The sequence below is a fragment of the Mus musculus genome, chromosome 3 (assembly GCF_000001635.26).
Source record: "Mus musculus strain C57BL/6J chromosome 3, GRCm38.p6 C57BL/6J".
Classification (NCBI taxonomy): Eukaryota; Metazoa; Chordata; class Mammalia; order Rodentia; family Muridae; genus Mus; species Mus musculus.
In genome coordinates, this window is record NC_000069.6 from 100,449,942 (window position 1) to 100,594,120 (window position 144,179).

The 144,179-nt window shown below is 45.2% G+C and overlaps 2 protein-coding genes and 3 long non-coding RNA genes across 13 annotated transcripts in view; 1 reads left to right on the forward strand and 4 right to left on the reverse strand.

The window, feature by feature from the left end:
• Positions 1-1,679: 1,679 nt before the first annotated feature.
• Gm38530 lies at positions 1,680-9,634 on the reverse strand. The gene is made up of 3 exons (XR_867496.3): positions 8,245-9,634; positions 2,002-2,135; positions 1,680-1,907 (listed from the first exon to the last, which is right to left on the reverse strand). It is a non-coding gene; the product is annotated as a predicted gene, 38530 (long non-coding RNA).
• An 8,481-nt stretch (positions 9,635-18,115) lies between these two features.
• Tent5c (terminal nucleotidyltransferase 5C) lies at positions 18,116-39,251 on the reverse strand. 2 transcript variants are annotated; one of them, XM_006502212.4, is made up of 2 exons: positions 37,833-38,004; positions 18,116-23,524 (listed from the first exon to the last, which is right to left on the reverse strand). In XM_006502212.4, the coding sequence occupies exon 2, from the start codon at positions 23,495-23,497 to the stop codon at positions 22,322-22,324; it is 1,176 nt and encodes a 391-aa protein (XP_006502275.1). In that variant the 5' UTR covers positions 23,498-23,524; positions 37,833-38,004; the 3' UTR covers positions 18,116-22,321. The 2 variants fall into 2 exon arrangements, with proteins under 2 accessions (XP_006502275.1, NP_001136424.1); NM_001142952.1 differs by lacking the exon at positions 37,833-38,004 and adding an exon at positions 39,153-39,251 and having other exon boundaries at positions 21,595-23,524.
• Positions 39,252-45,417: 6,166 nt separating this feature from the next.
• Gm40106 lies at positions 45,418-91,408 on the reverse strand. Its single transcript, XR_867503.2, has 3 exons — positions 89,136-91,408; positions 60,085-60,153; positions 45,418-45,502 (listed from the first exon to the last, which is right to left on the reverse strand). It is a non-coding gene; the product is annotated as a predicted gene, 40106 (long non-coding RNA).
• Positions 45,459-81,267, forward strand: Gm12474. Of its 8 annotated transcripts, XR_867500.3 has the most exons (7): positions 45,459-49,489; positions 63,571-63,778; positions 76,740-77,033; positions 78,708-78,876; positions 78,982-79,076; positions 79,332-80,858; positions 80,935-81,267. It is a non-coding gene; the product is annotated as a predicted gene 12474 (long non-coding RNA). The 8 variants fall into 8 exon arrangements; XR_867498.3 differs by having other exon boundaries at positions 79,332-81,267; XR_375899.4 differs by lacking the exon at positions 78,708-78,876 and having other exon boundaries at positions 78,929-79,076; positions 79,332-81,267.
• A 20,853-nt stretch (positions 91,409-112,261) lies between the features above and the next one.
• The window catches only part of Man1a2 (mannosidase, alpha, class 1A, member 2), a 123,271-nt gene continuing 91,353 nt past the window's right edge, over positions 112,262-144,179 (reverse strand). Inside the window, exons 9-13 of the mRNA NM_010763.2 lie at positions 141,892-142,007; positions 137,777-137,996; positions 132,044-132,216; positions 128,535-128,650; positions 112,262-117,801 (exon numbers count right to left, since the gene is read on the reverse strand). Of these exons, the coding sequence (NP_034893.1) occupies positions 117,669-117,801; positions 128,535-128,650; positions 132,044-132,216; positions 137,777-137,996; positions 141,892-142,007 (758 nt within the window). The 3' untranslated portion in view covers positions 112,262-117,668. The remainder of the gene's footprint in view (positions 117,802-128,534; positions 128,651-132,043; positions 132,217-137,776; positions 137,997-141,891; positions 142,008-144,179) is intronic.

Sequence of the window (144,179 nt, forward strand, 5' to 3'; positions counted from 1 at the left end):
GGGCCAACCTCAGTATCCCTGATTCACCCCATAGTCTTCTTGAAGGATGTCAATCCCTGCTGTTAGTGCTGACCAGGGTCCACAGCTGGGCCAGAGTAGATTCTACAGACCATCACCATGTGCTGCCAGGTCTAGTGTCCCTGAGCCACACTGGTCTGCCACTGTCTCTAGTAGGCTCTGGTTTAGGACCTCTAGCCTCCCTTCAGACCTACTAGCTTTCAGAGTGGCCAGCAAAGGCCATCAATGTTCAGGCTACCTGTTCCTTACCAGAGAGAGCTGGGCACAGTGAGGACCACCATGTGACTACCTAGAACCAAGCTCTGCAAATGAAGACCCAGGGAGCCAGAATGGACAGGGCTGTGCCCAGTGAAGCCACCCAAGGGTGTAGAAATGGGGGGATGGGGCTCATAGGAGAATGAGCACCAGAGGTTCTCCTCTTAGAAAACAAGGGTTCGCTGGATAGAGGAGATCAGAACTGTCAGTTGCATGGCTCTGAGATTTGATTGAAATTCCTGGACAGGACAGATTATGTAACCAGAGGCAAGTGTGCCTCTTGGCTTCACTTTAGCAAGTCACCATTAGAAGCAACCAAAACCATTTGCTGAATTTACAGTCCACCGCATTCTGGGCATTCTGCTAAGCACTTTGTGCACATATTTGAGCCAGTCACTTCTATATGTTGTGTATTGGTTTCTATTTTCCTCTGTTCTATTGATGTGTTAGTTAACACATGATGGGGTTGGGTAACTATAAGGATTACCTAGTCAGTACAGGTGAACTCAAGTCTGAAGAGATCCACTCAATCTCCAATGCTCCATATTGACAGAGTCACCATCCATGCACCCCAACACACTCTACCACCCACCGTCCCTTCCCCCCACTTGTCCCCATTTTCCCCAGGCCTGCTCCCCTGTCCTTTCTCTCCCAGTAGCACCTCCAGAATTTGCTTCCTCATGGGCTCTCATATGCATGCACAAATTGCTGCCAGCAGGAGCCCAACTATGAACACAAAGACCCTAACTCTGAAGGGAATCTAGGCTCAGCTATCAGACTGGTCTCATCCATGGCTTGGTGTGGTTTAACAGCTCAGAACCCTGGCTCTATCTCTGCATTGCCAATAAAAAGATAGAGTTGTGTTGGGCAATTCTTTGCCTTACACAAATTCTTAATCTCCTGTGTATGTTTCCTCATCCACTACATGTTGATAAAAGCCTTACACTAATTCTTAACTGCATGTTGATAACACATGCATATATTTCACTGGTTGTTTGTGAGAATTAGGTTAATCGATACATGAAAAGCACTTAGAATCATATTAATGCCTGTGTGTGTTATCAGTGGTGGCCGTGGCAGTATATTTTGTTTACTAAGCAAGGCATGGAATTGTGCAGTGGATTTTAAGAAGAACACTAACATGAAGATGAGTTCTTGAAGTGCTGGTGCTCAAAGGACATAGCTTTGGGTGTGAGAGAAGCAAACCTCCATCCCTGTGCGATCGGATAATCCAGCAGCAGAATGGACCAGAAGCTGTGGGAGAGCAGAGGTGCAGAGCCAGGGAGTCACTCCACTCCTGGCCTTTCTTAAATTCCAGGCAGATCCCTAAGTTTGCAGCTTTCATCCTCCCAAGGTTTTAAAGACATTGAAAATAACAACAACAACAACAACAACATTGAGTGGCAAACAGATGAAGATTTTTAATTTTATTTTTATTTTATGAATATAAGTGTGTGTCTGTGCATCACAGTTGTTCCTGGTACCTGGGAACATCAGAAGAGGGTGTTGAATCTTCTGGAACTGGAGTTACGCATGACTGTGAGCTGCCATGAGGGCGCTGGGAATAGAACCTAGGTCTTCTGGAAGAGCAGCCTATGCTGTTAACCACTGAGCCATCTCTCCAGCCTGAAGGGCTTTTTAAATAAGAAAAATAGCACAGACTTTAATAATCCAAATAGCACCAATGTTGTGGTTGCTTTCCCAATGGTTCCATACCTCTCTACCTACCAGTCCATTCCACTGTTCAGCTTCCCCAAGGCAGATCCAGCTTCTCGTTGGGTCACAGTCTTAGGGAGGGGTAGCCAGGCAACAAGGTGATTCCTGGGTAGGGAAGCACAGGAGGAGAGCCTGTGGTCTCTACCCTGGGTGGACAGAATGGAGGCAAGAGGCATTTCAGAGATGAGCTAGGCAGCTGGGGAGGTCAAGCCCGAGGTCTCTGCAGGGTGGTGTATTGGAGAACATTTCTGAGAGGGCACTGCAGAGAGCTGCAGGTGGTCTTCTAGATCCTTCAGCTGAGCAGTGGCATAAGCCAGTAACCAGGGAGGGCAAGAGTCTCACTAAAGGGTTAGAGGGAAGTGCCCCATGTTCCACAAAGACTGTTTCTATTCCCTCCAGAGAGAGCAGACAAAACTGTGTAAAGCCCCCAGAAGAGCCTGGCCCCAAGAGGAGACTGAATGTTGTTCCGTTCACATTATAGACGTCTCCTTCCAAGTCACCACATCCCGAGCAAAGCTTGGCATATTACAGACAGGCAAAGATATCCAGTGAGGAAACATTCACAATATCTGCAATGCAAGAATTTATCAGGACTATCCAATGGTGGAAAGATATAACTCAGACCAAGAAGCGTGGTCAGTGGTGGCAGATGCAGAACGGACACAAGTGGTGGAATTAGAGCACAGCTCGAATCCCAGTGCTTGGAAGGCCAAGGCAGGCACATCTCTGTGAGTTTGAGGCCAGCCTGATCTACAGAGTGAGTTCCAGGACAGCCAGAGCTACAGAGAGAGACCCTGTATGAAACTAACCAACAAACATAGAAGAGCATTTAAGAACTGTTATAGAACACCAGTGACATCAATTGCTGGTGAGGACATGAGCCACGGGGTCCCTCACTCATTGCTGCTGGAAATGCAAACTGGGTGGCCATTCTGGAACACATTTTCACACTCAAACAAGAAAGCATACTTTTACCATAAGACACAATAGTGTAACTCCTTCCTCCTTACTGCAGCGTGCAGAACACTTTTGCCCACACTTTAATGCTTCGGTCAGCTTTGTTTATCATAATTAAAACCCGGAGGAAATCAAGATGTGCTGCTCCAGGTAGACACATCAGTGGTAGCATATTTGGAGGTGGCAAAACACACAGAGGAATCCTAAGTACACACTGACGAGTGGGAGAAACCAGTTTGGAAAGGCTGCAACTGCCTCTAACTTCATCCCAGAAGAAATGGTAGAACATGAATTAAAAGGATAAATATCCATAAAAACAATGAGAACAGGACTAGCCACTTTTAAGAATGATGTATGTACCTTCATAAGCTGCAGCTGGATGAGTGGCAGTTGATTAACATACCAGGGACATTAAAATCAAAATCGGGAAAGGGGAGAAAATGTCATGAAGTCAGCAGGGTGAGTTTCACAGCCTCAGAAAAACTAAGGAACCAGAAGCGTACGGTACCATCCACGAGGAGTGATCACCCCACCAAAGCAGGGGGCGGGGGCACTTGGTGCAGAAAGAGAGATGGAACTGCTTTGGATTTGGAGTGACCAATATACCACCAGCACCACCAGCACCATCACCAACTGTGGGGAATTGCAGGCTGGTATCCAGGCGAGCTGAGGTCTGAACCCTGATGGTCATAATTCACCTACATGACACGGTAGGCGTTCCCTCATGTTCCTGGAACTCCGGCCCCTGCCTAAGGTACCACCTCCCACAGCCCCCACAAGAGAAGCATGGTCAGTAGTCATGTAAGCAATGGCCCAAGCTTCTGACCTTCAGGCTAAACTCCTTCCCAGTTACCTAGCAACAGTGAAGACCATAAAAAGGGCTGTTCAGCCCCCACCTCGCTCTCTTACTCCTTTGTCCTCTCATCTCTCACTTCTCTCTCCTCTTCCCTTTCTCTCTGTCTTTTCCTCTTCTCTCTCTCTCTCTCTCCCTGCATTTCTATAATAAAGCTCTTAAACCATAGAGAGTCTCTGCTCCTTCAAGGCCTGCTGCGCACTCTGGTCAGTGTTGGGAATTTCTTTCCCCTATTCCCTCTCTACTGCAACCATGGGGCTTTAGCAAGGTAGCTTGGGGGGGGGGGGCGGTCGGTTGGGGTCTGCCCCTTTCTCCACCCCCCCCCCACCCTCTGCTGCGTGGGTCAGGCATGCTCACCCAAGGCCAAGTGGAAAAGTGCCTGGCAGTCTCCCCGTGTCTGCCTGCCCAGAGTACAGGAACTCTGGCCAGACGTGGCATATTTTTCCTCCCCACTTTTCCCCAGGGCCCCCAGGCCCCCCCTTTATTTTGTTCCCAACAACCAACAACTAAGACTACTATAACAAACAACAACAATAATAATGATGATAATGATAAATGGATGGCCAAGACTTTTTTATTCTGGAAGTGAGATGCAAGCCGGCACACCTCTCTGTGAGTTGGGCTTGTGCATCCAGACAGACATCCAGCTAAGACTGCTGCTGGGAAAATGAACCAGCCAGGAGGGACCACCTACAGATAGCCCCACTTGGAAGAGCTGCACAAAGCATGGCTGAGAACAGAAAAGCCCACGTGCTGACAGGAGCTCCTAATTAATATTCAAGTAACTCATTCCAAAACAGCAAGGATTGCCCACCTTCAGAAAAAAGACTTAGGACGAAAAGGGGGATAAAACACATAAACAGAAGAGACACAAGGGGCAAGACTGTAAGAAGCATAAGAAAATCCCACGGAAACTTTAACTTTCAGAGTTTATTTTATATTTTTTACTTTATTATTCTGGATGTAGGGGTGTTTCGCCTGTCTGTGTGTATGCCTGATGTCTGTGAAGGCCAGATGAGGGCATTGGGTCTCCTGGAATTAGAGTGGTAGACAGTTGTAAGTTGCCATGTGGGTGCCTGGAATCAAACAAGGTCCTCTGGAAGTGCTGCTAAGCACTGCACTCTCTCTCCAGCCCCCTATAAAGCTTACAATGTTTGCAGACAGAAAGGAGAGATACTGAGTCTGTGAAACAGGAACATGAAGCAAAACAAAGAGTATTTGTTTTGGTTTGGTTTTTCGAGACAGGTTTTCTCTGTATAGCCCTGGCTGTCCTGGAACTCACTTTGTAGACCAGGCTGGCCTTGAACTCAGAAATCTGCCTGCCTTTGCCTCCCAAGTGCTGGGATTAAAGGCGAGTGCCGCCACGCCTGGCGAGTATTTGTTTTAAAAGAACTTTGAGGAGTTAAAAAGTCCTAATCAAGGTGGGACAGTAGTGACACATGCCTTTGATTCCAGCACTCAGGTGGCAGAGGCAGGTGGATCTCTGAGTTAGAGGCCAGACAAATCTACAGAATGAGTTTCAGAACAGCCCAGGGCTATACAGAGAAATAATGTCTTAAAAAAAACCAAACAACAAAAAAAACCAACCAAACAAAAGAAATCCAACAACAAACAACAACAAAGTCCTAAGCAAAAACTAAAATTCAGTAGAAAGTTTAGAAGGTTTGTTCAGAAAGTCATTCAGCAAACTAGAGAAAGTATGGGGTGAGGTAGAGACAGAGATAGCACTTCTGATTCAAAACCAGAGACATGAGAGGATTAGCCCAGAGCCTCACCATCTAAGTCATTGAGATCCACTAAGTGGAAGGGAGATGTGATTTTAAAGAAAATGGTAGCATCTCTCATAACCAAAGGCCCTGATTTTCAGCCTTAAACAGCCCGTGAAGGACCCATCACACAGTTAGTGTGAACACTCATAGACATAGTCAGATAGATGGACACAGCACACAGGTACAACAGACAAAAACTCAGAGCAGGACACTTGGTCATGGAAGGCTTTTAAAGGGCAGGTATGAGGGAGAAAAGTCAGTATGATGTCAAGCTTCCTAACAGCTAATGAGCTAAAGGAAAATGACCTGTAGCCTAGACGTTTAGTGCAAAGGTAGATGAGATAGTCCAGCCCTGTGTGCAGGATGACTGTGTGGAACTCAAGGCCTTGAATCTACACCGTCTGTGAGAAGGTAGATGACACGTCACTGGGAGTGGGGCTAAGGAGGAAGCTGCTACTTGTAAACCAGGGTGCACAAATGAGATACAGACAGCACCAGTCAACCCTGACTTCCACTGAGGGGGTTGATGACCTATAATTACTAGGGTCTGCTACAGCTCTGTAGTTTCTGAAGCGCCACAATGATAAATGTTCTACAAGTGTAGGAACCAGTCCGTCAGCAAGGAGGTGTCCATCCCAGAACGCCCAAAGGACTTCCTTCAAATAGGATTTCACCCTGAGGGTAGAGTGATCCAGAGTGCTTTGGGAGAAGGGGTGAGGTGAAGAAACTCAGTAAACTGAGGAGAACAGAGGGGATGGTATTTCCACAGATAAACTACATTGACTCATTAAAACACCCAAGTGTTGCCGGGTGGTGGTGGCACACGCCTTTAATCCCAGTATTTGGGATGCAGAAGCAGGCAGATCTCTTGGTTCATGAAAACCCTTGTCTATAGATTGAGCCCAGGCTACAAAGAGAAACCCTGTCTCAAAAAGCAAACAAAGTTCCATATACCTGAGTCTACAGAACAATTCCTTTTCGGTGATGCTCTCATTTCTCAAGGGCTCTGTAATTGTCATGCATAGACCCACACGACCTCAGAAGGAGTTGGCTGGACCATCACTGCCACCTCCTCTCTGGCCTCCCTGCTCCAGTCTCTCCTTCATTATATGGCTATCATGGGCAATTTTTCCAAAACTCAAATCTAATTGGTCATGTGGCTGCTCAACAGCTTCCTGTAGTCTCCCATTTCTAGAGTGCATGTAGCCAAGTCAGACTCGATCCTCCACACACAGCTCCAAGAACCCCACCTTCATGAAGTCCTTTCCAGTGAGATTCTAACTGTATCCCATGACTACACCTACTCATGCAACCACACTTGGGTATCTTTATATTTCCTAGTTGTCTTTGAGCTTTTCTGAGCAGGGACTGTTTCCTGTCCATCTTTGAGTCTCCAGCAGCTTCCATGATGGTCATCTCAAGCACAAAGTAAAACACTCTTTGTTGCTTCTTGAATAGTGATGTACGTTTCTTCCTTGTGAGACGCCTTTGCTCAAAGGAAGGTTCTAGGTTCTTGCCAATCTTTAACAAGAGCAAACATCCTACAATCCATTGTCCTCTGAGCAATTGAGTCCCCCCAGTTCTTCTGAATCACAAAGGCAGCTGTGTCAACAGGATAGGCTGGGAGCAGTGGGCAAGGCCTCTACAGATGGGCTGATCAATAGATGCATTCTGCACATGAGGACTTTGATACCTAGTGAAGACCAAGGACCTGCAAGGCCATGTGCAACAGAACAGGAGACTGGAGTCCATTGTCTGCTGTTGAAACAGACTATCTGGGACTAGATAATTTACAAACAATATAAATGTACTTGGCGTGTAGCTCTGGAGGACAGCTATATCAAGAGCATGACATGGACATTTGGCAAAGCCTTTTCTGTGGCATCATTGTGTGGTAGAGGGCAGGAGGAGGCCAATTTCATATTTATAATAAATCCACCCACTCCTGTGATTATGACATCGCTCCACTCATGGGGGCAAGTGCATCATGCCCCCACCTCCTCTGAGAAAACGTGCCTCCCACAATGTTGAACCTGGAATCAGGCTTCCATCACAGGAGTCTGGGGACACATTCAAGCCATAGCAAACATGATCTCCTAATATCTAGGCCAGTGCCTATCTGTGTCTTATGATGTGAAATATGGCTGAATATAAAGTGAGAGTTTGCATGCGACTGCCTGAGTTGGGGTTTTATTGCTGTGAAAAGACACTGTGACCAAGGCAACTCTTATAAAAGAAAACATATTTTGGGCCTGACTGACAGTTTCAGAGGTTTAGCCTATTATCATGGTGGAAAGCATGGCAGTGTGCAGGCAGACATGATGCTGGAGATGCTGAGAGTTCTACGTGTTGATCCACAGATAGCAAGGAGAAACTGAGTTCCACACTGGGCAGAGCTTGAGCATAAGAGACCTCAAAGCCTGCCCCCACGGTGACACACTTCCTCCATCAAAGCCACACCTTCTCTAACAAGGCCACACCTCCTAAGTGTGCCACTCTCCCTGAGCCAAGCTTTCAAACACATAAGTCTATGAGGTCCACACCTATTCAAACTACCACAGCGACCTTCAAAGATTCATATCCTGGAAACTTGGTTTCTGCTGCAGCAGTACAAGGTCACTTGATCTCTAAGAGGTAGGGTCTAGAAAGAGGGAGTTAGGTCATTGGAAAGCTTACCCTTAAGAAAGATTAGCAGAACTTTTCTGAGACCCTGCCGCCATGCCCCTACTTCCTGTCCTGTACTATGCCATTGTGATGTCAGTTGATGCTACACCCTTGACACTGTGGAACTATGAGCTAAGCAAACCCTTTTTCTTTATAAATTATCTAGCCCTAGGAATTTCATTAAAAGAACAGGAAACAGAGTAACACATAACCAACCTGCTCTCCTCAGCAGCCTGGAAGCTGTGGTGGGTTTGGGGCAGGGAAGAGTGCAAGAATGGGAGTTTAGTCCTAAAGGTAATTTGAGGCTGACAGTGAAGGATTTCACAGGCAGTAAGGAGCACCAGAAGGTTTCTGGCAGCAGGTGACTTGAGTGGACCTTTAATCTGAGGAGAGAAGGACACAGTGCAAGCTACTAGGAACCCAGGAGGGAACAAAACACCTCACAGATGGTCTCACTTGGTTTATGGATGTCCTGGCTTACTGGTCTACCAGGAAGAGTCAGTGTAAGCAAAGGCTGGGCCGGGAAGGCTCTCAGCAGATAGCTAAACAATAAGGAGGGTCATGGATGAAGATAACACGGAGTCTGCCCCCAGATTCCCAGATGCAAGGGTCAAGAGGTCAAGGGAGTGGGATTGGAGCAGCAGTGACTCGTTGTGGGTCCTTCCAGTGCCCCAGCCCTTTGAGCTGTGGTACAGAGCTTTCCTGCTACAGGCGCCATGGATGAGAGCGAGAAGGCTCTGGTCACATAGAGCCAACACTCTATTGTTATGTTTGTAGTTCTTGCTCTTTCTACATTTATCTCCCTTTTGTTGTTTCATGTAGCTGCCTATCTCATTAAAGCATCCAGCTAGGCTCAGCTGCTCTGCACACTCAAACCTACCCTGGGCAAACCTACCCAGACCTGGCTCTCAGGCAACCTGGCCATTCAAGCAGGGATCCAGGGGGTTCTAGAAGGAAGGTCTGCTTGGCCACATGCTCCTCCTGTTAGAGTCTCCTTCCAGAGTAAAACCTTCAAGATTTTGGATCTCGCCCCTCTCCCCCAGGAAAGTGAAAAACCTTTCCTTTTAACCCTCTGGGCAGTTGTCAGTTTTTGAATTCAGTTTTGTTCTACAAAATGTTCCACAAATTCCCTTGATTTTGTTTGTTTGTTTACTTGCTTGTTTGTTTTTTACCATTCAGAACACAATCCTCCCCCAACAAAGAAAGGGAAAAAAATATGAAATGAAAAGGTCACACACTAACAATAGACCTCAGTAGATGACAAAACAAAAATTGGGTCTTTCCACACTCAGAGCTCATAGCAGAAACAATGATATGGCCTGTTTGTTTCTCTTACTGAATCCATGTAGGCAACCTTTTAAAGGACACACTAATCTTAAGTATAGACGTCAGCTCGGAGTGATGCTTCTGGTCACCTTTTTCCTTTGATGCCATCAAGGGTTTGTTGTTGTTGCTGCTGCTGTTGTTTTGGTTCAAGTCCCTGGAATATCTTTTCCAAGACTGGGTCCCTGTCTCCTATCGGCTGGAGGCTCCAACTCTCTTTGCTGTAGAGAAATAGAAGTTTTCAGGCCTGATTCTCTGCCCACTCCCAGACCTACTGAATCACAAGCCAAGGCTAAGCTCTGAAGAATCTGAACTTTTAAAATTAGTATTTCAAGTGACTGTAATCAGGCATTCTATGGCCCAAATGACAGCCATGCCTGCAGTAAAGGGTTGCCTTGTTTAAATACACACACCTGCGTGGGCTTGGCAGGTACACACACAGTATTTACTACCCGTTTACTTAGCACTGAGGTCTTTAATTCTTATACAAACCGTTTCATGGAAGCATCTCCATTTGTATAGCAGAAGAAACGAAGACACTTGCCAAGGGTCATAGGGTCAGGAAATGACAGTGCGAAGTCCACCAGGACTTAACCTGTTCCCTGTGGAGCAGGAGAGAATCCCAGGGGAACTAAGCACCCACAGCTGTCATCTGTGGGGTTCTGAGCTTTCCTCTCCCTCCCTGGGTAGTGGGGACCCCTTTCCTATTCTTTTCATGGCTGAAACCCTCTTGAACTAAACATGTAGAAGGGATAGAGATGAGACTCTCTCCACGCAGTCTTCCATCTTACCCCTTGAAAACCATCCTGTAAAGCTACCCTGATTTTGTTCTAGACTGCCCTCTCGGTTTTGTTTTGTTTTGTTTTGTTTGTTTGTTTGTTTCAGATTCTTTCAGGGTGAGCTGAAACTGACAGGCCATCTGTGACCTTCCATGCACCTCAACCATGTATGGCCTTCACTTCTCCAACCCTTTGACAATAGTGCGGTGGATTCAGAAGCAGAGACTGAGCTCTTGGATCCAGAAAGTGTGAGTCAGGCCAGCAGAAGCTTCTAGAGGTACCAACTCTGAGGCCCAGGCAGCTATAACTCTTTGAGGCTCAGTTATAGTCCCAGGGTCCCCGAGAGAAGCAGGCTATGGTCCAGGAATCTGGAACCAAGAGTTTGCCTTAGCCATGGGAGTATCATGGAACCCTACAGCTAGAGGGCACACTAGACTCAACGGTGACAGGTGCATTTGGAAGCCCATAAGGACTGTGAGCAGAGATCTAAGGAACTGAGCCAGACTGCTAGAAACTGTAATCTTTTCTTTTTTCCTCATTCATTCATTCATTCATTCATTTGAGGAAAGCTCTCATGCATTCCAGGCTGGTCTCTGTATATAGCCAAGGATGGCCTTGAACTCCTGATCCTCCTGCCTCTACCTCCCAAGTGTTTGGAGTGCAGGCAGGTGCACCATTCTGCTTGCTTCTATGAAGAGTTGGGAGACTGAATCCAGGGCTCCGTGCATGCTAGGCAAATACTGTCCCAACTGAGTGAAGGATCTGGACAGAATCCACACTTCTTGGAGAACCCAGAGAGGTTGAAATCCTGATGGGAAAGGAGCTTTCTCAGCTAGGTGGGACTTTGTTACTTGTCTCCATGCTATGACCACACACACACACACAAAACCAAACCTCAATCTAAGGAAGACAAGGGTCTATTTTAGCTCACAGTTCCTGAGGAACCATTACGGTGGAGAAGGTATGCCATAGACTACTGGCTACCTCACATCTGAAATCAGGAGCAGAGAACAACTTTTATGTAGTCTGGACCTCAGCCATAGAATGGCACCACCCACATTCAGGGTGGATCCACCACGTCAATCGGCCTAGTCTAGAGAAGCCCTCACAATCGTGCCCAGAGGCTTGTCTACCTAGGTGTAGGTAGATCTTGTCAAATTGACAATGGCATCCATCACTTAGGAACAAAACAGAAGATGGGCCAAGAGGACAGAAGGCAGTGTGCCAATATAGCTGGGACCTCACCAATCAACCTCAGAGCTATAGGTACACGCTAGCAGGTACAACAGGCACTCATACGAGACCCTGAGAAGGCAGAGGCCAGGGGCAGATAGTGTGCAGGGAACAGGACTGGCAGCCTGTGTTCTACCTTGGTAAGAAGCAAGGTAAAGATGAGGCACTTAGTGGTGGTGAAGCCTACTGAAAATATTTCCAAAATGACTTTTTCTTTGTATGCCGGGGTGTGCACAAGTGAATATACACATGGACACTGGAGAACAGCTTAGGGAAGGAGGTCCTCTCCTATTGTCTGGGGGTTCTAGGGATCAAACTCCAGTGCAGCAAGCACCTCCATCCACTGAGCCCTCTTGCTGACCCCAATACTTGCCATCTAAACAGAGTTTGGCAAACTGCAGCTATGGGCCAGGTTGTCCCACAATCTGTTGGTGCTCCCTCTGTCACTGAGGGTGGGTTTTAAGTGGTGGTGGGGAAAACCAAAAGAATATTGCACAATACACGAAACTTAAAGTCTATTGTTGACAGATAATGTTTTATCAGGACACCGCTGAACCCGACTCATGTTATATCCCTGGCTGCTTCCGTGACATAACAGGCAGGTGGGGTGGCTGTGGTGGGGATCCCAGGGCTTACAAAGCCTGAAATCTTGGCTAGTCGGCCCTTTGCAGACAATGTTTGCTTGCGCCTTGATCTAGAGAAGTCCTCCTAAAGGCTATAATAGATTACTCATCAAATGAGTTTCCAGAGAGGTGGAGCCAGATGGTCCCTCATCCCACATGGCAGGGCAGCATCTCTCTACCTGCCCTTTGCCACAGAGCTAAGACTGTTGGCTTTACTCCAAGTCATTAATCCCTTTAGGGCAGGGGTGGGTCAGGAACAACACAGCCTTGTCAGGGAAGGGGAGCAGGCCCCCCACCCAATGGGGGGTGGGAACTAGCAGGTGCTCTGGGCCTGGCAGCAGAGGGGCATCTGAAACAGCAGTTTGGAGGGAGGCCACGCCCCTGCCATGCAAAGTCCTCTTTGTTTCCCATCACATCAGAAATGTGCACACCCCAGCAAAACCAGCAGGTCACACATTGACAAAAGGGCCTGCCACGCTCCAGCAGGAGGCTTCTAGGCTTTTGCAAAGTGTGGATTCTAATTCCCGGTACAGGGAAGTGGTTTGGTGAAAGCACAAAACAGTTCCATTGTGTAGTGAGTCCTCTGGAGGCCAAACTGGGTCTACCATAATCCACTGACCCCCAGCACAAGGGCTGAGGAAGTAGGACCGAAGTCCTTGGGAACAGTGAGTTGGCAAGAGAGAAGCTAAAAAGATGTCTAGGGAGAATATAATGAGATTACAACCCACGAGCCAACGGGCAACAGGGCAGCCTGCCAAGACAGAGCTGGTGCCCATGGCCTCCAGGCCAGCAGCTAGGCCTGGTCCACACCACCTTGGCTTTGGGTATAAAATATCAGCCAAGGTAAGCCGTGTGGTCTGTGGCATTTTGCTCAACATCTCTGATCCACGATTCTTCTTCTGTTAAGGGGGTAGGGGGTGGAGAAGAGAGAAAGTCCTCATGACCATCAGCCATAGTATCTGTAGGTCCTTAACAGTGAGTCTCAGGAAATCATAGCTAGTATTCACCAATACTGACTTCCTGGCATCCAACAGAGCCCAAGGATCCACTGCACTTCTGTGTCGGTGCTTTAGAATCCGCTCAGGAATTAAACTCTCTAAGAACACTGTGAACCACTGAAGGACTATCAAGTAACAGATATATCTGAGCTGTTTCATCCTTAGTAACTCTGAGATTGGCATCACCACTGTCTACAGCTGAGCCTGGGGCCACCATGAGAGCAGGAGAGCAGCCAAGGAGCATGCTGGGATTAAACACCGGGCTGCAAAGCCCCTCCGGTCTGGTCGTCACCCAACCTCCACCCTCACCTGCAACCTGCATTCTCTTTCACCCAGCTGGCTACTGCCAGGCACTCAGAGAATAGTGTCCCTTGGGCACACAGCAGAGAGCTGCAGCAGGGAGCCTCGGGTTTAACATTCCTGCCCTGGGGGGAGGGACCTTGCCAGATTCAGCAGCATCCAAAATTCAAAGACTCATTTTCCTTCCAGTAATAATGGAAAATAATCCTGTTGAAAAGCATGCCTTCAGAGCTGGGGGGCGGGGGGAGGGGCGGGGGCACTTCTGTCCACACTCAGATCCTATGCAGGCCATGAAAACTGATCTGAATGTTGGGGGGAGGGGACATTCGGCACAGGGACAATACGTACATGCAGCTGACCTGAGACCAGGGAAGAACCACAGAGGCCTCTTTTGCATGGGAACCTGGAGTAGCAGAAGTGACAGGGCCAGCTGTGTGTCAAGCTGCCACTGCGCCACTCACAGCCTGGCACTGTTTCCCATGGGGGCAGTGTTAAAGATTGCCTCCAGAGCCCCGCTGTAGTGTTTACTTACCGATAAGACCACCAGCTTCCACTATATTTAGAGCAAGAAAATCCACAGGTGTTTGACTCCAGGAACTGCTTTTGGGTTCTGAGCTTTCAGAATGCCCTCCCTTCTCAGTTCTCAGTTCTGGTGCAGGTGAGCTGGTTTCTAGCAGCTGCAGACACCCACCACACACACCTGTCCCCCTCTCCCCCAGCCTACAGGTAGTCTAAATACCTGTGTGTGATACATTCTTGGCTAAGCGAATGGAGTGGGGGACTGTTTCTATTTTCCATTTCAATTCTAATTTAAAACTTAATGCCACCAGTTATGGTGGCACATGCCTTTAATTCCAGCACTTGGGAGGCAGAGGCAGGCGGGTTTCTGAGTTTGAGGTCAGCCTGGTCTCCAGGACAGCCAAGGCTATACAGAGAAACCCTGTCTCAAAAAAACAAAAAACAAAAAACAAAAAAAAAAAACCAACAACAACAACAACAAAAAACCCTTAATGCCATACATAATAAGAACCCTGGTTTGGTTTGGTTTTAACTGAGTTCTCTTAATTTTTCTATTAAAAATGTTGGGCAGGGTACTGTAAGATGGGTCATTGGGTAAAGGTGCATGCCACCAAGACTGATGGTGTGAGCTTGACCCCTGGCACCCATATGATAGAATAACCAGCTCCCACAAGTTATCCTGTAATTTTCTACACTCATACATATGCACAACCAATCACAAGTATTAAATTTTAATTATGTTTTTGTGTTACTTGTGTGTCCACGGGTGTCACACAACGCCCAGTGGAGGTCAGAGGACAACTTGCAGGAAGGAGTTGATTCTCTCCTTTCACCACGTGGTTCTCAGGGATTGAACTCTGGTCCTCAGGCTTGGCAGCGGGCCCTTTCACCAGCTAAGGCAGTTCCCCATCCTTAACTTTTATTTCTAACAAATTAGTTCAATCGGTTGTTTTGGCCTCTTCCCTACTCCTCTCAAAAGCAGCCAGTAGGTAGGAGTGTCTTCTATCTGCCTCCCTGGGAAACACAGAGTGGATACACCATGCACTATGGAGAGACACACAGCCCTGGAGTAGCCCTGGAATCCATCTGACTTTTTGGTCTCCTCATCTGTCCACAGTTTCTCTGCCTCGTTGTTGGAAAACCAATACTAAGGCTCAACACAGGGCCTCAAACTTGGTGACTGTTCCCCAGACATTATCAGCCTTCAGTGGGTGCTCCCCATATGATTCATGAAGGGACAACTGGCTGGGAAAAGTTACCATTCTGCCAGAGGAACTCCTTCCTACCTAAGTGAAAATGGATCTATTACCAGGCAACTCAACATTTCTTCCGCCCTAGACAGGGGCTGGTATATGAGGAACATCTGTGTGCAATGTAGGGTTATGGTGAAAATTCAGGGCAGCAAGTGTTGAATACAGGGTCTTGCAGTCAGATCTTTATGACTGCCTCCATCTATCCAATGGAATTATGGCCCTCTATCTCAGGTTTTGAGATCTACTGGTTAATATATACAAATTCATGTACTCGGGAAGCCCTAAGACCCTACCTAGTCAAGCACAAGGAATTCCATTTCCTGAGTGGTTTTAGGCTTCAACAGACCTTTTAAGCAAAGCCTCATGTACTATCCATGTTAAAAGATGGATCATCTAGACCAATCTTGGGAGTGTCCTCTTCTCTCTCTCTCTCTCTCACACACACACACACACACACACACACACACACACACACACACACACACACCTTCCCATCTAAGTTCCTCAAGTGATGCAGGTGACGGTTGTTTCTTATGCTTTTCCCCAAGGTCCTTTTGGAGAAATTCCCTACATTAGAAAGCAGTCGAGTTGAGCCCCTCTGGGGGAAACGCCTCAGGAATTGAGAGACCCTTCATCTAGTTAAACCTCTTAGAACAGGTAGGCCCAGTAAACTAGGTCAGGAACATGATAAAAACCCAGCCCTGATAACACAACCCAGCTGCCCCAGATCTTTTGGCATCACTCACAGAAGTCTAAGAAAGAAACGTTCAGTCAAGAGGCTGATCTGTGTGTGGTACATCTGCCAGTGCAGCGCATTTCTAGAAAGAGCGTTTATCCCCGAGGCCCCACGCTAGAGAACATGTGAAGCAGGAGGTAGGAATCCATCACCATATCCATCACTCTCCTGCAAGTTAGGTGGTCACACGGGTCTCACAAACCTCTCCTCAGACTCTGAGTGGAGGGAGAGGGGACCGATTTCCATGGCACGAGGCTCTTCTTGACATCTCAGATGGACCCCATAGCACTTCTATCTCAGCTTTCCATAAGGTGTGATTGGAGCTAAGTCACTTACCAGGTGAGTTGCTGGATAGTGTCTCACAGTTGGGCACTGGCCTTTGCTGTGGGAAGTCCTCTCAGGTCTTATTAATGCCAGCATCTTCCACCAATGGTGATCCTAAACGACAATCAAGTATGTTGCTGTCCCACCTTTGTCACCCAAGTGGCTCCTCGGATGGAGAAGTTCAGAAGTGCATTTCTGAAATCCTGGATACTGGGTTGAGAGCAGGAGCCTTACTCTATGTACTGAGGAATATTTGGAAGGGAAATATTAGTTCTACTAAAAGGGTTGGGGTGACTAAAGAATGGCCTTTCTTGGGCCAAGTGCTTGTGGTCAGCATCACAGTGACAGGGCCTAGCAACTCATTCTGGGGAACTGCACTTCACACATGGGTTATTAGGCGTGTAAATATTGGTTCAGATGAAGCCTGGACTCAAATGTTACTGGCATCAGAATGAGGCATTACAACACATCCAGGTAAATATTCAGGCTTTGGCCTTTTGGCTGCCAGTGGCCCAAGTCCCAATCCTCCAGGGACAAAAACACCATGTCCAACATCCGAAGCACTAGACCTTTGCCAGTTGTGTGGGAGGAGGGCAAAGGAGAACAAAACACGTTGGAGTCTGCAATGGAGGTGAAGAACCGATGCAAGCCAGTCAAGGCCACTAATAGGAACACAGGAAGGGACAGGTGCCTGGTAAGACAGAGGAAGTAGGACACGGACTGACACTTAGCTGAATTTATAGACACTAAGTGTGTGTGATGTGCAAGGGAAAGAGCTATGATCTCTGAAAAGAGAAGTAGATTTGGTGAAACAGAAAAAATAAAGCTAGCTGCAAAGTACTCCTGAAAAAGAGCTGGACATGGCATCTGTTTGAGCACAGCTGGCTTCAGCAGTCTTAATGTGTAACAGGAACACGGTACCCTGTTTTACTGAGGGTCAGAGTTAAGGGATGTTTTAGAGTATGTGCCAAACAAATGGGGAGGGCCAGCAAGGCAAGATGGAAGACACTTGGTTTGGTGAAGATGTTAAGAGTCAAAAATGCCATCACAGAAAGGAGGCCTTCTAAAGCACAGGATAAGAGAAAGAGGTACAGATCTGGAGTACTGGAGATTGGACCAAAGACATTAGGAAGTATCCAACCTGCAGCCCAGAGACTACATATGCACATCCCAGAACAGCTGAGTGAGATCCAGTGTACTCTTTGATGACAATGTCATGTCACAAGTCAAAACTTGTACCCTTTAAATATCAGCCACATCACTTTGTTCAAAGAGATATCTCTTCAGGTGAAATCTCTTAAAAGAGCAACCACATAGGATATGTAGCTATTTGGAGTCTCTTATTAAAATGGTCATGGAGCCATGGCCAATAGATAACCCAGGTGCTGTTGAACCCATATTATTTTAAAACACTGTGAGACCGGCCATAAACTCATTGGTAGACCATGTGCCTGGCATGCTTTAGACTGCTGGTTCCATCATCCTCATTTGCATGAAACAGGTAAACGAAGATGCTACTTATGGGAGGAACTGGCACCTGGGCTTGAGGTCCACAGCAAAGATCAGCTTGTCAGTCAGACACCCTGGAGAGAAGATTTATGGCCTTCAGTGGAGCCAGTCCTCCCACCCCACCCCCCATCCCCCCAGCACCAAGAGTTGCCATCTGTCATGGTGCTGCTGAAGCTGACAGTGGTCGCAGTCTCTTCATGTCCATGTTTCCTAGAAACTAAAGTTTACTACTAAAGACCTCAATAAATAAAATAAATAAATAAAAGTAAGGAGCATAACTGACAAGTTTTTTACACTTTTAAATATTCCTTTATTTCTCACACTGAAAGCTCTGGTCCATCAGGTTCTAATACATTTGCACTGATAAGAAATCTCATCTGCGTCATGTAAGAAGGTGAGTGGCCAGTACCAAGGAGGAACCCCGCATCTCTAGGCACTGCTAAGGAATAGTTCAAGCCTATGCAAATACAGAAGTCAGAGCTTCTAATTGAATCCAATGGAAATTTTACTTTTTCATCCCTATCAATTTGGAAATGGATGCTTCAGGAAAATCAAGTTTTCATGCATAATGTGAGCGCTCGCGAGCGTGTGTGCACGCGCGCGCACACACACACACAGGCCAGGTCACTGGATTCTCTTTTGTAAAGAGCACAGATCATGTTAATTACCTCCATCCTCTGCAGTGGATGGTCAGCTCACCTTCCTATATAAACACACATGAGAATTTGCACCAAATCTCAACAGCCAGGCAAAACTCTAGAACTCAAAACTCTTGAAGCTTATACTTAAAGTACTTTTTAAAGTGATAGGTAAACAAGATGGAGGCACTTGAATTTAAAAAACAACAACAACAAAAAAACCCCAACAACAACAAAAAAATGCACATCATTTTTTCCCCCTCAGAGAGCTGCACCAATCACCCTTGAGAGGCTGCCAAGACTTTTAATCATTTTTCCTCTGCATTCCAAAATCAGCTGTGAAAGTCTGTCTCACACTAGTGATGTAACTCCAACTTTGAAAATTAGAAAAGTTTTCAATGTATAGAATCACCTCCAAGGGTTTTCCCTAGTGTAAAACCCTGTTCGATATTTAGGAAGTAATACTGGGGGCTGGGGGTGGAAGGCACCAGCCTGCCTCATGCTTAAATAACTATACTTTAATCCAGCCTCTATAGCAAGCCTTTGCACTAAGACTAGCAATGCCCTGAAACAGGGTCCCCGTCCAAGAAAGATCAATAGAAGAAAGTGCTCACAACGCTGGTTTTGAGTGGTGCCATTTCCCAAGACTGAAGCTATCTATACTGGGTAAAAAATTCTAGCCCTCCATGAAGGGCTAGTGTCAGAGGTCAGCTGGAAGGAGAGCAGACTGTGGGCTTTAGCAAGTCGACTATTAGTGCATTACCACAAAGCAAAGACAGACACACACACACACACACACACACACACAGAAAAAGAGAGAGAGAGAGAGAGAGAGAGAGAGAGAGAGAGAGAGAGAGAGAGAGAGAGAGAGATCACTATGACACAAATTCCAAATTAAGTCAGACAGGAGAGAAAAGGCACTGGAAAGCCAAAACAATCCATCAAGAACGGAGAATCTTCTCTACTCAACGCCGCTCACCTGCCAGGCCTAGGTGCAGGCCATGCCTCAAGCCACAGGCAGTCCCAGGAATCTGACTTAGAGGCATGAGGAGTCACATTGAAATGACTGACCGAGGAGCAGCACCTTTCTACCACGGTAAGGCTGAAGGGTGAGCCTGAAGCTCCAAGCCAAACCCCGAGAGTGTGCATCTGCGCGCTCAAGGGTAAAGATGCTGTTTTCAGCCCAGCTGCCCTTGACTGAGAAACAGAACAGAGAACCAACTCGGAAAGCAGGTCAGAGTTCTGAAAAAAAGAGCAAAAGAAAAAGACTGCTTCCATTTAGGTTACAGCCTGCGCTTGCCCTTCAGTGCCCTCTGCCAAGGCCGGGTTTCACGTTACCCAAGACACACACACACACACACTACTAGATTCAGTACAAGGATGTCTGGGGCATATGTGAGCAGCACAAAAGGCAGGCTTCAGATAAAGCTTCCTGACATCTGAAGTGCAAGGTTACCTGGCCTGTTCTGGTCTGGCAGTAGGCTCACACAGAGCAGGTAGGCACAACTCTAGTGCAGACATCCACAAACCAGGGCTTGAATCTTAAAAATGGAGCTTTGGTCAACGCCACTTTTCACTATAATGGTTCTAGAACACACATCAGCTCTCTAACCACAAAACAGCGGGGCAGACTAAAAGGGACCGATCAAGGTGGGGCCGTCATCCAGTGGTGGTTTACAACTCCTGTGTCTCCTCTCTCCATCCTCAGAAGACAATTATGGCCAGACTGGAAAAATGTATGTATATAAAGCAGTAAGAACTCCAAGATGATGCCAGAAATTTTCCAGTGTCTTACTTGTCCCCAAGCCTTGTCACAGCTGAAGCAGTCCTGCTTTCCGCTTCTATTAGCAAGTGCTTACATTCAGGGAGGCTCCAACACACTTCAAAAGCTTTGATTGGGCAAACCTAGTTCTGTGCAAACACATTCTCTTTTGATTACAACTGTAGCCTCTTAAGGTCATGGATGACCAGCAGTTTTCAAAGTTGGGTTCGTTTTTCATTACCTTCCTTTTAACCCTGAAACAGCTCAGGTCTCCTCACAAAACCCAAAGCCAATGAATTCAAACCTAACTAAGAAAGATTCGAAGGGCAGTAGAAAGTAGCTACACTAAGTCTCCTGGTGACCTAACTTAACATGGATACCGTGAAGATGCATTTGGATCAACTCCTGGGAGACCAAAGCAGCACATTCCAGAAGCAACTTGAAAACACAGCACTAGGAAAAAGCCAGCCATTTCATTTTTGTTACTACGCCTCTTTTGCATAAGGAAACCTAGATTGCTTAAAGCGGACACAAAGCGGTAGCTCGGATCTTTGGATTTTTACGGTCACTGAACAAAGTAGCAATTGAGATGGTGGATGTGATGGAGTCACTTCAGAAATCAAGCTTGCTGGCTACACTGAGCATCTCTTCCCCTGGATATCCTAAAGCGATGCATTCTAAAATATCCCACAGAAAATTTCAAAAAGGGGAACTCTCTCTTCTGAACCCACTAGGTAAAGCCACAGTCACCTACATCCCTCCCTGTGGACTGCTTGCTTTGGGCCAGCAATTAACACTGTTTTCCTTCCAAAGTGCAGAATAGAAATGTAATGCTTAAGTCTACAGAATAAGGAAGATCACTCTTGACTCTCTGGACTCAGCCCTCTGCACAGGGCCAGACCTGACACTAAACCCCTACTCCCCCTGCAACTTGGAGAGAGGAAGTGGAATTCGAGAATGGTTCCACTGGCTACTCTCTTCTCCTGAAATCCCTGAATTTCCCAGCTGTGGAAACAATCTGGGGAATGCAATGGCTACTTTTGAAGGGATTGGTGGAGAGCGGTCAGTGGACTCCAGCAAAAAATCTTTTTCATACTGGGAGTGACGTGCATAAAGGGCTTCCAATTAAAAGGTGGGAAGAACCTCCTGTCAGTCAAGTCAGTCACGACAGTGGCGCCCAGGCACAACGCACTCCTTACGCAGGAAGAGCAAACAAGAGTCAGTCATCAGAGAGCCAATGGGAGGCGTGGCAGGGGGAATGTGTCATTCAATAAGAATTCCTTAAAGAAAAAAACAAAACAAAACCAAAACATCCGTGTTTCCTATTGACAATCACCGCCCCTCCACCACAATTCTACTTTAACGTTATGTTCCACATTTTATTTTGTTTTCAAGTTACATTTCAAGAAAAAGGTCATTTTTTTTTCTCCACAATATCTCATAATTCCTTGATAAAGCACAGCATATACCATAAACCACTTCCAACCAGATCTCAAGTCTCCAGCTATTGGCTTTGGTTTATTGATGAATGAAATTCTCAGCTCTGCCGATGGGGACTAGACAGACACAACTTAGTCCCGTGAGTGAAAATTCAGTCACAAAGAGCACCCTCACGGTTTATCAGTTTGGGGAGCTGACTAGAAGTGACCCAGTGAGAGACTATCAGTGCATCTCTCACATGACTGCTGAGAATCCTGAATGAGAGAGCCTGTAGAATCTACCGAGAACTCAGCTGAGGAGAGCGCCTGGAACACTTTTCATACGCTGTCCGACTCCCCCAATCTCAGAGACTGTGCCGAGCTCAGATCCCATGTGCTAATGTCTGGGGAGTGACATGTTAGTGACTATCTTAGAAAGATGGTGAGAAGTCACGCCTCCTATTGCATCTCCCTGAGTGGCACTCAACTATGGGTCCTTTTAGGGTTGGCTCACGATAGTCTGTGGACCTATTCCAATGGGTACAAAAAGAAAAACAGAGTCGGAGCTGAGTTCCCCTTCGAAAGCCAAACACCTACATCTAGAAAGAGGCTCTCCTACCTGAGAGCCCCTGCCCTAACCGAGTTCCCACTGTGGAAACCCTCAGGTCTTCAGGTTAGTTACAGGGCAGCCATGTAGGATAAGGCTGGCTGTAGGTAATTGGAGGGTGCGCAATGTAATAGTTGTTGAAGTTGCCATCACTGACGTAAGGAGCTGGCTGGTAGTAACAGGTGACGTTGGTGGCACTGGGGATGATGTTTTGTTCTGCCAGCACACGCAAGGCCAGGAGAGAGATGAGGTTCAGGGTCTGCCTGCGTTCGTGCCCCATGAGGCACACGGTGCTCTCGTTCACAACCCTGCGGAGAATCATGAGGTAGTCGTACTTGCTTCTCTCCTCGTCCGAGAAGTGGTTCTGAAGGTAGGTCTCCAGCTTCCTCTGCTGTTCCAGGATGTCGGGGAAGTCGATGAAAAATCTGGAGCACATGTAACGCTCCAGGGTCTTGATCTCCTCCTGGTCGGCAGGCCTGAAGTCCCGCACAAGGAGGTTGCTGTACTTAAGGAGACCCCCACCTCGGATTTCTTCAGGGTTCTTGGTGGCGATCAGCCTGTTCTGAAGATGGTCAAAGGCTTCCTCAAAATCCCCGTACATACTCTCCCCGATCACTGTGGGGTGGAAATGCTCGGAGATGGGATTGCCGGAGCAGTCATAGAAAAAGAGCAAAGAATCTAGGATGATCTGGAAAGAGTCCACGCTGAACTCAAACTGCCGCCGGATGGAGTCGACAAACTTGAGCTCCACGTTCCTCCCGTTCTTGTTGGAGAGGGAAATCAGGCTCCAGCGGTCTGTGTCTGTGCAAACCTTCACCAGCTTCTGCACGTACGCCTCCTTCAGGGTGACGGGGCTGATTTTGAGCTTATTCACGCCCTCTGGCAGAAAGTTCAGAAGGGAGCACAGAACCACATCTCTCACCAGCTGAAATTCCGCCTCTGTGGGGAGAGCCACGTGAAAGATCAGATCCAGATCTTTGCAACCCAAGCCGTTGTCTTTGACCAAAACGTGGCCGGCTGCAGAGCCGTTCAGCCGGACGTCCTGCACGTTGATGCCTGCCTCCTCCAGCCGGCCTCGGACAGTCTGGACAATGTCCTTCAGGGTTATCTCCAAGGTTGGAAAGTTGCCTCGCCCGTGGATGGGCACGACCTCAGTCAGGACCTCGTGCAGCCGGCTAACCTGATCCCAGTTGAGCACGCTGAAGGACTCAGAGTCCTTGGTACTGCTGCCCTCCTCTGCCATCTTAGGGGATGTTCTGGCCAGGGGAAGCTGAAAAGTAAAAAGGAGGGAGCCAGTTAGGACGCGCATGGGCCGGGAGAGCCAACGGACGAGTCAGTTCAGAGGCACTGACCCATCTCTGAACAATTTCCTGCAAAACAGCAGTCAGCAGTGCCTGCTGCTCCACACGGCTGCGACCAAGAGTAATACCCAGCCAGGCACAAGCTCCGTTCTACAGCAGGGTGGTAATGCACTACTTTGCTTTGTGTGGGTGCTCTAGCTGGTGTGCTTGACCTATGTGGGGGAGAGGAAAGGGGGACTGCTTTAGATGAAGAATAGCAAACTAACCATGCCATCTAAACAATGAAGGACCTCTAACCGCAGAGAGAAATAGACCCTGTCGGTTCCACTAATTTTCTCCTGGTTCTATAGAAGCTACTTCTGCTTTTAGCTCCCTAACTATATCTTGAATGGATGGATACCTAAATCCCAATTACCAGTGCAATACACACACACACACACACACACACACACGCACACTCATACTTACACACACTCTGTCACACCAACACACACACACATTCACACATGCATGTACACACATACACACATACACACCACTGCCCCATTTGCTCCCCACATAGGCCACATCTCTGCTCTGGAAGACAGCCACTTCTTTTTCATATATGGCCATAGTCTGTCCTACAACAAATACCATGTCACGTGGGACAGAACAGAGTTGTTTGTAAGACCACGATGGTGGTCAGGCAGAAGTTAGATCACCTTTGCAGTGAGAACACCCTTCTGCAAGGATGCAAGCCTCGGGCAGGTAAACTTCCAAAAGCCTTCCTCAGAGTTCCCTGAAGCTCCTTAAGACAAACAGAATACCAGACGGAGAGGAAGCACTTTGCTTTCTTCACATGATGGAACCACAAAGTTTCCCAAATAATTGAGTGTGCACATGCATGTAGCACACTGGGGACTGAAGCCTGGGTATTGAGCATACTGGCAAAGTGTCTACACTGAGCTACACTTTCACCCAGTGCCAGGGAAGTACATCTCACTTTAAAAAAGATAAAAATGGTAAAGCTCTGGAAATCCCAATACATAAAAGCAGACATCGGTTTCTTAGAAACCCAAAGTGCTTGTGGCCTTGTGTGGATTCAATGTCATGTAGACAGACATAAAAGCTGAAACAAAGTCTCCATGCAGTCTTCCAATTTCACCGTGACCGGTTTCCACCCTGCAAAGCTATGTGCCGACAGCATTCAGCCAGCCATGGTCCCATTGTGTGGACGCTGCTGCTTTTTAATGCACATCAGTGCATTCTCCTTGGGCTCCACCATGGATTTCTAGCCCGCCTCAGTCCAGGGATTTGTGGCTGTAACAGTGCCAGGGTACCCAGTAATCACATGGAGATGAGCTTTTACGGTTCCCATCACAGAGATAGATGGCAACACCAGACATGATTTACACAGTTCTGGTGGAATGAGGTAAATACAACAGACAGACAAAAAAAAAAAAAAAAAAAAGAGGCTGTCCCCTTGTTGGGGCCAAAAGGAAAGCAAAGAAGTGTTCACTTATGGAGAGGCGGGCACAAAGTAACAAAGCCAAGGCAGCTGCTCCAGTAACAGCAGAGCGGAGGAAAGCAGGTGTGTGGCTGGAGGTAGCAACGATCTGGGGCTGGCAGGAGCCTCTTGAGCCAGCACAGGAACACACAAGTTCAAGAACTGCCGATCTGCTCAGCTGGAAATGACTCACCCTAACCCAGGATCAAAGCAGGCTCTCGTGGGCTCTGGGGCTGGCTGCCCCTCTGCTTGCTTATAGGAAAAGATGAAAGAGGCTTCAAACGTCTGCAGCTATTTAGATCATCCTAGCATGGCTAGCCTCAGTGATGGATGGGCAGCCTGGATGCACACCTAACATCTACTGGGGCTGGCATTTGCCTTCCAGCCAGATTTGGGACAGCTGGGTTCTCTTCTCTGTGCTCACTGTACACTTGGCGGTTCTTTGTCTCTTCCCTCCTGGAGACCCCCCCCCCCCCGCCACTGCCCTGTTTTATGAGTGATATACAGGAGACTTATGCTTGAGCAAATCCAAATGATTTCAGGAAGGTATTGTGGTCTGAGCCTTGTTTTGAGCCACAGCTAGAAGCTAGACCACCTGCAGTCTGGTGAGGTGGCTTTCAGGCTGGCACACTGGCTCAGTGGCTTTTATGCTGTCTGCTACCTGTTACACTTCCAAGGCTCACGCGTTTGACCCCATGTCTGAGAAGTCACAATGTGGTCACCTAGTGAGATGAAAGGAACAACTTTTAAGAAAATCTTGGAAGATTCTATGTCCCAGTGTAGGGGAATGCCAGGGCCAGGAAGTGGGTGGGCTGGGGAGCAGGGGGAGGGGAGAGGGGATAGGGGATTTTCGGAGAGGAAACTAGGAAAGGGAATAACATTTGAAATGTAAATAAAGTGTCTAATAAAAAAAAATTAAAAAGAAAAAGAAAAAAAACTCCAGACAGAACCATGTGGTGCTAAAGTCAGGACTGTTCCCAACAGAAGGGTTCTCTGGGACCACAGAGAATCTAGGAGCCATTAACTCTTCCCTTTAGGGTAAAAGTGCATGTGAGAAGACTTTCACACAGCTTCATATTGTCAGCAGATTCAAAGTTAAAACCTGTGTTAGTCTGGGTACCTATAAGGTTCACAATGGATGAAGGGGCAGAAATAGCCAGAAATGTTCTAAAAACAATGGAAATGAGCTAAACCAGCTTGTAAGAGAGGAGAGAGAGCCATAACGATAGAAACTCTATATCAGCACAAAAATAACAAATTGTTGGGACAGAATTTTTTAAATATGTAAATCAAATACATATGAGGATTTACTAAGAAGAAGAAAGCATTTCAAAACAGTAAAAGTCACGCACGGGGGCTCATACCTAGGATCGCAGCACTTAAGAGTCTGAGATAGGAGGATTGAAGTTTGAGACTAACCTGGGCTAAACAGAGACCCTGACTCAAACAAATGAAGATGCAAACAAAAAAAAAAAAAAAAAAAAAACAAAACCCCAATCCAAAAATAAAAAGAGATGGTGAGGATTTGGGCAATTTACATATATTTAAAAGATGGTTCCACATCTCCTGCTAAACTAAGATCTAGTTGGTTGGGTCACTGACTAAAGACTAAGATCTAGTTCAGTGGTTCTCAACCTTCCTAATGCTGCAACTCTTTAGTAAAGTTCTTATTGTGATGACCCCCCCCCACACCAACCATAAAACTATTTTCATTGCTACTTTATAACCCACCACCGTGGCAAAGCTGTCTCATGTGGGACAGCAGACACCTCTGCTGCACAGCCCTGGGCTCCTCAAAGCACTATGTGGGTCTCAACTGTTACGTTCCATTATCCACTCTGCTTCTATCCCCTCTCCTCTGATGTCCTGTAGAGTTGCAAGGATGCACAGAGCTCGTCACAAAGCTGGGAGTGCACGTCACATCAGCAGAAGAGGGAGAAACGATCTAACACGCGTATACAGCCGTGCCCAGAAGCATGCGGTGGTTCAAACTAACAGTGCCTGCTCGGTGTTTATGATATAGAAAATGCTTGCTTGTGTAAAACTGGGCATATGCAAAACTCTATGCCTAAACACAACTCAGTCTGAACCAAGCAACATCCTCATCCTGGGATGGATGTGGGAAAGAAAATGCATTTGGTGCCCTTTGGATTTGGATGTATTCATTGATAGAAATTTAAAATCTCGTGACCCACATTCTAAAATCTTTCCCTTAGAGAATCCTATTCATGTGTCCCTGTATTAAACTTCCTCAGTTCCTCCCTTCCTCATTCCCACATCCAATTATCAAATACATCAGATGGATCTGGAAGCTTTCCCTAGCCCTTTAAACATTGACCTCTGTAGGGGAAGCTGGGGGGAGAAGGATTTCCCCCTGGAAAGCCTTTCATTAAGTTTCTGTCTAACGTACTTTAAGAATAAAAAGATATCCACTGCTTATGTTAAAAGAAAAACTCAAAATATCAGGTCTGCTCATCTTACCACGACTACGCAATATCAAAACGCATCACCTACAGTTTCCCAAGGCAGCTGCTTCTCACCTCAGATCAAGCAAAGCTGCCTCTCGGTGCCCTCCCTCCTGTGGGGTGCCCTCTTGCTGATTATTGGCTACAATCTTAAGAATTCTTTTTTTTAAGGCAGTAAGTAGACATTTAGAAATTCAAGACTCAGATGCTGGCATCCTCTATACCAACCTCTCTGGACGTAAATCCCAAGAGCGGAGAGGGTTTTGAGGGGAAATGGAGTCCATAAGAAGCACACTATGGGACATGGGCTGGTGGCACAGTCATAGGATGACGGCTTTAATTCTCCCATTCTACCATAATTCAGGTAGAACAAAGCCGGGCTGGCCCAAATGCACCTATGAAATTCTGGGCTCAATAGAAAAATATAAATTAATAAATAATTGGCAGGGCAAGGACAGTATTGTTGGAAAGGTGGCTTAGTGGTTAAGAGTGTGGGGTGCTCTCGCAGAAGAGCTGAGTATAGATATGTGCACCCACGTTGAGTGACTCATAACCAACTGTACATCAAACTCCAGGGGATCTAATGTCTTCTTCTGGCTTCCTATACTCATGTATACAGACCCACACAGAGACACATACATACACACATAGTTAAAATAAATTTCTAAGTATATATAAAGATACTATCGTTGACATGCAAATAATTTTAAATATCAAAAGTATATCCCTAAAATTACTTCAACATTGGTTTTACAAGAATAAATGCTACTTACAGCCTTTGGTGCTTAGATAACACACCACACTTAGTTCAACAGCTTCCATTTTAATGAACTGCTTTAAATCAACACTATGTAGCCTCCACACAAAAGAATCACATGAAACATACATGCTCAGCCCAGGAAAGGCCCTGGCCCAAGGCAAATTCTCCTTAGCAGAATTGACACAACAGTGGCAAGGAAACCGATGAACATGACATCCAGTGAGGTCAAGGCAAGGTCTGAGGAACAGCTGCACTGTGGGTGACACAGACGTAGTCAGCAAAGGTGGGTCCGGAACTGGTCACTGGTTTGAGCCGAAGTTCACTTACTGGAGCCTACCATCCACACCAGAGGGAACGGCGCAATCCTCTCTTCTGCCTCTCTTGTAGGTTTAAGAATGAAGAGAAGGAGCCCGGCGTGGTGGAGCACGCCTTTAATCCCAGCACTCGGGAGGCAGAGGCAGGTGGATTTCTGAGTTCGAGGCCAGCCTGCTCTACAGAGTGAGTTCCAGGACAGCCAGGGCTACACAGAGAACCCCTGTCTCAAAAATCAAAAACAAACAAACAAGAATGAAGAGAAGGGCCGTCTCCTCTCCGCAGCCTTGCCCCGCCTCCCCTGGGGGGGGGGGGGGATGTGTGTGTGAAATTCCCTTTCACTGACCCTGAATCTTTTTAAAATGTGCATCTCTTTCATAAATGTGCATCTTCTTCTTAAAGCTTTTCAGGTTGGGCTAAGTGCCATCCGTGGGCAAGGACCAAGTCTGGGCACAGATGTGAGGCTTGGGTGACATATGAGCATAGAACAAAGACATCCCAGCATGGGGCGGGGTCCTTTCTCTCCTCTCTCCTCCCCTGTGTACGAGAGGACTCTAGGGGCAAAGAGACTTAAAACCCTGGACATTTAAGCAGAAGAAAAAGTGGTTGAGAATAATTCACTGTACACTATGCTGCCTCTCAACACGGTGACCCACGTGAGGGGAAACCACAGGTCAGGCTTATTCCTTATCCAGTATATAAAGTACAGGGCAGATGGTGTGTAAACCAAAGGAAATAACACACAGAAGCCGCGGCTGCAATCAATTCCCAGGTAACCTTCACAAGCCAAGCTTCCCCCATCCCCAATTTAAACAGGATGGCTCATAAATGAGCACAGGATCTTGTCCCTGGAACCAAGGTCCTAATTCTTGGAACTGTTGGCTCCTACCTCAGGTCCAAGGGGCCCTGGAGGGCAGGAGGTTAGGGGACAACAGGGAACAGAGGTCAAAGCCCACAAGCGCACTAGATAACCTCTTGTTATTGCTATTCAGACAAGGATTTCTAGAACAAAAAGTTATTGGTTCCAAAAAAAAAAAAAAAAAGCAAGCTGCCTTCTGCTGGCTCTGACCATGGCTCCTCTCCCGCCTACTGCCTCCTGTTTGAGTGGATCACACTTTACTGCCTGCTCTAGAACCAAAGGATTTAGACCCCAAATCCTCCAATGTGGGTTAGTGGTAGCTTTCAGAGACCCCTGAAATTATTCACAGGCCAGCGTGTCTGAGAATCCCACTTCTTGAGGGGGCTACATACCTGCTGTTTCAAAACAAACATCCTCCGCTCAGCCCCATATTGTTTCCCACAAGGTAACTTCTACCCTTTCTGCAGCCAGGTACTGACCAAGGCATGGTCCTCTGGGGGTGCTTTGCATAACAGAAGCCACTACAGCTATGGCCAGAGAACAGGAAATGCACCTGGGTGCTCAGCCCCAGGAAAATTTGCCACATCACAGTAGGTCAACAAGACCATGATGTCAAGGGCTCTACCTACATCTGACCGGCCTGGTTTCTACATAAGCAGTATAGGACAGGCAAGATGCCTCCACAAGTACAGGTGCTTGCCACCAAGCCTGATGATCCAGAACCCACACGAAGGAAGAAGAGAACCGACTCTCACAAGTTGCCCTGTGACCTCCACACGCATGCTGTACAGTAAATAAATATTTAAGAGTCTTTGAAATCCCTATAAAGGAGATGCTATTTCCACTTATTTCAGGGGCAGACACTGAGGAACCAAGCAGATATGCACAATGTAAACTGTCCAAGGACTCACTGCTGGTCCATGGCAGAAATAGGATCAGAGAGGTTTCTTATCTCTTCAGGTGGGTAAGCAGGTGGGTAGCTGTGGTGTATTACAGAGTGGGAGAAAACTTTCAGAAGAACTAGCTCTTCCGGTGGCCATGGGAGGAGGGTGGCGCCAAGTAGAAGGAACAGGAAAAAAAGCACAGAGGTGTTTTGATCGGAGGGTAGCACAGAACTCTGAACCACTGGAGTGAGGCAAGACCAGATGGCAGGTGCTAAAGGCAGGGCAGACACGTGTAGAACTGAAGTACCTGATGGCTGTCAGGACAGAAACTGCTCCCCACGTAGTTTTGACAACTTTGGGATATATCCAACCTCACTGGAGCTGCGAGAATGGCAGTAGTAAGTATGGGCACACTAGGGGTTAATGCTTCAGAGAAGGCGGCCTAAGATCTCAACTTGGAGGGTGCTCTAAGATGCTGGCTAAGTTGGGGGTGGGGATGGTTGATGTTAGAGATAGCAGGTTCAAAAGAACAGAGAAGCCAGAAGTGGAAGGAGCCAGCCAATCAGATGGTCTGAAAGGCACAGAGTGGATGCAGTAAGGGCAGATAAGATTTGTCAGCAGAGGGTGGGCATCACTTACAGAATAAACCAGTAGGATATCCTTTGGTGACTGGGGGATCAAGAGTGTTGGTCCATGATAAAGCAACAGGAACAAAGAGAGCTGCTCTACAGCCAAGAGGGCAAAGAGAGCAGGAGCTGCTGAGCAAAGGGGGCCAAATATATTTATAGAGTTATCAGCACCCCAAGGGCTACATGGGACATACCTGAAAACAGAAACAACCTAGATCAGACCACAAAGGCCCACCCAACTGCAGATAAGACATGGGTCACTTCCCACACATCCATACTGTTTGGACTTACGAGTCTTTGGCCTGAGGGAAAAGAGCTAGAACCCAAGTGTGCACCACATGCATTTACACATCTACATGCGTGTGCGCACTTATGAAATAAAGGATTTGTGTCTACTAAGTTCAGTGCATGCTACCGAGGGGCATCCCAGGCTTCAGCCAAGTTCTTTGAGTGACATCTAAAGCCAACAGCTAAGAAGTGAAGAACAAGCCAGGGTTGAAGTAAATTTGGCCTTCTAAAGAGACGTCCTCCCTGTCTGTCTCTCTGTCTCTGTCTCTCTCCCTCCCTCCCTCCCTGCTTTTCTGGAATCATAAAGGCCAGAAGTTATCTAAGGCCTAGGGCAACAGAGAAGCCTTTAGTCTGTTAGCTTCCAGCCCCTCACCACAGCCTGGATTCCCAACACTGAAGAGTTACACTCTGGAGATTTGCACAGGCCCCCAAACACATTTACAAAGTACAGCCAACAGAGACACTCATATGTGTGCTTCGAGTATACAGAAGAATCCAGAGGAGAAAGCTCAATGGGGTCAGATAAATGGATGCCTTACTTTTTAAGGGCAATAAAGTATTCTACACAATTTTCTCCCAATACGCCATAGTGATGTTTACTCTGCATTATCAATCTCATGGGTGCAGAATCATCTGTGTAACAAATCTCTGGTTATGTCTGAGATGTCTGAGAGAGCCTTTCCAGAGGTTTCACTGAGGTGGGAAAAGACCCACCCAGAAAGTTTGCAGCAGTTCCCAACAGGTTGGATCTGGGACTGAAGAAGAAGAAAGCAAGCTGAGAACCAGGGTTCATCTCTTCCTACTGTCTAAGTAGAACTCGCTCTCTGATGGCTATTACCCCCACCCCACCCCGCCATGCTCATGCACCTTAAAGCTGTGAGCCAAAACACACCCTTATGTCAGGTATTTCTCACACAGTCCTATTTACAATTAACTCACCCAAATGCCCACCATCCATTCTAACCCAGCTCATGATAGCTGTCCCTGGCCAGAAAACCATGCCCAGAGAAAACATGTCTACATCAGCGAGACACCCGCCCTCACAGATGTCTTTTTCTCACTTTCAGGCTCCTTCACATTCAGCCGGAGCCCTCAGTCTATTTTCTCAGGATTATCAGTAGCCATTTCACAAGCATGTTTACCAAAGGCAAAAAAAGGTTGGTCAGCTTCCCACAGCAGAGTCCCTGAGGCACAGAAAGGGAGGGGGCTGCCCTGCTGCACACCAAGATCCTCACCCCTCTACTGAAGCCAATACCCAGTTAGTTATCAGTAACTGTGCCCCGTCCAGACACTACCTGAACATGAATGACTCCAAAGGGAAAGTTGTTTCCCACCTTTCAAAATAGGATGCCTAAGCAAGTGTGGGTGGGGAGATAAGACTGGAAGGAGTCACGCTGGGGCTGCGAAGGCACAGAACAGAATCAAAACACTGGGGTGGGTCCAAAGGCATGGCTCGGAAGTGCAAATGCTCAAGAGAACACCCTGAAGTCACTGCAAATGTGAGTATTAACACTGTCAGAATGCAGACACCATGGGTCGGCAGCTAGGCAGAAAGTCCCCAAGTTTCTCCCCCAAGGTGTCAACAGGAAGCCTTGACTGCACAAACTGAACTAGAAATGAATTGGCTGCTGCACCACGCATTTCTAAATCAGACACTACTGGTATGAACTCACACAAAGGGCTTCCCAAACAGAGCCGGCCCTTTTTTGTTTTAGAGGTGGACTGTGTAGAGGACTGGGCCACACGCCTCAGGTTTATTTCAAAGGCTGGATCACCATCCAACTCTCCATCATAGAGCCTAGAAAAGCCTTCAGCTAAGTAAAACAAAAACTTGAGTTAGTTAAAAGTGGCTACAAGTTCTTCTGCCTAGTCACTAGCTGCATCCCTGGGTCTTATCAGGAAAGGGACCAGTAAGACTTAGCTCTCAGAAGCAGCACTTATCAGGGTAAAACATGTATACACACCCCATTCATAAATGTCTACGTGCAAGCTGGCCTCCGTTTCAGGGCTGTTGGGAACTACAAGTTGTCCACTCAGGGTAGGGGTATTAAGGTAGCAGGTGACAGACCTCTGAGCATAGGAAAGGGCAGAGAGAAACATGCTAATCTTAAATACATCATGGGTGGGGGAAGGGTAACACTGCATGGAGAAATAAACCCACAGCACAATACTTACACAGGCAACAACTTTCTGAAAGGTAATGCTCTATCAGCGTCGAGCCGCATGAGCCATGACTCCAGCTCACCAGCATGACTACCTATAGAATGTCTGTCACTAGAGATCCCAGACATCTTCACCTTGACAGCTCACTCCTCTTGCATGTTTGTTTGAATTTTTAATTGTTGGTAAGTTCTAACTAATGACAAATGATTGGCAAATTTTAACTGTTAATAAAAATCAGCCCTGGTCCCCTGCCAATCTCAGATTTCATCTATATTTCTTCCAGCTATTCTCTAAGAAGAAAAAAAAAAAAAAAAACAACCTACTAAAACAGGAGCAAGAAATGGAGAAGCAAACAACCTGGGTTTTGGTTGGTTGGTTTTTTGGTTTTTTGGTTTTTTGTTTGTTTGTTTGTTTTTGTTTTGTTTTGTTTGTTTGTGTTTTTTTGTTTGTTTGGTTTGGTTTGGTTTGGTTTGGTTTGGGTTTTCTTGGTTTTTCGAGACAGGATTTCTCTGTATAGCCCTGACTGTCCTGGAACTCACTTTGTAGACCAGGCTGGCCTCGAACTCAGAAATCCACCTGCCTCTGCCACCCAGTGCTGGGATTAAAGGCGTGCGCCACCACACCCGGCTCTTTTTTTATTTTTGAGGAGTCAAATCTGCCTCACAGGATGGGTGCTCATCAATAAGCCAGCGTGGGGACTGAGCCACACCTCACATTTCCTCAGCTACCCAAGCGCCTACTGTGTTGTAAGCTCTCTCCTAGGATTCTGGGACCTGAAGGCAGGAGACAGAGATCGCTGCCCACACAGAGCATACAGCCTATATACATTCTCCAGTAACTCTGCATAGCTTACTATTGCTTCTCACATGCAGAGAACCAGGATTTGAGAGTAAAACACCGTGCTCACATGGGCCAGACTCACACCACCCAATACAGTAACCACAAGCTCTCGAAAGGTAGAAGGTTCAGACAAGTGCATAGTATATACAAAATATAGCATAGATTCCAAGGACTTGATATAAAGGAAGGAAAGAAAATATCTCCTTTACATGTTTTGCACAGATTATTAAAATAGTTAAGCAGACAAATCGATTTATTGTTTAACTTTACCAGGCTTTTGGTCCCATATGTTTCTGGGTCAGCACTGACTCTGTCTGCTACATAGTTAACAATAAAGAAATGAAAGCCTGAAGTGGTCAGGGGTCTGTCTGGATCAGTGCCCAGGTGCCCCCCAGTGAGGGGCAGCCTACAAGAGGCAAGTGAAAAAGCACAAAGTCTACAACAGTCTGGAATGGGACACAGCAGCAGCGGCGGTGCTGGCTTCTAGAGGAACAAGGCAGAGCAAACACCGTGTGTCTTCTTAACCCTACTCTTTCCTCTATATCCCCATAATCCACATGCTAGCACTAGCGCCTCAGGCAGCTGCTGAGTCCTGATGCCTGACTATGTCTAACTATGACAAACAGGGGCAGGGGTCACCATAGTGCAGGGGGGGGGGGGGAGAGGGGTGTCAGAGACAGACAGACAGGCCACAGAGAAGGTACCTGGTCTCATCCTGTAAGGCCAAGTATGGAAGCTAAGGGATCCTGGGTGGGATGGGGGGATGGTTCATAATCCCTGGATAACTTTCTTCAGTTTTTATGATGGGGCCGGACAAGGAGGCAATGGGGGATGGCTAAACAACAACAACAACAACAATGCCCTTCAGTTCAATGTTAAAATTTTTAAATTTTTAAAAACAAGAAAATGTGAAAAAAAAAATCCTATAACACACTGGAGTAGAGAGATGTATGGTGAATGGTGAAGCAGTCCTCTCAGAGGAGAGATCCATCAGAGCCTTCACAGAGATCAGGGGGAATGGACTGTGTTCAGTTTTTTGTTTATTTTTTTCTCTCCCAATATCTAAGTCTGTATTTTGCACAGCAAAGGAGGCCAGCTAAGGAAGACCTGCCCATGGGACAGCAAAAAAAAAAAGCATCAGGAAATAACAATCTTGGAGGAAGGCAGGGTTAGGGTTAGGGTTAGGGTTAGGGTTAGGGTTAGGGTTAGGGTTAGGGTTAGGGTTAGAGTCCTCAGGGATGGGCAGATCCTAGGCGCTGAGTGCTCCAAGTACACAGGACTGAGCACTGGCCAGAGCCAGGGAGGCGGGCTGATGCTCTCATCTAGCTCCTGTCCACAGTCCCCTCTAAACCAGGTCAGCGAGGACAGTGAGAAACAAAAAAGTCAAAACGAAAGAGTCAGCAGAGCAAGCAGCTGAGTGAACACAGGGGAGAGAGAGAGAGAGCAAGCTGGGGCTGGGAGGACAGGGAGGGCTGAGGTGCTCAGGGGTGGGGCTAGAAGCCGGCCAGCCTTAGGAGTTTCAGCTGTTGGTCAATGCAGGCACCTTTCCTCTGCTCCAAGCCTACACTACAGAGGTTTCACTGAAAAGATCAAGACATCATCCAGCCTTTTAAACCAGGCGCTCCTGACACAGAAAGCAAGCTCCATCTAGTCCCTTGATCCAGCAGGACAGCCACTTCAAGCATGCTTCCGCCTGCGCAAAGAACAGCAGGCAGCACCCAGCAGAGAGAGTGTGCATTCACATGACAGACGCATGTCTGCACACAAGGCCATGCATGCACTTTCTAGGCAGGGGTGAGGACTTTGCAGTGACCACAAACCCACACTTTTCTGGGGTCCACGTGCAAGGACAACTGAGAGAAAAACAAGTTCTTCAAGTATATCAGAAAGTCAGGCCAGCTGAGCTCACCTCTAAAGCTCTTCCACAGGCAGGCCTTTCGCCTATCATTCCCTTGGCCTGCCTGGCTGGCACCTGGCACATACCACCTAGGAAGCACCTTCTGACCCAACCTCCATTATCCAAGAAAAAGGGACCACAGTGCAAAATGCTCTGAAACCACAAAACACCCTTACACAGAGCTGCTTCGTGTCAGTAATTACTTCTTCATAGGAAGGGCTTTTTTCCCCCTGTTGTTTCAAAACGCTCTGCAAACACTTCAAGAACAAGCTCCCAGGGCCCAGCTGTACAGAATATTAATTTGAAACACTTCAGAAGACTCCCATTACAAAGCTGAGTTATGTAAAGATGTTGTCTATAAACCTTTTGAACTCTAAGCCAAAACTCCCTTTCAATGAACGCATCCAGTCAAAAGGTTACAAAGCGGGAGAAACCTCAGGTTCAAGAAATTAGAAGGTCAGCTTTTCTCAAGTAGCTTTAAACTCACAAGCACGTCGTCAAATATGGAAAAGCTGGTGCCATCATAATACGATTTCAACAGCTACAGTCAAAACAGTGGGATGGTAGAAGGCATCTCCCCTATTCGCCGGTTACCTCAATAATGAGAAAAAACCAACAGACTAGTTTTAAACCAAGAAACACCTCAGATTCTGACTCACTCCCTATTAATCTCCAAACATTCAGAGAGAGATAGAAGAGAGAGGAGAGAGTGTCCAGGAGGCCAGGAAAGAGATAAGAACCCCCTAGCCATCATCTTAACTCTTAGCCCATCTCTGCTTCTACAGCTTTTCTTAATAATATAGGCTGTCCTTCTTCCATGGCTGATTCTACGACAGCATAGCATAGAAGAGAGATAGAGACAGGGTACTACTTAGTAGATGAAGCTGGGAAGGGAGGGCAGGAGGGAGGGAGGGAGAAAGGAAACATTCAATGCAGCTTTCCAGTTTTGTTGCAGCTGAGCCTAACTAATAGTACAACAGGGCTCAACAGTCCCCTTTTAAATTGCTTTCATTGCTGAGTGGTTCCTGGACTTTCCCATGGGCAATGCAAAGCAAGTATAATCTGCCTGCCCTTGGACACTGGGGGATGCATCCCCACTGGGGTTGGTGATGGAGGGCAGAGGCTGGAAGTCCTGCAGAAAGCTTGGTAGCTATACTTGCAGCAGAGCTGGAAAAGCTGGAGAGCGAGCCCTTGGCACTCCACTCACACTCAGACCAACAGGCCAGGAGCCAAGTCCTCCCTTCTGAGTTCACAAACTTAATCTCTAGATACAAGGTAGGTATTATGGGAGAAACTCAGACTAAAGAGTGTGACTGTTTGTTCTAGGTGCACACACTAAAGTTACTCATAAAACTTCGGGACCTTTCTTTTAGTAACAGTCTAGAGATCGCTCAACAACCCCCACAATTTTAACTATAGTAAGCAACATCCTGTGCAGATCCTGGGACAATTATTCCACACATCGAACTCTCCATCTAAAAGCTTCTTAAACCAAAGTGTCTCTTCAGAGAGAAGGTTTCAGCTGTCCGATCCGGATACTAAGATACTAAGCCCTCCATCCCCACAAACAAGGCCAGCAGAGGACAGGACCACTGGTGGTCCAGCTGTAGCAGCTGGGAGAGAAAAGTGGCTCTTCGTTACTCCTCACCCCACACCCTTCGACTGCGGGGTAAGATGTGGAAAAACAATCACACCTCTGGTGACTTCCAGCAAGATAGAATTCTTGGTAAGCCTTCCTACCACCCTCTTGGCTGCCTGGCTAGCTTTCTGGCTCCCTCGCTGCCTTGCCAAGCAAATTACAGTGGAAGTTGTTGTAGCCAGCAATGGCCACCGTCACCCTCCTTCCCAGAGTAGCGGGGCAGCTGGGGACCTAATTTAGGAGGATTTGACCATCTTAACTTTATTTCCAGAACACCAAACTCGTCATAATTCAAACTATTACATACACAGCTATTCTTAAAAAATCAGTAAGTCTATTAAATCTTTCGTTGTAAGCACTTTATCCTCAATTGAGGGAGGGGCTTAAGACTTGGGTCCGGGCTCTGAACGGTTTCTCCACATTAAAGGTTGAGAGGAGAGAAAAGAGGCCTAGACCACCTAGGGATGACAATCGATGCTGGTGGAAGTTTTGCGTTCTTGAAAAACCAACTAGGCATTTCCTCACCAGCCCTCCAGGACTTTGCGGTCTCCTGCCCTCCAGCCTGCCCGCGCTAGGTGTAAAGGCTACCAGCTGGTACTGCAGGTTCCTCAACTTCTTCCTATGGAGAAGGCTCTCACCCTCCTCGCAAACTGCGCTAAAGAAGTTCCCTGACCCGGACGATCCGGGAGCCGCGCCTCTAAGCCACCGACAGCACCGCTATCAGAGTCAACGGACTGACTACATGGCTTTCAGCCTACGCAGTAAGCGACTTTCGATCCCCAAAGGGGAGGAACCAGGTTTCACAGCCGCTGAATTCTCGAGAAGTTTCCGAGAGACGCGCAGCTTCGATCATTTGGCCGCGCTGGGTGTCCACAGTCCCAAAGGGAGAAGGATCTCAGCCGCCATCCCGGGCACCGAGCCCAGGAAACTGCCCTCCCCTCGCCGGCCAGGCTTTAGCCCCGACCGCTGCGTCTTCATCTGCGCCGCCAAAACCGCGGGGTTCAAAATCGCCCGGGTTCCGGGCTCGGTGTGCGCGCCACAGGGGCGCAGCTCAGAGCCGGAGCACCGACTAGGTGCAGGGAAAGAGCCCCCTACACTCCGGCTGCCGGGGCAGCAGGAACTCGCCCAAGTTTGCCAAAGCCCGGCCACGGTCTCCGAAAAGTTTGCCTCCTTCACAGAGGAAAGTTTGCGTGAGGGACGCGGGAGCCAGGCGGGTCCTGACACCTGCTGGCATCTCTCCTCCATCCCCGGGGCATGCCACCAGGCTCTGCCGGGACTGACCCTAAGCGGGAAAGCGCGGCCCCCCCCGCCCCCCCCGCCCCGGAGGACCGCAGCAGCATCCTCCCACCTGCGGAGGAGGGGAGTGTGGACTCACCTGGGCGTTGGAAGAGGAGGTGACTGAGGCAGGTGGTTGGCGTGGGCAGCCCCCAGCAGGAGCGGAGCGGAGACTGCGGCCCCTAGACAGCTGCGGCGAGTGAGCGGTCCGGCCGCCGCCCCCTCCGATCTTAACCGGCCTGACCACTCCCCCGCGCCTCCCCGCCCCTGCCCCCGCCCCGCGGCCGGCCTCCCGGGGGAGCCAGGGCGGGGCGCGCCGGCCGGGGCCCCGCGGGATCCTTGCGCCCCGCGCTGACGGCGGGGGGCCGGACGAACGCCGCCCTCTGATTGGCTCCTCGGGTCAATGGTTGCCGAGAGACGAGTAAACCTCGGGCGGCGCAAAGGGGCGGGGTGACCAAGAGGCAGCGTTGCGCAGGCGCAATAGAGAGGTGCTTTGTGGGCGGCGAACTAACTTTGGGGTTGAGGGCACAATTTTCCTCTGTCCTCTCCGCTCCACTCTGCCGTCTTCTTTAGCTTTCCCTTGCCTAGACTGTCCTTCCCTCTACCCCGCTTGCTCCCTGGCGGGCGCGTCTTCTTTCAAACTTTTAGGCGCTCCTCGCCCCAGTGCTCTCTGGTTTCCGGGAGCCGGGAGTGGAAGCCCACGCCTGCCTCGCGCGGTGTTTGTGAAGTCGGAAAACTCTTAGGTGGGCCCTGGAAAAATCTTTCTGATTCCTCGAACAAATTGGCTGGAGGTGAGGTCGTGGTCCTGGGGGGAAGGAAGCAGCTGTGGCCGCGCGGACCACCTGTGTGCAATTGGCGATCCCGGGAAGCTATCGCCAAAGCCTTAAGCACAGCAGCTCAGCTCTCCAGAGAGCAGCGCTGGTCTTTGCTGCTTGTTACTGCTCGCAGGTGTGGGACACACACACACACACACACACACACACACACACACACACACACACACACTCACTCACTCACTCACTCACACACACATAGTTGATGGCTCACACACACACACACACACACACTCACTCACTCACTCACTCACTCACACACACATAGTTGATGGCTCCGCTGTGGAACTCTCCTTCACCACTTAATTACCCGGAAGGCCTTGCAAGAAGCTATTGTGGTTTGGTCTTTATTTTAAGACAATGCCTCCTGAACCCCAGACAGGCCTCTAAGTAGCCTTGGCTCACCTTTAACTGATCCACCTCTGTGCACCTCCCAACTGCTGGGATTATAGGCGTGGTCTACCACGCCCAGCTTTACTGACCGTCTTGACCTATCCTCCAAAAACACTATTTCCCATCTGTATTATGGGAGGAAGGACGAGATAACCGTGAGATCAATATTATGGAAATAGCTATTAATCATGCACTGCTTGCTAAAAAGTTCATGCCAGGTACTAAATAAATCAGAAAGCAGTCGTTAATAAACACTTGTTGAGTTTCGTTTGACCCTCTCCTGGGTACTGGGGCCTAGATGGCTTCCCGAATCGGTGCTCTCTTCTGCCCTCTCCACCTCTGTGGAGCGTGAGTATCCGTATCCAGCAGTGTCTGCTAGGCTATGAAGAGTTCTCACACATGCACATGCTTTCTCTGGTAGGGGAGGCGAATTCCCAAAACTAAAACAGTGTAAGACATCAGTATGAGAACTTACATGTTCTTGAACACAAATTCAGGATATATGGCCAGCTTTTTTGTTGATAATGTGAGCCCTTTCTGATCTCACAGTGTCTTTTATTGTGTACAAAATGATGGGTGTGTGTACTCACAGAGCTGTCACCCAGAACATTTCCAGCTTAGCCATGGCCCCTGTCACTCAATAGATTGCAGGGTTACCAATATTAAGAACTCAGTCTTCATATGTCAATTGTTCTGGTATTTGAACTATTCATGGGGAAACAGAGGGTGAACATTTTTCTCTCCGTGAGATTTCTCTGTGGTGTTGTATGTAACCGTGGCTCATTCTTCACCACTGCATATTCATTAAATAACCAACACTTTATGCCCTCAGCTTACCGTCTGATAGGCACTTCATTTGCTTCAGGTTTTGGACAGTCCGTTGTGAAGTTGCTGTCAACATTCTTCCATATGTCTGCTATACAGCATTCATTTGTGCCAAGCACACGCTTGGAGACTGGAAATTCTGGTTCACAGAGTATACACACAATGTTAACCTTTAAATATATTTCCAATTATCTGGGTTATAAAAATAACAACCAAAGAGAAAACAACAAGCTTAAACCATAAAACAGACAAAAATAGATCTATCCGTAAAGCAGAATGGGTAGTCTGTTTAATGCTTCAGCCAGCACTGTAAAGATCCTGATGACCCCACGCATTTACCATTTGGTAACATGGTATTTAAAATGTCTTTAGTTACACTTTATTATTGGAGGGGGGTGTGTGCATGCCACAGTGGCTGTGTCGAGGGCATTGAACAACTCTTGGGAGCTCCAGCTCTCCACCATGTGGGGTCTGGGGGTGGAACTGAGTTCATCCTCAGGCTTAGCCACAAGCTGCTTTACCCTCTGAGCCATCTCCTTAGCCTAAGTGCTTTCTTTGTAAATTTACAACAGGGATGTATATTTCACTATAATTAGGCATTCATTTCTCTGGTGACCAATGCTGTTGAGCAACTTTTCAGATGTCTATCACCCATTAAGATGTTCTTTGAGAAGTATCTATTTGTGTCTTTTGCCTGTTTGAACTGTATTCAGTTCTTCACATATTCCAGATATAATGCCTTATATCTATTCCAAATCCCTTCTCTCAACCTGTATCAGACTAAAAGAGTTTCATAATTTTCAATCAGCCCGATGTACCAGTCTTATCTCTAATGCTTAGTGTTTTGCACCCTGTTTAAGGAATCTCTGCCTAGCCCAAAGCCACAAAGATGATTGCCTCTGCGCTCTTCTAAGAATTGGGTTTCAAGCCTTGAGGAAATAGCTGCCCTTCTGCAAGGCTCCAATCTCAATAACATTTAAGCAAATTATTACCTTGGCCTTTGACTTGGATCTGGTCAGCGGAGGTCATTGATAGTAGTAGATGTTTTAGTTAGCATGCACATTAGTGGTTTTCACCATGATGTTTCAGACGTACATGTTTGCCATATGCTTTGTTCTGCCCCCTCTCAGGTCTCTCCCAGGCCCCCTCCTGGCTGGCTGGCTCTTCTCTTCCCTGTTAGCCCCTTCTGCTCTCTTACCACAAGTAACTTCTAAACCTAAAGTTTGATCTGCCCTTTGCTTAGGTGACATTTTGTTCAACTTCCTGAACAAATTAGGCAATTCTGTGATGGGGAGACGAGGAGGGCAGGATCCAGAAATGAAAGTGGTTCTAGTCCCACAGTGTGTGCTTTCCCTCTGGCTACTCCCACCCCCAACCCCTACCCCCACCCTTGCTCAACTTTTTTAGAATCTGTGTTTCTTTCTTCTTATTTTTAAATACACCGTGTTCTTTCTACCTTATAAACCATGGCACCTTGAAGTTGGCAGGAGGCTCAGGAGGTTGCCAGGTCCTGCCCACTGGACATGGAACCAGATATTTAAACTGTCCATGCAAGACTCTTGGGTGCCTCCTTGCCAGATTCCAGCCTCTACTGGCATATAGCCAATCAAAATGCTCCAAGAACCTACCTTCCTCTCTTTCTTTCTTTCTTTCTTTCTTTCTTTCTTTCTTTCTTCCTTCCTTCCTTCCTTCCTTCCTTCCTTCCTTCCTTCCTTTCTTTTTTCATTCAGAATAATCTACTGGTTTGTGCCTAGAGAAACCAAGGGTGGGAAAACAGGTAAAACAGTCTTCAAAATGCAAGAGTGCCTTCTTTTAGAATAACCCTAGACATTTCATGACTCAGTAAAATTATTTTCAGTACTCCAGCAAATCAAAGGAATGCCACCATTACTGTCCTTATTGGGTAGGAAAGACTTTTTGATTATATTATCTCAGAGTGAGTTGTCATAATATTTATTCAAATATCTTCCAAGTATCTTCCTTAACATGATTAGTGTCAGCATTATTAATATGCTTAAAGTGGGTACGGGACCTCAATAAGAACATAGAACAATGGATATCCCTCCACACTAAGCAAATTTATGCTGTCTACATACAGATTAAAAAAATAAAGGAATAGCAAGGTGATTATAATATACTTCCGTACAGATGCTTTGTCTGTACCTCAGTGAGTCAGGGGCAAGGAGGATTATGGTATACCTTCCGCTGACCTTCATTTCCTCTCTGGTTGGTTCAGGCCAATATGCATTTTGTTTGTTTGTTTTGGGTTTGGGTTGTTGTTGTTTTGTTGTTGTTATTCTTCGGCATTGCAAGAAGATAGTTAACTTTGGAGTAAAAAGGTTCAGCTTTTATTTGTAAGGAAGCTGTGGTGGTTTGAATGACAATGATCCCATTGGTTTAGGGAGTGGCACTATTTGGAGGTGTGGCCTTGTTGGAGGAAGTGCGTCACTGAGGGTGGGCTTTGGGCTGTTTCAAATACTCAAGCCAGGCCCAGCGTCTCTTCATCCCTGCTGCATGCTGATCTGGATGTAGAACTCCCAGCTACCTCTCTGGACCACGTATGTCTGCCTGTGTACTACCATGCTTCCCACCATGATGACAATGGATTCAACCTCTGAGCTGTAAGCCACCTGCAGTTAAATGTTTTCCTTTATAAGAATTGCCACGGTCATGGTGTCTCTTCACATCAGCAAGACCCAAATTAGTACAGAAGTCCAGTATGAACAGGCCCTAGGACTTGGTATGAGTGAATGGAACAGGAAGAGGGATGGTTGCACACTGACCTTGGCTGAGACAGTAGGCATGGCATAGCAGGAGCAGAGAGGCACGGATGGTGAAGGGAATATGGTGAAGAGGATATGATGGGGCCCAGACAGCAAGAAGGATGACTGAGGCCCTGGCAGAATATCAAAGCTGTTCCAACCCCCTCCTAGCCACCTCTAGTCTTTTTCTTCCCGGTTCGCTGAAGGTATGTCCTTGGGGAGAGGACACAGGGTAGAGTCAGGAGGCTTGTCTCCTAGGCCTAACCAAGCTATCAACTTGAATTTCACCAGTCTGAGTCTCAGTTTCCTGAGACAGAGACAGAAACAATGATGGGACTTACCTACTTGCTTCCTGGAGCTGTGTGTTAACAGAGGAAGGGGAGGGGACGGCAGGGTCCTTTGCCAACTTTTCATTTTCTTTCATTACTGGCTAAGACACGTTGTCAAGCAAGGCAGAAGACAGCAGGAAAGAATAAGTTCTCAGTACCTTTCTATGTTTGCCCTAACTTTGAGAACCCCTATGTCTTACTGGAGGATTAAAGTTTTAACTCTCCTACTGGGAAGAGAGATTTCATGGGTGTGAATTGTTAATTGATCACCTCCTAACCGCTGGGTCAACACTGTCGAATCAGCCTTCCTCAGTGCGGACACTGCTAACCCAGGAGTCCGTTTCCATTAGTGGCTCCTGCTGTCTCCACACTCTTTGCCAAAGAAAGGGGATGCCCTGCTTCTGGGAGTGGTCCATTCCCCTAACAGGTGTCACGTTCTGCTCACACCTGGGTCTTTCAGTCCTCCTGTCTGTCTGGATTTTTAGTCTTAAGCACTCAAAAGTGACTTTGGCTGGCTTAAGCAAAATGGAATTTATTTAAAATCTATTAAGGGGCCCACAGAATCATGCTACTAGGCATGTGGCCTAAAAGGCCAAGCACAGGATAGGTACAGGAGACGTCTGGACATCATGGTAGATCTAGGCCACAGGTGCTGCTGCTGAGGCTGCTGACCCTGAAAACTGGATGCAATTGTCCCCGGTACCAACTGGTAAGCAGAATCTCTGTGTGAATGTCCCTGTTGCAGGCCATCACCAGCTTCTTTCTCTTCATAATCTGGGATTGGAAGATGCATCCGATTAACCCCACAGACAAAGAATGCCAGCCTGTGGGTTAGCTGCCGTTTCTGTCTTCACTTTGGGAGCCAGGTTCTGCCTCTCAAAGCAGAAAGTTCTCCAGAAGGAGGAAGCTCACGTGTTGGTGGCCAGAATATGTTCTCTCCCTTCTAGCGTCACGCCCAGTCTCCTGTGAGGTTTGTGCAGGCAGTTTGGCACCCTGTCATCTTCCTGACTCTGGGACACAATGCAAACAAGTTTCTGAAGTCTTGAGCCTGAGGCCAGGAAAATGGATTCTTGAGAAGTTTCTAGGGTGGAGGCCATCCAGCTGGCCCTACCTTGCTATACTCCTCTCTTGGGCAGTGGCACTTTTCCTCTTCAAAATTCTTAGAATAGGCACTTAGTGGATGTCTGGTGGGAAGAAAAGGGGAGGGGGAAGGGATTTGGATACCCACCCCTTATTCAAGTCCGGGTTTCCATTCCTCTCTGCTTGTGGTGTCGATCTTTCCACTGCCTTGGGCCTCTGTTTCCCCATCTGTTAAAAAAAGAAAATCTATCTTGGTCACTCCTGTTGCCTCCAGCTCAGGTAGTGCAGGGCACAGGGCCTTGCTGCCCAAGGCGCTTTGCTTCGCTTCGCTTCGCGGGGCTGGCTACCCATAATGACAGTGTCCCGGGGACGGCGCTTGTGTAACAGGCAGATTTACCAAGAGGGGACGACTGTTTGCTCAGCAGCTGAGCAGTCTATAATTAGACTGTCACAACATCAGCAAAAGTACAGGATCAATGTAATCAGAGAAGAAATGGAAAAGAACGCCGCATCAGTCAAAGCCTCCAGTGGGTCCCCGTGGTTTCCGGAGCACTAATCGCCCGGGTGGGGCTCGATGCCCTGCTTGTGGGTTTCCTCCTGGGTGAAGACAAGGTTTGCTTAGGCAGACTAGGCCTGCCCTTCTCAGCCACCTGGTTCATTTCCACATCTCTGTCCCCCTCTCCTCTGCTCACTGAGAGCAAGCAGGACTTGCAGGTCAAACTCATGGCTGAGACACGACTGATCTCCACCATATGCGCGGGTCGGTTAAGTGGGAAGGGCTAGCTTCTCTAACTCAAAGATTCCTAGGTTCCATCTCAGCCCTGCGCAACCAGAAGCTGTGGGATGAGCACCAAAGACAGTCTCTGTGTGGCACATTCCAGGTGCTTACTATGCAAACGAAAAGCTGAGAACTGCTAGGCCATCTGCTGGTCCCAGCTCACAGTGGACTGGCCCTCTAGCGCCTACTGGACACCTGGGTGTTTCTAACAGTCTGACAGACCAGCCAAAGGTAAAAAAACCTTTCCAAGCCCAGGAATGATAATAGGCTTATGTCCCTTTTAATTATCTTAAGAATCCCAAGTCCCAGACATGTTTATCTCATTAATCCCCATGACACCTGAGCCAGGGAGTCGTGTACAGTACCTATAGCTTCCACCAAAGTAGATCAGGGTCACATGTGTCCTGAGATAATTGGGATCTGGGGGCTTGGAGCCTTTCCCCAGCCTGATTCTCACAGAATCAACTGGATTTTTTTTTTTTAATCTGTGTGATTTATTTAGTAAACAGGTTTTTTATTTGTTTGTTTTTTTTACATTAATACTACATGGTAGAAAAAACAGAAACTAGAGACAAAAGGAAGGAGTAAATTATGACTGATGCCGCTACAGTGTGTTTATATTTTTGTGTTTAACCGTCCACACTGTGCACGTGTGTTTGTGTGCACTCCTACACGTACACTTTCCTGTATATGCAAAATCCCTGCAGAGAGAGATCCATGACCCGTGGGAGCAGGGCTACTGACAGGAACTCAATGAAGGGCAAAGGGAAGGGCCACCTGTATCAGTGACTCTCGTTGTGATAGAATAGCTTACAAATGCAAGCGAAGAAAGGAAGCTTGGTTCTTGCTCAGTGGGCGGGTGCAGTCCATCATGGCTGGCAAGTCCAGGCCACAGGAGCTTGACAAAGCCGGTCACATTGTATCCATGCATAGGAAGCAGAAAGCGATGGATGATGTCTGTCCTCATTTTCCATGTTTACTTTGTCTGGGACACCATCCCTTGTGGAATGTCCCTGCCCACATTTAGGGTTGGTCTTCAGACCCCTATTAACCAAATCTAAGTAATCCCTCACGTGCCCTTAAAAGGAATGGCTACGCCTATAGAACTAACAGGAAATGGGAGGCCATTTCCACACCAGGCCTTAAGGGATAAAGCAAGGTACCAGAACCTGGGGACAGTTGCTATGGCTACAAGAGGGCTATATGACAAGATTTAGGTTAAGGAGTTCTGTGTCAGCCCAATAAGCCCACCTACCCTACCTTCTGCAAACATGGGGATCTCTGCCTGTCCCTCCTATGAGCTGCCCAGCTACCAGTAGATTGGTGCTACCACCACAGACTCAGCAGGATGTAAAAGTGGGAGGGAGAAGGTCTGCATGGCACTCTATTGCTATGAAGAAACATGATGACCATGACAACTCTTATACAGAAAAAACATTTAATTAGTTAAAGAAAAAACATTAATTCCAGTTCAGAGATTTAGTCCATTATTGTCATGGCAGGAAGCATGGTGGCACACAGATATGGTACTAGAGAGGCAGCTGAGAATTTTATATCCATGCCAGCAGGCAGCAGGAAACAAGAGGGACGCTGGGCCTGGCTTGACCATTTGAAACCTCAGAGCCCATCCCCCAGTGACATACTTCCTCGAACAAAGCCACCCTCCAGTAATGCCACTCCCTATGAGCCTATGGTGGCTATTTTTCTTCAGACCAATACAGTTGGTTAAGCTGGTAAAACACAATCTTCCATCTTTGGTGAGTTCCACTGCACTGAATCAGCATAAAGAATGACTGCTTTACAGTGTTTCCCCCACACTGTGAGCCAGGAACCCAGATTGCTAGCTCTAAGTCAACCAATTGTTCAGTGAATGTGGACTCCTCCATAGGTAAAGTGCTGGATAGGAAGGGAGAACCAGAGGAGACTTGCAGAGCCTCAGCCTCCAGAAGCTTATAGCTTCATCAAGGATTTGGGGATGCACTAAGACATATCAGCCAGACAGAAGGACAAGCCCTAAGAGAAAGAGGTAAAAGTATGTGTGTCCCCAAATTCATCTGCTGGAAATTATCTCCACCTCGCGGTCCACAGGTGACAGGTAGCATCTTTAAGAGGTGACTGAGTTGGGAGGTGTCGCCCTTGTGAGTAGATGACTGATTTTACTTTCTTCACAGCCAGGAGTCCCCTCCCCCACAAACACAGCCCTCAGTCTTGAATTGCCCAACTACCAGAACCAAGAGCTAAAAACCTTTGATGGTTTATAATTTACTTTGGGTTTATAATTTAATGTTTGTGGTGTTAATTGTAGCAACAGAAACTGAACTAAGGCCAGCTGTAGTGGTGCATGCCTTTAATCTTAGTACTCAGGAGGTAGAGGCAGGCTGATCTCTGAGGTTTTGGCCAGCCTGGTCTACAGAGGGAGTTCCCTGTTAGCCAGGGCGACACAGGGAAATGCTGTCTCAAAAAAACAAACAGAAAACTGAACTAAGACAGACAGATACAAATATTTACACTAAGGGTAGCTAATATTTTAGGCTCCTCACAGTTGAGTTATTATTAAAAGACAGCCCCTACTATATATTGGTGTTCTTCTAAGTTATTTGTATATATTTACATTATTTAATCTCCCCAGATCCCCATGAGGTAGTCATAGGTTTCCTTGCCTCTGGCTCTCATAGACTCTCTGATGGCTGCTTGGCCAACTGGAATTCCCAAGTCTCCTTTCTGGCCATTCTCACGTCTAGTGGGGGTTGAAGATAAAAAATGTTAAGTGTGCACACTGGGCACGCTTGACTGGTGCCCAGCTCTCGGTAATATGCTGCCTCCTACTTGGGTTTAACTGATGTCCCAACCCCTAGGCAGTTGACCTGGGGCTGCCAGTTGCCTTGCCTCACATTGGCCAAGCTGGGGTCATTCAGGGTAAAGCAGTGTCCTAGCCTGTGCTCTACTCAGCTTATGAAGGAAGAGAAGAGAGCCCTCCCTCTGTGTGGGCTGGATGGTTACAGAACCCCCGCCACTGTTTGCTGCCCCGAGATGACCGAGGCGTGTGGTGACTGACACACGGGTGGATGCAGAGGCACAGAATCAGGACCACCAAACTGGAGGCCCCATTGCTTCCAAGACTCTCTCCTCCAACAGTACCACCCTCTCTAAGTGTTCTAGGCAATTATAGTTTTGATACCTAGATGAATATTTTTCCAACTCAAACCTTGTGAGCTTACAGGTAAAGCAAGACTGAAAACATCACTGTAGACCATTTAAGGGCTGCCCTGGTCTTCTATCATCTGTTCTGAAGCTATCCATCTCTGTTTTCCTGTCCTGTGGATGAGCACCAGCTCGCCAGTGGAAGTGGAAGCCTGGACGGGCAACCCAATAGAATCCTGGACCCCACAGAGGAGCCAGTGCTGCAGCCTGAAGGACAGGACTTGGGTCCCACTATGGTGAGAGTCTGCATTCCCAGGTCATATTTTTCGGGCTCCATTCTCACTTAGCCTGCTCCTTCCTGTTAGTTATTTGACCTTGATAATGAACTGATGATACTGAGGTAAGACCATTCCTCTGAATTGAAACTGCCCCCACCCCAAGGGAGGAGGGGGCTTCTAAAATGCAGGAAAACTGAGGACACTATCCAAGCCCAGAACATTCAAAAGACAAGACTTACAAGGCACCTACCAAAAGTTTTATTTTGTTTTTGTTTTTTTCCTTTTGGTGTGTTTGTGTCTGTGTGTGTGTGTGTGTCTGTGTGTCTGTCTGTCTGTCTGTCTGTCTGTCTGGCACATGACACAGTGTTCATGTGGAAGTTAGAGAATGGCTTTTAGGGTTTGGTTTTCTCCTGCCATGTGGGGTCTGGAGGTCAAAATTGGATCCTCGGGTTTATCCCACAAGTGCTTTGGCACACCAAGCCATCCCTCCAGTTCCAGAAGTTTTACATAGGAGCAATAAACCATTGCAGAGAGAGAAAATGTTCTTCAGCAGAAGTGCCTACAATCTGTGCAAGGAACTCTAGAGCTGCAGCTTTCTTGGGCTGTCACCCCGACTGGTGTAGGACTTATGGCGAGGCAGCTGCCTGAGTCTCTCATGTTCCTATAAATACCCATGCTCCCGTATGCAAGCCCAATAAACTCACTGGCTTATCAAACGAGGCTCCTTTGTTTCTCATTGGTGTCCTACAGGAGCAAATAAACATTTATTCACAGCTTCCCAGGAAAAGTCATGCAATAGATGATGCCGCTCCCATCAGGATGTATCAATGACCAAATGGCTAATCCAGGGGCCGTAGGTATGTGGTAACTGAAGTTGTTGGGTTTTTTTTTTTAAGTCCCCTATTACTTTTAACAAAAATAATTTTGTCCATGAGATTCTGTTTTCTCCCTTGAGAAGTGAAAGAATGTCCCAGACGATCTCTGTCTTAGTTAGGGTTTCTATTGCCTTGAAGAGACACCATGACCATGGCAACTCTTACAAAGGAAAACATTTAATTGGGGCTGGCTTACGGTTCAGAGGTTTAGTCCATTATCATCATGGTGAGAAGCTTGCATGCAGACATGGTGCTGGAGAAGGAGGGAAGAATTTTACATCTGGATCTGTAGGTTTTAGGAAGAGAGTGACAGTGGGCCTGGCTTGAACATCTAAAATCTCAAAGCCCACTCCCTGTGACGTATGTTCTCCAACAAGGCCACACCTCCTAATTTCATTCAAACCACCAATCTCATTGTATTCTTCCTGTCTGATGTGCTACTACTCTTGATAGTATCATCCTGGAGCAGAAGGCTCTTCAGAGACCCTTTAACTGAAGAGTAAGAAGCTGTGGGCACCCAGTGTGGGAAGCCACAGATGCCATTACAAGGTGGCACAGGCTACCCCTGGCAACCACGCATAAGTTTGGGTAAACAACAAATGTGTACATATGCAGTAAAGTTTTTCACCAAGTTACTGCCTGGCCTGGGGCATGATAATGAGGCTCTGCAAGGTACTGAGAGAGAATAACCAATCAGATGAGAGACATGCAAATGAGGTATGATAATGAGGCTCAGTGAGGTACTGAGAGAGAATAACCAATCAGATGAGAGACATGCAAATGAGGTATGATAATGAGGCTCAGTGAGTTACTGAGAGAGAATAACCAATCAGATGAGAGACATGCAAATGAGGTAGAATGCATAACCAATCTGGGTGTGAGACACGCCTCTCCTAGGCCTATATAAGCAGCACCAGTTCTGGGCTCGGGGTCTTCTTGCCTACGCAGTAAATGCTCTCCCAATAAACGTGTTGCAGAAGGGTCCTGTTGTGGCGTCTGCTTTGCTGGCGAGTCGGGTGCTCACAACCCAGGGCATCTTAACCTTACTGTGATGCCACCCCACCCTTCCCTGAGACATGAGGGAAGACTTTCTGCCAGATATCCCAAGATCTTAAAGGACAGAGATCCATTGCTAAGTGGAGTCCACCCTGGTCACCATGCATGCTGCACACTGAGTGCCTGGCTGTGGGTAAATTAGGAATGGGTTTGAGTATCCAAATTACTGTGTTGGGGCATCAGATTTAAACAGAGAATAGGGAGCCCCTCCATGTATCTTGAGGTGACTGTGAGAATTCTTTCAAGTAACCCATGAGGTGAATGAAAGAATCATAGGGCCTCCTGAGTATCTTTTCCTTCCCCATCTGTCTGTCCGTCCATCCGTCCATCCATCTATCTCAGTGGTTCTCAACCCCTTTGGGAATCTAACCACCTTTTTGCAGGGGTCACCTAAGACCATCAGAAAACAACAGATATTCATAATATAATTCATAACAGTAGTAAAATTACACTTATGAAGTAGCAGTGAAAATAATTTTTATGGTTAGGAGTCACCACATGAGGGACTGTATTAAAGGGTTGCAGTATTAGGAGGGTTGAGAATCACTATTCTATCTAGAACCTGAGGCCACCAGCCACCACTGCAGTAAGGACCACAGCTGGTGAAAGACTCTGCCTTAGGTTGTGACAAAATGACCTTGTGGTTAGGACAATGACACAGTTTTTAAAGTTACTGGATAATGAAACTGGAGTCCCAAGGTGACAAAGACAAAGGAAAGGTGACCCTCCAGGATCTAGGATACAATTGGGGAACTAAAGTATGTTGGTCATACTTGGGACCAACACACTCCCCACTCTATGATAGTCAATGGCTTCTCCTTTCAGACCACATCCCTAATGCTTTTGTTACCTAAAATTCAAACTCACACACAGGATTCAGTGGAGAGGGTGTTAGCAGCATGTTGGCATGTTGGCTGTCCCTCTGCTACATGTGATCAGTTGAGGGGACAGAGGAGGTCAGGTGACAGAGTGCAGAATGGATGCAGTTATCCAAAGAACGTCCTAGGGACTTGTTCCTCCACAGAGGTAAGCCAGTGCCTTCACAGAAGCCCCAGGCCTCACAGTTGGACTAGCCATAGGTTTTCAGGGCATAGCAGACTAAAGTGCTACATCTGAGGTCCTCGCCAGCCTGGGACATAGCTTCCCACTTGTTTTATTTTGACTAGACTATTCAAAGATTCTCTCACATCAAGCTTGAGGTCCTTAAAGCAAAAGACTGTGGTACTAGTGCCAGTGAGCTGTCAAGGCTTGTCGCCCAACCCAAGGGCTTTGTTTTGTCTGACCGAATCTGAAGTAATCACAGGCCTGGTGTTCTTAGACTGTACAGAGAAAATTTTGTAACCTTTTTGACTAACTTCGTGGCCAGTTACCCCGGGGTGCAGGCTTCCTGTTACAGGGTTTAGAAACCTCTCTGAACCTTCTAGCAGCACACGGCTACGTAAACAAGGCTGAGGTCACACCTCTCCCTCCTTCATTTTTCTTCTTGGTTTTCTTATTAGTTCTTTGAAATTTTCATACAGTTTATGTTGATCATGGTCCTCCCTCTCCTCAACTCCTCCCAGATCCACATACCTCCCTTCCCTACATCATTAGAAGGTAGTGGTGGGGGCTGGGATGGTGTGGATAACTGAAAGCCACAGAGTCAGGGAATGGCTTATACTATGTATGTGTGACAGGAGACACTGATCGTTGTTCGTAGTCAGGACAGTGGCTCTCTGTGATGAGAAAGGATGGCTCTGGGCAGAAGCAGGAGAGCCTTGATGTAGGGTCCAGTTGGTTCTGACGTCAGTCCTTAGAGAGAAGGGCTTAGAAACAGTGCTGAGCTCCCCTGGGTGGTGCTCCCACTGATCAACACTAAGTTGTTGCCTTCATTTAGGACAGGGTTCTAAAACCCTTGAGGCCAAGGGAGAGCTGGGGATATGTATCTAGAAGACACCTTTTCCATGTCCAGATCCGAGACTCCTATCCTGTAGTTACATGGAATTCCAAAATGTAGGGACATTTTGTCTAAATGAATACTCCTGGTCTCCCCATATTCTGATCCACAGGACCTCATCTCAGGGCTGGGAGGAACTTAGTTGGTAGAGCGCCTGCCTAGTACATGTGAAGACTTAGGTTGGATCCTCGGTTCTATATAAAAACCAGGTATGGTGGTACAGGCTAGTAGTTCTAACACCAGGAAGGTGATAGTTGAAAGATCAGAAGTTCAAGGTCATCTTTGACTCCATAATAAGTTCAAGGCCAGCTACGGCTGCATGAGAACCTCCCAAGGCAGGGTTGGTTCACAATCTGTCTCTGTTATTTGTTTTCTGTACTGCCTTCGGCAACTTCCTTACTCTGTGTCTCTATTCCTTCTGCTGAGATGGGAATACGAATGTCAGCCTTGTCAGGCCATTGTGAAAATAAAGGGCCCAAGGTGCTTCTGTCTGCAAATGGCAGCAACAAGCCACATTACTGTAGTTACTGATTGCTGCTACGAAAGGGTGGATATCTGTGGTAAATCTACATTCATCAAAGGATGCTTTTGTAGGAATGAATGTTAACCCCTCTCTCTAATCTAGACAACTTTCAATCCTCCTGCCTCAGCCTCCAAGAGAACAGGCTAGTGCCACGAGATTGGGTAACAGTAATTGTAATGTCCCAAGGAAATGCTAGCTTATACTGTCCCAGTCAGAAGCTTTACCTATTAAATAGTCAACCCTCCCCCACTCACCCCAGACACACTCAAACATTCCTGCTTTCGTTTCAAATGGCTGAGTGCTATGCTCAGTGAACACCACCTTTCAGGACCCTCAAACAGCGTGTCAGCAGGAAGCCTGTCCCCCGCATGGCTACAGCCGTTCAGATTTTGCATGAAAACACTGTGTATGCTCTCAAACCATAGGCTTCTAGACTCTCGGGTATTGCTCTATGAACCAGAATCCAGCTGTGGGAGAAATGAGATCTCCGTGTAGTCAGACACCTGGACTTTCTGAGAGACGTGTCAGCTGTCTGGCTAGTTTCATGTAGGTTAATGATGGAAGCTGGCTGCTTTATGCTGAACAACTCTGCATTTCACTAAGCAGAATTTATCTCCAAGGATTAGGGGTTCAGATCCTCTAAAACAACTGTCCTTAATGACAGTAAAGGTTATTATGCTATCAGATGTCCTTTTAGAATAGGTGTTTCTCACAAGTGGAATTCAGAGTCACCAAGTGTCTACCTCACTGCAAATGAAAACATCCAAGAGGCCAGACAGTGGTGGTGCGTATGCCAGGAGGCAGAGGCAGGTGGATCTCTAAGTTGGAGGCCAGCCTGGTCTACACAGCGAGTTCCAAGGCAGCCAGGGCTACCCAGAGAAACCCTGTCTCCAAAAATCTATATATAGAATGAAAGAAAGGAAGGGAGGAAGGGAGAGGGGGAGGAGGGAAGAAGGGAGGGGACAGAGGGAGGGGGAAGAGAGGAAGGGAGGGAGAGAAGAAGAGAGGGAAAGGAAAAGTAAAGAGAAGAAAAGAGAAAAAGAGAGAAACGGTTCAAGAATTGTGGCCCCCTGGAAACCAGCTGGAGGATGGATTGGCCTGGGGATATTGGGCTTCAGGGATGTGGGTCTCATTCTGGTTCCCAGATCTGTCATGTGACCTTGGGTGTAATGGTTTGAATATGCTTGGCCCTGGAAGTAATCAGCAGTATTAGGAGGTGTGTCTTGGGGGAGTAGGTATGACCTTATTGGGACAAGTGTGCCACTGTGGAGGTGAGCTTTGAGACCTTCCTCCTAGCTGCCTAGAAGCCATTCTTCTGTTTGCTTTCTGAATACAATATAGAACTCTCAGCTTCTCCTGCACCATGTCTGCCTGGACACTGCTGTGTCCGTCCATGATGATAATAGGCTGAACCTCAGATCCAGTAAGCCAGCCCCATTAAGTATTGTCCTTTATAAGAGTTGCCTTGATCATGGTGTTACTTCACAGCAATGGAAATCTTAACGAAGACACTGGGCAAGTTGCTTCTGTTCTCTGAGCATGAGCTTTGGTGTTCACATTCATACAGCAGAGCATGTAAAACCCTTTGAAACATGATCCTTCTACAGTCTGTACATCCAGGTGGAAGGTCAAACTTTGTGGTTCCCTGAAGTGATGCTTGGTCCCACTTCCAGTTGAACAGACTCTAGTGAGCAGTTAGAACCCATCTTGTTGCCAATGACCCAAAATAAAATACAGTTTTATTTGTTTTGCACTGAGCTAATTCCCCAGGGCAACCATCCAAGCACATTGGGGTTGGTGGTAATGGAGAAAGTCCAAGATGAGGATGTAGTTTCCAGAATCAAGAACATTAGTGATGTTTTCCTGATGCCAGGACAGTGAATGGCAGAGTGGACAGCTCCGTGGACACCCACTTGTGTGGTTACAGACCGCCCAGCCTGGCCTGCATCTTTTGCCACTATGTTGACAGATTCTAAAATTACCTAGCATCATATAGAAGAAACATGGCTGAGAGGGGCAGACCAGCAGCCTGGGTCCATTCCACCACCATGTCCCTGCTCTCCAGCGATATTCACTGAAGATCAGTGATGGCCTCTTAGTGGCCACTGGAGGCACATGTCAATACCAGCCAGAGGGTGTGGGTTGGCCCTGGAAGATGGACTGTCTCTTCATCTAGCCTCAGCGGGTCCCTCTCACATCACATAGATATGACAACCTAAATCTAGGGTTAGGTTTGCTTTGGTCAGACACATTTATCTCTCCACTTATTCCCTTCAGGCTGAATCTGGCCACAAACTCGGAGAATGCAAGGGGTTGTGTATGTTATTCTCAGTAGTAACTGGCAATTACTGTGTACACACTGTGCACTGGAGGGACTACCAAGGCCTACTTCCTGAAAGTCAAATCAATGGTTTCATATGGTAAGAAAATAAATCAGAGCCACATAGTGAGGAAGTCCAGGAATCAGGATTCAAGCTTAGGCCACCTGGATCTAGAGCTGGCCTCAAAGGAGGAAATGCACTTTCACACGTGCAGAGGCCCCTCCAGACACCCCACAGCCTCTGAGGCACACATCTGTCCTGGGAGCTTCATACTGAGACTGAGAGCAGCAGGTCTCTCTTCTTTGAGAAGTGTTGGCTATAGATGCTATGTGACCTGTTCTGTTCCTCTCAGTCCTGAAGGGTGTCCTGGCCAGAGCTCCTATTAGTCTAGAACCAGTTCTGGAAATTGTCCCTGGGCTGATAACGTCATCATTTCTGGACCCCACCTCACATGCCGGAAATTAGAATCCTCAGCAGCTAGAGATTCTTGGATAGCCTCTGGCAAGGGATGTACCATTTAACTGCCACAGATCTGATAAGAGAAAAGTCAGACTTTATGGAGCCTACGTGAGTTAAGAAACGGGTTCTAGAACCAGGCAGCCTTTCAGACTAGCATGACTGGCCCAGCACAAGACCAGTTAGGTTTCATTTATAATCAGAGAAGAGGGAGTGACATCTGGAAATCATTCCATTGGGTACAACCAGAATTTGCCTTGTATGGAACCACTGTTTGATCTGTTGGCAGTCTGTGATTGGCTGAAAATCAACTGATACGATTGGCTGAGAGTCAGTTGCCTGGTTACAAAGATAAGCTGGTGGCTTAGGTTACAGGTTGTTTATACAACAGGCTAGAATACAGTCCACAGAGTAGGGAGACTGCTTTGGGTCAAACTTTATCACTCAGTTATAGAGGTTTGTTTAGGTCGGCATTCTACCTTTTCCTGCCCTCTGTGCATGGATCCCTTCATAAAAAGAGTCATAACTACTTCATCCACATCACAGCTTTATGGTGAGGGTAAAGCCCAGCAAGATACATGACAACTTTTCATGAGAATTACATGACCCTTTCTCGACTGCCAAACTAAGAACTTAGTGCAGATTCTCACGTGTTCAAATGTCCAGGGAAGTTGGGGAATGGCTTAAGATCCTATTTGTTTAGAAACATCAGAGCCTGGATTTATTCTTGGCTCACTATGAGTCAGAACTAACGACTCCTCTTTCCAAGTTCTGGCGTCATACAAGTGCAATGTAATGATGACCTGGTACCCACAGTGAGATGAGCCCACATTCTAGAGCTCACCACAACACAGAAATTCCTGGCAGAGGCCTGAGAAATGCTGTCTCTGTGTGAGGGGCTGAGGATTACCTCCTGCAATGGCAGCTACCACCAGAAAATTCAGTGTCTTGCTTGCCTGTGGGTGTCACACCAAGGTGACTGGAATCTCCAGCCAAACATGAGGCTACACTGGGCAGTGTCATCAGTGGCCCATATTTCCTGGGGTCAAAGCAACAGCTCCTCATACCAGTTTTATCACCTTAGCTTACAAAGACTTGGCCCATCCCTGCCCTACAGCCACACTGTAAGAAAGGCAGGTTTCAACTGTCCCAGCCCCATATCAAGAAGTTAACAAATATCATGAGAGACCAGACATGGGTATTTAAGAGCCAGCTCATAGTCCCAGAACCATCATTCTGTAATTGAGCTCTTGTGCCCAATCCTCCATGGGTGAGTTCTTCTACTTTCCAATTTGCTTGCCATTAGTATTTTATTAATAGCATCAATTGCAAGAGGGCTGCTCCCAGAAGACTGTATTCTGAGCACTAAGTTCTGCCTTCTACCAGCATTGTTTCAGGGAACCAGCAGAACAAGAACCATTGTTAATCATATGTGGTAACAAGGAAACTGAAATAAAGAAATATTAAGAGGCAGGCCAAGGACAGTGTCTTAGCCAGTGTTCTATTGCTGTGAACAGACGCCGTGACCATGGCAACTCTTATAAAAGCATTTAATTGGGGCAGGCTTACAGTTTCAGAGGTTTTGTCCATGATCATCATGGTGGAAAGCATGGTGGTGTATAGGCAGACATGGTGCTGAAGAGAGGTCTATGTCCAAATCCAAGACAGCATGAAGAAGAAACCTTAAAGCCCACCCACAGTGATGCACTTCCTCCAAAAAGGTCACACCTCCTAATCCCTCTCAAATAGTGCCACTCCCTGATGACCAAGCATTAAAATAGTGAGTCCTTGGGGGCCATTCTCACTCAAACCACCATGGTCCACAAGCTAGGAGATAACAAAACTGGTCAAGGACTCAGGACTATTGGAGAATAAGTTCATTCCATTCTGGCATGGCTACCATTCTGCACTCCCGGCCTGATGATTGTCCATGTCCCAGATTCAGCCTTTGGTCCCAGATTCAACCTTTGGCCCCAGAGTCTTGCCATTCTCCTGTCTTCAAAGAGCATAGTACTAGCTCAGCTTCTCCAGGGAAACATAAGCAATAGGATATATATGTATATATTTATTATAGAAGTTGCTTACCTGACTAGTGAGGCCAAGACGCTCCATGATATCCTGCCTGGGAGAACCAGGAAAGCCAATGGTTTCATTCAGAATGAGTCAGAGGCCTAAGGACCAGAGCTGCTACTGGTCCATTAAGTCCCTGACTCCAAACTCCCAAAACATGGAGTTCAGATGTCTGAGGCCAGAAGACAGAAGATCATTTTCAGGCTGCCCCAGGATTGGATATCTGCCCACACTGGTAAGAATGATCCTCTAGCTGATTAAAATGCTAATATCCTCTGGATGACCCTCACAGACCTGTGTTACTGGATACCTTGCATCCTTCAGCCTAGTCAAGTTGTCATATAAAATTTGCCATCATTTGGGGCTGGAGATGGCTCAGCAGTTAAGAACACCAACTGCTCTTCCAGAGATCCTGAGTTCAATTCCCAGCAACCACATGGTGACTCACAATCATCTGTAATGTGATCTGATGCCCTCTTCTGGTGTGTCTGAAGAGAGCAACTGTATACTCATATACATAAAATAGATAAATAAATCTTTTTTAAAAATTGCCTTGGAGAGCAAGGCTCCCCATATTCCTGGACTTGATTCCTTCTCTACAGCACAAACAAGCCTTGCTGGTTCTCCTGAACTCCGAACCTCTCCTTTCTCACCAGCCTGCCCGATCCACAAGATACCACCTTAGCTAAGCCTGGAGTATTTCCCTAGGCCTCCTGTCCTGTGTCTCAGTTTCCAGACTTCTCATAGATCAATCTACCTTATTGGTGGCTGCCAGAATTTTCCTTCCTTGGTGAAATAACCCAAAAGCTTGTAAATTATAGTGTAAGAACTGGGATTCAGGGCTGGGGAGATCACTCAGTGGGTCAAACATTTGCTGTACACATGCGAGGTCCTGAGTTAACCCTTGTGAAGCCAGGGGTGCCAGCACATCTATAATTCTAGTGCTTCTGTAGTGAAGTGGTAGGCAAAGACAGGAGACTTCGCTGAAGCTAGCTTGGCCTGTGCAGCTGCGAGCAACAAAGCTCTGTCTGAATCAAGGTGGAGAAGAAAATATGATACCAAAGGGTATCTTCTGACCTCAGCCCATGCATGGGAAATATGTGCACATGCACACACACACACACACACACACACACACACACACACACACCAGAATGAGGTTTTCAGGTTCATTCAAAGCTTCCTACCCTGATGCCGATCCTTTGGCCTGGTCTCCCGATACTTCCTTCCATCTTCCAGTCTACCCATGCCAGCATCACTTTAGTGACTTTCATATGCCTAATGATTTCTCACCTTCAGTTAGCCTGGTTTTCTTTATTATAACAAAATACCCTCAATCTGGATACTTATGAAGAAAAGAGGTTTGCTTAACTTACAGTTCGGGAGGCTGAAGTCTAAACACCATAGCTCAGGCTCTGGCAAGAACTCCTTTGGCTCCATACCTCCTGGCAGATGATACAAGAATGACAGACAAGCATTAGCAACAAAACAATCTCAAGACACAACTGGAGAGTGAACAGAAGCTGTCTTGTGATTTCCCAGTAGACTCCACCCATCCCTTAAAGGTTCTACCATCTTCCAAGACCACCATACTGGGGAGTAAACATATGAATCTTTGGAGAATTCACACCAAAGCACAGTTCTGTTCACATCAACATATGTACTGCTCACTCAGACGCATGGCATTAACCAAACATCTCTATTTATGAAGCACTATTTCGGGTGCTTTGAAAATGAAGCACCCAGTTCCTACTATATGAATCTTGTTGATTGACTGGTATCTTTGAGAAAATGAAAGCAAGGGTGATGGAGTTATGTGGACCAGGAAATGTAACTTGAGAGGTTGGAGGAGCCAGCCACCTTCATGATACAGGCAAGCACTCTCAAGCCACAGAGAGGGTAACTATGATCCTGGTTCAGACAGAAACCCTGGTAGGGATTTGAACAGAGGAGTGCCATGATCTGATTTCACAGATGGTGCTGCTGATCTTGAGTTCATCCTAGCTCCTAGACTGCTTTCTCCTCCTCCCATCTCATCTTTCCTGTGTCTGTGGAGGCTGCACCTCAGAGAGAGAACACTGTTCATTGGATGCTGGAGTGATGGCTCACACTCTATGGAGGAGTTGTATAAAGACGACACCTGGAAAACAGCTGGTCAAACCACGTGCAAGGATGCCATTCGGCAGGGACCAGGAGAACCCTGAACAAGATGGTGAGCGGAGGAATACTGAGGAGAAACGGCATGATTGCATGGGTACTTGAGTGGCAGGTAAAGGAAATTGTTTGGCCTGGAGGTGACTGACAAGGCATCCACAAGGGACAACTGTTGAGCAATAGTTGAAGCAAGGTGGGCCAGAGCTGAGAAACCCATGGGAGATGATGGGAAATGATACCACAATGCTTCGTATGTCACAAGCAAGGAGAAATGAAACAGGGAAAACAACAGAGAGATTGATGGGGCAACTTTGAAAGAAGTAAGTGAGAGCTGGAGAGATGGCTCAGCGGTTAAGAGCACTGACTGCTCTTCCAAAATTCTGAGTTCAAATCCCAGCAACTACGTGGTGGCTCACAACCATCCATAATGAGATCTGATGCCCTCTTCTGGGGTGTCTGAAGACAGTCACAGTGTACTTACATATAATAAATAAATCTTTGGGCCAGAGCGAGCGGGGCTGGAGAGAGAAGTGTCTGAAGACAGCTACAGTATGCTCACATATAAATAAATGAAGAAATCTTTAAAAGAAAGAAAGAAGCAAGTAAGAGAAACCAAGTCACAAGAAGGACAAAGACAAATGGAGAGCAAGAAATGGAGGGTACTGACATGTAAGGGGAGTGCAGATCCCTGTGGGCTGATTGGTGAGGACCCGAGAGGCCATTCATTCAGTCCGATCAAGGCAGCCTGCATCCTCATACATCCTCAGCTTGCCCTCCTCAGACATAGTCTGCATCTCCCAGAGCTGCTGAACATACCTCAGTCCTTAGGAGAGCCAGAGACAAAGTGCACACTTTCCAGGAGGTAGTGACTGCTAGGTATTGCTGGCTCTGGAGGCCGATTCTCAAAGGACTGTAACACTCAGAGCCCCTGCACTGAACCAAGATGCTCTCAGAAGTCTTCAGTGCAAGGAGAGCCGGCAAGCACAGGGTGGTAAATTACAGGATTGCGACCACAGAACACCACAGGAAAACTTCTCCTTAGGCCAGGAGTGAGGTTGTGAATGGTTCGCTGGATGGGAGGGATGCTGAAGGATGCCAAAGCCAAGATGGTATGGAAAGAAAAGGGAGAGGAGTTGGGATAAATGCCTGGAATCCCCAAGGAGGCTGGCTGGCCAAGTTAAGGGGACGGCACAACCAGATGTTTGCTTTGCTTCCTGGCTGGAACTCACTCCCGGTGGAAACTTGCTCTGCCCGGTGAGGTCAGAATCCATCCACAGACTCTCTTCCAAACAGCAAAATGGCCGTGCTTGCCAGGCCCTCTCTGACCACTTTTGAGGGCTACTGCGCTGGAGGACAGAAGGATAACTTCATCCTTGGCCCTTGCTTGTTGGGCCCCCCTCTTAGGCAAATCTCTCCAAGTTGGACAGATTTTAGTGACAAACCATTTGCTCCCTAAGTTTATGAACCTGGCTCTGGAGAGAAACCCCACGGGAGGGGAAGCTCAGCCAACCGGAGACTGGAATATGTTTCCCTTGGTCTGCACTGGGTGCTGATGTTGGCCTGCTTTGTTGTTCACACCATAGTGTACAGGAAAGGCATACAGGCCAGGTACCAATGCAAAGGATTGCTTGGCCTTGCTCAATGTGACAATCCAAGAATCCAAGCCAGGAGCAAAGAAAGAGCCCTTGGGATAGGACAACCAGTAAGGAGACCTTGTAGGGCAGGCAGATCTCTCCAGGGTCCTACCAAGTAAAAAAATAATGTAACCATTTATGGAAATAAAGCACAGGCATCATAGAGCTGGAGAGCTACTGTGTGTGTGTGTGTGCATGTGTGTGTGTGACAGAGACAGAGAGAGACAGAGATCTTTCTTCATCATATTCTCTGCATATGTCAGTTTCACAGTGGTAAGCAGCACAACTCCAAATCTCAGTGGCTTGTAAAACAAAGCACATTTCTCATGGACATCCATGTTGGAGACTGCCAATGATGATTCTTGCGGTCCTACCCCGTGACTCCTTCCCTTCCTGCTGTGCAGGCTGCAGGAGCCACCACGCCTGCGATCCAGCCATTCTCGTGGTAGGAGAAAATGCAAGCACGTCGGGTTGAAGCTTCTGCTGGTCTAGAGTACACCTTGTCCTTTCACACCCCTGCAGTTGAAGCCCGTTATGTGGCCAAGCTGCAGGTCAGTGGGGTGAAGATATGCTCCTTGCAAATGGAAAACAGACCTGAACAATAACTGAAGGAATATAGCCTGCCCCCCCCCCACACACACACAGCCTTAACGCAGATCTTCCTACAGTCGATCAGTCTCAGCTGTGCAAGCTCACGTTATTCTCATAGCAGACTCAGAAAGTAGTAGTCATATCAATAGTAGAAACTATTGATTGGTCCCTTCCTTTGAGTGTGGCGTCTTTCTGGGAGGCATTTATCCACAGTAACCCTATGGATCCCATTTCACAAATGAGAAAACCGAGAGCAATGACTTACCCAGCACTGTTCGTTGCTGGTGCTTGCACTAGAACTCTAAACTCTGAGCCCCAGTACTACCCTGCCTTTTTTTAGGTGGGATCCTGGCCTGGGTAGGTAATTGGAAGATGTGAAAACAATGCTCAGAACAGCTTTCCTGACATGAGGATTAGCATGGAGTTGGATGGGGTGAGGATCAGAGACTTAGCACATCATGTTATGTCTCTCTTTCTCCCCAGAGGCAGCTCCGGGCTCAGAGGCCAGCCTGAGGTCAGAGACTCAAGCTTCAGTCCTGGTCCCACCACGGCAACTTGAGGCAAGTTCCTTGGCTTCTCTGAGCTTTGGTCTCCTCAACTGCAGCAGCAAGAGCCAGGAACTTCCCACCCCGTGTCCACCATGTGGTTGGCGACTCTTCTCACTTAGCAGATCTTGCCATCTGAATCCTGTGTGAGTCCTGATTAAATATGTCTCAAGGGCTTCCCCAGTCCTCCTTTCTCGATCGGGGTTTCTCCCACTGCTCTCTCAGGTGCATGCCACACAGAATCCGAATCGGATGGCTCTTTGTGCTCTCCGCCCAGACAGACACACACACACACATTTACTCTCATGTTGTGGAAATTATTTAATCTCAATGGGGGCTTTTACCCTGATAATTCAGTTTCTGGATAAAAGACACACAACTTTTATTATTTATAATAAGCCTTAATCAGCACTAGAGGCACTGGGAAGATGTCTACCCTCTAAGCTATTAGAATCTATTTCCCCATTAATAACCCTGAGTTATCATTTTCCATGTTCTGTCTGGGCTGCTCTTAACTCCAGTTGGCCAGCCCTCATGGCCATGCTTTTATGACTCACCTAATGTACGGCATCTACCTTCTCTCCTCCTCCTCCCTCTCCTTGTGGTTCTCCTCACACTCCAAGCCTGGAAACCCCATGTCCTGCCTATCTCAATTCTGCCCAGCTATAGGCTATAGGCATCTTTATTCAGCAATCAGGGATAACTTGTGGGGCAAGGTCACATAGGGTCACTTAGGTCTGTCTGTAGATTCCTGTAGATTCTCTCGTCCTTGGGGCAAATCAAACCTTACAGGCCAGTATTTAGCATTGCAATACATAGCAAAATACTAAACTTTAACATCTGCACACATCCCCATTCACATAAACACATATGCATATACACAGTCCTACCTGCATCCACGTGTATGCATATACATACCTGTGAATGTACATGCTAAGGCAGATATGCTCATGAATGCACACATTCATATACATGTGAATATATATATATGTATGTATGTGTATATATATATATACATATATATATACATGCATGCGCACATGTGTATATACAGAGATGCACATAAATAAACGTATATTCGACATATATATGTGCACACATGTATATAAACATAAACCTGTGTATATATCACGTATCCATATGCACACAAGATGCTTATTTACATATCTTTTCTATGCAGCTGTTGGATTAGGGCTGTGTGCTTGTAGGACGTGTAATGCTGTCCCTCCAGCTAGCTCCTCCTCTGGGAGCTTGGTGTCCTGTAAAAACAGGATCTTGTTTACTCTCAGCTTTGGAGCACCAGCAGAAAGAGTGACCCCCAACCCCACGAGAGGAAACTGAGACCCAGGGTCACTAACAGCTGACACAGAGTGCTTACAACATACCACCACACACAGCTTCTAAGACCTCTGTATACATTAGCCCATTTAATAAAGCATCCGGCAAGGTGCTTATTACTATCCCTAAGTTCCAAAAATGAAAGCTTCGGCTAAGAGGGCTGTCTGGCATGTACAGCTCAGAAGGTGCTAGAATCAGGTTCAGGTAAACTGGGTTGTGATGGTCTTCCTCATTAACCTGCCCTACTTCCCTGTCCTCAAGTATATGTGTGTGACTTAGCAACAGGAAAAGAGAGTTCCATTCCAGATCTCTAGACTTGGTTGTCTGCTGGCTGAGTGTCATGTGATCCGACCATGTGACAAGCAGGAGGAGTCCAGGTAGGGGACAGCTAAGAAGTACAGAGGAAACTCCCAGTCTCTTGTGGCTCCTGAGAGGCAGGCCTGGCATCTCAGAAGTGAGAGCAGGCCGGATGCCTGGTTCCATGAGTGGGTTTGCTCACACTCTCCTGACTGTGCTCTTTTGGACTGATTTAAGTTTAATTCCAGCCTGAATGACTGGAAATACCAAGTATTTCCCTCGGATTAGTGACTGGCCAAGAGAGCCAGCTGCCTCAACCACAAGCAGGTACCTTGGGTCTCAGTTCCTTAATCTCAAGGATTTCCTCAATGAGTCAGGTCCGGTGCCTCCCAGCCCCAGGAGGGAAGACCAACCTCCCGGCTTGCAGGTCTCTGCTCAGTGTGGTAGGGCAGGCAGAATGGTCTAAGCCCAGCCCAGCAGCCCATTGTCCTAGTTCACCCACGGCTGAGGCTCAGTTTATTCATCCATCACCGAACGGCCACAGTGCAAAGGTGCACTGCAGAAGAGAAAGGTTCAGGAGCTGTAGACGGTATAGCCCTAGGTCAGCACCCCAGGACAGTGGCCACGCTGTGCAATGGTTAGGGACATGGCTCCTAGTTGCTCCACACTTGACAACTCATTGGCCTTATCCACAGCCCATGACTTCCCCATAACCTGCTTGCCATCTCTGAAATTAGGAAGAGAAGACCACAACCTGCAAGGCCCTCCCCATAACTCCATCATGGAGGCGGGGTGAAGACAGAGCCAGTTGTGGTTTCAAAATGCAGCACACCGCTGTGACAAGCTCCAAATAAGGATGAGGAATTTCAGTAAAACATTAAGCTTGTCACACCTGACAAGCTCATCAACAACCCAAAGTATGCCCGTTCCCCTGTTGTACAGAGCCACTTCCCCGCCCTGACATGAGTTCTAGCTTCACAGGGAACTCATCCAAGTACATCAGACAGGATGTGAAGGAACAGGCTCCCAGGTATCTGTCTGATGCCTCTGCTCCATCAAAGGCTTGCTCCATTTCCCCTGCTCCATTTTCTCTGCTATGTTCTCATTCAGCAATTCTTGTGCTCCAGTGCTCTCTGCCTCTCTTGACCACAGTGAGCAAGGATGGCTTCTGCGCATCTTACCCCTGACTCTGTCTCGCTAGAGGCTTGCCACCCACAAAGAGCCCCAGCATCAGCTGCTCCCAGCACCTCACCTCTCCAGCCCTTGCTGTATGGCTAAGAATGGTCCTTAGCACTCACACTAGCAGGATGCCCTAGAAAGGACAGATCCAGAGAAGGGAGGGCACTGTGTGACAAAAAAAAAAAACATGGAATGGTTTAGTAGGAAGTGGAACTCCAGGGCATGTTCACTGACGTAGTTAAAGTTTCATAGAGTTGGAGAAGGGTTGCCTCCATTCTCCTTTGCAGTGAGCATCCCACTCCCGTGGGGCCCCTCCAATAAGCCAGCAAGGATCAGTATCTGGAGCTCTGGATTCATTCGTCGTGCTCCTCCAGTTCCCTCCCCTAAGCCCTGCAGAAGCTATCGGCTGCATTTGAAACGGCTGCCAACTTCCCTTTGCTAAGCATCAGAAGTAAACTTGTATTCATTCTTCAAAACTCATCTTCAATGTCACCTCTTCCAGGAAGCTTTCTAGGACACTCCTCATACTTAATCACACAGTGTCCTCTGCATTTTTGTACCTCTGGGTGCTGTGACTTGTTGGCTCATATGTCATTTGTCACAGAGCAAGGACTGTGTCTGGCCTATCCAAATGTCTTGTGCTCCTGTTATAGAGCTTGGCACAGACAAAGTGACATTAACAACAACAAAGCAATAACAATAACATGAGCATCTTTCGATTAACCCTCCCACAGCCTCTTGAACAGCAAATGTGAAATCAGACCACAGGCGTGGTGAACTAGACATCTAAGATGGACATAAAGACAAGTGTCCAAGTGTCACACACCCACATAGAGGTCCAAGAACATGCTCCCCCTGGGAAGGGACAGACTCAGAGAGACACAGGGCACTGTGTGAGAAAGAAGAGGACATAGGGAAAGAGGGGCAGAAAGCAGAACTCTGGGATGCTGGTGTGACGGTCATCCTGGCAGAGAGGATATCAGAAGATCTGAGACACTGGCTTTGTGGGCAACCAGAGACAGAGTGTGTCAGGGCTAGTGGATTAGTGCTTAAGGGTGACAGTATGGGGGGTGATGCCCTGGGGGAAGGGACTACACCTCCCCCACCCCCAGGAGAACAATCCTGCAAGGCAGCTGTGCGGCTAGGACTTTCACAGGACTGTCCTCCAAGGATACCCCAGACAAGATGCAGGCCTGGCCCCTTCAAGGTCCTCCTGCCTGAGCAGCATGGTCCTCCTAGGTGGGCAGCAGTCTGCTCAGTCCTGCCTGCTGCCTGGGCTTCCTGACTCACACTGTGCAACTGACTACCTCCTGTTTCCTCCTGTCATGGGTCCACCCTTGAGCATCCTCTATGACCACGGTTGCATTGCCTCACAGCCAAGGTGCCCAGTCTCTAGACTGTCCTTCCTTGAGCTTTACTCAGGAGTCTCCCAGACAGTCTCTGTTTAGAAGTGAATCGGAGACTATTGGACACCCATCCAATGGAGGCAGCCGTGGGGATTAGGGAGGGAGGTTAATGAACAAGACCACCAGCTTCCCCTGCACTCTGGTGGACCCCATTACCATTGAGATTCACCCCTGTAGAGCTCTCAGGTTTGTCCCAGGGCACTCTTGTGTTCACACCTCCACCCCCCTTGGCAGACAGTGTTTTTTTTCTCCTCTCCTGCCTCACTGCTCCCCTCCCTGCCCCTGAGGTAAAGGGGGTCACCTGTGTATCCCCCATATTCCCACAGCTCAATGCTTCTCTCTCGGGCTTCATAACTGAGCACCAGGATATCGTGGAGACCAAGACAAGCAAAGCTCACTGTGTAACTGGAGCCAGCAATCCCTCCTCGGTAGAGGTAGAGAGTGCTGGGGATAGCAATGAAGCCTAACAGGAGGACCCAGGGAGAGCCCACCATGTGGAGAATGTCAGGAACTTCTTGGGGTGGTAGACATGTTGTGTATCTTGACTGTGGTGGACATTCCGTGACAGTCAGCATGCGTCCAGGCTCACTGAAATGTGCACCCTTTAAAGAAATGACACGTCTTGGGCTGGGTGCCTGGCTTAGTTGGTAGAATGCTTGCTTCGAATGACACAAAGGCCTGAATTTGATCCCCAGCTCTACAGAAAACTGGACGTGGTAGTGACACCTATAGTGTCAACGTGGTGGGAGCAGAGCCAGGAAGCTCCAAAGTTCAAGGTTATCTAGGCCGGAGGTTCTCAGCCTTCCTAATGTTTCCACTCTTCAACACAGTTCCTTGAGTTGTGGTTATCCGCAACCGTCAAGTTATGTCATTGCTACTTCATAACTTTAATTTTGCTCCTGTTATGAATCCTAATGTAAATGCCTGATACGCAACTCCCAAGGGGCGAGGACCCACGGGTTGAGAATTACTATTCGAGGCTCTAGAATGACTCCAAAGCCAGCACGATGCTGTAAGAGGCCCTGCCTCACAACAACCAGGAAGCTTTGTGTATTTGATTTTTCAGTCCAGCCGTGCCTCATGCAGGCCAGGCAAGCTTCCCACTGCTGATCTAGATCCCTGACCTCCTTTTTAGTTCTCATTTTGGGACGGGGCCTCACTCAATTACACAGGATGCCTTGAACTCTTTCTGCATCTGCCTGCAAAGGAGCTGAGATGTCTGCCCTTGATCATGCGAAAGTTGGTGACCTTTACTATAAATAACATCTCGATATATCAAAAAACATTGTGTGGTCCACTCAGGAAGCAGATGTAAACTGGGGAGCCCCAAACAAACAAACTAACACTGTAAGAAATACTTCCAAGAATGAGACCATGATGCTGCTGAGAGGAGGGCTTAACTTAGGGAGAGCCCAGGGAAGCAGCCAGTAACAAACCAAAAGGAACTGGGAGATTATTCTAGAGGGTGAGAGTAGCAGCTGCCAAGGTTCCTGTGGGACACGGCAGGATTCGTGGTTTGCTTGGACCTTCCCAGAAGAGGTGTATATTGTGTGGCTGGGTAGAGATGGGACCAGGAGAGGCTAGACCAGTCCCCACCTTGGTCTCATCATGAGGAAGAGAGTTGGGGCCCACTAAACAGAGGGTTGGGTTTCCAAGAGGTTCTGCCTCTGGGTTACTTGGTGCTTGGGGCCAGATGGCTCTGGGCTCTCCTAGCCTCTGTTTAGGTGCTGAGCAGTCGGCATTACCCACAACCCGCACCCACTCAGGTACACACACACTCCCTCCTCTGTGTATCATGTAAATGAATGGAACTTGCCCTGCTCAGAGACTTTTCCTGCAAATTCCACTCACCCAGAAAATTCTAGTTACTAGAAACAGGGTATAATCCCACATAAGAAGTTTTGTCTATCTCTCTTGCTGCTGCCACTCCCCCAGATCCTGCCAAGCCTGGCCTGCTCCACTTCGGCTGAGCTAAGAATCTGCTGATCCATTAAAGGGCTAGTACTCACGAAATTACAATCTGACACCTTCCCATCGCATTCTGTGACACTGGAGTACCATGGACCCCTGTGACTACAGTAAAGATCAGGCACCTACTGGATTCCCAGCAACTGGACAGTAGGTAGCTAAAGGGAAGTGAGTGGGCTCCACTCATGTCCTCAGACTCATCCCAGAATTCCAGATTCCACAGACTATGGAGAAGGCATTCGGAGGCCTTTCCTTGCCTTATCTGTCACCCCTTAGGATGCCCTCTTAGGAAGAGGATGCAGGCTAAGCATAGCCTCATTTTCTAGCATAATAAATAATCTGCTAGAACTGCTTTATAAAAACGAAGACACCAGGACCTGCATCAATCTGTCCTGGGGAGCTGGATCACCCCAGAAGCCCTGCCTGGGCTGAGGTACCTGTATTTTGGTCACCTGTGGACTCTGGGACAGCTTCTTTCTGTAGCAGTCCATCCTATGTGTTGGTGTCACCACCACCTTCTAGTGGTGAGGCTTAGGAAGCCATAGAAGGTGACAAGAGATGGTGATACATCAGGCTTCCGGAGTCAGCAAGCCAGAGAAACAGGAAACATGGCTATTACTAGACAAATGTCATTCTCTATGGGCAGCATTGCCAGGGGTGAGAGCTAAAGCATCAATTGGTCCTATCCATTCTTGAGGAAGCATCTTGTCCTTCTTCAGCAAGACCTTATCCTTCCTAGCGGGGGCTCTCGGACAGCTCCCTACCTTCCCTAACCTTCCTTCATTGTATGTCCACTTTGGAGAGCTTGGGGGCAGTCTACCAGGGTGGGATTAGAAATGCATAGGATGCTGGTATTGCCAAGAAGGGGGTTGGATATGAGGACATGCCAGGGTAGGGTCTGGCTCAGGAGGTGGCTCAGACAAAGGGGCAAAGAGGAACACAGTTCCCAGGTGACTGAAGGGGTGAGGGCTGCTCAGACTGACAGGCCTAGCCTGCAGTGGCACTGTGCTCACAGAGGGTCGTCTGGGGGAGGTAAGGAGTGGTCCCTAGCCACAAGTTCACTGACCACTTGGAAGCCAGAAGGGGCCCCATGCTAGCTGATTATTAACTGACCAGGGCAGCCATCATCAGGAAGTTCTAGAGACTGCCATGTGGACTTACCGTTTGTATTGTTGCCTCTTATTCCTTCCTTGTGCGCCTCTCCCATCTCCACTCTACAGCCCCCCTAACTAACTGAAACCAAAGTTGTCACCTGCAACTCTAGCCTCAGAGATGTTCCCCTGACACAGGACTGCCTTCCAAAACACACCATCCCCAGGGCCCTTGTTGGGTGTGTAGTACCCGTGAGCTGGGTCAGTAGCTGCCACAGAGTACACTGGAAGTCTCCTTCTTTGGGGTTCCAGTGGCCCCACTTTGGGTCAAAGGATCAAGAGCTTTCCACGCATACCTGCATGGCTCTCATGGGGCTTTTTCTTGAGAAGGGTTGTTGAGTCTACATCATGGCGAGTAACCTTTGTGTTCCTTTATTCAACAAATATTGATTGAACTCCTTTGCTGCCTTTCCTTTTGTGAGAGAATGGCTTCCTATGTACTTTCCAGTCAGAAAACAAACCTTTCCCACAGTCATTGTCATCCTGGTCCCTGAGACCTTCCTTGTTCATAGGTATGAGGAACGATGCAGATAAGGTGTCATGGCCACACACAGAGACACACACAAGGTAAAGTACAGGGTAGTGGAGAGTGGATGTGGAAGCTGGGGCTTCAGGGACACAAAAGCGAAAGACCTGTGTGGGAGGAAATAGACCTGCCCAAGGAAGGCCTCCACAGAGCTCCAGGGGCTGAGGGAGCTGAATGCCAAGGGAAGGGTTGGGGAGAGAGAGCAGAGTGGGGGACTCCCTCTGCTAGGCAGGCAGCTCCAGGGTATTTAGGTTCACCCCAAGAAGAAACTTAAAGAAGCAGAGGGGGTTAGGGAGGGACAGTGGAAGAAGCTGAGTCCCCTATGACAGAAGCCTCTGATACAGCAGAGGCAGATGGAAGGGCTGAGGGAACGGTATGCATATGAATGAAAAGTTCCCTCTGAAGCCAGAAGGAGGAGTCAACCTCCTGGAGCTGGAGCTACAGTTGAGTGTGAACCACACCTTGTGGATGCTGGGAACATAAACCAAATCCTCCACAAAAGCACTATTCACTCTTAACTGTTGAGCCCTCTCTCCAGTCCCCAGGCCTTGGCACTCTGTTGTATGGAATTGGTCAAATGGCCAAGACCTGCATCTCTCACACAGGTGCTCTCAAAACACAGACTGTATAGAGCCAGTAAGAAATACAGGCTCCGGGGCCTCACCTCTGTATACACACAAGCTTGAGAACCAAAGATTCTAATGAGATCCCCAGCCCTCAGCATCCAAAGGGAAGGCCAGAATTAGGACCAACCGGGGAAAGGGGATGCAGAGAGAAACAGAGAGTCCTGGGCCAGGGCACACAAGACACAAACAAGCAGGGCCCAACTGGGTATAATCGATTAATCACACCCTCTGCTTCAGGGGACCCCATCAATCCTATAACAGTCCAGCCAGCAGGATCATCACCTTCCTGTCCTGATAGGTTTCACAGCCTTGTTTTCTAGGCTGGTTCTCAAGAGCAAGTGACATCAACTCAGAGCTGGCCTTGGTCAGGCACAGCTGCTGTGCAGGGAGTTTCCTGACCCTAAATTGTAGCATTAGCGTACTTAATCCTTCCCCCTGTGTTTTGTCCCTGCACACCCACATATCAACCCTGTAGCATCAGGTATTTTAGTGTTTGGACTTTACACATGCAGTTTTATAATTTCAGAGAGTTGGTGATTCGTCTGAGGTTCCTTGACATTGAATCTAGCATTGGATGTCATGTATATTTTGGGGGTCGTTGCCAGGTTCCCTGTCACCCGTGTAAGGATGCTAGCCCCACTCTATAGCTGGTTCAGGCCTCCTAGAGGATTAGGAGCCGGGGCGGGCATGGTCAGATGTCTTGTGAGCCTGGCCTTTCTGGGCACTTGGCTTTGTTCTCTCATTCCAAACATGTGACTGTCGCCCTTCATTCCAGCGTTTCTCGGGAATTTGCTGATGCAGGAATCTTCATTTCTGAAACCTGCTTCCTGCTTTCCCCAAGCCTGACCCACAACTTGTATGGACAAAGGGACATACCCAGGCTGCCTGAGATGGCTTCACCTACTTCAGGCTAGGCTTGGCATCTCATATCCCCAGTGTCCCTTCACACACGCCCCCATCTCTCCCATGAAAACAGACTGGATCAGCTGGCATGCAACACAAAATCCACAACTGTCTCCTGTGCCTTCATCTTCTCCCCAGAAAGCAGCTGGTGCTAACACGGGAACGTGAGTGCTAACATGCTCTGGAGCCTTCCAACATCTGGGATGGAGAGTCAGGGCCAGGACCATGCAGGGTGGTGAACTTGAAGCTGTCCTGCTAGCTCAAAGACTGTTGGGACCACAGATTCAACTACCAGAAACTCTGAGAGAGAAGCCCAGAGGGCTATCCTAAAAGGGAGATGACTATGATGACGTAGCCCACCATAAGAGCCTCTGGACAGGTCTCCGTCTCGTCAGGAGCTCACCCACTGTTGCCCATTTTTACTACTAAGCCGGAGCTTCCTCTAGCCCACGCTACCTCCTCCTGTCTCTGCAGCAGGCAAACCCTGTCATCTCCAGGTTTCTCTTCATCACTCCCATCCAGTTTTTACCCGTAGCATCTGGGACGGTTAATCAGTGTCAACTGACTGAATTTAGAATCATCATGGAAATGCAACTTGTAGGTGTATCTGAAAAAGGAAGATCCACCTTGAATTGGGCAGCAGCCACCCATGGGCTGAAGTCCCACACGCACCGGAAGTGGAAAGATGGAGAGAATAAGCTAAGCACGGCGATCATTCTCTCCTTCCTGATGGCAGATGCAAGAGGACCAGAAGCCTCACACTCCTGCCGCCATGCCTTCCCTGCCAGGATGGACTGCACCTATAAACCCGTGAGCCAAAATAAGTCCTTCCTCCCTTAAGTGGCTCTCCTCAGGTATTTTATTATAAACAAGATAAAAAGCGAACACAGCTTCTCATTGACCTCTTTCACTGCTGGTTTTTGCTGTTGCTGCTGTTGGCTTTGTTTTCTGTCTCTTCAGACTGATGTCCATTTCTCTAAATCTCCAAACTTGGGCCTTTATTCATGTTAGACACTCCCTTCACACCGTTGCTATTCATTCAGTGTTCGGCCCACACTGACCATGTACCATTGTCTTCGTTAGGGTTGCTAGTGCTGTAATCAAAAGCAATTTGTGGAGGAAAGGTTGATTTCACTCACAGTTCCAAATAACAGTTCATCATCAAAAGCAGCGAGGGCAGGAACTCACGCAAGGCAGGAACCTGGAGGTGGGGAGTTGATGCAGAGGCTATGGAGGGGTGCTGCTTACTGGCTTGCTCCTTGTAGCTTGCTCAGCTTGCCTTTCTTATAGATCCCAGAACTACAAGCCCAAGGATGACACTGACATCAATTGGCTAGGTCCCCCTCCCCCACCATCAATCACTAATTTAAAAAATGCCTTACAGGTTTGCCTATATCCCCTGCCTATGATCTTATGGTGGCATTTTCTTCATTGAGGTTCCCTCGTCTCAGATGACTTTAGCTTGCATCAAGTTGCCATAAGACCAGCCAGCACACTCATGTAGCTGTAAGGACTAGATAATCAAGTCGTGAATGAGGCAACAGGACCTGCCCTCCATCCAGAGCTGTAGTCTAGTGGGAATGAGTGACATCTTTACTCATCTTCCCACTCTATCCATCCTCACACCCAGCCCTTGTTTATTATCCAGCTGGCAGAGAGAGAGGGAGAGAGGGAGAGAGAGAGAGAGAGAGAGAGAGAGAGAGAGACCGCCCTTGATCCTTCCCATAGGAGGTTAATGTTGCACTGCCTAGCACTCAGACTTGTGCTTGTTGTAGCCAACAATGAGGTCAACACCATCCCCCACCCTTCTTCCAGCCTTACAAAGGATGGAAGATAAAGGCTGAGGGATAGAGGAAGGAAGATGACAGACAGGCTGGGGCTGGTTGAGCAGGTCCCAGAGGATCTGCAGGGCCACAGAGATTCTCAGTCCTGATTGCTCTTGGCAGCCTACCGCAAAAGTACAAGGAAATGTCACCCTTTCCTGAACGGAGAGAGCATGGATGAAGCCCATCTGCCAGCTGTTTGTCACATCAGATCCTTGGTTCTCAACCTTCCTAAAGTTTCAACCGGTTAATACAACTCATTCCTTATGTTGTGGTGACACCCCCCACCCACCCAACAATAAAACTATGTCTGTTGTCAGTTCATAACTGCTATTTTGCTACTGTAATACATTGCAATGTTTGCCCCAGGGGTCGAGACCCACAGGTTGAGAACCATTGCACTAGCCTGTCTTGCACTAGCCTGTCTTGCACGTTACTGAAGCACCTATTGTGTGCTGTACTGAAAAGATTTCACCAGACACTGAAGACTGCTGACCAAAAGACTCAGAGTGAATTGAATCCTAGTCTACCATCTGCTTGCTGATCACGTGACCTCAGACCTTTGGTTTGGGTAACCAAAAGTTACCCAACCTTTCTGTGCCTCAATGCCCTCATCCTCGCTATTAAAATGGGCTGGAGAGATTGCTCGGCGGTTTAGAGCACTGACTGCTCTTCCGGAGGACCTGAGTTCAAAATCCCAGCAACCACATGGTGGCTCACAACCATCCATAATGAGATCCGATGCCCTCTTCTGGTGTGTCTGATGACAGCTACAGTGTGCTTAGATATAATAATAATAAATAAACCTTTATAAAAAAAATGGGCGTGCCACTACTGAAGTCCACACCAATAAAATGCAGAGGATTGCGGTCAGGATTCCTTGGTTAGCATATACCATTTACCAAGCAGCTAGTAAGTGCTGCTGTTAGTAGCACTGGCTGAATGACGAGGACCTCCTTCACTTGCAACAGTTTTCCATCTCCACTCAGCAGGCAGCATACGGGTTGTCCAGCACGGTCTCTGGTAGAAAGCTTTTAGCGGCTGGTTGACCACCTTGTCAGGGTAGGGAATTTGTCCCCTACCTTGACTGTGGAGGCACTTTGGGAAGCTCCCTGGTGACCTCTCCCCAGGTCCACAGACTAGACACACAGCCACACCTGCAACCAACCCTCCTCCACGGGCATCTCCGGTTTGGCCCACTGGGCATCACAGTCCCTCTTTTCTGAAAAGCCACTTGGCAACTCGTGTGTAGAACAGTACACAAGTTCTTACCCTTTGACCTAGTAATTCTATTTCCAGGAATCTGCCCTCAAGGAACTGAGCGGAGAGGTGTGCAGAATTTTACGAATCATTTCGACCATTGTAGCACTGTTGCTATTTTATAACAAAGTAAGAAGAAAATGAGAGGTGTTAACTTCTAGGGACACAGGGAGCCACACTTCCATGGTGATGTATGGCTTCAATAATCTCAAAGACTCCCAGGGAACGTAGTAACAAACAGAGAAGCAGCAGGCACCAAATCACTCAGCCCTGGAGCTCAGCTTCTTCCTCTGGGAGAGGGCATGGCCACCTTACTCTTAGGAAAGCTGTGGGCGTAAGGTGAGGAATGGTGGGGCCCAAGGCTGGCAGAATCCAGGCCACCCACTCAGCACTGAGCAATGAGGCTGCTCTCTTTCTATTAGCTCCTAGGGGCTCCTCTGAAATAAGGGTCAACCTTACCATTGTAATGAGCAGGAATAGAAAGCTTAAACGGGTTAAAGAGCTTCCCAGGGGCCTCACAAGGACTATGGGCAGGGGATTGATCATTTTGAATCACTCCTCCCCCTGCCTCTCCTGCCATGGCCCTTAGCTATGTGGTGTCTCATGCTGTGTTCCTTTGGCTCCAAGCAGGCTCTCAGACAACACTGCTCATGTGTAAAACAGTACCAAGATCCAGAAACAAGTTCAAATCCACGTGGCGCCTCTCTCTCTGGCTCCGCAAGTCACTTCGCTAGCACTTCAGGTGTCAGCTGTCACTTTAACATCTTCCAAGGAACAGACCACAACTGTCTTGGAGCTACAGACCCAGACTGCCCCATGTACAGTGTGCAGAGGCTTGGCAGGCAGTGTTTTTCAGACGAGGAAACCAAGGCTTTGAAGACAGTATGAGAAATGCCTTGTTCAAGGCCCTGGGGTTAAGCAGAGGTAAGGTTGGGGAATATCTTCTCGTTTCAAAACAGCATTGTGCAAGCTAACCCACTGCCATGAAAATGTCCCCCCTGCACCTGTCCTCTCCTCCCAACCTTCTTTTCTGAAATAGGATCAGACCTCAGCTGGCTGAGAACTTGTCATCCTCCTGCCTCAGACTCCTGCATACTGAGATCAAAGGTGTGTACCACTAGGCCCATCAAAGGTCAACCTTTTCTAAGGCAAGGTTCAGTGAACTTGGTGTGTCTGCAGGATTCTACAGTCCTCTCCACAGTCTCATTCGAAAACACCTCATCACTGCACCAAGAAACTCTGCACCCATCAGTTATGTCTGCCCCTCCCCAACTCCTTCTGCCACTAGAAATAATTAATCTTTCTCTCTATAGCTTTGCTTAATTTGGACAATAGTCCTACAAGTAGATCTATTATTGTATGTGCTCTTTTGAGACCGGATTCTTTCACTTAGACAGTTCTTAAGGTTTGTTTGTGGTTAGCAGGAATGAACACTTCAGTCCTATTACAGCTGAGTAAGACCCCAAACGTGGAGTTGTTTCTCCTGTTCATCACTGTCATTGATGGACATGCGGGCTGTGTCCACCTCTTGAGCATTATGAACAGGGTGCCTCTGAACAGTCACATACAATTCTGTGTGTGTGCAGGTGTTCAGTTTGAGGAGTGGCTTATACAGGATCGGTTAAAGAGTAGCCTCCCTTTGCTATGCCATTTCTCAGAACCTTGGCACGCCAACATGCATCTTCCAAATGTATTTGGCCAGGAAACTATTTTCCCCATAAAGTATCCAGGAAGACATTGGAAAGTCTGATTTAATGCACCCATTTTGCACCCAGAGGTTCAGCAACCCACATCATAGACGAGCGTAAGGGGTGACCTATTGCAGTAGACCAAAGCAACATGCGGCTGTCTGAATGGGAAGAAGCTTCGTAAACAAGGGATATTCAAGAGTCACAAAGGCATTGGAAAAATGAATGTGGCTCCATACATAAACAATGAAACGTCTGAACCTCAAGCTACAGATGAACGCAATTAGCGAGCAAATGGCCATGCTAAGATAGCCCACTGTATTTTACTCCTGGCACTAAGGGAGAAATCCCAAACAATACCAACAACTGTGACTCTCAGGCCCTACCATGGAGGTAGATTTCAGTTAAAACTCCGGGATGGGTGGGTCAGTGATGTGGCTCAGCAGGTACAGGCATTTACTGCCAAGCCTAATGGCCTGAATTTGTTTCCCAGAACCCAGATGGTGGAAAGAGAAAACCAAGTCCACAAATTATCCCTTGACCTCCACATGCAAGTGTCTCCCCCTCATTCACCCAAACAAACAAGTCGATGTTCAAAACTCCTGAGTGATTATATTACAAATTTAGTATTAAATATTAGAAGAGCCTATATTATACAATTTACAGGTCATGACTTGTTAAGATATAGCAGTAAGAAAAAGGCTCTGTGCTCTAGTAGGAAAGCAAGTAAAAGCCAAACACATTTGTCCAAAAAAAAAAAAAAAAAAAAAAAAAAAAGGAAAACCAGTGCAAATGTACTATGATGCAATGACGTACAAACTGTATGTTTACCAAACACTTCTATGGTCCCGTAACTTGGAATATCTCATTTAAGCCTTTCAACTAATTCTATGCTGTATCCATATCCTAGAGACGGAGAAACTGAGGCCAGGGCATGACTCCTAGCTCACAAAGGCTATAGGGAACAGAATGGCAACTGTCTCCATTTGGCCTGGGAACTAGCGCTTTAATCAACACAGTGAGCCTCTGAGCCTCAATTCCACAAGCATGCCTTCCTATCCACCAAGCGGAAAACCTTTGTAAGTACTGATTCTCTGTGTTGGGGACTAGGGTGCTTTTTTTCCATTGTAGGCAGAACTTGCAACTGATACAACATCTCTGGAAAACCATTTGTTAATGTGTAGCCCAAGTCTTCAAAGTGCTGACTCCTGGGGCCCGAACCTCCACCTATATTCACATCTTCTAAAACAAAAGCCAGCATGAGGACATAGCTTTACACGTAAGCACTGTCTCTCTCTCTCGTGTTAAAAGATAATAAAAAGTAGTTTTAGATAAATATTCTTCTAATGTAAGCTAAAGCCTGTGTTGAATTCTTCAAGAGAAGGTGCAAGAAGTTGGATGCCACCCTTTAAAGTTGCTTGCTTTTTTGTTTGTCTGTTTGTTTGAGACTGGGTCGCTTGTAGCTCAAGCTGCCCTTTAACTCAAAGCTGAAGCTGTCCTTGAACCTCTGCCGCTCTCACCTCGACCTCCCCAGTCCTAGGATCGCAGGAATGTGCCTCCACACTAAGAAGACACCACCTCTGACTCTCCAAATTCCTATGGGTCAGGAAGCCCTTGGGTGTTGCCTGGATCTGGTGCAGGAACTGCTACAGAATCCCCACCAAACCTGCTTCCCACTGAGCCCAGAGCATCCTTTGTTCAGAGCACTACATGGTTGGTACAAGCCACATTCCTTTGTAAGGTGAATGATTTTCTAGTGTGCCAAGTTGGCTACAGAAAGCTTAACAACTATTCTCTGAAAAGTGTTTTCTGTAGCTAATTTGGGCCTAATCCTTTCAAAGGTCAACAGGTATCTCAGCCCAAGTTCACAAGATAAGAAAAACAGGGAAGTCAACAGCTTGTCCAAGGTCACATCCAAGGTGCACAAGGTTAAAGGTGAGGAGGCCAGGCCTGCCTCAAGTTCTGTCTGCACTTTATTTCACTGAATAGATTCTAATATCTCAACCAAGGATAGTCAGCAAACATGACTTCTCCTTGCTCTGCTAGACTTCTGTATGACCAAAGATCAGCCACCATTATGGAACCATGTCCTACCAGGTCCTTACATCATGCTCTGATGGTCAAGTATAAGACTCCAGCATGCTGAGTATGTACAGGTTCAAAGCCCTGTCTCTGCTGTTGTCCTATAGGTAGGACTGGATTTGTACTCTTACACTTTCCCTAATTAAACATCATCTTGATAAAATCACTTTCTGGCCAGGCAAGAGTTTGGGGTCCTGGTTCCATCATTAGCAGCTCTCTTTTACATTTGCTGTGACGGCACACTGAGGAAGGACTTTCAGAAAGGCGAAACACATGGTATCAGGGCTTTGGAGGGCTAGAGTCAGTGAGCTCTGGAGCTGAATCCTAGTTTCGACAGTTAGGACCTCATGACCTTGAGTAATACAGCCAATCTCTCAAAGTTTCTGTTTCCTGTCTGTAAAAGGGATGAGGAAAACACTGGCTCACAAAGCAGGCACCATCACGAGCCTGTGATGCTGTCCCTGGCATGAGAAGAGCAGGCAGTAGGTGGAGGCTGGGCAGCCCCTGTTTGGCCATGTGCTCTGCACTGTGCTGGGACAGAGGGACATTCTGGAATGCTTCTCTTCAATCCATCCAAGGATGGTCCCTCGTAGTCATGGGTGCCATCCCCTGGGGAGACGTGGCTTGTGACTGTCATGAGTAATGGGACAGGAAGCATTGTCCTGCAGGGTCCGAAGGCATGAGCCAATTCTGGGACCCACCCAAGAACAATGGCAGTTCTCCATGGGTCATGTTCACTGGAAGCTTGCTATGGACAGCATCTCTCATGCCGACTTCCTCTTTTTTATGCAGACCCGTGACCCCAGAGACCTCACTGAATTCCACCTTTTCCTTCCTCTCAGGCAAACTCAACCATCTACTCTCAGATCTAGTCAAGGAAAATGGCAACCTTTACCGTAGACTAATTCCTAGGCAGCTTACATTTGCATATATGCTAAACAATCATGACAGTGTCCAGAGAAGTGTGTGTGTGACACAGGTAAGATCTCAATCTACATCATTTACATGGGTGTGATGGAACTGGGTTGCCTAAAACTCTCTTCCTCTGATTCTAGATGCCCCTCAACTTGCAACGTAGTGATGTCCAGATGAACTCACCATGAACCGAAGATGGGAATTAAAATGCATGAAATATTTTTAATCCACTTAATCTACCTTCAGAAAGAAGACTGAGAGACAACTACTTCCTCAGGCCTCAGCAGCCTTATCTCGGAATTCTAGAATCAGGCAGCAGTCTAGACCCAAAATGGTTCAGAATGTTCCATGTCAGGCGCAAGAAGCAAGTCAGAAAGGAGGAAGTGAGACACAGAAACAGCCTGATTGGCTCCAGCTCACATCTGCTTGTTTAGTTTTTGTTTTTTTAAATAAAGGTTTTAGTTAGCCCCTTGGCGGAGACTCGGAAGATTGCTACAAAAAGTATATAGCCTATTCATAAACAGAAGTTAGTTTACAGCTTACCATGCACAGAGAAACAAACCTTCAGGCAAAATTTAAAATACGTGTAGAGGCAGCTTTATTCCAAACCATTCAATTTAACACCAGCCAATACCACAGCTTCGCACTGCCTGAGGTTGGACCCTTTACCCTGGTGTTGTGGCTCACTTGGTGCTATGGATGGATGCTGTTGCCCGGGGTCTTGAGAAACTATCTGATTGCAAGTCAATTAGTCCAAGTAAAGATCAAAACTCACTCAAAAAAAGGTCTCTTCCAAAAGCATCTAGGCTCTAGGCTTTCCTACAGTAACAAATTTGGCAAATCTGGCGTTAAGTCTCCTAAGCCAAGGGCATCTGCTCTCCTTACAGCTGTTGTCTCTGAAAGGGGCTCTAAGAACCATTTCAGTAAAAAGCCTGAGGAACAATGCCCTTTGCTTTGTGCTCCTGATAGGCAATCCTGGTCCTCTGGAGAGCAATGGATGGCCCAGACTGAATCCAGAGACATGCAAGAAATAAAGCGGACAGGAAAGCCCACAACCACATTCCTAATACACTTCCCTACACAGTAAGTGCCTGCTGTTTCTTATTGCTTACCCAAGCGTAAAGTATTGTTTACCCAAGAACCCATGGGAGATATCACCACCAGTTAAAAGGTCATCTCCAGACCCAGCATCCTGGAAGGCAGGGTGTCCAAAAGGCGAGCTTACAATACATGTAAACCTTAACTAGTTTATATCAGTGGTTCCAGATTCAAGCAACACGTTTGTCTTAGTTCTGGTTCCTGTTGCTGGGATGAAATACCATGACCAAAAGGCAAGTTGGAGAGGAAAGAGGTTTATTCGGCTTACGTTTCTCCATTTCCTTCATTGAAGGAAGCCAGGGTAGGAACTCACACAAGGCAGGAACCTGGAGGCAGGAGCTGATGCAGAGACCATGGAGGGATGTTGTTTACTGGTTTACTCCTCATGGCTTGCTCAGTCTGCTTTCTTATAGTCCCTATGGCCACAAGCCCAGGGATGGTACCACCTACACTGATGGGTCCTAATTAATCACTAATTAAGAAAATGTCCTACAGCCCCTCCTCCCCGTCTTATGGAAGCATTTTCTTAATTAAGAGTCCCTCCTTACCACAATACCACAGCTTCGCACTGCCCGAGGTTGGACCCTTTACCCTGGTGTTGTGGCTCACTTGGTGCTATGGGTGGATGCTGTTGCCCAGGGTCTTGAGAAACTATCTGACTGCAAGTCAATTAGTCCAAGTAAAGATCAAAACTCACTCAAGAAAAAAAAAAGGTCTCTTCTAAAAGCATCTTGGCATTTCCTTGTGCCAAGTTGACAAAACCATTTGGTAAAATGTACTATTTGTTCTCGTGAGCTGAGCAAAAGAACCTGCTTTTATAGATGGACAAGGGCTAACGAAAGCAAAACCAGAGACTGGAAGACAACTTGCCATCTCAAGGTTATTTTCCTTGCAAAACCTAACACAAAGGAGACCTCTTTATCTGGCATGCTACAGCTGGCTCATTTGGACATTGGGCTATTATCTCCCTAGATCTTTCTTCATTTCTTAGTTCAGATAAACACCTTGACTGTGCTTGGGGTAGAGGGGATTTCAGTATGAGAAACACTATGTGGGGTTTGGACTTTGGGGCATCTGGTGGGAGCAAGGTGTGAAACCATGGTCTCCTGGGGATTTTATAGAATAAGGTTGCCTTGCTCTTATAATAATTCCTCCCGTCCCACGTAGGAGTGCTGTGTGAATCATCTGAGCTCACAGACAGACACATTTGACTCTTCTCCCATGAGTCTTGCCCATACATTTTTGTCTGCTGCAGGACAGTGGCATCAACACTTTGTCAGAGGAATGTGTCCTTGCTGATGAGATCTTTAGTTCAATAACAAAACCCCAATACTTGAAGACACCTGGTCTGTTTTCCAAGCTATGTCATCTTTGGAGGCCACCGAACCTTCCCAGGTCTTTTTTTTTCCCCCTTTAAAAAAGGTGGGGAGGCGTGGAGGAAACTAGGCAGCAATAACAGGCTAGGTAGCCAAGGGATACACTGAGCAAATGGACCTTCTGACTTCATCCTCATATGACATTTCAGGGACCATGGGGGTATCTGTGGCATGCAGAAGTCTTCTCACAGCTCACAGATCACATACAGACTCCCCATCTGACCCCATCTGGTAACTATGTTTTATAGACTGAAGTCTATACATACCATGCTGCCATGAAACAGGACATTGGAAACCACCTCTCAAACTGCTAAACTTGGGCCATGTCTATGAGCAGTGAACACAGCAGGGGACAGTGTGAGCACTGAGCTATCTGAACCCAGCAGTGGGCCTCTCTGCCTTGGCTGATCTGACAGATGGCAGCCCTTCCCCCCATGCCACTCCACCCACATTTTCCACTCTGTCTCCTAGGTGATGGTGAACATCTGTGTGTAAGAGCAAAGAACAGGTACCTGAGCTCTCTGTATCCATTAGTTGCTAAGTTAGAAGCTGCTCTGGCCCTGGAGTCCCAGGGGATGCTGACAACCTGGGTCTTGGGAGAGGAGTCCCCTCTGATCAGTCTTAGGGGTCCCCATGTTGGCCAGACTTATTCCCTTCTTACATATCAGCTTACTTGAGGATGCCCAGGTTCCTGTAGGGCAATAATGGTTCAGTTCATGCAGAGACTTCCAGAGACAGAGAATATGTACTTCAGTAAAGACATCCCAAACCCCACCGATTGTCTGCCAGTCAGAGGGCCTACTGTCTATAGTTTGAACACAGGGAGTATCTGAGCACTAAGTTGGGAGAGAGAGTTGTGGCTCATGTCTCATGGACTTCAGAATCTAAATGGGCACCAACAAATAAAAGGGTTATTAAAGAACACAGCAAGAGTCCCAGAAGAGGTCTATGTAGGCGGCTGCTGCTGCTTCGTTTGGCCAAGAAATGCTTTTTAGAGGGGAGGATACCATCTTGGATTAACTGATGGGGGTTGCTAGATTGAGAGACTTGGGGATGGATGTGTTCTGGCTGCCTGTACAGAATGTCCTGATTGATTAGAATGCCTGTTTTTTGAAGAGCGAATATAATAGTTATTGTGCCAAATATATGTTGACCCTATCTTAAGCCAAAGTGTGAATGGGTGTATCAAGTTCTTTCTAAGTAACTAACAAGAGGACCTTGTATTATTTGAATTATAGCAAGCTTGTATTATTCCTTATATGTCAGGCATGACCCCAGTTGATTTCACAATAACCTTCTGAGGCCAGAGCTGTCTCCATCTCTGTCTTATGCATGAGGAACTTGAAGCCCAGAAACAATAAGCCCATAGCCACGGCCATCAAATGTCAGTGCTGAGGGAGTTCAGCAGTGAACCTGCCTATGCCTTTCCTTTATAGTAAGGAAGAGGAAACCTCAGAGAAAGGAACCTTGCCCAAGGCCACTCAGAGCTAAAAGATAGGAAGGAGGAAGAGAAGGTCCCCAGCTCTTATTTGGCCAGAGGCTGTCGGCTGTGGGGAGCAGGCACTTGTTCAGAGCGAGCCAGGGAGTGAGGGTATCAGGAAGCTGGGACTGGTCCCAGTAGCTATTTCTTTTATTCACTGGAATAAGTAGCCTTTAGAACATGAGCCCCAGACAGGACAAGGGACCACAGGCATCCCATTACTTCCACCACTATCTGCCCCTCCCCCAAACCCCAAAGTCCAAGCAGACTTCTACAGAGGCAGAGAGCAGATGAATATATAGAGGAAGAACAAAGGCCAGAGGCTCTGCACACATCTCTTCCTGCCAAGGGACCTGTGTGGGGCTTGACCAGCTTAAGGCAAATCTGTAAGGCCAGCTCTGGAGTGGCACATCCTTGATTCAATTTCATAGACTCTGAGTGCCCGCCCAGTCCCCAGCATTGTTCTATGCTTTGAAGCAATCAAAACAGTTGGAGAAGTTTCAGTTGGAGCTTCGATCTAGACGTTCTGATGGGTAAGTAGTCAAAGAGTAATCTACACAGGGAAATAACCCAAGTGTCCCATGACAGGAGGTAAGCCTGCGTCGGGTGTGGGGAGAGAAAAGCAGTGATTTCCGCCTGCTCACACTTCAGAGAGACAGGCAGAGGATTAGGAATCTTTCCTGCAGAGGAGGCAAACAAGGTGATGGGTGGTGGGTAGTGTTTCACGTACACCTAGGAAGGGAGGGAGCACTGCTGAGGCCTAGTGTGGAGGCAGGGGTGCTGTAGCAGGCTCAAGATCTCACTGTAAGCCCCAGGGCGGGGACTGCTCTCTGGCAGAGAGGCACTCTGGCTTCAGGCATAGGAACTTAGCCAGTGAGTTTCCTCCCCTTCCTTTGCCTTGGAACAGAAGAGCTAGGCAGGCCTCCCTGACCTCTGACTGTTTATCTAGCCTTTCCATCTCTCTTGGTGGGACCCCAGGATCCCTCACTCATGAATGGGGAACCCCAGAGCCACCAGAGGTAGAAGCTGCAAACCTAAGTAGGAGGGAGGGCGGTTATCCTTGAGTGTTCAGGTGCCCCAGGGGATTCACACCTGCTGGCCTGCTGGCCTAAGTCTACAAGGCCCACCTCTGCAACCTGAGGTTCCCCAGTTCCTTCTAAGGGGAAACAGTGATGTCATCCAGGTCCCCGTGGACTTTTCCCACCCACTCATCCTCTGTTTTCCATGAGCAGATGACAGAGATGGAGCCCAGCAGAGAAAGGGTCCTGGCTGGGGGCTCGACTTTATTTGTTGACTATAAAAATGTCAGCTCCTTTTGGGCAGCTTCTTGAGTCAATATTTGCTGTTCTGAGGCTGAGTTCAAATGGCCAGTAATCCTTTTGGCCTGGCCTCTTCCTCCTCACCTGGGCGAGGACACACACCCACAAATACTTGGCAGGGGCCATGAGCTTTCTCCAAGCCTCCTATGCCATTCCTGAGGGAAGTCGCCCCCACCCCCACCTCCTGCCCCCCCCCCCCAAGTCTCGGGGCCTAATGGCAGGCATTAGAAATTCAAATAAAAGAAAGGATACTCAAGTATTTCATTCATGGTCAAGCTGGGCCCCATGCTGAGGACATTGGTTGCAGGGTTTCAGGTGGGGGTAGGAGAATGGCCAGAGTGGGGACACTTGCAGGGATGTCCTTGGTGCTGCCTTGTCTATGAGGTATCCTCCAGCCAGCCTTGTACCAGGATCTGAGAGGAGGTCAGTCTGATCACTTTCTCCTTGGGAACTTCTGTACCAATCTCTGCTTTCTGACTTCCAGCAGCCAGTTGGAAGTCTCTGGTAAGAAGGCCAATGGGGTATTGATGGAGAGGCAGAGAGTTCTCAAAGCAAATGGTCCCTTAATCCTCTGTTATTTCATTGTGACCTTTGACAAGTTGCTTAACCTCTCTGAGCCTGTTTCTGGTTTCTCATTTACAAGAAAAAAGATTGACCCCAGACAAGCTATTTTGGATTTTTGGTTTTTGTTTGTTTGTTTGTTTGTTTTTGGTTTTTTGTTTGTTTTTAATAGTGCTTTACAGAAAGCACCCAGTAGGGCAGCTGGCCCTTAGTATGTGCTTTACAAGTACCCATCCTTTCCATTCTGTAGTTGGCAGTTCCTAATATTACACAATTCTCTCCTCCTTGCACATGGCACTGTGCCTGCTTGGGCCTCAGAAACCATGAGTCCGCGCCACACAGGGAAGCTCACACAGGGAAGGGCTGCTTCCCTGTGCCTTTGCCCTGCCTCTGTTTGGTTTTCAACCCAACCTGGCTGCCAACATTGGTAGGGCACTGGGTATCTGAGGGTGCAAGGTAGAGCCATCCCCTGGGGCAGGTGCAAGCCTTGCATTGTTGCCAGGAGGGACCTTCAGGTGGGGGATGCACTCGATCTATCTCATAGGATCACAGTGGCACCTGGGGTTCACTAATACGTTCAGTCTTGTGGTGACCACTGAGGGGGCTGGGTTCTACCGCCCTGTCCCCTCATTGTTGTGGGCTCTGTATTTCTGCAAAGGGGGTTGTACTTCTGAGATGGAAGCACAGAGAAAAAAGCTTCACATGAAGTAATCTCATGCTAAACCAAGAGGGTGGATATGACCCTTGGGACACCTTGCAGTTCCTCCAATGACATAGGAGAGCTCCAACCCAAGACCTGCTGGCCCCAGATCAGGCAGCCACAGTTGCTCTGTGTCTTGGGACAACCCTCCCCCCACACTCCCCACCGACCCAGCACTGGAGTTGGTTGTGAGCAATAGGGGTAAAGCCACTGATGCTCCCTGTCTTAGTATGAGTTTATTGCTGTGAAGAGACACCATGACCACTGCAACCATTATAAAGGAAAACATTTTAATTGGGGCTGGCTTACAGTTTCAGAGGTTCAGTCCATTATCATCATGATGGGAAGCATGGCGGCATGCAGGCAGACACGGTGCTGTAGATGGAGCTGAGAGTTCTGTTTGATCCTCAGACAGCAAGGAAGAGATTGTGTGTCACACTGGATGTAACTTGAGCACAGGAGACCTCAAGTCCCACCTCCACAGTGACACACTTCCTCCAGCCAGGTCACACCTACTCCGACAAGGTCACACCTCCTAACAGTGCCACTCCCTGTTGGCCAAGCATTCGAACACATGAGTCTATGGGGGCCATTCCTATTCAAACCATCATACTCTTCCAATCTGTTTGATTCCAGCCCAGGAAGGGAAAGCTGGGATGTTTGCTTTTCTGGTACCCAGGAGGGCTTTGTTCAAGAGGGCTTGCTTTTCACTTTTTATCTGCTTAAACAGGGTCTTATATGTCCTCAGATGGCCATGGTCACAGCTATTTAGCCATGAATAAACTTCATCTTCCATTTCTTAAACATTTAGTTATTAATTTGGTGTGCTTTCGGGAGTCAGTTCTTTCAGGGGGTGCTGGAGATCAGACTGAGGCCAGCAGGCAAACGCTTTCACCCACTGAGCCATCTCACCACCCCAACCTTAAACTTTTGGCTTTTCTTCCTTTATCTACCAAGTGCCAGGATCATAGGTATACACTCCTATATCTGGTTTCTTGGGTAAACCCAGTGCCTCACGCACACTAGACAATTCTATTGACTAAGCTCTGCCCCCCCCCCCCCCCAGCCCTGAGGTCTCTGCTGAACACAGAGACAGTGGTACTTGACTTCATCAGGGACCAGGCACAGGAGGGACAAGCTCTCTCCATCACAGTGCTGGAGATTGGAGCCAGTCTCCCTGAGGTCTGCCCAGCTTTTGACAGTGGAGCCTACTGTCAAGGAGCTCTAGTGAAAATGAATGAAAGAATGAGCTTTAGGGAGGGCACCAACCAAGCCTAGTGAAAATGAATGAATGAATGAATGAACTAACTTTATGGAGGGCACCAACCAAGCCTATGCGGGGGATGTTTCCTGGGGAGCAGAGTCTCTGAATTGCTTCATTAAACCTGTAGATCCTTGCCTGGAGCCACCGTACACTTGACCTATGACCTAGAAATTTAGGGGTGAAGCCACTCTCATCAGTAGATCCTGTCCCTTGTTTCCAGGTTTAGCATCAGTCCACTGTCAAAATCCCAGGCACAATACATCTCACTGTGAAACAGTCTTTGAGTTTCTTTTAACTGGGGGTATAATTTGCCTACAGTGAATGCCAAACTTACCAGTTTTTAATGAACGTACAGACTCAAGACATTTCAGTCACTCCTGAAAGCTTACTGGCGCTCTGCTGCTCAATTCTGTCTCCTAAGCCGGTGCTAATCTGATTTCTGCCACAGAGAGTTGGTTTGCCTCTGTGGCTTTCTATGACTGGATTCCTGTAATAAGGTGCAGTTAAGCCCCCAGCCTCAGCTCAGCACACTGTTAGACTCACCTGCAGAGTGGTCTGTTTGCTTCTACGGCTGAACGGGTCCTCAGTTGTCTCACAGGTAGATGGGTGTCCAGGCTGTTTCTGGTTCGGAACCATTTTGAGCAAAGCCACTAAGACTATTTGCATTCACATCTTCTGCAGCTATATTTTTGTTTCTCTTGGGTGAATACCTCAGGAGTGTGTGTGAGGTTTTCTGGGTCTCTGGGCAAATAGGATAAGTATTGCAGGCAGGCGGAATTCTAAACATTCTTACAGTCTCTGCCTACTGCTCTATGCCAGCCCAACTCTCTCCTACACATGGGCAGGACCTGTGGCTGATCTGTAGCCAAGAATAGATATCATAAGATGGAGGTAATTCCTAGAATGACTCCACATTGTCTGAGATTCCTCACAGATTTGTGGGGAGGTCCCTGAGATGACTGTGTGTCAAGGAGCTAACAAGGCTTCTCCTGAAGCTGGGAGCGGCCTCCTGCTGACAGCCAACAAGAAAACAGAATCCAGCCTCACAGCGCAACTGAATCCTGCCAACAACCAACCACATTGCTGAGAAAAGACCCCAAGTTCTGGACTGGACGAAGCCCACATCTGGATTCAGTCCAGTAAGATCCTAGATGGAGCAACCAGTCAAGCTGTTCCTGGGCTGCAGGCCCACAGAAACCGTGAGGTCATTATGAGGGAACCTACAGCCCGCAGGCTGCTGTTTTATAGTGTAGAGTCTGTGGCGATTTATTCTTCAGGGTGAAACACCGATATGCTAGTGTGCTAGCCTGCTTTGAGTGACTGCTGCTGTGATGATATACTATTGACTGGGTAAGTTGTTCATTTTCTTCTTATGGTTCCAGAGTCTGGAAAGCCTTAACAGACTACATGAGAAGATGAGGGTTTCATTTCCATCACAGAGCAAGAAAGGCAAACGCGCAAGCTCAAGAGGGTCCGAACTTCTTCAGATGCACCCCTGGCGTAACTAACCCACCCTAAGGTACCAGCAATAATCCATTCCCAACAGTAGGACGTTATGGGATTACATCACTTCCGTCCCTGGATCCTCTCTTAAAACCCCATCTCTCAGTGCTGTCTCAGTAGCTCTTAAATTTGGACACACGCTTTGGAGGAGACATTGAAGCCACACAGTGAAGAAAGAAAAATCACTTCTTGTTTAGTATTTAATGATGTGTTCATCTTAGCTCAGTTCCTCTTAAAAGGAAAGTCTGGAGCGAAAGAGAGCAAGTTTATGCTTTGCTTGGGAGAAGCAAATTCAGATGAGAGAGGGTGTGGACACGGGACAGGCAGAAGCCACAGGGAAGCGGCCATGAGGAGAGGTGATGTGCCACCACCATCGATGGGTGTAAGGCACCCTACAGTCTGTGCAGCAAGCCTGTGAGGCTGAAGGAAAAGCTTTGCCTCAGCCTTTCCTTAGAGCAGTGGCTCTCAGCCTTCCTAACGCTGTGACCCTTTAGAACAGCTCCTCGTGCTGTGGTGACCACAACCATAAGGTTACTTTCATTGCTACTTCATAACTGTAATTTTGCTACTGTTCTGAACTGTAAATATCTGTGCTTTCCAGTGGTCTTAGGGGACCCCCGTGAGGAGGTTATTCCACTCTAAAAGGGTCACAATCCATAGGTTCAGAACCACTGCCTGGGAAGGAAGGGATTAGCATCTCTGGCTCTGACTAGAGTGTACTTTCTCCTTTGGAAAACTCATCCCTTGGCCTCCCACACTGCATTGTCTCTGTGAGATACCCTCTGTGAGATTACCTCTGTGAGATACCCTCTGTGAGATGCCCTCTGTGAGATACCCTCTGTGAGATACCCTCTGGGAGATGCCCTCTGGGAGATGCCCTCTGGGAGATGCCCTCTGGGAGATACCCTCTGTGAGATACCCTCTGTGAGATGCCCTCTGGGAGATGCCCTCTGGGAGATACCCTCTGTGAGATACCCTCTGTGAGATGCCCTCTGTGAGATACCCTCTGTGAGATGCCCAATGGAGGCCAGACCACACACTGTGGTGCTTCTTCCTCCACTGAGAACAGGGGACAGTGAAGGGCCACCCAGCCTGGCTACAGTAATAGCCAGAAGTAGCTTAGTGCTTTGCCAGATACCATGTCCCGTGTCCCATGTCCTCATCACCATCATGACCCTAGCGGTCACCTGTCTACCCCAATGCCTATGCTTTACTTGTGGGGAAATCTGTCACTTCCAGGTTCTGTGACCTCTGTGCACCCCTGGAACCTGGTGGTATTCTGGCACCATCAGACACTCTTGCTTTGTCTCACCTTTTTTGAATTCTTTTTTTTTTTTTTTTTTTTTTTTGAGACAGGGTTTCTCTGTATAGTCTTGACTGTCCTGGAACTCACTTTGTAGACCAGGCTGGCCTTGAACTCAGAAATCCACCTGTCTCTGCCTCCCAAGTGCTGGGATTAAAGGTGTGCGCCACCACCACCCGGCCCCTTTTTTGAATTCTTAATTCTCTTTTTCTGGTGGCCTATGCTTTTGTTCTGGTAGAAGACTCCCTAAGAGATGGAGCATTGCATGTAGTGTGAACCAAAGTTTAACCTTGACTTTGTGTTTAGCATAAGACTTACAAAGGTCAAAAGCTGAGGCTGGAAAGGTGGCTCACTAGTGAAGAGCACTGGCCACCGATAAATAGAATCTGATAGAAGAGAAAGTGGGAAATAGTCTTAGAATCTGATAGAAGAGAAAGTGGGAAATAGTCTTAGAATCTGATAGAAGAGAAAGTGGGAAATAGTCTTGAACTTATCAGCACAGGAAAAGACTTTCTGAACTGAACACTAATAGCACAGACAATAAGAACAATTAACAAATAGAATCTCATGAAACTGAAAAGCTTTGTTAATCCTACTGGGCAAGAATAAGACCATTACCACAATTTTGAGCCAAAATTTGAAGTAAGCTTTAATGAAATACTGGCAAGGTTCATTCCCACGTTCCCAGAAAATGGTGCTGAGTCACATTTTGCTGAGGCTTATAAATCCACTAGGCCACTAAATTCCCCAACAGGAGCAAGCATACACCCTGATATATCCTCTGCCTATGTCCTTCCTGAATATGTGCGATCAAGCACATCCGGTGTCGCTGGGTCAAACAAACTTGTTTAGGGGAGTGACAACTTGTGGCTTGTTCTCACTCATAAAAAATAACCCCCAGCATTTCAGGAAGTATCTGTCCTTGGGCAAGGGGCCTATAGGTTAGAGGCATTTGGTTTCATGAATCTCTTAGGCACAGTAATGAAAACATAAGATATAACTTGGCTCTGACAGCTTCCGTAGGACAAAGGGCACCATCATCTGGGAAAAGTGGAAGGTATAGAACAAGAAAAGATTATCAACTGCATATGTGATAGAGGGCTAATTCTAAACTACGAAAAGGACTAAGGAAACTGGAGATCCCCGAAAACAAATCACACAGTTAAAAAATAGGGTACCGATGAAAGCAGAGTCTCCGCAAGAGGGGTCTTGGAATGGCTGCGAAGCCCTTTAAAAAATGTTCAACAGCCTTAGTGATCAGGAAGGTGCAAATCAAAAGTACTGTGAGCGTTCATCTAATACCTGTCAGAATAGCCAAGGTCAATCAAATGACAGCCCATGCTGGCGAGGATGTGGGGTAAAGGGGACACTTCTCCACCGCACTTGCACTGGTGGGAGTGCAAGCTCACACAGCAACTTTGGACATCAATGTGGTGGTTCCTCAGAAAGATGGGGATCAATCTACCTCAAGAGCCAGCTCGACTACTGTCAGGCATAGATCCAAAGGCCTCTACAGCCCACTACTGAGACGCTTCCTCAACCATGTTCACTGCTGCTCTATCTTTGATAGCCAGAAATTGGAATAACCTAGATGTTTGTCAGTGGGTGAGTGAGTAAAGAAAATGTAGTGCATTTATGCAATGGAATATTATTCTGATGTTAAAAAGAGAAATCATGAAATTTGCAGGTAAATGGATGGAACAAGAAAAAGATTATCCTGAGTGGGGTAATCCAGATCCCCTAAGGCAAATATGGTATGTATTTGCCTACATGTGGATATTAGCTGATAAGTTATTGCTAAGCAAGCTACAATTCCTATAGCTACAGACATTAGTAGTGAGTAAAGGACTGGATGGATGGATGGATGGATGGATGGATGGGGGAGTGCTGGGATGAGAGGATTACACAGGTATGGGGAGGGATGAGGAGGGTAAGGAACAGCAAGAACTAAAGGCCCTTTGAGGGGTTGTATGGAAACCTATCACACTAGAACCTTCCTAAAATATATACATATGTGATGAAAACCTAAATGAAGTCACCAAATAACAGGGGAGACAAAGCTCCAACTAGGTCCCTCTTCAGTAAAACCCACTGCTGGGCATGGGTTGTGTCTAATCGAGTTGTTGATTAAGGGGGCTCCATGGAAACCCCCAAACAACCCAAGCTCTTCCCAATGCTCCTATTGCTGAAGACAACATTTTCATAACTCATTGAACATGGAGAAGTTGAGCTGGTTCCTACCAAAAAAAAAAAAAAAAAAAAAAAAAAAGGAAGAAAGAAAGAAAGAAAGAAGAAAAGAAAAAGAAAACACACTAGTTATTCTTGCAGAGAACCTGGGTTCCATTCCCAGCGCCACATGTCAACCCCCTACCATCTGTAAGTTCAGTTCCAGGGGATCTGATGCCCTCTTCTGCCCTGCCCATCCACCAGGCAGGCACATGATATATATACATGCACGCAGGCCAAACATCCCTACACATAAAACGAATAAATCTTAACAAGTAAAGGAAGCCAAAGGCAGGGTAAGCATAGTTTGTACCAGTCCGCGATGCTGTCATAGCTAGCTAGCACAAACCTATAGCAATAGGAATTAGCTCTGCCACTCAGATTATCGCTGGTGTGAGATCATTCACCTTCAAATGAAAGTCCTGTAATCACATTAGAATAATAATCTCCTTATGTGCTTTGTAAGTATGAAGTCTACCGAATATTTGTAATATATAAAAGTGTTAATGCTGCAGTAATTAATGGGTAATTTTACATGTGAAAGAAAATATTAAAAACATCCAAACAGCAGTACAGGAAACAGAATATTAGTTAAGATTAAGACAGGTTAAGACAGACAGAGGGTTAGTTAGAGGGAGGGTTTTACATCCTTTCTAAGCCAAAATGTAAATACAAAAGTGGTACCAGAATCTATGATAGAGGAAGTGTGGAATGGTCTAGATTAGATAGATCCTGATTCAAACTATAGCATTGCTTTATTATTGATAATTATTAAATGAACAAAGCTGTCTTAAATTTACACTTAGCATTTTCTTACTTACACTCACGTCCTACTGTTTCATTGGACAATGGACAGAGTATACAGTGGGAGGCACGTGAGATTATAACAGGGGTAGCCCTGTGTAATCACTGGACCACTTGGGAATGTGAAGTCAGGAAATCCAAAGTTCAAGGTCAGCCTGGACTGCAAAGCTAGACCTTTTTGTTGTTTTGTTTCCTTTTGCTTTTGGGGGGCAGGGTTTCTCTGTGTAGCCCTGGCTTTGTAGACCAGGCAAGACCTTCTCTTAAAAATAAAAGAGGAAATGTTGAGCCAGGGACATGGTACCTGCAGTACAAGCCTGATGAGATAAGTTCCATCCCTAGAACACATGTCCAAAACCCAGAAGCAGTGACACACACTTGATCACAGCGGTCCGATGGCAAGATGTGCGGAGGACACAGGAGAACCAGCAGGAAGCTCCTGCGCAGGCTAGCCTGGGGTATAGATAAAACCAAAACAAGACAAAACAAAAACTGTTACAAAGTGAAAGCCATACACTCTTAAACAGTCTTATGTCAAGCAATGCATGACTGTTATTTCCAGTCATTTTGCTCTATAAAAGTCTGCCATGACTTATGAAAAAGTATTTATTCCAGTCAATATATTTTGAAAACAAAGAAGAACCTCAAAGCCATGTATAGCTTCATCCACAATAAGTTGTCAGTCCAGATATCCTAAAGACATAAAGAACACATGAAAACTTTTAGGAAAAATGTAGTAAACAAAATAATACCCTCTCACTGGACAAATATCAAAGTAGATATCACAAGAGTTCTTTAATGTGATTCCTTATAGGTTTGCGCTCTTAGATGTTAAAGCTATAAGCAGTCAACTTGTTGAGAGAATTTCAATGACAAATGATCAACTTTCAATGGAGATGATGGACAGTTGAGAGTTAGTCAGGCTGTAAATTCCAGGTTATTCACAGTTTCAAAATCTACTTTTCTATGTAACAAAGATTATTATTAGCACCAATTCTAAGCGATGTAGTTACACTGGTTTTCCTTTGCTGTTTTCATGATACATTTCATTCTAATCCTATTATTTTTATTTTTTTATTTAAAAATTTTGTTTACTGTTTAAGTTAGCATGCAGAGCCCTGGGCATTGTCATAGTACTTCCTAGCACAATCTGCTTTTCCCCCACAGTTCTTCCCCACTGCCCTACTCTCCTCAGGACTCTCAACTCCTCACACCCATAGCCTCTGCTCAGATTTCATTTCACGTAGTATATGACCTTTAACTTTTGTGATCCTTTTATTCCAAAAGACTCGTTTATAAGCAGAATACAGGTACTTTTTTTTTTTTAAGACAGAAGGCAGTCTTTGCCTTTTAATTGTATTTAGTCTATTTATATCTAATGTAATTGCTCGGTCATTTGACTGAATATAAAATTTTAGTTCAGAAGTAATTTCATATCATGCTGACAGCCATGGTCTAGTGTGTTCTAGACCATGTTCTAGCTTTCAGCATTGGTTTTGCGAAGTCCAGCTCTATTCTATCTCCAGGCTTTCTTTATATGAAAACCCCACCATCACCATCACCATCACCATCACCATCACCATCACCATCACCATCACCATCACCATCACCATCACCACCCATAAGCTCTGGAGGCATTTCAGGTGCTTTTCTTTCTCCAGTTGTCTTTGTCTTGTTCTGCTATTGCAGAACTTAGTGATTTATAAGAAAAATTAAGTGTATTTCCTACAACTCTGAAGCCTGGAAGTCCAAGATCAAGAGGCCAGCATTTAGTGAGGACGTATTTGCTGCAAAAGAGCGTGTATAGGAGAAGAAGAGGCAAGAAAGATCCTGGGCCACTTTTAACTAAGGACAGCTCTCCAGCCTCATCACCACTACTGTAGTGGGAGCTATTTCTGAAGTGCATGCCATCAAACTACAGCTGGCTCTCAGCATCCTTTTAGAGGGTAAATTCATGTTTGTTTGCTCTCAGCTCTGGGAAATTTTAATATCTTTTATTTTTGTCTGTCTTTCTTTTCTGGATTGGAAACTGTATAATTTTTAGATGTTGGTCTTCTGGGGAATTGTTATGAAGTTTGTGACTCCCAGGAAAAGACCAGAGACTCAATCCAATTATAATTAAAAGATTTATTGATTAGCTGCTAGCAGGATGAACAGTCTCTGAGCCAAATTTGAGATTACCTAAGAAGGGGGTGAGGGGAGGATTTTTAAAGGGGAAAACCCATAGAAGACTGTCAATATCTACACGAGCAAAACTGGTCTGTTCTGCCAAGTGTCCCCCAAAAAATCTTAGGTATTCATCTTCATAAGCAACTTACAGAAGCCAAAAAAAAAAAAAAGCAGTATGTCATAACAAGTAGATAAATAGATAGTCATGGCCATACACTTTTGGGTGGGGGTATATTGAGTCAGGGTTCTTGGGAATTTATCTTCCAGGGACAGGAGTCAAAGGCAAATGGCTAGTGGGTACCAAGATGGATGCCTAGAATAAAATGGAGTTTCTTTAGCCAAGAGAATCACATCCAAAGGGAACTTGAAAATATATTAATTATGGAAAATCAAGCTTATAAACTTGCCTCAGTTTTTTTATTTGACTGTAAACAGCAAGCACAAAAAAATTCACAATCAAACAAACAAGTACCTTTGTATATACATGAGAGACATGTGGGTGAGGATGTTGGAAACATGGCTGGAGTTGGCTGGTTTCTGTTCTGTGAACTGGCACTGACTGGCAAACAGAGAAACTGGCCCCACCACTGGCTTCCACTCTCTGCTTTACTGTTCATGAGGCATGACCTGTGCCAAGACACCAGCTCTCTGGTCCCTATTTCTTGTCAATCAAATGAAATGAAGGAAATACCAACTACCCACTCGGCAAGAGTGCCAGCTATCACCCAGTGGGGTGGGGTGGGAGGCTGGGGGCAAGACTGTTGCCATTGCAGCAACAGGGTACTGCTGGAGTTCAGACCAGAGGACACTTCTTTCTCTTCTCTCTTCCTCTCCTGGTAAAGGGATCCCAGCCTTAAAGGACCACGCCAGAGACAGGTAATTGGTGTGAAAGCTTGGCAGCTGCCTCTGTCAATAGCTCAGCACCTGGAGCATGGCTCATGTCAGTTGGAAGTGAATGAAGATCAGATTTATGCCCTTCCCAAGCCTTTGACCTTGGTTTAGGGTCAAGAATTTAACATTTCCTGCTTGAGAACCTGAAGCCAAGGTGTCATTTTAACATTAAGAGCATAAAGAGTCCTTGTCTTTATCTAGGAAGGCAGAGGGTGTCTCCTCTAACCACGGGTCCTTATCACTGCCTCAGGCTTGTTCCAGCTCTTAGCAAGTCTAGATAGATCACGCCCTGATGACGTGTCCTAATTATTATTATTACTCCTATTTGGAGCTTGGTGTTAGGGATGGAACTCCTAAGTAGAATGCTAAGCAAGCACTCTAGCATTGAGCTCCACCCTCCGGTCAACTTCAGCGAGCTTAAGAACCTAAAACCCTTCCACAGGGGCGGGGCTCTTACATTTCCCGTGTCATTAGCGTTTAGTTATGCCTTGCATAAATAGCATATCACCGTTTTATTTTGACCTGAAACTTTCTGTCTTTATTCATTTTATAAGAATTTATTTCCTTTACTTCATTGGGAGTGGGTAGCAGAGCTTGGGAGGAGATGGCTCTGCAGTTAAGAGCACTGGCTGCTCTTGCAGAGGTCCTGAGTTTAGTTCCCAGCTGCCTTCTGGCCTCCGGGGCACCTACACGCATGCACACAGACTCACATACCACACACTCATTCACATACCAGAATTCTCTTTGCTCTGTTTTCCTGTAAAGTTGGGAGGTTTTCATGCTATTTTTAATGATTTTAATGGTCATATTCAAACTTTTCCAATGGGTATGGACAGCCTTAAAATTAATCCAGATTTTTTTTTCATTCCTCCTCTGGAAATGCTTCACCATGCTCATCTCTGAACTCATTGTATAATTTAGAATATTTTAGTTCTGACATTTTTATCTGCAAAAGAATGCTGGAGCTGCTGGTGTGGTTACCCTGGCTTGGCTGGCTGTTCCCCTAACACACACTCCATGGTCTTGTCACTGTTTTCTTTCTTGAATTTTATCTTGTTTTGTTTTTCTGTATTTTTTTTTAACATTTAGTGTGTGTGTTTGAGAAAGAGAGGAGAGAGAGAGAGAGAGAGAGAGAGAGAGAGAGGTGAGGTGTGTTTGGGTTCATGTAACACTGCACTCATGCGGAGGTCAGAGGACAACTAGCAGGAAATTCTGTCCACCACGAGCCCCCCAGGTATAAGCAAGGCACAGGGAAACTATTCGACTAGACCGCTCTGTAGGTAGAAAGATTTATTGGGGATCAAACTACCAAAGCCATCTGGTAGAGGGGAGCAGAGAGGATGGAATGGTAGAAAATCAAGCAGATTTTACATGGTAGTCAGCAGGGTGGAGCTAATACAGGTGTCTGGACTGATCAGGAAATAGGTATCCAAGGTAGTTGACTTTTAGAGGAAGGCTAAGTGAGGTTCTGGGAGGATTATGGGTGGTTCCTGGAGGATTATAAGAGAGGTTCCTGATGAACAGAAAGGGCCTTAAAAGGTTTGCTTTTCTAGTAAATAGAAACCCACCCTTAGGCTTAGATAAGAATCTTTTTATTTAGGCCTTTGGCCTTCTGTTTAGGAAAATGTCACTAGCACTGCCATTGGTGTGTGTGTGTGTGTGTGTGTGTGTGTGTGTGTGTGTGTGTGCGTGTGTGTGTGTGTGTGTGTGTATCTTTCCCTGTTGAGCTACCTCACTCACTTGTTTTGTTTGCTAAGCCTGGGTCTTACCATGTAGCCCCTGGTGGTACCACACATACATCCCTCCTGCTTCAGCACCTCAGGTGTTGGACTTACAGGCTTGTGCCACTACCCCAGACAAGATTAATCTTTTAGAACCATTCTCTTGGTGGAAAGGCCTCTCAATTTTGTTTTCTATAAATATCCCACCCTTAGGGTTTCACGATTCCCAATTCTGCCACTAGATATGCAATTCTAGGTTAATATCTATTTCCCCCAACATTTATGTGTCTCTGTTGCTGTGGTGAGAAGTCAGCTGCCATTGTAATTCTAACTGCCCTCTTCTGTAAGCAGTTGCCCTTTTTATTCCTGGCTGTCTTGAAGATGTGTTGCCATTTAATTGTAGTGTATCTAGGCACGGATTTCTTTTTGTTTGTCCCATTTAAGATACATTATACTTCCTGGGTCTGAGGACTCATCTCTGTTTCCAGTCTTTGTTATACTCTCCTTCTACACTGCCTTGTGTCCGCTCTGTGTGCCTTCAGGATTCCAATCAGACATGCTAACCTTCTCAGGTATTTTGGCTCTTACCCTCACTTTCATCCCCCTGCCTCATCCCCCACCCTGTATTTTTACACTAGTTTACTGTGCTCTGGATAAATTCACGTTCAACATGTCTCATTTTTTTGTTTTGTTTTTGGCTTTTGGTTTGTTTGTTTGTTGTTTGTTTTCTACTTGTTACTCAAATCTGCCTGTCACTGTTCTTCTGCAGTAAGCTTGCCTTTGCAATTATATCCCTGCATGAGATAAGACAGGAGAGCGGTCAGTGCACACTTCATTAGGAAATACTAACAACAGCATATGTGTGCCTGCACACACACAAGAGCTAAATGACGGTGGGATCAGTGTTGGTCAGAACCCATGGACCGCAGAGTATGTGATATCCAAAATCTTCTGAGTCTTAACTACATGCATAGAAAAGAAGGCAAAAATGAAGTGAGGACACCTCTAAGTTAGAGAAAGAATAAACACCTCTAAAGAAAATAGAAGGAAGCAAATAATGAAGATAAAGAACGGACATGAATGAAATAGGAAACCAAGAGGAGCAAATGAACAAAGCCAAACGCTGGTTCTTTGGGAAGATGAGTGTGCTCCCCGGGGCAGGCGCACACCTGAACTCTACTCATGCTCACCTGGCAAGGGTTCCGGGCCTGTCCTAGCCATCAGGTCTGGGGATGCTGGCTCACAGTCATCTACCAGCGATGCCTGTGCATGCGCCCAGCTTCTGCAGGAGAACTTCATACGCAAGTCAAAGTGATGCTCTCCAGTCCAGCTCCTCAACCGTACTCTTCCCCAGACTGCTCTCCCCATCAGAGACGCCAACTTTGGAGTTTGTTTCTACCAAATTCCATAATTTCTCTTTGCTTCCTTCCTTGATCTGCTAGAGTTCATTATTTTAAAACATCGTCTTACTTCTATCTATCTATCTATCTATCTATCTATCTATCTATCTATCTATCTATCTATCTGTGTGTGTGTGTGTGTGTGTGTGTGAGACCCAAGAAGGTCAAAAGAAGGCATCTCTGGAGCTAGAATCACTGAAGTTGTGACCCGACTGATATGGGTGCTGGGAACCAACTGCAGTCTTCTGTAGGAGCAGCAAACGCTCTTAACTGCTGACTCACCTCTCCCACCTCTCTTAACTGCTGACTCACCTCTCCCACCTCTCTTAACTGCTGACTCACCTCTCCCACCTCTCTTAACTGCTGACTCACCTCTCCCACCTCTCTTAACTGCTGACTCACCTCTCCCACCTCTCTTAACTGCTGACTCACCTCTCCCACCTCTCTTAACTGCTGACTCACCTCTCCCACCTCTCTTAACTGCTGACTCACCTCTCCCACCTCTCTTAACTGCTGACTCACCTCTCCCACCTCTCTTAACTGCTAACTCACCTCTCCCACCTCTCCTAACTGCTGACTCACCTCTCCCACCTCTCTTAACTGCTAACTCACCTCTCCCACCTCTCCTAACTGCTGACTCACCTCTCCCACCTCTCTTAACTGCTGACTCACCTCTCCCACCTCTCTTAACTGCTGACTCACCTCTCCCGCCTCTCCAGCCTCTTAAAGTTCATTCTGAACCCTAGACCCATAGAAATCTTCTAAGAGGATCACATGGAAGTGTGAAGCAGCCCATGTCACCCCGTGTTCAAGCCCTCACTGGCTCCTACCGTCCTCTGAATAGAATCTGGGCTTCTATTTGGGCCTCCTCGTGATCGGGCCCTCCTTGTCCTGGCAGCCTAATTATCTCATCCTCTGCTCATTCACTGTTGTCCTATCCAAAAGCAGGCCCTGTATGCTTGCTTTATCTCCCTGCAACGGTCTTGGCCCAGAGTTCCCCGGGTGTACTCAGAGATCCCCATGGCCTATCCTGGCATTCTATGCAGCTTAGATCCTTGTCTAAAAGAGGTTTCCTCATTAGATGAACTTCCCTTGTTATTTTATTTGAAATGATTTGCAGAGGACTGGAGAAGAACACTTGCAAAGGACCTGGGTTCCATTCCTAGCACCCACAAAGGGCATGGGGTCCCTGTGCTCACAGATAACACTAGAGAAAAGAGGAGTGTTAAACACATAGGGTTATCTTCTCTGCCAACAGAGGAGGTGTACATCCATGTCCACCTGGAAGATGGCTGGGAGCAGGATAGCTAATAGCCTGATGACCTGTGCTAGCTGGAGGACCAGGCCACTCCTGAACCCCCCAGACTAGGATGTTTATCCCAAACTCTTCTTCCCTAGACCATTATCTTTAGCCTTTCCACTCAAGAGAGCCCATCCTTAAGAGAGATGTCACATGTCCTGTGTATAGCTCGGTGACCTGATGAGCAAGACCACACTAGATCCTCCCTTAGGGACTTGAAATATAGGTACCATCTTAATGGAAGGGGTCACATGTACTTTGCAAAAGAGTTTCAATGTAGTCTTAAGCTTTATTGTGATAACCGTTACCAAAAAAACAAAAACAAAAACAAACAAACAAACAAACACAACAACAAAAACAAAACAAAAGAAAACCTTTTCCTAAAATTGTACTGTACTTCAATATGACAAAAATAAACAGCCCGGGGTCAGCTCTAGAAGAGTGACTCAGCACCAGCTAAGCCTCATGTGGTGGATCATCACTCTTCAGGCCTTGGTGTTTGCAGAGACACGCCCCCCCCCCCGGCACTCCCCAACACACACACACACACACACACACACACACACACACACACACTCTTCCCAGCCACTTGTATTTCTAGTTCCAGAGAATCTAATGCCCTCTTCTGGCTTTCACAAGCACCTGTTTGCATGTGGTACACATACAGACAAGCAGGCCCACACTAATACACATGCATAAAAATAAATAGATCTTAAAATAAGGCATGGGGCCTTCCCTGATGAGCATCCATGATTGCCCAGTCCTGTTTCCCTTATTCTCACTCTTACCAAGACTGGCATTACAATATATCATCAGCTCATTCATTTGTTGCCACCTGTCTCTACCCAGCAAGAGAATGTACAAATTCCAGAGCTGCTGTCTCACTCTTAGAATTGTGCTCCAGACATGCCAAGCTTTGTAAATATCTGGGGTGTGTGTGATGGAGGACTATATGAATGAGTGTGAACAGTCCAGGTTAGGAAGAGAGAGAGAAAGGTAGACCACAGACATGGAAGAGAATGCTAAGGTAGGGAGGCTGTTCTCAGTGACTAAGTCTGCCTCTTCCCTTTTCTGTATTCTTATATTTGTTTGTAGGGGATTCTTCCATCTTTCTTGTCACCTTTTTCATGAAGTGCTTCTGACTCTCGGATTTCTGCCTGCTATGTAGCATGCCTCTCCTGTGGGGTCCAGGAGGGTCCCTGGTTTGGGCTTGTGTAGACTGAGGTCTTTGTGCACAGAGGACACCACACAGGTCTCCTTACCTCCACAGCCGGCTGCAGGTCCAGCAACCTTCCAGGAACATGTGCTCCATCAAGGCTTGCTCAGTTCAGTTAACCCCATTGTCGCACTAACTCCAGCTGAAATTTCTTCAGCCTTTATGTTTTCCCCAACGCAAACCAGACTTTAAAATTATCAACAGAAGGCTTTGATTTTAAAATTATCAACAAAAATTATCTCTTTGCAGCCGTGGGGATGTGTGTGTGGGGGAGAGGTGGGGCGCTCTGATTCAACCCAATGGAACAGCCAAGTAGCAGATTACAATGTCCAAGTTCCAAGAACCTCATTACCACTATGACCAAGCAGGGACAACTTCCCCTTGAGGATATAGTGTGCCGATGAGCCCCATGCTCTTCTGCATTGAAATGGTGGGAACCTAGAAACCAAGCCAAGTGGGGTCTCCAGGATCAGCTGGCTCTGGTTGGAGCTCGGGAATGCTCTGTTCTGTTTCTAGAGCCACTTGAATGGTCCCTGAGGTATAGGTCTGGGTGGCTGTGGACCCTGTTCAGGCCACTTCCTCAGCCACAGGGGGCAGGACACAAGGGGGTCTTCATGGGGGGCTAGTGATTCCCTAGCCCTTGTGCCCCAGCTGAGCGGATGGAATGTGGTCAGAGGAAGATCCGGAATAGAGTGAACCGGAGCACCCTGTGCCTATAAATCATAGGTATTTGCCAAGTGGAAAAATACCAGCCTTCAGAACGTTTCATTTCATGCTTCTTAGAAACACTTTGTTCCAAGGGCTACAAAGCAGTGGGCTGGCCCTCACCTGAGCCAGTTGTGCGCAGCTTCCGGGTGCCCTTTGCAAACAGGCGATCATTTCCGGGGAATTGGTCTGAAACTTGCGCCCCTGCGTGCCCAGAGGGACCTGCGAGCTTGTGTCAAGCAGGTGCCCTTTGAGAACATCCTCACAGGCCCTGGGAGCTTTCCAGGATATCCCAGTTTTCTGTGATCTTAAGGGATGGCTCAAGGATATGTTCATAGGACTGCTGGAAGTCTGTGGACCCCGAGTCTTTGTGGAGAGTAACCTCAGAGCCACAGCTCCTCTGACTACAGATCCATAGCTGCCATCTGTGAGCCAGGGAGAGGAGACGGACAGAGCCAGGTGGACAGTCCCAGCTCCAGCTAGACTCACCTATGTCTGGTCACAGGCTCTGCTCAGGCTGTGGAGATGTGGAAGAAATGCCCCAGATATGGAGAAAAGACAGGATCCCTATAGCTCTTCCAGTAGTGCTGGCTTTCAGAGAAGGCTCCCAGGACTCAGTGGGCCCTTCTGGACGTGCCTAGTAGGCGGAGTCTTTGCCTTTGTTCAAGCTGATTGGTGGCCTACAGTCCAGTCCCTCATCTAAAAAAACGTGATTCTAGGACCAAATCTACTGTGTATGATAACGAGGCTGATCCCTGATGTTATTAGCAGAACATCTGCCCTCTTAGAAAGGACTGGACTACCAGGACCTAGTATATTCCACTCCTGATGGCAAGTCCCTGACTGCAGAAGAATTTTATAGACTTCTCAGGATTGGGCATAACTACCTTCTACCTTTCAACAAGCATGGGAGGTGTCAGGTAAGTCCCTGGGTGAAGTCCTGGGCCCCTCTACCCTTGACTGAGGGTAAAAATGGAAGATGATGGGCTGAGCCTCAGCTGGCAGGGCCTTGTGATGTCATGTGGGGTACTAGTTAATTTCCACCCCACTCTGTGAGAAGGTGAGTAATATTAACCACAAATAACAAAAGGCGGAGAGAGATGTTGTATGTGTGGATCAGGCTCACAGAGAGAAGGTGTGAATGGCCCAGGACTTGAACCCAGGTGTCTGACTTTGCAGGTAGTATTCGTCCTTGAGGTGGTGGTTCCCACTACTCACAGTCCCCTTGGTGGCCTTTTGAGTTTGACAACTTTCCTTTCTCTGTGTCTCAAAGGGTGGAAAGCTCCCTCTGCTGGGAAGTCATAGATCTATCGGATATTCCTATAGATCAGCGGTGGCTATGCACCCCACCGTGATAGAGACAGATACTAGGCTGGTGGGAAGGGGATAAATACTATCACCATGCTTGACAGAAGAACTACTGCCTGGGTGGGGTTCTGTAAGCTCAGCATCCTCAGGCCCTGATATCTATCCACCCTGTAAGCCAAGGTCTCCAGCTTTCTGAAGACTGAATCCTTCTCATATATCTCTTATGCCTACCTAGCCAATGGCTTCTGCTCCATTCACTGAAGGAACCCAGCACACAGACCATAGCCTCCTGGGAGATGTGGCCTCTCTTGTCCGGAAAAAGGAGGTGATATGGCGCTGGTTCTTTGTGCAGGCCAGGCTCACAAGGTTAGCTGCCTTTGGCCTTGGCCTTGCTTGCTTGCTAGATGCAGTAGGATAAGCCTTTCTCCTTGTCTCCATGAGCTGAGCTCAGTCAGTGGGATGGATGGGTGCTGTCTTGCACCCCACCATACCCAATCCTTCTGACTGGTCACACAGAGTGAACCATGTATCCACAAATGCTGGTATCCTCACAGGTGCAACGCCCGCCTCTCGGTATCCCTGCATCCGGCCTACACACGTCATCATGTGAGCACACTTTCTGTCCAGCCTGCCCAGGGCTCAGTTTATTTTCCTTCCCCATCAGCTACCCCCAGACACCTATTTTGCTGCTAATACAGTGCAAGTTGCTAAGCAGGAAGCAATGAGGCTAAAAAAAAAAAAAAAAATGAGGGGCTGGAAGCCATGCACTGCCCTGTGAGGGGAAACAGCCTCTGAAGGACAGGCTGGGGACAGGAAGCTCAAGGGGCCCTGGATATTCAGAGGCTAGCTCGGCAGTGCCCAGCTCCCACACTGAACCCATCTTCCTTTTCCTTTCTCTTCTGTTCTTCTTTGCCCAAAGACTTCCTGTTCCCAAGGCTGGTACCTCCAAACAAACTGATTCAGTTTCTAGGTTACATACAAGTGCTTGCTCAAACCTGGGCCTTTAGGCATCCTGGCCCAGTAGACAGCAGAGCCCTTCCTCATGCCTGGATGAGCTAGAAAGTAGGTGAGCAGCTGAGACACATGTTCAAGGCACCCTAGGTGCTTCTCCACATTAGCACAAGCCCTCAGGTCATGGTTGGCTGGACCGAGTTCAGGGCTTCCTTCTTTGGCTTTACTCAAGCCATATTTTAGTACTTTGGTTTAATAAGCACATCATTAATTTTTAATTATTTAATGCTGTTTTTAAAATGAGGGCTGTCCCATCTCCCCTTTTCCCTGGAATTTCATTTGGCTTTTTAAAGTTGCCTGTGATGGGAGAATTGTCAGAGCACCCATTTTGGGTTCTGGTAGTCCTGTGAAGTCCACGTTCCTGTGAAACAGTCTTCTAGTCACTTGTCCCTGACACCACCTCTCTCCTTCCCCACTACACTGAGAAAGAGCAGGTCTTGGGAGCTCCTCCAGCCTCTCACTAACCTCACCAGTCACTTCACTCCCTCTTTCCTGTCTCCTAGTGACAAAAGGCCAGAGGACCAAATTCTAGAGGCCATGACCACTCTCTCCCTAAGATGATGGAGTGATGGCTCCTACAGATCACTCCAACCACAGTAACACATGTACACATACACACACACACACACACACACACACACTCACACACACACAGAGTTTTCCTGGTTTCCTCTCACTTTTATGCTTCTCAATTGAAGCAAATGCCTGCAAAAAGTTGTTCGCATTGGTCTCCACATCTTCTATTTTATCCAAACCTTCTCTAAGCTGGTACCACACCCACCATCCCATATCCAGATCCTGTCACTTTCACAGCCTCTAGGAATGGTCGTGGCTCATACCCACCCTGCATCTTGGCTGCTAGGTTCTCCTCTTCCTACTTTTCAGGATCCTTCCTTCCACCATATGCCATGTGATCACTGGGTACTTGGGTCTCAGCCTATCCTGGCTCATTTTCTCTGCCAGTTAGGTACAGCCTAGAGTTGCTGATTAGAGGAAACCTCACCTGAAGAATTATCTCCATTGGATTGGCCTGTGAGCATCTGTGAGGACACTGTCTGGATTGCTAATAGATGTAGGAGAGCCCAGCCCACTTCAGGCAGTACTACCCCCCTAGGCAGGAGAGCCTGGGCTGTTTAAGAAACCTAGCTGAATATGAGTCAATAAGCAACATCCCTTGTTGTTGTGTCCCTGTCCTGATTTCCTCCAACGATGGATTGTGACCTGGAGTAAAGTCAAATTAACTAGCTCTTCCCTAGGTGGCTTTTGGTCAGTTTTATTAATAGCAAAATGTCAAATTAGAAATAGCCCTTTGTTGGGCTGGAGAGATGTTTTAGAGGTTAAGACACTTTCTGCTCTTCCAGAGGTCCTTAGTTCAATTCCCAGAAACCACATGGAGGCTCACAACCATCTATAATGAATTCTGGCCTGCAGGTACACATGCAGGCAAAATACTGTATACATAATAAATCTAAGGAAAGGAGAGGGGAGGGGGAGGGGGGAGACCAAGCCCTTGAATGATTTCTGTCTCTATTGGTTGCCCTAATCACCCCAAGTTGCCCAGACAAGTCTCCAGGGATACATGCTGTTAAGTGCGCAAATGTCTCTCTTCCTGAGCCTCACCTGAACTCTAGGCTTGTTAGCTTCTTCTATTCATTGTCCAGGACATAAAAACATTAACAGGGTCAAGAGTAGATTCCTAAAGTCCCTTCTCAGTAAGTAGTAACACCTCTTCTAGTGGCTCTGGTCAAAAGCTTTGGCATGAAGTCTGACTTTTTTTTTTTTTTCTTTTTCTTTCCTTCCTTCCTTCCTTCCTTCCTTCCTTCCTTCCTTCCTTCCTTCCTTCCTTCCTTCCTTCCTTCCTTCCTTTCTTTCTTTCTTTCTTTCTTTCTTTCTTTCTTTCTTTCTTTCTTTCTTTCTTTCTTTCTTTCTTTCTTTCTTTCATGGTTTTTCGAGTCAGGGTTTCTCTGTGTAGCCCTGGCTGTCCTGGGAACTCACTCTGAAGACCAGGCTGGCCTCAAACTCAGAAATCCGCCTGCCTCTGCCTCCCAAGTGCTGGGATTAAAGGTGTGTGCCACCACCACCCGGCCTGACTTCTCTTATTGTCTCCCAAATGCATGGAACAAATCCATGGTCTACACTGCTGCTCTAAGTCAACAATGCTCTCTTCCGGCTCGTTTCAGTACCCTCCTCCCACCCAGCTGCTCTGTTTCTTCCAACTATGGCTCCCATATACTGTATTCAGCACCCAGAAACCAAAGGAACCCCTTGAAAACAGGCAGACAGGTCATTTTGTAATGCCACTGTCTTCTTGGGGCTTCTTTGTTGCTCAAGATTAGAATTAGTTTTCAGAAGAGACCGTGAGTCTTAAGTGACTAACCTGTTTTATCTCTGGTTTCCTCTCCCTCTGCTCTACTCTGGCTCAATCTGCCCTAAGCCTGCTGTTTTTTGAGTAGGCAGCAGGAAATAGTCAAACTCGGTGAACCACATAGAAACAAAGAGAACATACAAAGAATCAACAAAACCAAAAGCAGGTTCTTTGAGAAAACCTCTAGCCAAACTAACTAAAAGGCACAGAGACAGTAGCCAAATTAACAAAATCAGAAATGAAAAGAGAGATATATAACAACAAACACTGAGGAAATTAAAAAAGCCATCAGATCCTACTACAAAAGCCTATACTCAACAAAACTGGAAAATCTAGATGAAATGGATGATTTTTTAGACAGATAACACGTACCAAAGTTAAATCAGGAGCAGGTAAACTATCTAAACAGGCCCATATCCCCTAAAAAAATAGAAAAAGTCATTAAAAACCTCCCAACCAAAAGAAGCCCAAGGCAGATGGCGTTAGTGAGGAATTCTACCAGACTTTCAAAGAAGAGCTAATACCTGAGGGTTTATGTTTTAAATGTGTGAGTGAGTGTGTGTGTGTGTGTGTGTGTGTGTGTGTGTGTGTGTGTGTGTTGCCTTCCATGTATATCTGTCTACCACCTGAGTACCTGGTTCCCATGGAGGCCAGGAGAGAGTATGGGATCCCTTGGAACTGAAGTTGTAAACAAGATGTAGATTGCCTCATGGTTGCTGGAAACTAAACCCAGGCCCTTTGGAAGAGCCGACTTAACTGCTCTGAGTAGTCCCAACAGCCCGACTGATGTCCTGAATTTAATCTCCAGAACCCAGAGCTGGAAGGAGAGAACCAGTCCCTGCAAGTCATCCCCTGACCTCCACAGGTGCCCCATGGCACCCTCCCCCAATGAAAATGATGAGAACCCCTTCATTTTCCACACCTATGCCAAGCGTGACGAAAATCTTGGCATCCCTTGTTAATGTTCAAGTGTGAACGTCACACTCGCGCATGTGCGAGACACACACACACACACACACACACACACACACACACACACACACCTGCGCACTCGAACATACACTCTCCAGTATGAAGCTAGCCAGTCCTTGTCTGAAGGCATGGGTTTTATTTTGACTTCTGTATACAGCTGCTGGCAAGCAGGTTAGATTTTGAAACAGTATGCCATGAGTCACTTTCAAGTTTTCTAGCCCAGATCCATTTCACAGGAAATAAGATTATACCCAAAGTTGACTAACTTGCCTACAGGTTTACTCCACTCAGCCAGGGGAAGATTAAAGTACAATTTTTGGCCAGCTTCTTACTGGCTAGATTTCACTGTTCTCCCTACCGAAGCCTGTCTTCAAGCTCGCAGTGCAGCCACAGTACCAAAAAACAAAACAAAAACAAAACAAACCAACAACAGACAAAATGAGCTTGACTTAGCTCTTTTCTCATGGCTAGATTTAAATGGCTTTTGCAATGTTCGGATGACAGAAAATGCAGAAACGAGAGAGTGGACTGTGGTCACCCTTAAATAAGGTGATCTGGTCTGATGGGAAGAGTTTGGGGCCCAAGGACTGGGGTGTTTAGTCCACAAGTACCTGGAGTAAAATGATGCTCAGTCTAGTCTGTTAAGAAGCAACTACACTGTGGTTAACCAGGTGAAGACGTGTCCTTATGTGGATGCCATGCAAGGCAGAATGTGATGGAGACAGTGTGGGATGGGAGAGCCTGCAGGTAGGGAAACCAAGGAAGGCTCTGTAAAATGTTTAGTCATACTGGAGCAAGAAAAATAGGAACTTATTTTTAGAAGTTCAACAACTTCTTTCCTCCTAAAGAGGCTATTAAAAAAAAATAAAAACGCAAATAAGCATTTTAGGATGCTAGAGACTGGTTACAGATATAAAACACTCATGTCTAACTGTTCAGGGAAAACTATGAGCCTTGGAACGGAACAGTGAAGCCATGGCGTTTGAGACCACAAAGTTCCCCTCCCTCCAGCCAACTTCAGTAGCAGTTCTACTAGAGTGGGATGGGCTATGTGGGCAGGGCTGGGTCTACACTATAGTATAGAGATGCTCAGGACCCAGGCCTTGCTCCTTGGGAACAGATGGAGCAGAGATAGAAGTCTCTGTAGCATTTGCAGGTCTGACCCTAGAGGTGGAGATGGGTGGGTGAGAGGAGAGGAGGACGAAGGAGGGAAAGAAGAAAGAGAGAAGAGACATGCAATGTTAATAGCAAATGAACAGGAAAAGCCAATACAGGTAACCTGATGTCTTGGTTCCAGTTGAGCAAGCTGTGGACTGGCTGACAGAGGCACCACAGAGCTCTGTGGAGTGTGGCAGCTATGCTGTATCAGGCCCTATGGCCCTGGTGGTTAGAAGGCTCTATGTATCGATCGAGGAACAAGGCTGAGTGCAGATTCAGGAGAGAGCAAGGGAAGCCATGGTTATGTCAAAGCCTATGCAAGAAGCCTTAGGTATGGGCAGAAAACACAGAATGTTCAGGTTAAAGTAAACGCAAAACACTGCCTATTAACAGAGGGGTGCAAATTCCATTAAAGAGGTGCAAATCCCACTGCTGGCTGAAAAACACTGCTGCCCAGCTACCCACTAACACCCTCATAGCCCTAGACTAGACAACTGTCAGTGAGCAAGATGACACTAGAAATAAAGCCTTAACAGCAGCCATCCACTGCTCACAGAGGTGCCAGAGCAATGCCAAAGGCAAGCGCTGTCCACATACAACAATACCAGTAGGCCTTCACCATACACGCAGGGATAAACTCAGAACTGATAACAGGCCTCTAACTAAAACTAGTTAGCTTTTCATGAAAAGTCACGGTGACACTAAATTAGGCAAGAAAGCATATTCCATCAGAGAACACATTGACCTTGCACTTCATCAATGCTAAACTCTTCTGTTCTTCAAGGGCACCATTAAGACAGAGGGCACATCAACATCTTAGAGAACACGAGTATATTCAGAACTCACAGCTTAATAAAAGGTAAAAATGGGCAGAGCATACGCAAAGCTAACCTGAAGAGAGGCACTGATTGTATGGATGGCCAGTGCCAGTGACTACGGAGCTGGGAACTAACACTAAATGATGCTGATGGGAAGGCTTAGCAGGCAGACTCTCTCCACCAAGCGCTATAGCCTGTGTTCCATCTCAGAGAGCCACATGGGGGAAGGGGAAGGAGAGAAATGCCTCCCACAACTGTCCTCTGACCCCCACATGTGCACCTTGGCATGTTCATATCCAAATGCACAATTTGAACTTAAAGATCACTACAGCGGCCTCAGCTTCCTGTTGGTAGGCAGTGGAGGGATGAAACCAGGTACTCCCACCTACACAGACTACAGCATGAAAGCAAAGCAAGTTATGAACAACTGTACCATGATTTAGCAGTTTCCTTTCTAGATACATATATACCCAAAAGAAATGAAGATGTGCCCACCCAAAAGTTTGTATGTAAAAATTCCTAAGTGTCCCAAATTGCTGTTAGAACTGCCTCACTCTTGACTAGTTTAAGGCTGTTTTGTAAGAGGGGACAGTAAGCTCTACTTTTCAAGTAGGTGTATAAAAACAAGCTCTTTATCTTTCTTAAAATCAAGAAATGTGAAAACAGACAAAGCCAAAAGAAATGCTTCAAACAATGAAGACTGAACCCCAGTTCCTGTAAACAAAGCCAAAGTTGCTCTTCTATAGACAGGAAGAAACTGAACTGTTTGTCACTGTAGGGTGAAAAAAAAAGAGAGAGAGACTTTTCACTTAAAGAACATCTTTATTTGATCTTCAATATACAATATTACCTTTGATTTATAAAAAAATCACATTATGGAGGACATGACTGGAAACCAGTTTAGGAGCAGCCAGTGGATAACAACAAAGGTTATACTTACCCACTTATTAGTTTAGGGAAAAATTATCAGCGAATTTGAGGCCAGTGAGAATAAAGAATGGTATTTCAACTTCTAAACCAACAATTATAATCAGGGATACTGTATTTAGTTAACCCAGTAAAAATGAACATCTAAGTTCTGTCAATCAAGAGCTCTGCTTCTCATGGTTTTCTAGTGTGCACTTCATCGATATGCAGGATTCTGTAGCATACAGGTTACTGCAAGGTGTCTGCCTGCTCTGCATGTATGCTCTGAGTGTTTCTGGAGTACTGAAGCTCACGTGCACACAGAGCGGAAGTGACCTGAGTAGGCAGGGCCTGGAAAGGCGGTTCATCTATGTATGCCATGACAAAGGCTGAGACGAGCTCGCTCTGCCCTATCATTCTGAATACAGGTTTCATTTCCAAAAATAGTGAAGTGCTGGACAAACATCACAGGAAGCTTACTGCCCATCAGGCTTGGCACACCACAACATAGATGCTAGCAAGATGATACCACAGACTTGTACCTTTCGTGAGTCCTGCAGTTGCTGATTGACTGTTAAACAGTGCAAGTATAAAGCTGAGGTTGAAGGATGCTTTGATTGCAAAGTGAAGCATACTGACGTACTTGTGAAAGCATTGTGGAGCATCATGAAATGAAGCGAGAAGGGGGCACGCCTCAGGGAACATACCTTCACTCAGACTTACGCTGCTCTAGGAGTGACAGCAGTCAACACCCTACATACTAGCAGTGGCTGTACCAAAGGGTGAATTGGGCACATAACCCATTTTGTGTTGCCCACAGTTTGCAAAAAGACTGTTTTCTGTAGCACCAAGATCCAGAATTCTACTATGCTCTCATCTGAAAGCTCTGTGAGAAGAGAGTGCATACTTTCCTACATCGCAAGGTCTTGGTCCAAGTGTCGGTCAGCAGGTGAAGTTAGAAACGAGTATTTTGATGCCATACAGATTATTTGTTCATGAGTAATCTGGAATTATGACATTAAACAACAAGACGGAGATAGGTGCCGAAAGCCTATCCTCCCATTCTGCCTCTTTCATGACAATCATATCCTAAAACCTGAAGAGACCCCGAAAAATATATCTACTTTCAAGAGAGCAAAATATACAGCTTTAGGTGACACATACATACAAGTGTACATACATACATATTTCTGCTTTAAAGTGAATTATGCAAATAAAAAAGAGAAAAGGTGCAGGTTATAGGTTAGAGGATCTTAAACAAATTAAATTCTGGATTGGGGTCAGCAGCTATGATGTAAGAGGCAAATCCAGGCCTCCATCTGTTTTTTTTTTTTTTAATGTGCATTGCATCACAGTTCCACTCATGTATTTGCATATTATTTATAGCTGTAACAGCAGAAATGAGTAATAAGAGAGCTACATGACTGGCAGACCTTAAAACACTCTCTGGCTGTTTACAGAAAAGCTTGCTGGCTATTTATAGAGCAAACAGAATACTTGTATTGGGGTATGGAGCTAAAGAACAGAGGCATGCTTTCCAGTGTCCCTGAACTACGAGTGACTTGAAACAGCTCCTGGTCAGATGCTGATGACTTAAATGCTCTGCAGACAGGCTGTGCGGACTACAGCAACTCTATCATCTACCTATCAGTGAGCAGACCATACTCCAGATCTGTGTATAACTGTACATATACACAGCTAAGCAAAAACAGACGAGGCAGGAGCCAGCCAATCCCAGGATAAAGAGCCCAGAGAAAAGAAGGAACCTAAAGTTACATCTATTATGCTCTAGTAACTGGGTTAGAGAAATTTTAGTATGTTTTCTCTATATGCGAGAAATACAGATGCCACCGTTATTAGGAAGTATACTCGAGAAAAAACAATTTACAACTGCACAGTGTACCCATGAATTAAGGGACAATTTTTCTTTTAGATATAAAGTAACACAGACTTCTACAAAGTATTGATCTTAATCATGTAATTAAAGTAATAACAAAATACAAATGATTTTATTTCTGAAGTAAATATTTTAGTCAAAGATGCAACAGAAATCAAATATTTCTTTGACATTTTTCAAGAGTCTTTAGTTATTAACTACAATTTTTGTTGTTAGTATTATATAGTAACAGTGTTTAAAATATATTATAAACCTTTTATCTCCCTTTTTAATTTAAATGAAATATAAAATTAAGAATTTTGAAACATGATTCATTTTGGGGAATATTTAAAATGCTATGGAACACTCTCATACAGAAGATGCCACTGGAATCATGTGACATGCTGTAAGGCCGGGGTGGTGCCAGGCGGAGCGTGACGCGTATGACATGCTCTGTACCTGTTTGTTCCCTCATTCTCTCACGAATGCACTCGCTCAGAGAACTCCAGCCTGAAGGGAGACTCATTGTCAGTCTTTACCGACAAATTCAGAGTGCTGACAAACACTTTGGTAATGAAGAGCAAAAAGGAGGAGAAGCTGAGGATCGTGACCTCAGACTGCTTGTTTAAAACCTGCCAAGGGAAGCCGTGGCGCCCGAGATGACATCATAGGGAATCAGGTAGTCAATATTCTGCAAAAAGAATGCGTTCCTCTAACACCCAGGCTTTCCTGCGCACATACCCCAGCTGGACGACACCGACAGGCTGGTGTTAGAGGCGCACAAAATGTGCAGCCCACCTGAAGAAAGACCTTCACCTCGGAACTTGCTGTTCTGCAGTGAGACTTCTTGGTGAAGGGCTCATTCTTAGTTTTACGAGCTTCATATTGGTTCATTAGTTTCTAAAACTCAGGTTTGAACCAAAAGGTGTGATTCTAAAATGAGCAATAAATCTGGAATTAGAAGGTGTTCAATAGTCCCTACTTTTATGTATTATTTAATCTGCACGACTCTGCCCAAAGCTGAAGGTGAGGTACCAGCTTTTTGGAGAGACATCAGTTAATGAGCATTTCTGGGTTATCTTCAGGGTTTATAAACACAATGATATGGAGTCTAAAGTACTAAGGTTTACAAACACCAAGTATATGAACGATGGAGGAAAACACACAAAAAGTAAGCAAAATATGGGATAATGGTAGATTTTGGAAAAAATTATTTTAAAAATTCTATTAACAAAATCAAACATGACACTGGCAGTCGTTTGTACCTGACTTTAATCGCCTTTGGTATTCAAAGAGGAAAAAGCATTGTTACAAGCTCTAGTTCTTATCAGGAGGGTGAGGACAGTCAAGTGACAGTCTTAAGATCTTTGTGTGAACATGTCCTGCTCACACCTGGGCCTTCTCTCTACTGCTCTAGGATCACGTGGACAATGCAGAGCACTGGGTAGGTGGGGGGACTCTTGTCTCCTTGGAGCATTCCCAGGGAACCAAGATGGCGCCTTTACTGCATGAGTGTAACAGAGGTTCCCCTGCTTGCTGCACTGGTCTTTGGCACCTTCAGCTCCTCACTTTCCTTTGACTTGGGAGTGGGCTTGTGCTGTATGAGGAAGGCTCACTTTCTTTTTCTCTGAGAACCAAAACCTCATCTTTTTTTCTAAAGTAATAGCCATCTACCATTCTCATTTACAGTTTAAAAATTTCAAGTAGGAAAAGATACAGTTTTGACATGTGCTAGAGCTCACTCTCTCCATGTTGTCTTTTATCAATACTGAACAAGTTTGAGGTGGCAAGTTTTTGGAGTACTGGCTCAATCTGAGGATCAGATAATGGTTTTCACTGGAAGATGCTCAGTCAACTTATAACATGTCCAATTATATTTTTTCCACAGTTTAAATCTGCTAGTAATAAGCTAGTACGGGGCTAAAAAGAAAAGCTACCAACCAAGGAAATAAGTTTTCAGAAATCCACAGTAGAATTCATAAGCAAAGTGTTTCATAAAATATTATAGCGTTCTCAAATTTATTGTCATCAATAGATGATGTATGTATGAAATAAAAGAGAGAAAGTGTCTTGAATTATCACAGAAATTCAAGGGACAGAAAATTTATAGCATTACTATTTATCTTATATTATAATAAGAACTATAGTTCTTGATAAAAATTTACCCTTTTTTCTGCCAAAATATAGAGCAGTATCAACAACAAAAATAACCAGTGCAGGTCTGTAAGTCCCTTAGGTTCATGCCAATTTTAGTGAGTATGATTCTTTACGTCACACATTTGCCACTGAAAATTATTCCGAAGCTATTCTAGTAATTCTTTGGATGGATAATATCTTGGAGAAACTTAAAAACATAGACTCTTTGTGAACAGATCACACGTGTGAGGTAATGAGTGAAGGACCTGACCCTACTCAAGGGACATTGCTATGTTTTGCCTTTGCTTTAGTAAGTTGTAAAAGCGATTAGGTTTGTTCTAGCAAATACAGAGCTGCATAACAGTAGAGTCAATTTTGCCGAACCACATGGAGTTGTAAGGTGAATGACTCTATTAAGTGTGTTATGAGATTAAAGCAGAAAATGTTTGCTTGATATAGTTGCTGATTCAGAAGAATAATTAAGGATTTCTCTAAAACAGATTTCAAGGCAACAATCTGGCACCTTCCCTCCTTCCATCATGCTCCCAATGCTAGCGTGAGCTACATGCACACTCCCACACTCCGGCTCATAAGCAGCAGTTATGATAAATACCAGGTTCAGCATATTATATGGAGACAACGACTTGAAAAATATTCTTCATGAGATCATGCCCCTCAGAGAAAAACTCAATCTAAACAGATTTCAATGCCTAGGTTGGGAATGAAATGGTTGCCAGTCTGGTAAAAATCCAATGAGGAGCTGGAAAATTCAGACAGGGCCAGTATCTGTTTGTTTCTTTCCCAAGTCTTCTTGCTACAATGTAGTTACATGTTCCTCGGTTCCTGCTCATTCGGTTTGTTCCATTGTTAAAATGGAGGAAAGGGGCTACACAATGTGTTATATTTGATTTGAGAGCTGCTCCACTGTGGGAGAAAACAAATGTATAACTGGTTCAAAAAGCCATCTCTAGCTCCTGTAAGGTGCTCTATGGTCTTGACTTGCACTGACAGTATAGAATAAGACATTGTTTCTCATGTGGCCATCTCAGTAAGAATCAAAACACATCAGGTCTCTGTCCTACATGTACCAGAACTTGTTTTGGTCAGGTATAAAATGGAATAATTTCAAAGTTGATATATGTACAAGTGAAAAGTCTTGCAGGGAAGAGTTTCATCCGGCATACTGACATAAGAGTCCCAGTTTCCCACAGCCGCCTCTCCTCTGCAGACAGTCTCTGTAGTGGTCCATGTAAACAAAACACAGGTAAGAATGGTCCTTCTGGGGCTGTGCTCATCGGACAGCAGGATTACCTGAAAGAGTGCTGTTGGCTAAGCGCAACACCGGCAGAGGGTGCGCCTCTGTGTTAAACACCCAGTGGTCTAAAGGTAGAAGGTCATCGCCAGAGAACAGCAGGTACAAGTATCTGAAAAGAAAAGGACAAAACACGAGTCAATGCCGCAGGAAACCAAGTGGGCTCACTGGGGACTGCAGAGAAAACCAGTAATTGATTCTGAGCAGTTCCGATGAAGATGCAGAGCTAGACCTGATGAATAAATTTCTTAAAAAAATTCACATACCTGTGCAAAGCCTATGAAACAGTGAAGGCTGTAAGAACAGCAGAAGACACATCACTTCGTAATTTACAGACATTGTTTAAAAAAAGTACACATACTATCATTCATAGTTTTTGATAACTGATTGATAATAGAATATTATATAAAATTAGTTTATGAGTAAAATTTTAAATTAGAGAGAAGTTAAATGTAAACAGATTGCCATAGTCAAGGGGTGAGCAATCATTTTTCCTTTACTCATTTCAAAATTATCTAGTAGACCATCAGAAGGAGAGGGATAAACAAACTGTGCATCCCCAATAGAATACGAAATAGCACCACCAGAAAGGAAGGAACTGCTGACAACTGTATACGGACCACTCTGCTAAAATACCAAACCATATGATTCAAACGAATCAGTTTTTTTTTTTTTTTTTTTTTTTTTTGCATGTGAATCTTTATTTTTTTTTTTTTTTTTCGAATCAGTTTTTAAAGCAGGCAATGCGACAGCAAGCAGAGCAGTTTGGGTATGGATATAAGTGACTGCAAACGAAGGTGGAACTGTATCCTCTGCACTCGGTGTCGCGTACCAATGGGCTGGGTTTGGAGGAGTACACAGTCAGAGCTTCCCTCAGCATGTGAGCATTACAGAGTGCTAATATGAACTAAGATGGTCAGCAGGTGGCAGAATATGTGGGACCCCTGAGGAATATGTGGTCCACCACTGGCCAAAACATCACTGCCCAGAACACCACGACGACGACGACATTAACCAGGGTAGTAATTATCCAGTCTAACAAATCTGACAAAACAGCAACGAAGCACTCACCTAATATACTGCAATAGAGACTGACAAAAATAGGAAGTCAAAAAATTTGTTGTTGCTGCTTAGTACAATTTGTGTCATAGCTCCCTCTACTGAAGCACAAGAGAATGGCAAGGCATTTTAAAGTACATGGTTTTAAAAGTGAACAAATGATTATAATTGCTTAAAATTAAAATTCAGTGTGTGCCAGTAACTAACCCTTGGATTGCACTGTGACAGGTGCTAGAAGGGCTGAAGACGGAAACTCATGGTTCCAGTACTCTGATAGAGGCTCAAGGAGACTAAGTGACATGGATAGAGCAGGTAGGCAGTGGTTGCTACCTGACATCATGGTGTGACAGCGGCTGTCACAGTTTCTTGAGTCTTAATCGCTTCCACAAAATGTTTTCCATAGCAGGGGCATCAGTTCTCTAAGACAGGCAGTGACAAGATGCGCCTGTGAACTTGCTACCACTGTGTACTCTAGAACCCATTAGTAAGAAGCCCTGTTGAATCCTTTGAGACAGTGCTGATGCATGCTCCAGCTTGAGACCCACTGCTGTAAGTGTCCTGCGTGTGTAACTTCTAAGCAGAGTTCTATTGTTTCAATGGTCCTTCTTCAGCTCATTTGAACCCTCAACTCCACTGAAAACAGCCCACAGCTCTGATCCCTCAAGTTTTCACAGCTGACCCTGGCTCTAGTTTTATCAGTTCCTCTCCCAACGAATAGTCACAGTTAGCACTAAATGACTTTGAATCTAGCCCCAAGCCACAGCCAGGGAAAGATGTGGGCTACAGTCTTCTTAACCTCACTTCTACTTTTAAAGACCTTATAAAAATGACTGCTGTTCTTTCCAGCTTTTGGCTATTAGAAATAAGGATGCTATGAACATAGTGGAGCATGTGTTCTTATTACCAGTTAGAACATCTTTTGGATATATGCCCAGGAGAGTTATTGCTGGATCCTCCGGTATTACTATGTCCAATTTTCTGAGGAACCGCCAGACTGATTTCCAGAGTGCTTGTACAAGCTTGCAATCCCACCAACAATGGAGGAGTGTTCCTCTTTCTCCACATCCTCGCCAGCATCGGCTGTCACCTGAATTTTTGATCTTAGCCATTCTGACTGTTGTGAGGTGGAATCTCAGGGTTGTTTTGGTTTGCATTTTCCTGGTGATTAAGGATGTTGAACATTTTTTTCAGGTGCTTCTCAGCCATTCGGTATTCCTCAGTTGAGAATTCTTTGTTTAGCTCTGTGCCCCATTTTTAAATGGGGATATTTGCTTTTCTGGAGTCCAGCTTCTTGAGTTCTTTGTATATATTGGATATTAGTCCCCTATTGGATTTAGGATTGGTAAAAATCCTTTCCCAATCTGTTGGTGGCCTTTTTGTCTTATTGACTGTGTCTTTTCCCTTACAGAAGCTTTGCAATTTTATGAGGTCCCATTTGTCAATTCTAGATCTTACAGCACAAGCCATTGCAGTTCTGTTCAGGAATTTTTCCCCTGTACCCATATCTTCAAGGCTTTCCCCCACTTTCTCCTCTATAAGTTTCAGAGTCTCTAGTTTTATGTGGAGTTCCTTGATTCACTTAGACTTGAGCTTTGTACAAGGAGATAAGAATGGATCAATTCACATTCTTCTACATGATAACCGCCAGTTAAGCCAGCACCATTTGTTAAAAATTCTGTTTTTTTCCCACTGGATGGTTTTAGCTCCTTTGTCAAAGATCAAGTGACCATAACTATGTGGATTCATTTCTGGGTCTTCAATTCTATTTCATTGATCTACCTGTCTGTCGCTGTACCAGCACCATGCAGTTTTTATCGGAATGGATACAGAAAATGTGGTACATTTACACAATGGAGTACTACTCAGCTATTAAAAATAATGAATTTATGAGATTATTAGGCAAATGGATGGACCTGGAGGGTCTCATCCTGAGTGAGGTAACTCAATTACAAAAGAACTCACATGATATGCACTCACTGATAAGTGGATATTAGCCCAGAAAGTTAGATTACCCAAGATATAATTTGCAAACCACATGAAACTAAAGAAGAAGGAAGACCAAAGTGTGGATACTTCGTCCCTCCTTAGAATGGGGAACAAAATACCCATGGAAGGAGTTACAGAGACAAAGTTTGGAGCTGAGACAAAAGTATGGACCATCCAGAGACTACCCCACCCAGGGATCCATCCCATAATCAGCCACCAAACACAGACACTATTGCATATGCCAGCAAGATTTTGCTGAAAGGACCCTGATATAGCTGTCTCTTTTGAGGCTATGCCAGTGCCTGGCAAATACAGAAGTGGATGCTCACAGTCATCTATTGGATGGAACACAGGGCCCCCAATGGAGGAGCTAGAGAAAGTACCCAAGGAGCTGAAGGGGTCTGCAACCCTGTAGGTGGAACAACAATATGAACTAACCAGTACCCCCAGAGCTCGTGTCTCTAGCTGCAAATGTAGCAGAAGATGGCCTAGTCGGCCATCATTGGGAAGAGAGGCCCCTTGGTCTTGCAAACTTCATATGCCCAGTACAGGGAAACGCCAGGGCCAAGAAGTGGGAGTGGGTGGGTAGGGGAGCAGGGCAGGGGGAGGGTATAGGGGACTTTCGGGATAGCATTTGAAATGTAAATGAAGAAAATATCTAAAAAAATTTAAAAAAAAAAAAGACTGCTGCTGTTGTCACCTGTCCCCATGGGAGTCAAGGGATTCAACTCTTCATCTGGCATATATTAAATATTAAAACTTGTATATATAAACCTCAGTTTATAAAGATAAAACAATAAACAATACACACACACACACACACACACACACGCACACACCCCTGAATCTATTCCAGGGAGTTTATATTCTACTTTGGTAATGTTTAAGAAAATTATGTTATGCTGGGTAGTGGTGACACACTCAGGAGACAGAGGTAGGCAGATCGTCGTGACTTTGAGGCGACCTGGACTGCCTAGGCTACAAAGGGAGTTCCAGGACAGCCAAAGCTGTTATATGGAGAAACTCTGTCTTCAAAAACCAAACCCAACCAAATAAAAATGCTGTTAAAAGACAGAAGAGAAAAAGAACGGTTATGGAACAACTTAAAACTTGACATCAAACAGTCAAAAATGTCTTAAAAGTGTAATTGGAAATAATAAAATCATATAACTAAAACTTATTTAAGTGATCCTAGATGCAAACATTGAACTCCTACTTCACATATAACACACTTCTGCATTAGGAAGTGATGTTGCAAAGAAGACAAAGCAGGGGTAGAAAGCAAATGATGGGGAATACAGATGATACCCATGGCATGGAAACAGCAACTATTAAGTTAGGGAGAATGCAGAGAACTTTTGGATGTAAACTCTTACAGGATTATTCCCCAAGGTACTTACTGATACATACTGACATATGCAAACAGCCAACACAGGTCAAGCACTTAACAGCAAGCGCTTGCTGGATAGAGTGTATGAACAGTGTATCTTTCTTCTACTTTGATGATTTAGATCTAAAGACAAACCTAGAGAGCAAAGCTAATTCAAGAGCAAGGAAGTAGAAGCAATGAGTTTATTTTAAAATACTTGAGATTCAAATAATGTAAGACTGACTTTCAGACATGGAGACTTACAGACACAATTGCTGCCCCAGAGACTTTATTATCAGGAGTAGCAGACACAATGCAGCAAATTCACTCAGATTTTTTTGCTGTCTTGCTTCCTTTAATAATAAATTTAATAAGAAGACCGTTTCCCACTAACTCCTGATTTCCCTTAGCTCCTAGATGCCTGGTGCATATGAACTGAGAAAATCTGGCTGTGAGGTAACCTCCACATGCCTGCTCTTTCTATCAGATTCCAACACATGGCAAATGAGCTCAGTCTGTGAGAGCTGTGCAGGGAGAGTTGTAGGGCTAAAGGCAGGTAGAAAACACTTCCATGGTTTTTAAGAAGAATTAGTTGATGCTAGGAGGTAATACAAAGGCCTGAAATTGTAGAATTCAAAGAAGATAAATTCGTGAACAATGTGTGGGCTGGTGCTGGAGAGCTGCTCCCGGCAGTGTAGGCTCCTAGATTTGTTCAGCTTGTGAGACTTTTTATCAGCTACCATTTTACTAAAACACACAGACAGACAATTCCTAGAGCTAGGAATGTAAAGCTCTGTCTTGCAATTTGAGGAACCCAGCAGGGTGACATTACTACCTGCTTACGTATGAGCACTCCAGACTTTAACCTTAAAGAACTTCTCTCAGGCCTAAGTAATCAAGCTGGGTGAACTATCCTCTTAATCTCACAGCACACACATATACACAGATCTCATAGTATCAAACACTCCCAAGCTAATGCACAGGCCAATGCTTAAACATAAGGTGCTGAAAGGCTAGCCTGAAGCAGAGGGGAGGGTGGTATTTACTTGGGCTTTGCTACTGAGTAAGGACATGGTTATTTTATCTTGGTGAGGCTTTTCATTTCTTGTGAGCTACTGAATTTCCTCAGAAGGAAGTCTCTCAGTCATCTCTCACTTTCAGCAGTGGCTGCTCCCTCAGCCAGAGTCCACAGCCTTGTTGCTGAAGCTCCTTTCATAAGATCTCTTTTCACTTAGAACACAGATGAGGCAGGATAGAAGCAAGAGTCCACCATTCCATGGAAACGCCCTTCCCCCATCCTCAAACTCCACCTTTCAAAGGTGCAGAGCATTGTAGCAGATTGCCAGCTTGTTCAAATCAACCCAGGTACTTTTGGCTTTCTCTGTCCGGTTATGTCAGTTACATATGTGCTGACAGAAGTGCCCTCGTCCTCTGTTACTCGACTAGTTAGTGTTCTGTAGTCACTTTAATGGCTTTCAAGAAAGCATAAGTAAATATACTGTGTCTAGTCTGCCAAATTGAACGGGAACGTTTCCGTTAGGTGAGGCAATTCCAAGGGACTATACAGATATTTTTTTTACTCTTCATACTCAGGCTTTGAATATTTATCCTTTGAACTTTCTCTTCAAAATATTTATTAAAATCAATTCCTTTTTCTGAAAAACCAATTTCTTCTTAAACTCCTATCACAATCTCCATAATTATCCACCCTGGAAACATTACCACTATCTGTTCTTTTACCTTCTTACTGAATCTCCCTGCACTGAACCACTCAATACAGGAGTCTGCAGCCCCAGCATGATACTTTACTGTCGTTTTTGTGGCTGTTCTTCCAGACATCAATTCATCCTCTTTCAGCATCAACTCTGAATGTTCAAATACCACCACTGCCATTACATCTTCTTCATGTTTTGCAAGTTAAGCAACTAACTATTTTTTCGCAAACGACTAGCATTTCATTAATGGTTCTCTTATGAACCTAGTATATGTGATTTATTGATATATCGCACATTTTATTTCATATTATTCTTCATTATATAGTATTTTGTTAAACCATCAGCACACATAATAAACAAATAATATAGGAACTACCAAAGGAAACAAAACAAAAAAGCCATCATACAACCCTTTGGATTTTAGAGAGAAAAAGCCTTAGCAACAGCTAATTCACGGGATAGTTTCCATGGCAAAATATTCAGGCTTAGAACACTACTTTGATGTAACTATGCCGCTGCCATGTCAAAAAGTCACCACGTCCAGTAGTCCAGCACACCCAACTGCTAGTCTTTAATGATCTACACCAAATATAGCCACCTGACAAAGCAATCTTCAACACCTCTCAGCTTCTAACAAAAGCCTATCTTAGAGTTAACTAACATTTCAGAAGAAGTTAAGGGACAATGCTACCCTGTAATTCTCTTCGAAGTATTAAGACTGTTAATTTTGATCTTCATAGAACTTTTATCTCATCTTACCTTCACATTATGTCATCAGTTTTTATAAAGGCTGTATCTTTGACGTTTGTGCTTTTTAAAAGGATAAGAGATGCAGCTAAAGAGAGAGAACCTCAGTAGCTTCTAGGCAGCATCACTGCCTGAAGATACCACACAGTTATATATGCAAATACATACTTACACAGATACATACACAGTCGGACAATGTGAAACTGAGAATATTCAACTGTCTTTAGCTTTTGAAAAAAGCAACTTCATACAGCTTACTCACTAGTTCAATATATGGTCATGAGCTATGCAGTATAAGTCACCTTATAATTAGCAGAACAAACATATTATCTCATTTGTCAAAAGAATGTGCGCTCCCACCTCCCGGAGTGGAGGACAGTCTTTTACTGAAGGATTGCTTCTTGTTCAGCTTCCAGGATGCTCAAAGCTGAGTTCAGTGGTTCAGTGTTGATAATTTTCCCAGCTAGTGTTAATATAGTTATTTCTGTTTACTCATGTTTGATCCTTTTTATTAATTTTATTGATCCACTAGTATGGCTTACTGAAAGTGAGTGTAATGACTGGATACCTAGACTACTGCGGATGTCCTGGGGATGGTCCATATATGTACTGCAGGGGAAGAGGCAGAATGTCATCTATTCCTCACCCTAAATCACACACCAAATGCTCCTGGTCTGTACTGGCTGAGGTATTGGAGATATGGTTATAAGCCAGTCATCAACAGGTAAGATGGGAGCTTATTAAGTTAGAAAGGAGAGGAGTGCTAACTGACAGACAGGGCAGAGGCATTCCTGCCAAGCGGAGAACTACAGAAAGACAACGAAAGGCAAATTTACATGCTTCATGTGTGACAATGTCTGACTGTATGTAGAGTAAGCCTATTTAAGGATGGAATGGGCAAGTAAAAGGGTGAGATGAAGCTAAGAAAGACAGACCACTGTAGTTCTCAGAAGCATAAAGGAACTACCTGATGGTGAAAGTCAAGGACTCTAGGACTTCTAGATCTTCTACTGTCTCTACATGTCTGTGGGCTGCATACAGACAGCCTGGTCTTCATTCGAGCAAAGGTCTAGAAGCCTGGGGACCCGATGGGTGGTGATTTCCACCTGCATGGGACGGAAGGTGTTCGATCATGTCTCCTGGACCCCTGGTTCCTGTCCAAGTTACCAACCCCACATCTACAGTTACATTTGATTCAAGCAAAGGATGCTGATAACCACAGAAAGACTTCTGAAAAAGAATCTCTCCTCAGACAGAGTATTATTACACACCATTAAGTATGCAATAATATCAATCTGACCTATGAACTAAGCCTACATCACCAATAACTGCATTACTATCATGTGCTTCTTCACAGAGCAGGATGAGGAACACACACACAAATGCTTTAGAGAAACCCAACAATTACAAAGTAATATGGAATATAATTGAGAGATATTCTTCTTAGAAACTAATCCAAACACTTAAAAACGTTAATTTTGCAAAAGACTAAAATGTATCTGAAGAGTATTTTTCCTAAATTAAAGGCAACTAAAGTGATAGGACAACCAAATACAATAAAGGCTCCAATACTGTATCTTGAACTAGGATTTAAAAAAACAAAAAAGAAAAACTGAAATACATTTTGAAATAATGGAAAAAAATTTAAATAGAATATGTCACACCACCAAACTGTATGAATGCTAAAGTTTCTGAGTATGAAAACTGAATTGTAAGCATGTACAATAATACCCCTTTCTTCTTATTTTAAAAAACAATTGACCTTTTGTTGAAAACACTCTTCTCTCATTCAATATATCCTGATAACATTTTCCCCTCCCAGTTCCTCACCACCTCCCTCCCAACCAGATCCACTTCCCTCTAGAAATCCATGGTAAAACACCAAATGCTGGGAACTGTCATACTATCCAGAAAACAATGTTGTTTTTAAATGAGGAAAATATGTGAGTATGTGTGTATGGAGAGAGGCAGAGAGACACTGAGACAGGGAGATGAGAGGTGAGAAGTAGCAAGAAGACAAGCAGCAAGAGGCTGAAGATACAGATCAGTGGTCAGTGCTTTGCCAAACCTGCACTAGCGAAGCCCATGCACACACATGCACACTCGTGTACACACACACACACCATGTAAGAGCTAAAGAGAAAGAGAGAGAGAAATTCTACCACAACCTAAGTCAAATTCCACAGCTTTACAGATAAAGCACAGAACAACTAAAGCTGCCAGCCTGCTATGGCCCAGTGCTCTTACAGCTATTTGATAGAGATACAAGCCTAACCAACAGGATACACAAGAACAAGGAGGGCCCAGGAGTGGGAAACTCAGGACTAAGGCAGACGCCCTAAACCATCTCCACAACTGTCAGGGTCTGGACCAGGTCCATGGCAGACATGGGAAGGAGGGAATGAAGCAACAAAACAGAAACACACTCTGCACTGACAGAGCAAGAGGAAACACAGAAGAGCACTAACTTAAAGGCTAAAAGAAACGGAAGAACACTAAAACTAATATTCGTGAAAGAAAGACTATATGGCTGCTCATGTGCTTTTCAGCTATAACACACCAGACATAAAGAAACGAACCACACTTATATTAGAGAGAGAAACCCAGATGGGCAGACGTGGATGAACTCTGTTACAGCAGAGCACAGCAGGACACTTGCCCTTTGGGTTGCTAATGCATTCCCAAGTGATCTGAGTGGTACTGGGCAGTAAACATTTGTTGAGCAAATGATGTATTTATAAGTCACCTGTGTGTAAGACACAGAAAACATGAAACTGAGTTACTGGTGATATGAAGTGAGATTTGTGTGTATGCCTTTAAGAAAGCACACATGTAATTAATGTCTCCATCTTCTCCAAGACATATTTCCAGAGCTCCACCCGGGCTTTGAGTCTAAGCCCCACACTGTCTTTTTCCTTTCCCATTTTCCCTTTGCATGTACCTTAGTACAAGACCTTCTGGAGAGAATGGTGGACGATGGCTACATTGGCATTTAGTACATCAAAACATATGATCATTCCTAAGAGATGAAATCTACACTCAGCGGGGTTCAAAGACAAATATATTGGCCTGATCCTACCTCAGTCCTACTAAGACTTTGTAGTTATGGCCATTATATTTATACTTTAAGAAATTTCCTAGATGCTTATAAAGTAAATCAAAAAGCAGAAACACAATGACTTATTATTTTTGAGACAGTCTTCCTAGGCTGGCCTGGAGATGGCAGTGCTAGGGTCTTGTCTCCAGAGTATTAGGATTAGAGGCCTGTGCCACCACAACAGAACATCTACTTACAGTCATTCCTCTCATACTGCTATTTACCAATCCACCTACATAAAACGTTTACAATAAAACATAATACAGTATAATATATAGTCAAATTTAGTTATCTAGAAACCATATAGTAACACTATTCTACAAAAATATTAATGAGTAGATAAAGAAAATGTGGCACTTATCTATAATTCAGTACTATTATTCATCCATTAAAAATGGTAAAATGGGTCATTTCTATCAGACTGGGTGAATCTAAAAATTACTGTGTCCAGTGAAAGACTCCACACACAACAAAGCAAATAACTATATGATATCATTCCTATGTAGAATGTAAAAGCTGCTGCTTAGGAGGAAAAGAACAGCAGCCAGAGCCTAGTGAGCGACAGGAATGGCAGTGGACCAACAAATCCTATGCTAACATCACATGGGGAAAAGTAGTTCTGGTGTGTTCCTGCAGAAAAGGGTGAGCAGAGATAACACTCTACTTCAAAAAGATGGGATTTTAAAAGTCGTCACCATAAAGAACTAATTATGTGCAGTGACAGATATAATTAATTTGATTTAAACATTACTCATATATGTATATATATCTGTATGGCAACCACATACATTGTCTCAGTATTGGGGTCAGCTTTTATTTTCATACAGCACCTAAAAGCAGCTTACTTAAAACCCTTTTGAGTATGTGCTTACTTTAATGTTTCAGCAAGAAAAAAGCTCTGCTGCACGTCGTCATGCACAGGGGTCGGGGCGTATACATCCTTGACACCAGAAAACCCACCGCTGACCCGGCACGACTTCTCAATAGCCTGTGAGGGAGAGCAGAGAAGACAATTCATTCTGTGCAATTTCAATTCTGAAAGACAAGTCAAAACCTGTATTCAAAAGAAACATTCATAGAAAGGATGGGCCTCATCCAGCCCTCATGAGGTACATAGATAGATCTGTCTGAATTCAAAGCCAGCCTGGTCTACATAGTGAGTTCTAGGACAGCCAGGGCTAGTCTCTTCTAAAAACAAAAACTCATATAAATCTGTAGGAAAATTTGACATTTGTGTAACTGACAATGTACTTAGCCTAAGCATAGTGTTATCTGCCACACACTCTGGTTGAGTCAGTGAAAGCCGAGAGGCTTAAAAGTCACTCATGAGGAAAAGAGTTTCAAGGAAGCTCTCCTCTTGGAGTCGCATTTTCTTAATTCTCCATTCCCGAGTTAGTCTAGTGTATGGATCCACGTGCTCTCTTTCAGTATCATCCTATTATAAGTGCCTTTTAAGATTGAATTCTGACATAGCTAAAGCCTCAGTGTTTCAACAGTCCTAGAACGTACTTGAGCTAGACAGTGACATTCAAAATAGCCTCTGGTATTACACTATCAATAAAAGCCAAGTCACTCCCATATACAGGAATTTACAATGGTTTAGGAAGTAGATCAGGCTGTGGTTTTAGAGTATTGCATTATTCATGAGATGGTTAGCTAGAAAGGAACTCCCTAGTTAGAACCATGACTTGGGTGTGAAAGCCCTTGCCCTAGGAGAGTAAAGACCTCACACCTGGCTTCTAAGACTATAGCTGAGTTACACCCATACACACGTATTTACAATGGCCTAAGGGGAAGGTGGACTATACAATAGACCAAAATAGGAACTATGGCAAGAGCATGAAGCCCTTGACCCTGGCTTCTAAGATTAAGTGAATCTTAGGTGGAGCCCCTTTTAATCCCAGTTGTTAACAATGAATTCTATCCCAAGTGGTGTTAGACCTTCTGTGTTTGCATTCCTCTGTTTTATGTAAGAATCCAGTAACCTCTTTGTACCTTGCTGGTGCGTCACCCAACTTCCTTATTGTCTTCTGCATAAAAAGTCCGGTTCGATTTGATAAATTACATTCGGATTCCACATGACCTCTCCTGTGTGCATCTGTTTGTCACTCATCCTACGCTTTGTCCACCCTCGACTAGAGACCCGTTCCACGCAGACAAAGGGGCCCAGAGGGTCTGCGACAGTTATCAAAGAGAAATATTCTCATACGAGAAAAACAAACTTGTACTGGGTGTCTTTCCCTCTCTTAACACTATAATCTCTCTAAAATATTTTATATTTTCCTGACTTAAATGTCAATTTTGACCTATTCTTTCTAAATTAAGGAGCTGTCTGTCACAAATCAAGACAGAAGTAAGCTTGTATTTAGGAGTATGAGAAATGGCTCATAAAGCCCTTGTCTTGGAAACTGAGGATCTCAGATCAGTTCACATGTAAAAAGCTGAGGACAGTGGTGCATGTCTGTAATTCCAGCAATGATTAGTAGAGGCTGATGGACACTGGAACTTGCTATCCTGGCTGGCCAGCTTGGCCTACTTGGTTAAGTCCTTAGTCAATGAGAGACCCTATTTTAAAAGGTGGAAAGTACATGAGGAACACATGGTTATATTCTTAACTCCACATACACTTGTATGTGTACACACACAAACACCCCCACACACTCTCTCTCTGACTTTCAGTGTGATCATTTCCAAGTACAAATACTAATTCATAACATCCTTAAAGATGTATTATTTAGGAGCTTTCTACAGCAGTAGTAATGAGGTATTTATTATAACCATACTCTGTTCTGAGACACTGTATTTCCACAACCTTATTAGTTAGGCTCATAGGTCGTGAGTAGTAGCAGGAAGTGCACACCTACATGTCTAGATGACAATGGCGACTACTTAAGAGCCAACATCCCATATGCACTGGCATTTAAATTTCATAACCCTAGGAGGATAACAGCTCTACTTTTCAGACTGAGAAATTGAGCTGAGCAATTTGTTCTGTGCTAACTACTACGTTCTAATGCCTGACTGGAATTTAAAATTCTTACATTCTATCTTCATTTGTGTCCTTGAACATTAGTCAACCCATTAAATAAAAAACAGTGTATCAGCAACTCTACTTTTAAGTCGCAGTCACCGACCACCTTGCTGGTGCAAATGTATCACACTTTAGAAAAAGCTAGGAGCACGTGGACTCTTTCTTTCCCCACTGTCACCCTGAGCTCCTGTGCAATGACCTCAGCGCTCACTCATCTCTGTCTGCTGCTGCTGCTTGTCCCTGTCCACTGTTCCTGTTCACCTGGCCTTCTCTTCTAACAGAAAGCTAGTTAACAGTAGAAAGGACTTAACCAAGTTCGTTTTACAGCTTTATTTGTTGCCGATGGGTTTTAAAGTCTCCTTACTTAGGCATAGTGCTTTTTCCTAAGCAATTTAAATGTCTTATTCTTCCTAATGATCATGTGAAGAATAGATAAGCATTATCAGACTACAGAGATTGCTCAGCAGGTCAGAGCATTTGCTGTTCTTGCACAGGACCTACTTTTGGTTCCTAGTACCCACAACAGGGGGCTCACAAACACACGTAATTCCAGCTCAGAGGACCTGACAACCTCTTTTGGCCTCCACAGGTCCTCACACTCATGGGTACACACAAATAATAAATACATGTTTTTGTTTATTTTAAAGACTAGCTCGTCACCATATCAGAAGAGTTGAAGCCCATGCAGGCTTCAGGCTCACTTGGCCATCCAGTCTGGTCTTAACTTATGACAGCTCCTACCTTAGTCTCCTGAGGGTTAGGATCATAAGTATGCACCATCACACTCAGTGTGAATGTCTATTATTTAAGAGTAAATGGACTGTTTCCTTTGCTTACTAATCATAACAAATTCCTGCTTCCAAACACACACACACACACACACACACGTACACACCTGTTGTATGTGTGTATATTATATTTTGTTTTTTAATCCAATTTTTAAAAAACAATTTCCTGATCTATACAGGACTTATTAGAACACAAGGTAAAATGAACAGAGAATCATCTGCCCAGGCTATGAATCTTGGCTTTTCCCCCCAGTGGTTAAACATTAAAAAGACATTATAAAAATACTGCTTATTTTATAATAATCCTGAGATTGCCTCTTAAATAGCTCCTTATAGTTATGTAGTAGAATACCAAGTGCATACTTTTATCAAAGTGCTAATAGAAAGTAAACAGGAGTGTAAGTCTAGCTCCTACTGTTCAAGAAACAAATGAGAACAGTTTCTGCACCAGAGAAATCAAAGTGCACAGTTCTCAAAATCAAGTCATGGGGAGGAGGACAAACGGTACAGGGAACAGCTCTACCCAGTGAGCACAGACAAGAGGAGAATTTGGCGTATTTACCAGTGCTGCTTCCCAGCCCCACTGCCTGTATCTTGGGTCGTGGGTAAATCGCCATAGATACCAATAGGTTTCAATTACTTCTGGACGAAGGATGTAATACTTTTCAGCCTGCCGCACAGCCACGGCTTCCACTGCACCATCAAACTTGAATGACTCCGGACCTAGTTTCAATGCTGTAACATTAAAAAAAGAAAAAAAAAAAAGCCACATAAACAATGTGTGTGATTTAAGGAATACTTACTGTTCTTTCTAAAAGGAAGGGGTATGAAGTAATCTTTATCTTTTGTGACTTTTCTTGCTTCCTGTTTTAATTTTTATTTATTTGTTTTGGTGTTAAAGACCAAAGCCAGAACCTCTCACATACTAGGATGAGCTACATTCCAGCCCTGAAGTAACTTTGGTTATTGTATTGTTACTGTACTACAAAATGAATTGTTTCAAAATAACTACATTTGGTTTTCTTCTAACAGAATTACAAATATTTCTATTGCTCTGGCATGAAGTACCCCTTAGAAGACTCTGACTCTGCCAAGAGCTAAGTAGTAATTTGGAACCAAATGCAAAGGTGACCACAGCATACAATCCATAAACACAAACAGATACAATCTGTCCCTTTATTTGTACTTCCAATTATTTTCATCAATATTTGTAATTTTCACCTCACAATCTTTCTCTCTTTGGTTAGGTCAGTTCATTATGTATTATTCTTGAGTGTGCGTGGTAGGGGAGTGTGCTTATTGTAAGTGTGAAGTCAAGGGAAGGAAGATATTAAGTATCCTATGCTATAACTCTTTGCCTCATTCCTTTGAAGCTGAGTCTCTGACTGAATCTAGAACATGGAAATTTTCAGCTAGGCTTGCAGCAAGCAAGACCCAGCCATTTTCCTGTCTCCACCTGTCAGTGCTGGGGTTATAGAAACACCAGACCTAGTGGGTGTGTTTTTATGTGGCTTTTATGTGGGTGCTAGGAACTCTGATCCTCAAATGTGCACAGCAAGTATTACTACAGAGCTTTCTTTCAAGCCCTGATTATTTTGATGTTATCACAAATAAGGTTCTTCTCTTGATGTCTCCTTCCAATAGCCTGCTATTAGCGTAAAGAAATGCAATTGCTTTTTGCACACTGATTTGAATCCCACCACTGTACTGAATTCATTCATCCATTCTAACAGGGTTTTGTTTGTGTGCATGCATGTGTGTGTGTGTGCAGTTTTTATTATACATAATCATGTCATATGGAAATCAGGATGGTTTTGCTTCTTCCTTTCTGATCTTAAAGTCCTTCATTTCTTCTTTCTTGTCTGACTATACTTGCTAGTAACTTCTGGTGCTACTTGGAAAAGAATTTGAATTCAAGGCCATCCTTAGTACATAATGAGACTCTGACAAGAATAAACAAGCAAGAACATTTTTTAAAAGGTCCCACATCATAAGCATTGAAATGAAAGTAATCCAAAGGCAGGTTATTGTGGTCTTGATTCCTTGTGTTTTTCCTTCCCCTAAAGAAAAAGGAAATATTCAGGAAGATGGATGCATCTGGAAATTACAGTATCAGTGAAGAATATTAGACTCAGAAAGACAATTACCACAAATATTCGCTCTGATGTGCAGATACCAGCTTTGAATTTGTATCTGTTTCTCTACAAAGACAGACAGACAGACAGTGTGTTTTCGTGGGTCTTATGGAAGGGTGACTACTATGAGCAACCAAAGAGGGAAGGAGACTATTAGAGGCATAAGGGCATGAACATGTGTGGGGAGGATCTACTGAAACAAAGTGTGAAAACACACACAATGAAACGTGTCACTTTGTAGGCTAATGTAAAAATTTTCAGTACAAAGTGGTGATCAGATGAAGATTTTAAAGGTTAACCTTAAGATTACATTAGCTAGCTACTACCATAATTATAATGACAATACACCAGAACTGGAATAGAAATTGGCTATAAGAAATTAACAACGTGAGCGTCTCACTGAAAATTATTTTGCTTAGTGGTCATTAATAACTTCACACAAACATACAGAAAAAAAATAACTGATTTTTCCTAAACAGACTTATGAATAAAAAAGGGCAAGCCTAAAACTATGTATGTATTTTACCCAAATCATATTTAAAATAAATTGAAACAATGTCCCAACCAACTATCAGTCAGGTGTCCGGAGCATAACTCATGCTTCAACTACTACTGAGGTAGTGCCCATCTCACGAACAGGTTCAGCAATGCTTGCCATGAACTCAACTAAACATTAAAATTTGCTATATTCACCACATGGTGAAATGCATTAAGATGATTCATTTTTTAATTAATTTTAATCCTAATTCAAACAATAAAAGTGAAACAAACTTTCAAGGCAATAATTACTTTATGAATTAGCAGAAATAATTATTAAGAAGGAGATAGAATTTTTAACATGGTGGCAACAATATATAAAAGAGCCATAAGAAAAACACAGCAGAGTATAGACTGGGAAGATAAGAAAACCAGGACTATACTTACTAGTCCAAGGATATAAGTTGAGAACAGAAACAAGAAAAATCAGTAAAAGACTTAAAAGTACAAGGCACAAATAAAACAGTACGCTTCTGGGGACACCATGACAAAGAGAATTGCAGGTTCAACTTACTATGTAAAACTGACAATCAGACTCTGTTCATGGTGCCAAGCCTCAACTTCTTTACATGACTCGTTCAGTCCTGGGCCATCAACTACGACTTATGCTGCACCTTCACCAGTGGCCAGCCTCAGCGGCTCTTCATGACCCCTTCATGCCTTCGAAACCAGTGCCACTGGGATAATTCTTAACATATTACCAAGTCCAGCTGCCAGCACAATGTCTACCTCTGCAATACAGCTTCTTTGTGCTCTCAGAAAATACTTCCCAGAAGATGTCATCTCAGTGATGCTGGTCTTTTAAATCACCACAAATTTCTTAGCTCCAGCTAACCAGGATCAATTGTTCCAGTAACCCCTTCTACTCTTGACTCTAAAGATGACTTAAGATGCTGAGTTCTGCTGCTTGTGGGTCTCTTGTTCTATTCCATCTTCAGTAGCTTTCTGTTTTCAGTGGTTCCCTTTACTGCCTAAGCTTGGTTGAGTAGAACTTACTCTCTGACTGACCTTGATCTTAGAGATCTACATGCTTTTGTCTCCTGAATACTGGGATTAAAGGTGCTATGATAACTACCATATATAAAGAACTACAAAACTTAAATACCAAAGCCATAAAACTATTAATTGATAAATGGGCTCATAAAATGAACAGACACATCTCCAAAGAAAAAACACAAATGGCCAAATGTTATTTTAAAGAATGTTCAATATCTTTAGCCATTAAGGAAAAGCAAATTGAAACCACTTTGGAGTTTTATCTCACCCTTGCCTGAATATTAAGAAAACATAAACTAGCATGGCACAGTAACACTATGGGTGCAGAAGTGGCCTGAACACCCTGGTCATAACTAAATGCTCTCCAACTGGACTTAAGATCCACTCAACAAGAGCGGTACCACCTGAGAGGCCTCAACCCTATACCAAGAACTAAAGGCAACTGAATAAAGTGGGGAGCACAAGAGGTGGTCCTCCCCAGAGAAGAGCACACCAACTTCTTATCCAGTGCCAAATAGTCAGACCTGAAAACACACATATAAGTCACACTGAACAGCTATATTTAAGGATATATATCATTCATACATACACACACACACACACATAAATACATGTGTATACGATTAACAATTGATTTTTTTTTTTTTAAAAAGGCCATGGTTTTGAAGGAGAATTGGGAGGGGTATTTGAGACGGTCTGGAGGGAAGAAGGGAAAGGGCAAAGTGTAAATAAATGGCAATATCAAAAAAAACAAACAGAAGGAGGAGGAGGAGGAGAAGGGGGAGGGAGAGGGAAGGAAGGAAGGAAAAGAAGAGAAAAAATAATAATGAGGATGTGGAGAAGAAGAACCCTTAATACTGCTGGTGGGAGTCTAAACCAGCAAAATACTGTGGAAATCAGTATGGAGGTGTCTTAGTTTCATTTCCTGTTGCTGTAATCCAACCCCTAACAAATACAATTTAGGAAGGGTTATTTTAGAGCTCATAATTCCATGTTATAGTCCACCACAGTGGGAAGTCAAGGCAGAAGGAACCTGAAGCAGTCACTTATATCCATGGTCAAGACCCGAGTACAACAAATTAAGGCATGCATGCTTGTGTGCAGTTTACGTCCTCCTCTTCTGTACAATCCAGGACTCAGACCCAGGGAAGGCCATTGCCCACTGTTACAATAGGTCTTGGCATGTCAAGACAATCTTCCAAAGACAAGTCTACAGGCCAACCTTATAGACCACTCTTCAGTGAGACTTCCTCTCAGTGAAGTCTCCAGGTGATTCCAGAGTGTGTCAAATGGGTAAATAAAACTAAGCATTCACAGGTGGTGCCTCACAGTAATAAATAAATAAGGCAGAACTGCTGTACTAGCCGGCTATACCCCTCCTGGTATACTCAAAGGACTCTGCATCATACTATAGAGTATTTATACATCCATGTTCAGTGCTGTCTTACTCACAGCTCAATGAGAGACAAAAATTTTGCAAAGATACACAATGGGATTTTATGTGCATAATGGGAATTTGAACTGTTAACTTCATTTTAAGTGTATAACTGATACTACATATTATCACACACTCTGATAATCTGATAATTCTATTCGTAAATCAGACCACTAATTTTGTCTTAATTCCGACATTAAAACACACTGAAATAACAATTGCCAATATTTTTTTGAGCTACATTTTTTAAAAAGTGAAGCCACTAGATTTAAGGCTATGAGAGAATTGAACACTCAATTTTACATTAAATTCTATTCCTTACTATATAAAAATAACTCAAAGTTTATGAACAAAGGCAAGTTTAAAGCCAATTATGTTTGTGTCACCGTACTTAATGACAAACTAACTCTGAAACAGAAAGTGAGTTACTATAGAAAAGCAACAATTCAACTTCTGATGCTATAGAAATTATAAGTTTGTAGGTCTTCACTATTACTTCACTTAGAAAGACTTGTTTGTAAAGCCAAAGTAAATTGCAGGTCTAACCTGCCGATCTGCAGCCCCCTTCATTACTGTCCCTGTAAGGGACAATATGCTGAGTATCTATCTGTAGATGCATGCAGTATTTGCATTTTCAATCAATTTTTGTCAACAATAAAAAACCATTTCAACCTCTAAAACACAGAGGATCAAAAATATTATCTATTTTCCCAAAGCGATGTCATAAGATTTTCTTAAGCAAACATAAAAATTACTAGTGAATTGAGCCAAAGACAAACTGTCTGATAGCCAGATAACAACTGTACTTTCAAGGAAATGTCTACCCTCTTTTGATTCCTTTTATTTTCTTGAGAGTATAGGCATGGCAATATAAACTAATAGTTTGGGACTTCTATTAAAAAATAAATGATATTACTCCATACAACTCCTCTACCTTTTGTCTTTACAACAATTATTTTCTAAATTAAAGAATAAAACAAACAACCTCCTCCCAAGAGTTCAGAATTTTAAAAAATGATACTGGAAACATATCCTGGAATTAAAATAAAAGCTAAGAAAAATTATTTGCTATTTTAGGGTTCAAGATTTTGAAGTGAACAGTACAAATATTCTTTCCTCCTAATTTCTGGAAACATGTTTAACTTACAGGTTATGTTAGACTAAGTCACTAGCATTATCAAAATATTCTTACCAGTTCTGTCATATGACTCATGACATGTTCGTGCAATTTCTGCCCCTAGTTCTAAGTAGTGGCCAGCTTTATCCTTTCTGGAACCATCTGCTCCAAGGGCAAACATTCCCCCAGCAAAGCAGGCCAAGTGCCCCATCTTCCTTTCCAAGTGTCCATTCTTCCATTCTCCAATAAAAACCAGACCTCCTCGGGACTTCTTAATAAGATGTTTTTCTATAGCCTACAAGAAAAAGAAACGATTTAGACACAAACCTTTTTAGTTTCAACTGTTAACCTGAAACAACGTAAAATCACCTATGAAGAGTCTTAGTAAGGAATTATCCAGATCAGTTGTCTGAGGCCATGGCTCCTCTCTCTGGATTGCTAACTGAGGTGTGAAATATGTCAGCACCATTTCACAAGCCGGCTGAGCATCAGGCAGGAAGGGCTTCCTCGGCTCTTGGCTGTACAGTGATGCTTTAAGTTCCTGACCTGACACAGTAAGGGGTTCTAATACAAGATTATAAGGCAAATAAATCTCCTCCCAGTGCTAGTTTTGTTAGGGTAGTGTCACAGCAACAGAAACGAAACTAGAACACAAACTGTGAGTGTCTGGTCATTTATTTCTGGATCTCTGGCCATCAGAAAAACCTTGGCATTATGGCATTTTATAAAGTAGTAACTTTCACAAACTGGGAACTTAATAGTATATGCAACCTGGCACAAACACGCTAATCACTATTATAAGACAAAAGAGGAGACATGGCCTTCGAGTGCTTTTCTGCATGGTATTACCCATATAGCTTGTCTTCTCGAGCTGAATGAGATTCATAATGATTAACCAACTGAGATCACCTTAAGAAGTTAGAACCCAAAAGGTTTTACCAATTTATTTTCTATTCCAGATAACAAAAACTGAACAAAAGATTTAATAAGTTATGATAAAAGGATATTTTAGTAAGTGGCAAAAATTATTCTTAATTTTTCATGTAACTATACAACTTTGGAAAATTATCTTCAAAAGCATAACCTTACCCACGGTCAGGCTTTCAAAACTAGTTGAAGCTTGATACACACATCCCTTAACTCCTTAGGAAATTGGCTTCTCAAAGTACAGTAATTTGTTTGGAATGTTTGGTCATGAATAAAGGGAGACAATATCAGAGCAGGCTACTGTCCTGGAGTAATGGGGATAGCAAAGGAAATATTTTATACTAAACTTAAATATAAGAAAAAATATAGTATAACAATCACATTTCATTCTAATAATGACATATTTTTATGAGCTTTGCTCCTCTGGACTGTGTCCTTAAGAGTCTGCTGAGATGGGCCATACTTTTCTTTCTGAAATAAGAGATGTATTTTTCGAGGGTTAATTCACATTTTGATTAATGGTTGTTCTCTGACAAGTTCAATAACATCAGCTCTAGAAGCCATCTCCTTTATATTCTTTGTAATGACAATGTGTGCTTTTCAGAACTGTAGGGAGTATACATGCCCTCATTATCTCATGCTACAGAAGACCTCCTATAATGTACCATGCAGTTGATAGTAATTTTACAAATGATGACGCTCTTGATAATTAAATCAGACAGATAAGGGCAATAAGAAGTAGCTGATAATCAAATGATAGGGGTGACCACTGGATTTTAAGTCTTTGTTATTTTTTTAACCAGCATACATACATGCATACATAAATACATAGGTACATACGTACATACATATATATTTAAAAGATTAGTCTTTGGAATCGAGGGCTAAGTTTTCCATCTTTACAGGCTGAATGATAGCAACGTGGCTTGAATATACACAATAACTTGCCTAGAGACTTGGCTATATTTTTGGTTTTGTTTGTTTTTGAAAGAGTGTCTTACCATGAAGTTTTCAGGCTAGCCTTGAACTCACAGAAGTCTGCTTGCCATGCCTCTTCCTGAGTACTGGAGTTAAAGGTGTATACCACCATATCTGGAGAGTTGTGACTTTCTACATAATACTTACATTGTTTTGTCATTTGTGGCACAAATCTTACTATGCTCTAAGACAGCTAAACCTGCTCATTAACTTACTGGGACTAAGGAAAGGTGGAGAAGACAGGGCTTTACTTCCTTAGCTACCCTTGGGACTCTTGAAATTTACTGTACTGCATTCTTCTCTCTGAAGAGTCTAACAATGTCTTACATAAAATGCCAGCTGTTGAATGGCAGTCAGGAATAATTACATAACTCTTGAACATCTTCACTAGTATTACCATAGCCCGTTAACTGACAAATGGCCATTAAAATGTATGCTTTGAATATACTTTAAAAAATAAACAAACTGACTTTAAGTTCGATCTAAAACCTATAACAAATACTAAGATGAAGAAACCATGACAATGGGATCTGTAGAGGAAGCAGGATGGAGATGAAAGCGTTTTAAACAGAATGCACTCAATGTTATTTTACTATTCAAAAATACTCCCTCCTAACACGAGTATTTGCTGAAGATAACAGTGCAAAAATTGTATGCTTGAGATCACAATGAAATTTGACCAATTATTATTTTTATAAAAACAGTAGGAACCCATTCTAAATTCAAAAACTAATAAAAACAGGATTGATAAGACAAATATATAAAGTCATGTACATATAATAGATGATATATCTAATGAGCAATAATTTAAAAATTTAAGATTAACTTTCAAAACAATGACACCTATCACAGTTAAAATATCTTAGACCATGCCTTTCCAGGATCATTTTCTAGGCTTAAATTTTAGCAAGATAAAATAAAAATTTTCAGCTTTTCAAATTTAAGGCTTCATTAAAAGTCTTATAAATCATGTATAAATTTAGATTCTTTATTAGACTTTAATTCGATTTATTAGTTAACATATCCCCTCACCAAATGTTTATTGAGCAACTACAGTGAGCAAAGTCTGCATCATACACTAACTTCCATATCAGAGCATTTTTTTAAAACAATGGTGGTAAACCAGACACTGACAGAGGATATAAAATGGGTAATAAGATCTTAGGTTTGATTTTTTTAAATCACAAAACTACAATGCTGAAAACAGATGTCTATATTAAAAGAATTCTGTTATATTAAAATTATTAAGGACATACTCATTTACAATTGGTCAGAAAGTCAGTAATTTTTATTCTTGTTTTGAGACAGGATTTGTCTGTGTAGCCCTGGCTATCCTAGAACTGACTCTGTAGACCAGGCTGGCCTCAAACTTACAGAGGTCCACCTGCTTCTGTGGAATACTGGGGTTAAAGGTGTATGGTATCACTGTCCAGCTATCAGTAATTTATTAAAAAAATAAGATTTTTCTATTTTGTAATTTTTTCCTAGAAATTTTCATAGAATTAACTCTACATTTTAAGCTGTCATACATATTTACTAAACAATGTAATGCCATGATAAAGACAGGCTCTGTAGGCCAACAGCTCAGTTTCCGACTCTCACCTTCACCAAGCTACCTGACCATTGACACTGCATCTTCAGGTCTCCATGTGTACAGTCATAACGGTGACCCAGTGACATCATTCATGTAAATAGGCTCATGTGATGCCTGGCACAGGAAAGCACTATACAAGTGGCTACTGTTACAATTCAGTTTTGGGTTTTTTTTTGTTTTTTGTTTTTTTTTGTTTTTTTTTGTTTTTTTTTTTTTTCCAGACAGGGTTTCTCTGTGTAGCCTTGGCTGTCCTGGAAGGCACCCTGTAGACCAGGCTGGCCTCGAACTCAGAAATCCGCCTGCCTCTGCCTCCCAAGTGCTGGAACTAAAGGAGTGCGCCACCACTGCCCATTACATTTCTTTATTCAAAGACTCAATGTGTAGGCTCAAGCCATCACTTGAAAGAAGTGTTTACAGATAAGGATGAAGTCAGAAGCTTTACTGACTCTAGAGAAATTAATCAAATGTAATTAAAATGAAGTGTTATACATTTCTAAATACACCCATTTACAAATAAGACTTAATGTAAGGATTTTCTGTTAAAATACCATCAAATTCAACAGTGAATGAACACAATATATAGTACATGTACTTCCTAGATGCCTATAATAAAACGGTTACATTTGTGTAGTCACTATCTAGTACCAAGTACATATATTCACTATAAGAAAAGACTCAAAACAATAGTTACCTCAACAGCATCGTCATACATCCTTCTTGCCTCGTGGTCTGTTTTATCTGACATCAGCCATGCTTTCAGTAAGTATTCATAAAAACTATCTCCCAGACCACCAACTGATGTGTGATCTGTAGCAAAAGAGAAAAGAGGATAGGAGTGAGGGAAAAAGAAGATAAAGACAATTACAATAATATTTTATATAATATATAAATATTATACATAAATAATACATATATTTATAACCATATAATAAGGCCACTTAACAGATCAGTTAATCATAGTGGCATGCCTACTTTTAACATATTCCAAACTTAGTCAAGTAGGAGTACAACAAAATACGTGTCTAACCTTCTAGAAAACCTTTTTTCCTCTATATGTGGGATTTTAGATTTATGAGTCTTTTTTCTTAAATTTCATAGTTTGTACTGTTATCCATACAGACTTTTGCAGATGTAAAATAATTATCTTTTGCTGGGCAGTGGTGGTGCATGCCTTCATTGCCAGCACTCAAAGCAGGCAGAGGCAGGTAGAACCTCTTGAATTTGAGACCAGCCTGGTTTACAGAGCAAGTTCCAGGACAGCCAGAGCTACATAGAGAAACCCTGTCCAAAAAAAAAAAAAAAAAAAAAAAAAAAACCACACACACACACACACACACACACACACACACACCCCAAAAAAATCTTTTATATAATAATGGCTTTAAATACAAGCCATTATTAAATGACAGTTATATTTGATAATAAACAAACAAACAAAAAACCCCACCCACTCCTAAACATCTCTATACAACAATGTCTAATGGTAAAGTCCTGTTCCAAATTCAAAGACCACTTTGGTTTTTTTTTTTTTTTTTTTTTTTTTTTTATTATTAGGTATTTAGCTCATTTACATTTCCAATGCTATACCAAAAGTCCCCCTTACCCACCCACCCCCACTCCCCTACCCACCCACTCCCCCCCTTTGGCCCTGGCGTTCCCCTGTACCGGGGCACACAAAGTCTGCGTGTCCAATGGGCCTCTCTTTCCAGTGATGGCCGACTAGGCCATCTTTTGATACATATGCAGCTAGAGTCAAGAGCTCAGGGGTACTGGTTAGTTCATAATGTTGTTCCACCTATAGGGTTGAAGATCCCTTTAGCTCCTTGGGTACTTTCTCTAGCTCCTCCATTGGGAGCCCTGTGATCCGTCCATTAGCTGACTGTGAGCATCCACTTCTGTGTTTGCTAGGCCCCGGCATAGTCTCACAAGAGACAGCTACATCTGGGTCCTTTCAGTAAAATCTTGCTAGTGTATGCAATGGTGTCAGCATTTGGAAGCTGATTATGGGGTGGATCCCTGGATATGGCAGTCTCTACATGGTCCATCCTTTCATCTCAGCTCCATACTTTGTTTCTGTAACTCCTTCCATGGGTGTTTTGTTCCCACTTCTAAGGAGGGGCATAGTGTCCACACTTCAGTCTTCATTTTTCTTGAGTTTCATGTGTTTAGGAAATTGTATCTTATATCGTGGGTATCCTAGGTTTTGGGCTAGTATCCACTTATCAGTGAGTACATATTGTGTGAGTTCCTTTGTGATTGTGTTACCTCACTCAGGAAGACACTGTCTATAAGACAAAAAGACCACCAACAGACTGGGAAAGGATCTTTACCTATCCTAAATCAGATAGGGGACTAATATCCAACATATATAAAGAACTCAAGAAGGTGGACCTCAGAAAATCAAATAACCCCCTTAAAAAATGGGGCTCAGAACTGAACAAAGAATTCTCACCTGAGGAATACCGAATGGCAGAGAAGCACCTGAAAAAATGTTCAACATCCTTAATCATCAGGGAAATGCAAATCAAAACAACCCTGAGATTCCACCTCACACCAGTGAGAATGGCTAAGATCAAAAATTCAGGTGACAGCAGATGCTGGCGAGGATGTGGAGAAAGAGGAACACTCCTCCATTGTTGGTGGGATTGCAGGCTTGTACAACCACTCTGGAAATCAGTCTGGCGGTTCCTCAGAAAATTGGACATAGTACTACCGGAGGATCCAGCAATACCTCTCCTGGGCATATATCCAGAAGAAGCCCCAACTGGTAAGAAGGACACATGCTCCACTATGTTCATAGCAGCCTTATTTATAATAGCCAGAAACTGGAAAGAACCCAGATGCCCCTCAACAGAGGAATGGATACAGAAAATGTGGTACATCTACACAATGGAGTACTACTCAGCTATTAAAAAGAATGAATTTATGAAATTCCTAGCCAAATGGATGGACCTGGAGATCATCATCCAAAGACCACTT

What these genes read in the sequence shown, in the direction of transcription:
- Tent5c (XM_006502212.4), bottom strand. Translation starts at nt 23,497, where the DNA reads ATGGCAGAGGAGGGCAGCAGTACCAAGGACTCTGAGTCCTTCAGCGTG.